This window comes from Ascidia mentula, chromosome 4 (assembly GCF_947561715.1).
Source record: "Ascidia mentula chromosome 4, kaAscMent1.1, whole genome shotgun sequence".
In the NCBI taxonomy this organism is placed as follows: domain Eukaryota; kingdom Metazoa; phylum Chordata; class Ascidiacea; order Phlebobranchia; family Ascidiidae; genus Ascidia; species Ascidia mentula.
The window spans coordinates 3372537-3479050 of record NC_138569.1 but is presented as its reverse complement, the minus strand read 5'-3'; the positions used below and the strand labels follow the sequence as shown (position 1 = coordinate 3479050).

General features: G+C 39.9%; 10 protein-coding genes and 2 long non-coding RNA genes across 17 annotated transcripts; 2 read left to right on the top strand and 10 right to left on the bottom strand.

Annotated features, from left to right (window-relative positions):
* Positions 1-214: 214 nt before the first annotated feature.
* Positions 215-12999, top strand: LOC145897170 (uncharacterized). The gene is made up of 31 exons (XM_082985357.1): positions 215-351; positions 524-1140; positions 1268-1326; positions 1459-1627; positions 1836-1987; positions 2138-2260; positions 2455-2600; positions 2913-3066; positions 3239-3363; positions 3498-3607; positions 3973-4118; positions 4399-4502; positions 4724-4848; positions 5172-5397; positions 5728-5829; positions 6302-6424; positions 6884-7006; positions 7216-7414; positions 7688-7805; positions 8130-8279; positions 8579-8717; positions 8894-9014; positions 9221-9330; positions 9677-9806; positions 9985-10105; positions 10169-10281; positions 10496-11618; positions 11811-11857; positions 11976-12092; positions 12426-12616; positions 12894-12999. Exons 1-31 carry the CDS (start codon positions 215-217, stop codon positions 12997-12999), a joined length of 5526 nt encoding a protein of 1841 aa, XP_082841483.1.
* A 1790-nt stretch (positions 13000-14789) lies between these two features.
* LOC145899653 (troponin T, fast skeletal muscle isoforms-like) lies at positions 14790-19230 on the top strand. Its single transcript, XM_082988542.1, has 8 exons — positions 14790-14831; positions 16699-16791; positions 17001-17029; positions 17235-17490; positions 17923-18036; positions 18247-18353; positions 18426-18522; positions 18850-19230. Exons 1-8 carry the CDS (start codon positions 14805-14807, stop codon positions 18970-18972), a joined length of 846 nt encoding a protein of 281 aa, XP_082844668.1. The 5' UTR covers positions 14790-14804; the 3' UTR covers positions 18973-19230.
* A 924-nt stretch (positions 19231-20154) lies between these two features.
* LOC145897571 (low-density lipoprotein receptor-related protein 4-like) lies at positions 20155-60026 on the bottom strand. Of its 2 annotated transcripts, none has more exons than XM_082985917.1 (34): positions 59786-60026; positions 53533-53691; positions 46982-47098; positions 45571-45687; positions 44302-44421; positions 43776-43973; positions 41939-42052; positions 40633-40752; positions 38897-39022; positions 38423-38542; positions 37983-38129; positions 37279-37515; positions 33129-33248; positions 30330-30486; positions 29805-30022; positions 29352-29528; positions 29034-29193; positions 28740-28908; positions 28274-28461; positions 27963-28100; positions 27452-27636; positions 26953-27196; positions 26598-26728; positions 26184-26333; positions 25895-26006; positions 25592-25760; positions 25107-25339; positions 24706-24970; positions 23873-24066; positions 23529-23664; positions 23178-23354; positions 22594-22716; positions 21768-22222; positions 20155-21657 (listed from the first exon to the last, which is right to left on the bottom strand). In XM_082985917.1, exons 1-34 carry the CDS (start codon positions 59838-59840, stop codon positions 21138-21140), a joined length of 6051 nt encoding a protein of 2016 aa, XP_082842043.1. In that variant the 5' UTR covers positions 59841-60026; the 3' UTR covers positions 20155-21137. The 2 variants fall into 2 exon arrangements, with proteins under 2 accessions (XP_082842043.1, XP_082842044.1); XM_082985918.1 differs by having other exon boundaries at positions 40633-40749.
* Positions 60027-62443: 2417 nt separating this feature from the next.
* On the bottom strand, positions 62444-64960 carry LOC145899051 (uncharacterized). 2 transcript variants are annotated; one of them, XM_082987765.1, is made up of 6 exons: positions 64754-64960; positions 64556-64683; positions 64046-64315; positions 63511-63707; positions 62973-63215; positions 62444-62905 (listed from the first exon to the last, which is right to left on the bottom strand). In XM_082987765.1, the coding sequence occupies exons 1-5, from the start codon at positions 64954-64956 to the stop codon at positions 63009-63011; spliced, it is 1005 nt and encodes a 334-aa protein (XP_082843891.1). In that variant the 5' UTR covers positions 64957-64960; the 3' UTR covers positions 62444-62905; positions 62973-63008. The 2 variants fall into 2 exon arrangements, with proteins under 2 accessions (XP_082843891.1, XP_082843890.1); XM_082987764.1 differs by having other exon boundaries at positions 62444-63215.
* Positions 64961-66702: 1742 nt separating this feature from the next.
* Positions 66703-70769, bottom strand: LOC145897812 (uncharacterized). 3 transcript variants are annotated; one of them, XM_082986260.1, is made up of 7 exons: positions 70562-70769; positions 70364-70491; positions 70042-70123; positions 69854-69981; positions 69319-69515; positions 68813-69026; positions 67917-68662 (listed from the first exon to the last, which is right to left on the bottom strand). In XM_082986260.1, exons 1-7 carry the CDS (start codon positions 70762-70764, stop codon positions 68559-68561), a joined length of 1056 nt encoding a protein of 351 aa, XP_082842386.1. In that variant the 5' UTR covers positions 70765-70769; the 3' UTR covers positions 67917-68558. The 3 variants fall into 3 exon arrangements, with proteins under 3 accessions (XP_082842387.1, XP_082842386.1, XP_082842385.1); XM_082986259.1 differs by having other exon boundaries at positions 69854-70123; XM_082986261.1 differs by lacking the exons at positions 67917-68662; positions 68813-69026; positions 69319-69515 and adding exons at positions 66703-66874; positions 67049-67245 and having other exon boundaries at positions 69854-70123.
* Positions 70770-72176: 1407 nt separating this feature from the next.
* LOC145897815 (uncharacterized) lies at positions 72177-74602 on the bottom strand. The gene is made up of 5 exons (XM_082986263.1): positions 74395-74602; positions 74197-74324; positions 73708-73977; positions 72724-72921; positions 72177-72493 (listed from the first exon to the last, which is right to left on the bottom strand). Exons 1-4 carry the CDS (start codon positions 74595-74597, stop codon positions 72806-72808), a joined length of 717 nt encoding a protein of 238 aa, XP_082842389.1. The 5' UTR covers positions 74598-74602; the 3' UTR covers positions 72177-72493; positions 72724-72805.
* Positions 74603-76038: 1436 nt separating this feature from the next.
* LOC145897814 (uncharacterized) lies at positions 76039-78698 on the bottom strand. Its single transcript, XM_082986262.1, has 6 exons — positions 78491-78698; positions 78293-78420; positions 77783-78052; positions 77250-77446; positions 76728-76947; positions 76039-76558 (listed from the first exon to the last, which is right to left on the bottom strand). Exons 1-6 carry the CDS (start codon positions 78691-78693, stop codon positions 76527-76529), a joined length of 1050 nt encoding a protein of 349 aa, XP_082842388.1. The 5' UTR covers positions 78694-78698; the 3' UTR covers positions 76039-76526.
* A 2636-nt stretch (positions 78699-81334) lies between these two features.
* Positions 81335-82347, bottom strand: LOC145897816 (uncharacterized). Its single transcript, XR_014402401.1, has 3 exons — positions 82204-82347; positions 82006-82133; positions 81335-81789 (listed from the first exon to the last, which is right to left on the bottom strand). It is a non-coding gene; the product is annotated as an uncharacterized LOC145897816 (long non-coding RNA).
* A 4501-nt stretch (positions 82348-86848) lies between these two features.
* On the bottom strand, positions 86849-88824 carry LOC145899210 (uncharacterized). 2 transcript variants are annotated; one of them, XR_014402471.1, is made up of 4 exons: positions 88701-88824; positions 88363-88632; positions 87368-87831; positions 86849-87183 (listed from the first exon to the last, which is right to left on the bottom strand). It is a non-coding gene; the product is annotated as an uncharacterized LOC145899210 (long non-coding RNA). The 2 variants fall into 2 exon arrangements; XR_014402470.1 differs by having other exon boundaries at positions 87368-87564.
* Positions 88825-91164: 2340 nt separating this feature from the next.
* Positions 91165-95146, bottom strand: LOC145899078 (uncharacterized). The gene is made up of 6 exons (XM_082987788.1): positions 95067-95146; positions 93597-93811; positions 93399-93526; positions 92914-93183; positions 91943-92139; positions 91165-91762 (listed from the first exon to the last, which is right to left on the bottom strand). Exons 2-6 carry the CDS (start codon positions 93800-93802, stop codon positions 91598-91600), a joined length of 966 nt encoding a protein of 321 aa, XP_082843914.1. The 5' UTR covers positions 93803-93811; positions 95067-95146; the 3' UTR covers positions 91165-91597.
* A 1686-nt stretch (positions 95147-96832) lies between these two features.
* On the bottom strand, positions 96833-97992 carry LOC145897161 (histone-lysine N-methyltransferase set-2-like). Its single transcript, XM_082985346.1, has 3 exons — positions 97897-97992; positions 97423-97680; positions 96833-97006 (listed from the first exon to the last, which is right to left on the bottom strand). The coding sequence occupies exons 1-3, from the start codon at positions 97990-97992 to the stop codon at positions 96833-96835; spliced, it is 528 nt and encodes a 175-aa protein (XP_082841472.1).
* Positions 97993-98861: 869 nt separating this feature from the next.
* Positions 98862-101837, bottom strand: LOC145899055 (uncharacterized). Its single transcript, XM_082987768.1, has 6 exons — positions 101614-101837; positions 101415-101542; positions 100852-101121; positions 100130-100326; positions 99620-99836; positions 98862-99450 (listed from the first exon to the last, which is right to left on the bottom strand). Exons 1-6 carry the CDS (start codon positions 101817-101819, stop codon positions 99419-99421), a joined length of 1050 nt encoding a protein of 349 aa, XP_082843894.1. The 5' UTR covers positions 101820-101837; the 3' UTR covers positions 98862-99418.
* Positions 101838-106514: the final 4677 nt, after the last annotated feature.

The following is a 106514-nucleotide window of genomic DNA, read 5'->3' as shown; positions in this document are numbered from 1 at the left end:
TAAATTTCGTTTATGATTTCTATGCCAGTCGCCTGCAACTATTTTGCCGCCCTTGGTTTGTTTGTAAACAATTACTCTAGTCAAGTGTATGACTATGCGGAAAACGTATTTTTTGTACAAGCTTGTATTCAGTCTTTGCATGAATTAGCTTTGTTACTTCTTGTCATTATTGTGTAAACGTGTTTTGTTCTTTACGATTCAAACATAGCAAAAAATGAGTAGCAGAAGTTCAATTTATCAAAGTCAAAGCTTCTTTCCCGACACACAGCAGCTAATTGCTGACTTGGGTCCAACTCCACCTCCATTATTTACGCAGGAAGATCAAAATTATAAAAAGATTAAAGCAAGTAGGTGTATATAAAAGCTGAATGTCTTTCCTTTTTTATCAACTTTACCATATTTTTAGAAGCTGTATGGAATGGTTTTCCTACTGGATCCAATGAACAAAGGTTTGTTTTTTAATTTGCACCTATGCACCATTAGATCAAATAAAACATCTACTGGTTTGCCTTTCTGAAAACAGCAGGGTAGCAAACTTAACATATGTATGTAAACCTTTTTACAGAAAAACAACATTTGTTGCTCCATTGTGCAGACCAACACAAAAAATTAATGGAACCTTTCAAACCACGAATAACCAGTCGGATGCCATTCCATCATCTCCTGTTTTAAAGTCCCAAAGAACACAAACGTTTCAACCACCATTGAGATCATCACAGTCATTATTTTCACAACAAGTTCCATCTCAATACAACTTAAATAAGGAAAATGTGCCATTCCATGATTCATCAGGTGTTCCACAAAAGCTGAGCAATGCTGATATAGACATGCTTGGGAGCTTTATTGGACAGTCCAGAGGTTTAAGCCATGAACATGGGTTCACACATAAACCCCCTTCAAAGGCCGGGAGAAAAATGTCAATTTCACCAAGAAGATCAAATGAGATGCTTATTCCTGAAACTCCTCGTCCAAATGGTCGTTTGATGCAAACTCAAGATTCTCATACGAAAGAAAAATACCCGATTGGTTTAAAACATGGCCCATCCCTAAAAACACCATCACGTTTCAACCTTCCAGCACACCAGACACCTGGTGGAACCACACACAGTGAAACACAACTTAGATCTGTTGAAGAAATCCGTATCCCTTTTCTAAGTTTGTAATATCATGAAACCTGAGTTGATGCCTACATCAATTTTATAAAAATGCATTGTAGTCTTATTATGTTGTGAATTATTGTTTCATAGTCCTTGACTTTTTTGCAAAGCATCAAAATTTCAACCTATCTTTGATGGAATTTCCTATTTCAACATTGTGCAGTCAAAGGTATGATGACACAGTCTTAAGTTTTGTCACTTCTGTGTGTTACTGTTCATATCAATCATATCATGATTGAAGATCGGTTCTTAATTATATTATACGCAACCTGTGGTAATGTACATTCTTGATAAATTCTAGGTATTTGAAGACGTTTTATACACGGACAAACCTCTTGTTGTTTGTGCTCCAACTGGATCAGGAAAGACGATGATATTTGAGCTTGCAATTACCCGTTTACTGATCAAACAAGATGAAGCAGTGACAACTGCTGCAACAGCTAAGAAAATTAAACCCAAAGTAGTTTACAGTGAGTTGCTTGAAAATCTGTTTTCCTTTTGCAGTGTCATGTTTTTGTCATGAAAGGCCTCATCGGAACATGCTATGATATTATTACGAAAGTCAAAGCACTTTCTTGTGATTTGGTTAATTTTATGTGATTCGCCAGCATGCACCAACATAAATAGTCAAATTTGGTTAAGTGAATCGTCTCCTGACGTTTTTTTTTATTTTGTTAGTGGCACCCATCAAAGCACTCTGCACTGAAAGGCATGAAGACTGGACCAATAAGTTTTCTACTGTGGGATTAGAATGTCAAGAACTCACTGGAGATTCTGATGTAGAAGATTTCTGGCAGCTTCAAAAGGCAGATGTCATTCTTACAACTCCGGTATGATACCTTTTTTACTAGATATTATTGTTGTGGAGTTGTGTCCAACTATACAGTTTGGCTCATCTTGTAGCTGGCATTTCCAGTCTAAGCATATATGTATAAAAATGGCTATTGCATTGTAACTAAATTTACTTCCAATGTCAACAGGAAAAATGGGACAGCATGACACGACGTTGGCGTGACAACACATCTTTGGTTAGAAGAGTCCAACTCTTCCTGATAGATGAAGTTCATCTTCTAAATGATGAGACAAGAGGAGCCACCATGGAGGTGTAACATTAATTTTTTTGTTTTTATATCTGGTCTATACAGCCACTAAAACTTAAAAGTTGCCAGGGATAATTGGTTACACAACATTACTTTTCTGTATCTCTTTGCTTTTTTAACATAAGATAAATAGACAGAAAGAAAGATGAAAAGGGGTAGCTGTGACATGAAGAGAGCAATGTTGATTTTGTAAACAGGCTGTGGTGAGTCGCATGAAGACAATTCAGACGTCAGTTTCTTCCTCTAGTAGCCTTCGCTTTATAGCTGTGTCTGCCACAATTCCAAATACTGGTGATATAGCTGAATGGTTGGGAACCTCTGACTGTCCAGCAGTAAAGTTTGAGTAAGTGTGTTTTAGGGTTGCAAGTTATAGCGAGTTGAGTCGCAGTGTAATAGCATAATGTAGATTGTAGTAGGGATGGGTTGATATACATGCTGTGCAGTTTTACCTAATTTGATGTGAAAATTACTAGTTTTAAAAATTACATGTACAAAGTTAAATATTACATCAGATACAGGCCAGTTTTCCAAAAGCTATTTTATTTGAAAATATAGTTATTGTGTTGTAGTTCTGCTGTTAGTGTGTGTTACCGGATTTTGATGGCCGTCATGGATAAATTTTTTTCTGCGCCTAATAATATTTTGTGACGTACAGTATGGATGAAAGTTACCGGCCTGTGTCTTTGCGGAAAGTTGTTCTTGGCTATCCCTGGTCATCCAATGGATCTGAGTTCAAGTTTGACATTAACCTCAACTACAAACTTGCAAATGTCATACAAACTTATTCTGAAAACAAGCCAACTCTTGTGGTAGGGATTGAATCATAGTTATAATAAATTTAAAATCTGCAATACAAGTTAAACTATTGGACATTTGTCTTGTAAACTAATTTGCTGTAAAAATTATACTTGGATAGAAAAGTTAGTGTTATATTGAACACTAGTTTGTGCTCTGTGAAGCAAACTTCAATATTTTTTATAGTTTTGTTCCACAAGGAAAAGTGTGGAACAAGCAGCTTCTACACTTTCCAGGGATGCCTCGTTTATAATGGATGCAACCCATAAACAAGAGTTAACGAAGATGGCAAACTTAGTAAGGAACCACAGGTTAGAAGATAAATGTATCTGTCCAAGTTTATGGTACAATGGTAACTGTAATCCTCTGTGAACCATATTATTCCGATCATTGACATCTAATGAATTTGTAAGGGCTGATGAACCATCATTTTTGGCATTATTAGACTCAGAGAACTCCTGATAGGGGGAGTTGGCTATCACCATGCAGGTCTCGACTCTCATGATCGCCACCTAGTGGAGGATATGTTCACTCGTGGAGATTTGCTTGTTTTATGTGAGTTTGTTTTGTGTTATAGCTGCCTTAGTGCATGGTCACAAGTTACGAATCATTAGGGTGTGTTGGTATGACGTTTATACAGAAGAGAGCACCACTATGTACTCATGTTTTCCTTAGTATTTTTACAAAACATTGTATTTTGACATAAAAAAGTTAGTCCTATTTCTGTGTGCTACAATTCAACCAAAATTCAAAGGAAAGCAAGTTGTTCCTACAGATAGATGTAAAGTACTACTGTGATATTTGCAACGAATACATTATTGTGAGCAAGTCGTTACACCACAGTGTATCTTATTCAAACCAACTTGCCTTATGTATAAAGTACCCAGTGCGTTGTATAACATGTACCAATTGTTTCCAAGTTAGTACAAGCACTTTAGCGATGGGAGTTAACCTCCCCGCTCACCTAGTGGTGGTGAAATCAACTTGTCATTACGTGAGGGGAATGTTTCAGGAATACACGCAAACTGAAATGTTGCAGATGATTGGGAGAGCCGGTAGACCCCAGGTGAGTGAATACCCGCCTCGAGCCTAGATATCGGTTAAAACGTGTTGAATAACGAGTATTGCTTTTTTTACGTTGTTTCTGCATAAAAATTATAGTCACTTGCAAATGCGTTTGTTTAATATGACAAACCAAAATTGGGAGACAATCTGTTAGGAAAGGGTAGAATAACTTAAATTACGGTAATAGTGGTTAATGGTTAGATATCCTATACCATACAATTTGCGAGGTAGCGTTAGGTCATTCATTGGTGAAGAATTATTTTCGCGAACTTTGTGAACAGTTTGATACGTCAGCAACGGCCGTCATCATGACTCGTGAGCAATCACGAAATTTGTATCGTGATATGGTGAACGGATGCCAGAATATCGAGAGTTCTCTGCACAGGTGAAATATTAAGCTTGTTGAAAACACAACGCTTATGGAACTCTAGTTTACGTTCCTTGTACATTAATTCGTACCATTTACAACCAAAAAACTTCTTTCGCTCCTGTTTCTTATGGAGTACAATTTCACATTTGTCTTAGAATATTCATTCCTAAAGGCCTTTCTTATTGACATTGAAAGTAAAACATTTGCTTGTATTTTCTTTTGTTTATTTCTCGAAGGCATTTGATCGAACATCTGAACGCCGAAGTGGTTCTCACAACGATTGGTGACGTTACCGTGGCCCTCGAGTGGATCCGCTCCACTTTTCTGTACATCAGAATCTTCAAAAACCCCTCGCATTACGGTGAGAAATGCATGAAAACTCATCTGTCAACTGGTATCTTTGGATTAAAAACATAAATAACCTGCGTTAATTTCAAATAACTGAGGCTTGTCACCGTTAATTTGGTTTCCACTGCATGGAGGCACCAGTCGAGTCATTTCTGTGACTTTCCTGGTGTTGATGTAGTCGTCTGCTGTAATTTTCTTGTTTATATCTTGTATCTAAACTTTCCTTTCTCTTCGTGTTTAAAGTTCTAATACCTTTGTCTATTCGGCGACCATCACAAAACCAGCGTATGGGATTGACGTCATTCACGTAACCGAAGTCCATTTTTTTGACTGAAGGTTATCCGAAGGAAGTTACGAGATCTGAAGTTGACCGGCGTTTGCGTGAACTCTGCATGCGCAACCTCGACCTTTTGACCTCACTTAAACTCGTATCCATTGACAACGACACGAGGTTAACCGCGCAGGAGCCGGGTCGTCTTATGGCCAGATATTGCATCGCTTTTGAGACGATGAAGAAGTTTTCGCAGCTTCTTGGCAGTGAGACGCTGGAGGAAATGGTGAGGTTTCAGCAATGCATGTGGAAGTTTGTCAGAATATATTTGAAGATTTTTTTCGGGTTCATTTGTGACGACCTTATTTCCAAATCTTTCTTGGAATTATTGTTAAAAACCTGCAAATTCAAAACTTCTCTTATGCTAAAATGATCAAAGGATAGTCATCTTTAATGTAAAGGGTGGAATTGTGCTACTGCAACTTATTGTCATGTGAAGTAGAATGTTTGCTACATCAAAATGGTGCATATAGTTAACAAAAACAAGACAACAACACTGATAATATATGGGTGATGCGTATATACAGTATGAACATTAATATATATCCACAACCAGATCAGCATGCTATCGGAATGCCGCGAGTTCCAGGAAGTGACTTTACGAATGAACGAACGTTCAATCCTCAACAAACTCAACAAGGACAAGAACAGGCTCACCATAAGGTCAACAATTTAAACATAAACTAACAACTAAACTAATGATTGTAATTAATGTAACAAGAAATCACGAAGATTCGTTAGATCAGCAAGCAAGTTAGCAAGGACTACTTGCAAGAAAAATGCTATTACACCGGGACACAGCCTGGTCGCAAAAACTGATTCACATATAAGTCTGTGTGACATAGAAATCTATGGGAATGTTAATGGTCAGATGTGAGCAAAGCAACCATCTGTTATTTTTGCTTCTAAATCAAAATTAAAATACAACAATTAATTATAAAGTTAATGTTCGCTTGAATTTCCAACTGGATCAGTTTTTGCGACCTGGCTCTGTCCCGGTGTAAAAGAATTTTTCTATTTTGAAAGCTGACCAATATCCCACCACCCAGTGAGCAAAACTTATAACATAAATACATGATTTTGAAAGGCCGACCGGTCGACTGCTTGGTTCCAACCACTTATGTCGTGTATTTAGATTTCCGATGAACGGAAAAATAAAGACATCCCCGATGAAAGTAAATTGTTTGCTACAAACCACATTAGGTTGCCTCAGTGTACAGGAGTTCGCCTTGCAACAAGATATCACCAAAATATTCAGGTAAGTTTACAATAACAGTTAAACGGCCGGAGGAACTTGAACTATCGGGAAACGATGTATGTCGTCCTAATTATTGGTGGAAACTAGGTTGATGATGGCAAAACCTGTATGTGCTAACTGCACAATGTGTGCTAACAATAAAATATAGCGGATAAATAGGAGGTCATGGTGATGTCGCTGCATTAATGTATTATAAATTACACAAAGTCGTAACAAAATTTTTAAAATATCTTGCCCCCGGTGAGATTTGAACTCACAACCCTCGGCATTCTCGGTCCTTTCTCCGACCGACCGAGCACTTGGTTTGGAGGGAGGATCAGGTTTGTGTTCAATACAAGCTCGCAACTAGTCAGGCAACATTTACATTGGCATGATGGGTATAAGCAAAATGTTTCCAGAAAGATTTTAAATTAAGTTGAGACAAAATTAAGTATCAGAATGATTTTTTTTTCGTTGAAGGAACGCTGCCAGGGTTTGTCGATGTCTCGTCGAACTTTTATTGTTGAAAGACGATTTCTTGTCTATTTATAACGGAGCTCTTCTTTCGAAGTGTGTTAAGGCGAAACTGTGGGAAAATTCAAGGTATTTCCAACTAGAATAAAGCAATACAGTGTCTCGTTGCGTGATCGGCATTAATATAATACATGGTAGCATAATGTTATGGATCTAAAGATTTTGCAAACACTTCGGGTTTTCCATCAAATGACTGGACTAAAGGTACAGCGACTAACAATAAAAAACTTTTGATACACTACCGCTGCAGCAGCTCTAGAGTTTTTAATTTTGGACAGGCACGTCACCAAGCAATTGCCAAACATTGGTCCGTCTCTTTCTACGATGCTCGCCAACGCTGGAGTATGTTCGTTCGATCGCGTGGAATCGATCGATCCACGAGAGATTGAGATGATTGTGAACAGGCATCCACCCTTCGGAAACCACCTGCGTGATGCTGTCAGGAAACTTCCAAAGTACCGCGTTAACATGGAACAGGTGGGTGAAGATATAATACGTGGTCGCCACTGGTTGTGATTTACGAGTTGAACGGTTTGCTATTTTATATTTCTACGAGCGCGTTTGTTCCAAGAGACCGTTGATATTAAAAATATATTACCCCGAAAAGTTTAATAATTCTCCAGATTCCGGAAGTTTTAATAAATTTTTTAAGTTATTCCCAGGTGGAAGTTTGACAGATGGCGTTGCATAATAATATTTGACGATATATTTCACTTGATTTGGTTCCACCGACATGACAATTTTGTTTAGGGTAAAAAGTACAGCACGGACAGCTGTGACGTCACAATACAGGTTGTGATGAACAATGCTGATGATCTGAGTGAGGTCTCAACTGCTGGTAGAAAGCACGTGTGTCTCTTGCTTATTGGTCAGTGAATTATTGCAAAATTATATATTTTCTGACAGTTGCAGCAAAACATGCACTTCTGTGATTCCACAAACACAATATGATGTACAAAATGTATTTGTAAACAACTTGCACTTTTTGTTCATACAGAAATGCCAAAACTAACCGGTTTTTAGTTGTTTGTTGTACGCCAGGGTTATAAATTTGTAATCCAGCTATGGATGCATAAAACTGTTTTTTGTAACCTTTTGAGTGCTTTGTTTATTAAATAATTTTGTATTTCTGGTCATCGTTATGACTAAAAATTTACAAATCAACCCAATTTGAAGTTTTCATTCACAACAGGCGATGCGGACAACCGGGTCGTTCTCAAACAGCGATTGGTCGATTCCACACTTCTGTCATGTGACGGTAGCTCGTGGCAACGGACGGTCACGGTTCGTCGGGCACGAGACGGTGATGAATTAAACGTCAAACTGCTGAGTCTTGAATGGGGTAAATTGTTACATTATTGGGCCAACTGTAATTGTTTTTTTATAGGACGACGTTCATGGTATCTTGCTTTCAAGAACCCTCTTTTTTAAAATCTTTGATGAGAAACGTGTTTTTGAAATCCGGACACCAAACCAAGGACTTAGTGATTGTGTTTTGATTGGTGTCATAGTATGTAGAGTTTATATTGAGTTGGAGCAGTTCAAATTTTGCGCAAGCAGTGTTGAAGCCTCTACATTTATACCTGCTTAAAATATCGATTTTGTTTTGACAAATGTAGACATTTTTGTTTTTTCTTTCAGTCGGTCTCGACATTGAAAGCACGTTCACGCCATACTATTTGGGCGCGCGACGCATGACTGCCACGTCAAATGGAACACACAGTGACGTCATAAAACCGATTTCCAAAAACTCAGAAGGAAAGTCGCAGGACAAGCAGTGGTAGATATTCTTTTTGTCTTAAATTAAAATTAGTCATTTTTTGAATTTCCAGTTATTTGTTGTGTTTTTGTGTACAGTGGAATTCAAATTGCAATGTTGGTAATGTATCACTTAAAAATGCATTTACCGTAAGAGGCAGGCAATAATTGATATATGTTTGTTGTCTTATTGTCAAGGAGACGGTGTCGTCACAATTGTCACAATAAACGATTATGCGCTCACGAATGTTGCAAGGTTGGAATCGCGAATACAGGTATGTATGAAACTACACCCACGGTTGTAATCTCTGCAGATGACGTTTCGCATTACTAGAAATTACCTAATTTTTTACTCTGTTCCATGTATGAAGGAGATACAAAGCAGACTCCATCTCGTAAACAAGGGAATCAGCCACAGAACAAGGTACACGTGTCCATGTTCAACATTTTCCACATCACTTGTAGTTGTAATTGGTGGCCGTTTCTGATTTTCCATTTTAAAAACTTTGTTTCGATGTAACACAGCATAATTTCACACCCAACGTGGAACACCTGCAACAGTACCGATATAACCCACAAGATAAAGCTGGAAGTGGGATGGCCGATGACGTCACACCATCTAAACAACTAAACACGTGAGTAGAATGCGCTTAAAAGTTGTCGACGGAAAAGTTTAAGCCCTGAGCCAGTTTTGAGATGTAAATTGGTTTAAAAGTGCATCTTATCTTTTATGGCTCCACAAAAAGGTGTCGCAAAACTATTATTTTAAGATCACAGACCACATTTTCACGTTCTCCATCTGTTTTACTCATTGTAATGTTTATTGTCGTGTTTGGGCAAAAGATAAACCAATGAATAAATGAATTCGCGGCGTTGGTTTGGTGAATTCTGTCTTTCTAATTCCTTTTTGCTGTGGTTTCTGTGATAGAATTCGTCATCTTATAAATTTAACCGTCATAAACGGAGAAATACTTTCAGAAGCGGGAAAGGTTGGGAAATGTTCGATTCTTTTTGTGAAGATCAGCAGAGGAGGATTGATGAGGATGATGCGGGGGAAAACTCCTGCCCACTCGCGGAAACCGAATTTCAACGTCAACAATCATATTATGACGTAAACAATAAAGCATAGTGCATTTGTGTCCCGCCGGGTTCTCGAAAGTCTAAACCAATCCAAAAGTCTACTGTAAACCTGTAACCAAAACTTGATTTCAGTATTTTTTGCCTTTGTATTCGTTGAGAAGAGTTGTTAGCTTTCGTGTTTAGCCTCAATGTCGTTACCATATATTAAGGACCAGATTGACATTGGTGGTCGCATTGCTTATTCAAACGAAACGACAGAGGTGGGGAATTGCGGGGTGAAGCGCCACCCAGCGGATGGTCGTCTTTGGACGGTCAAGGGTGACTCGCAAGGTAACTTCCATCCAACTTGTACACCAACTAGCTACAGAAGCACAATAACATGTTCTCAACAAGATTTTGGCGACGACGATTTGGAACTGATTAAACCACGACCTTCCAAGTACCCAAGGTCATTCAAGGACAATTCGTCCATTTCACAGAAGCTCAGTCACAAATTAAACGAGCAGGTATGGTATTTACTTGTAGGCAGATGGTCTGCAGTATTTAAAACACTTCGACGCAAAGCCTTGCACGAAAAACACCTTTTTCAGAAGGTAATGCATTGCCTACGTTTGTTTTTGTAAGAGTGATCACCTGAGTCACACCTTGTCGATATAGATTCCTGGTAATCGCTAGAGTCGTTTATAACAAAGTATCCAAACATTACGTAATATTTTGCAGCCAAACAATTCAAACGACCAAACACCAACTCAGCTCGGTCGTGTGTTTGCGTGGAAAAGTTCTGTGGGCCAACGGAGCCAAGTTTTAAAACCCATCGTCGAAACATCAAACGACCAAATTCGAAGTAATTGCTGGGGAGGTGTTTCCCAAAAGACCGGGGTATTCCAAGTACTGAACGACGGATGCATGGTTGGAGGTGACGAATTTGTTTCAGGAAACACTGGGGCCACTGTAAGGCCACATAAAAGATCTGTAAAAGAAGATTTTGGTGTTAGAGATGCGTTTGGGTCAAAGGGGTTTGTGCAATGCGACAGGGAAAAGGATGGTATCAGAACAGGAAGTAGAAACACAAGTGAAGGCGATTATATGAGAGGAAATACTTCGTGTAACAAGATAAGTTGTTTCAACAGCGACGTCCAGGCTGGACAAGGTAGAAAGTTTGTTTTCAAAAGAACCAACTTTGGTATGAATAACTCGCAGCAAATTTTGACCGAGGGAAATCCGAAAGGAAGCGCTGATACGACGTTCCAACAAGGGTTAAACACTCCGTTTAGCAGTAGTAACCGTCCAGTGCAGCATTCTCTACCAGCACGCCAGGCTACAGTTCCTCTAAACAGGGATGCAAAATCTGACGTGAGTCCGTATCTGAACCAGAGAAACTACACCGCAGCATTTGAAAAAAACCTCCGTGCACCAGAGGTTAATCGTCAAGCTAACGGCAGAAATCAGCCTGTAGTGCCGCTAAGATCCAGATCAGTTTGTGACAGTGGTTATGAAACAGTGAGTGATACGGCAAGCAATAATTCGTGGGTAATCACAGAAATGAAAGCTGGTTGCCTGTCACAATCAGGGCACAATGTGCAGGAAAACAGCAAAAGTCCTTCGGAGCACAATGAATATAAGGAGTTTAACGGCAGTAAACCAAAAGACCAGAATGCGAATTCGTTCGGCTTTCGTAACCAATCAGGGAAGTTACCTGACAAAATCGGAGAAAAAAATTTTGGAAACACTGCGAGATCGACGTGGACGAAATATTATGAACCACCATTACCCACCAAAGTGAAACGAAGACTGGGCCGGGAAAGTGACCAGTTTGTTTCAACTCCAACAAATATACTGGAAGGTATTTGGTACAGCTAAAAGCATGTTGCTTATTGGTTTATTTTTCCATTGTTAAGCAACAAAAACTGTGTAAGCATACAGATAACGTCTCTTATTATTGGCTCCACTTTGCTAAACAAAAAATGTATTTGTGACTTCATTGTTATCTTATACGGCAGCCTACACGTATTACATAATATCGTCTGTTTTGCAGACGAAAAGTTTTGTAGAAGTGTCAATTTCGCGGGTGTTGAAAACAAGGTAAGTTGAAATCGGAATTTATCCTAAATAATCTATCATGAAATATATTTCATCCCAAAAAAACAACAAATTTTGGCATGAATGGAAAAGATGAGCCTCATTTGTTTTATTGATACAGAATCCGTTTCAGGCACCTTTTGCGGATGAGGGCAATGTTTCGATCCATTGTGACTTCGACTTGTCGGATGAGATAGACGATAATTTACTGCTAGAGGCTTGTCAAGTAGCCGAGGGGGTATGTGTGTTAAATATATCACACTCTTGTTTAAAGACAACCGCTGAAATATTTCCTTTGTATTTAGTCAAACTAACATCACGCAAATCCAAAACCGGTGATTAATTCTCTAATTTTGACATAAGAAATTGTCACAAAGTTTAACATTTAACAAAAGGCTACCATATCGAAAAAAATATACTTTTCTTGAAAATTATTTTGTCACGCTGCCCGTATGAATACTTTATCTAACAAAGTTCGCCGTCGTATCGACCACATTCGTTCACGTGACTGGCCGTCCACCAATTGTATTTGTTCAATTACGCAGTTGTTTTGACACGCGATATTAATCAGAATATGGAAATGTCTCAAGAATTCGACCAGCTGGTAACTCCGAACGATACGAATCAATTCAAACAAAAAGACGCTCTCGGGCGCCCACCGGCGAGTTTTGTTGAGCCATGTATTGCGCCACTTAACGTCAGTTGTCCCACCAGTGAATTGGACTCTTTAACAAACATCACCCCTAATGTTCAATCGTTCAGGTAAGTTGTGTGCAACAAACTAACATCCCTTACATGGATTTACATCAGAGGACAACTATTTTTTAAGTTAAAAAGTATTTCATTTACCTCTTCCATAAACAGGGCAAATTATTTTTAATTGGACCAAATTATTCACATTGACCCTGGCGATTAAAAAGGGCCCCCGCAGTTTGGCCTCGTACTTTACAATCGGCTTCAAGCTGTTCCACGAACATTTATAATAGAGGGATTTTTATGTTAAGAAATAAACATATTTTGGTTTGTGGTTGCACAACAGCAGATCCAGTGACTCCATTTGTGAAAAGAACATGAGAGCAAGGGAAGCGGATGAGCTCGCGGAAGCACAACGAATGTTCGACAACATTTTTGGAACTCTCTTCTAATTTATGAATTCCAATGTGTTGATACAAAGACTTCTTCTATTTAAGTGTTTTTTCCTGTTTTTTACGCTTGTTGGTTTATTTGGTTTGTCTTTTCTAATGAAATTGTATTTCGTGCTTTAAGAATTTATTTTTTATTTCTTCAATGAAATTTGTTGTGAAATAAATACAAACAAAATGCTGAAATTGTGTTGGTTAAATTCACTGACAATATAATGATTATGCCGTTGTTTATACAATGAGTTAACACATTTTACTTTTATTTCCAACTAAAACTTTATGTCAACCAACGGATATTCGCGTTTTACGTCACTCATTCGTAAGGAATGTTTTTGTAGTGACGAAATTTTAACCGACGAATATCCTTTACAATATTTCACCATTGATATAAAACGCTCTACGTTCGTCCCTTGGAAAAATCATTGGATTGGAGGTAAGTGAGAACTCTCTCAAGTTTGTTTTTCAGGCTGCTAATGCATGCAGGCCTACTTGACAAATCCAGACGCAAGGCGAAAAACATCTGCGTTGTGTCATGAGTCTCGGCGCGACGCGGTCTTGACAGATAGCGACAACTGCACTTCTGCAACGCCGTCATTCACCAAGTTGGGCGACCAATCGCGAGTCCCTGTGCACATCACGTGACTCTATTTTTAGCCGACGTATCGGTGACGTGGGAGCGAATGTGCCGGTGTTAAAGAGGAAAGCCGCTATGTGTGGAAAGGTTGCCAAGAAAGTTAAGTAAGAAATAGTAATTTTGCATGCAATTATGACAACTGATGGACAACATTTGTAAGTTATTAGGGAGTCTTGGTCTTTGCAATAAGCATTTCACGCACATTTCGCCGAAATGTTGATTTCTGTAAAAAGAAAAAAACAATGACAAAAAATGGCAAGAACTTGCCGCCTGATAATTGCCGAAAAACTTTTACTGTGTGGATATAATGCCCTAATACGCATCTGTTCATTCTTTTTTGTGTAATTTATGTAGAAATCCCTTTGTTCACGTCAAGTTGCTGTGATTTGTCACCATGTAAGCCAAACTAAAAGGTCGGTTTCTTGTTGCCGAGGCTTCAAAACAATTCCACATTATTTGTTAGGACACCTTTGATGACGTCATTGGCACTCGGGAGGGTCGAAGGGCGTTGACAAGTTAAGAAAAAAGGGCATTAAACTGGAGCATCCAGCTTTTATTAACGGCATGCAAGCTGAGGAAAGCAAGCAGTTATCCAGAGTTGCATTCAATAAGCGTTTCTGTTTGATAACGTTTCATTCCAGGCGGTTACTCGGGTTGTAAAGTTGTAGGTGATTCACAGTGAACTTGCGAAGCTTGGTGGAAGCGCAGTTGAAATGCACCCAAATACAAAATTTTGTAGTTTTAGTCAGACAGAAATCTAAACGATGAGACCCTGAAGTTGTAACGTGTTTTAGAAGGCATTGTTTAAATAAATTTGAAGATAGATCAATTGGTTTATCTTCTATTCCGCAAACGTATTACGTAAACGTCATTCCCAGAGTCCGAATAAGCCTCAGTTCGTTAACACCGCCGCGGTTCTCTTCAGCTGTCGCATTATGACGTCATAGTTACAAGAGGCGTCGGCATCTCGGCGAGGAACGCGAAGCGACAGGTTTGGCTGATTTGGTGACAACATCGAGCGTTTTGTAGAAAGGCAACAAACACATTGTCATCAACATGACGAAAGGTTATACAGGTTGTACATCGGTTTGAAAACAATATTTGTTTTGCTTTTTAGCAGATAGAAATCAATTTATTTTCTTGTTACTCTCGATCCTGAGCAGAAGAAACAACAATGTCGGATTCCGAAGATTATTCCGAGGTAAATTCTACATAGAGAGCTTCCGTGTTTCCCTAATATACTTGTGTTTTAACGATAAGACATAGGCCTATGAGCTTATTAGCGTTTGTTTTATCGGCAAAACACCTACAAACCAATGTGTGCTGCAGTACACAACCTGGTGAGACAAATACTCAATTCAAGGTTATTTGGTTTTATCAGGGTCCTTTCAAATTCAAATTATGACGTAATTCGAAGGGCCACATGCATCTATATTAGTTCGGTTTAGATAACGTTGCGGGGTTCAGCCAAACAAACTATGACATCACAATGGCAGCTACCCAAGATACCCAAGGCATTAACGGTCGAAACATCTGTGACATCACATCTAAATAGGAGAAACTTTATGATTAGCCGTTGGAACATAATTTTGTCATTGTTAAAGACATGCATAATCAATTATCAAGGCAAGCCAGGCTAAACTTCATTTTCAAATATGCAAACTAACTTATTGATTGAACATTGACGCCAAACAGATCGCACAAGAAGAAACGGAAAATGCGGAGGTATAAAAGCACACTGTATCGCGTTTCATAGTTTAAATCAGTAGATTTAAACAAATGCCCCACCCAAGTTAAGAAAGGTCAATTGCAACAATAACTTTTATTGTTTCAACGGCAAATTTGAACACCACAAATTTGTATCTCAATATATAGGCCAATACATTAGTAGGATAAGATTAACACATGCTCGGTCGGAACATAGTGTAAATCGATCTTAAAAAGTATTTAAGATCTCTTTCGAAATAAGCGGTGCGCGGCTTATTGCTTCTGCTACTCATCTTCAGTCATTCATCAATTCATAGCATTATAATTCATTATACCCATCGGAAATAGCAATTTTACTAACATTTACTTAAAACTATGTGGCGCGGTAGTTTCGCTAAATTATTGTAGAGTTTCGGTAAATTTTTGACCAGTAATGTAAAAAAAGCGTTGTCTCGTTTGTGTTAATTTTTTTTAAATTCTCATCAATTCCGTTTCATCAAATCCTTTCATTCATATTCTTTTGTTTCCCTTTTCCCCTCACCATATGCTCTTGGCACTTACGTATTAACTAAAAAATCACACGATTCACTTTGCACCGTTTGTGACCGCTCACTTGCGCACGTTTTAATCACCCCCGCTACACTCACTCGGGTTATGGGAGAAAGGAAGAAACCAGCAGCGAGGAGGAAGAGGAGAGTGGGAGCGAGATAGAGGAGGATACGGAGGGTGAGGAAGAAACGGGGGAAGCAAAACGAGAAGTAATCGAAGTGTTTGAGAAATTAACGATAGACTTTGTGAAGACAGCAGACAGTCATCAGAAAAGCAGATTTAGTTCATGGTCTGTTTTAAGATTAGATTCGCTACATTTAGATTGTAGTTGTGGGAAGTTTTACCGGCGAGACGAAAGCGGCATTGATAGGATTTGAAAATGGAACTATGTTAAGTCACTGAAATTTAGTCCAGAGAGTGTATGCAAACGAACTAAAATGAGGCAAACTTGTTTATTAAAGTAATAAAGCTCATCCTGTAGTCAAAGAATACTTTAGTTTGTTTAATCGTAATAAGGAACAGTGGTTTATAAAGGAAGAAACATAAAACCAGTAAAAAACTCTAATTAAAATATTCCATTCCCATCCTCATCATTTCGAACTTATTTTAAAGTTTATTTTGTTGCAATGGTTAATTATTGGTATATCTGCCTGTTGTCTAATGTGTCCACTGATTTGTAAAACTTTCTTCTATTAATTACCTCACCAATGCATGACGTCACTAACAACACGCTCGCTTTTTTCACCTGCCTTCTTCGCCGCTGTCAACGACGTCATCTGCTGCGCCGCTTACGTAATCATCGGTGACGTCAGGAGGAGGTTGAAGAAACCCAAGAAGTGGAAGAAGTTGAAGAGGTGGAGGAACAAGCTGAAGAAGAACCAGAACCTGAACAACAACAGGAGGAGGTAGTGATGGATGTTGATCTTTCGCATCCTCTCTTTCGTGGATCGGACAAGGATCATTTTACACTTATTACCTTAACCTGGAAACAAACTCCAGGGAAACATCTAAACCTATTGAATCTTTTGGTTTTTACATTTCTTGACAAACCGTATTACTATCGGTGTATTGTTTTGGCGATTTCAGAAAATAATTCTCTCTTTTATACTTACAGCTCAAGCCGGAGACACCACAAACTCCCAAGTAAGTATTTCTTTGCCTATCTTTCAATCTTTGGGAGATTTCGGGACAATAAATACATAAAAAAACTAACATGCTTTTTTGACATATCGCTTTGTACTAAATACCGACCATCAGTCACTTAAAACTACCTTGTTTGAGCATCTTTGTGTCCGAAACCCGCGATATTCGTATCTTGTGCCGGAGTAACCTCAAGATTGTCTTCCAGACTCTCGGTTCCTCGCATCACGCCTCCCAAGATTCCGGATGGCGAGATCGTTGACTTAGAGGACATCCACAGGAAGAGGATGGAGAAGGACTTACTCGAGCTCCAGGGCCTCATAAACGCCCACTTCGAGCAGAGGAAGAAAGATGAGGAGGAACTTGAATCTCTCCGCGTCCGGATCGACAAGCGCAAGGCGGAGAGAGCGGAACAAACCCGTAAACGTCAGGAACGCGAGAAGGAGAGAATGGCTCAGGAGAGGGTAAGAAATAAAATGCCAGAAAATTTGACAGAATGTAAAAAAAAAATTTTTTCAATGCCCAAAAGTAAAAAAAAAATTGTGGATATTAATTCTTACGAAATCCAATCTAACAAAAGCACTTGATTCAGTCATGTTTTAATACAAACAAACTCTCAAATATGTCTGTCAATCTGTGAAAAGATTTTTGTCAAACTTTAAAATACAAGAATGCTGTGGAACTGATCATTAAATATCTCTGTTGCCATGACATTATGTCAAAACTTAACTTCCACCGTGAACGCCGTTGGAAGGTCTTTCTGTACCTGAACAAATATTGTCGTCCTGTAACATAACGAACACCAAATGTATCGACAGCAAAAGTATTTTTAAAACAACGACGTGGTTATTCTTCGATCATTAAACTTATACCCTGCTCTTCTTCCGTGTCCACAGGAGGAGCGCAAACGCAAGGAAGAAGAGGAAGAAACCAAGAGAGTAGAGGAAGAGGCAAGGAAGAAGGCTGCCATCGCCAATATGTCTCTTCACTACGGAGGTTACCTCGCTCGGGTAGGATGACGTTTTAAATCGATCGTTTTTTATAAAACGTTGCTATAAGACATTATCAGATGCATCTTAAACTTCCATAGCATTTTGTCTGCTACCATATAAATCTTTTCTATTGTGACTTGTATTGGTTTAATTAATAATAGAAAAATACTGTCACAAATGTTCATAGTAGTAAAAAATAATAACAAAATCGCATTCGTCGAATCTCAGGCTGAGAAGAACAAGCCAAACAAGCGTCAAACCGAACGCGAAAAGAAGAGAAAGTATCTTGCCGACCGTCGCAAGCCACTCAATATCGACCATCTTAACGTTGATAAGTGAGTTTTACTGACATATAATGCCGTAAAACGCCTACCAATCCCAACCTTAACCATCCATTTTGTTTTAAGACTCCGTGACAAGGCCAAGGAGCTGTGGGACTGGCTTTACACCCTGGAGGAAGAGAAATACGACCACGAACAGAGAATCTCCCGTCAGAAATATGACGTAAGTTTTACTCCAACTGGCTCTTCTGTATTGGGAGGTTTACGTTTTCCTGTACGTCACACACATCGCTATTATCATTATTAAAACAATAGGCCAGTGTTTTAATTATGAAGTGACGATAAGTTGTATATCACATTGGCCTTTGCAGACAAATACGCTTCATTGGTGCAAACATAAAGCACTATTATTGTTGTATATGTTCAGTACATTTCGTCACTTTTGACTCTTATGTTGAAAGAAACTTCCGAATATGCGAGGCAGGACATTGACATTACAGCAATAACTTTCTATTCGCTTGTCAAATCACACCCGTTGTTGCTTTTGCAGATCAACCAGCTTCGTCAGCGTGTGAATGAGTACATGGGCAAGTTCAGCAAAGCGAAACGTGGCGGCGGAGTCAAGATCGTCGGGCACGGAGGTGTCGGAGCCGTGGCCTCCACATTCAAATGAGTGCTCTAACCGCATCCCCATCCCCGAACAAGCTTTTTAACCGTGTATATTATTACTGTTTTTGCATCACCCAAACTTGAGTCCCAGCCGAATCCACTTTGTTGGCTGGCGTCGTGTTTTTGACACTACCGTCGCTTAGTTGTTTGAGAACGTTTTCGCGTGCATCGTGTTGCGCATGCAGTTTGGGAGTTCGACATTCTCGTTGAGCGAATTTACGATAATTGGACGCAACAATAAAACTGGAACGAATATTGGCAATCTGTGTGTCAACTTTGTAAACAAAAGTGACAGACAATGTCACAAAGTTTAAAACAGTGAGATAAAATTTGAAAATTCCGCCTTAAATTACCTTAATTCTCAAAAAAAGCAAAAACTTTAAATTAGGACATGAAGCTTTCTCTGTATCGGGAAAAAATATCGATTCGAATCTTTTTCAAACCGTATAGAGTTCTAAAATTGGTTCGTTTTGCATGAAAATCACTCAAATGTACCAAATTTTATGCCATTTATGCAATAATGAATCCTTTTATTGCAGTGAGTAAAATACTTTCTTTGTCACAATGCATCACAGAACGATATAAGCAATCAGTGACGCTTCCAATTTTACGTTCAAATGAGCACAGATGCAAGTGCGACTATAAGCATTTGATTTTGAAAAAAATAGTTTCTCTTAGCGCTGAATGTTAATGAAAATGTAATGACAAGACAGCAAAAACTTAAAAACAATTCGATTTATGTTGTGATTTATGCCCACTTTTTTATTATTTTTGTCAGGTCCATATCTCGCCAAATTTGGATCCTAAATATTTACTGGGCTAATGCTTCAGTCACCCTTGGCTGTTCTGGCCTAACTTTGGGACACAGGCTCTGTAGGATCTTTTTCTGCACTGAACAATGCAGCTCCAATCAATTTTAGATTAAAAGATAACTTTAAAATTGGAGTTTGTGTTTTGAGACTCTCCTGATAGCTTTGTGGGTAACAAAGACTTCATAACAGATTTTTTGAACAAACCCTGCTTAGAATCCTAAATCGTTTCTTGTGACAAGGTTTATTGAAAATAAGATGGCTGATTTAAATCCGCAACTTTCGGACAAATTGCGTCTACCCGTTTATAGAAACGGGTAGACGCAATCTTCATGACTGGTTGCTTCTTAGAGGAAGAATGCTTGAAAGACAAATAGTTCAAACCAACAAACGTGTATTGTGGCACTTTAAACTTCACGGGGCGTCGACAGTGAACAACAAGAATAGAATAAAATGTACAAAAACTTACAAAACTTCATAAATAGAATCGCATTCAAATTACAAAGAAGTGTCGCGAATCCAAAACGAAAGACACAGAAAATCTGCCGTAGTAACACTGTTACCTCTTAAAACCACAACGATCGGTGCGCATCACAATTACCCGAATCGTGGTAAAAGCAACGTGATTCTATATTGGTTGTGAAACGTGGAAAAAATGAACAGTTGTAAGAGAAAAAAAAGACCCATATATTTGATTGGATTCAATCGGACGAGATCGGTGTGTTTAAGAAGGCAACGTTAACTTTAGACCATGATAAAAACGTCAGTAATTATATAACGAGATTGTTGTTGAAACAATTAAGTATACAGCACGTTTATTATCATAATATGTGCTGACCTTAACGTCTTGTAACGTAACAAAATATCCCAGAGATACAGGAAAAGACCCTTGGCAGCGCTTGGCTCAAGAGGTAGGGGCATAGAGATCATAAAGAACTAAATCGTAGGCACCTTTACTGAAATTTACTCTAGGCACTGAGTAACCGGCAGTCCTGATTTCAATGATTTGCCAACAGGAGGAAAGGCATTTGCATTAAACGGGTGCAGCTTGAGGCTGCTTTTAAATATGTAGCGTGAAGATTGGTAAAAAAACACGGTAAGAAAGCTCGAATTTTGAGGTTGACCCGCGTTTCGCGTCGGTCTGGATTGCGGCTAGGCGTTTTCGTGCCCATCGAAACGAGGTTTATGTCGCAAAAATGAACAAATGCAACAGAAGGAAGGCGCGAGACAATAAAAGTTCAATGAAGGGAACAACGAAGTCAAACTAAAGAGACACAAACACACGGGCGTGCCTCGCGTCACAACAAGTTCGCAGAAACGTTTTGAAGAACGGCGGGAAGCAGACGAAACGTATGAAATGTCAACAACTGTTTTCGACCGAATCCGACAGCGAGTCGCCGTCGCCGAGATTCGAACTCTCGACCTCGTGACCATCCTCGGATAGCAACGTGCACATCGTTGCGACGCTGGCCTTCGGCTGTTTTTCTTGAAGATTGCGCAAAAGTCGATTCTTCACTTGCATCTTTTTCTCTGGATGCACCCCATTAATGACGTCATTGATTATGACGTCACTCTCGTGACCGGGTACCTTCCCCAGAAGCGGAAGGTCGCTGTGAGTCAGCGGGTCCACATGCAGACCAGTTGGGGGATCAGTAGTGCCGCGCCTACGTGGCGGAAGCTGATTGGTCGCTTTTCTCGGGGCTTCGAGAGTCGACACCCGACTGTATTGCGATGCGTCGTCATGTTCGCTGACGTCAGAAGCTGTTCGTGATATTTCCGATCGCGGTGTGCAGGAGCCGTTTGGGAGGAGGGTGCTCCGGCTGTTGTCGAGAAGCGAAGTGAAGCGAACTGTTTCAGAGGCGGGACGCTTTCGCATTCGTCTGGAAAACGAAAACGAGAAACTTAACAAAAGGAAGTGTTGTGTAATTACTGATAGGAAATTAATCATTCTCCTATGAAAGTTGTGCCAAACTTTTAAAAGACGACTCACCTCCACAGTAAGACTCCGCATCCTACAAAGAGCAGGAAGACCACAACAAAGGCACCAAGCGACGCGAGAAGCAATCTGAGCAGATCGTGTTTGGCTGCAGGCGCCTCAGAGCCAACTGCGTCCACTGATGACGTCATTTTGGTCGACGACGTCACTTCCTTGGGTGTGACGTGGGTGGGTGTGACATGGGTGGGTGTGACGTGGATAGGTGTGACGTGGATGGGATGCACAGGGTGGACGCTGCAGTTTCGCAGCAACGCCTCGGGGTGATCGGTGGGTGTTTCCCCTTTTTCGACACCGTCCAGGATAGATCCATCCTCTTCGGGACCAGGGGTGTTGGGGCAGGCGCAGGTGTATTTTTGTGGTCCCTGCATCAAGCACAGATGCGTGCACCCTCCGTACCCGGTGCGGACGTCGCATGGACTTGTGCCCTTTTGCCTTGAAGCCGAAACAGCCTGAAAGTAAATAGGTGTTTGTGAATTTTGTTCAGAAAATATGGTTCGATCCGTCCAAACCAACGCACTCAATTCTCGAGGAAGGGGAACTCCCCCAATCAGTCCAATACATGTAACTAGGGGAAAGTAAGGAAGTGAGGGAGCACATTTTACGGAAAACATATCTCAATACTCTTTCCGTTTTAGACTAGGTTTTCTAACAGCGCCAAATGATACGAAAATTGTCTTGAACAGCTTTTTTAGCAAACAGGTACAGCTTTAAGGTCTATTTGGGATTTGCGATACTTGCGAATGTGAAATGTATCGGTATGCAGCAAGCATTTCTCGGCATATATGTCCTTGTTCGATACAACACCTCCTTAAACACTCACCTTTATATCCATAAGTCCTTCCAGTCCACGGAGGATCGTGCTTTTCTTGTTAGTGTTGAAGGGATAACTTACTGAATGCAAACTCTTTGTCTCCCAGTCGGTCCAAAACAAGGTGTTGTCGAGCTGCAGGAATACATTACCAATTACTTCATTGTGATTGTATCGAGAAAGGAAACAAAACGATTATATAGCTCTCATATGTAGTAATACTGCCAATGGTTGTGACAGTTTTGGGCTTAAAAATGAAAGTCATGTCAAGTAATTTTCAAAAAGATTGAGGGTTAAAGTTGTGACATTGCGAGATGGAGATTATTGGGATGAACATGTGTAATTACTTGCACTTCCTCAGCTACGATACAGTATAAATATTTACATTATCCAGACGTATGTGTGGAACATATATTAGACTTTGTAATTGTCGTTAATATCAGTTTTAAAAAATCACTCCACTGATTATAGTTTCAACATTTTGTGTGAGCCTTACGTCTTTCAACCTTTGCCAAAGGTTCAAATGGCAGATTTTTAACTAATTGACTTTGTCTTGGTCATAAAACAGTCGCCTTTTAAATTCATCTGTAACTTACGAAGGTGATGGAGAATCCGTGGGGAACAGAGGGAACGACAACTTTTCTCTTTCTTCCGTTGAAATCACAAGTCTCGATTCGTCTTAGGTCATCATGTGCGTCTACCCAGTATATTTGAGAATGTTTGTAGTCGATGGTCAGACCGTTCGGCCACTTCAGGTTCTTTCGCACAAGTGTCTGTAATAAACGCCACGTTGAATATGAGATATAATGTTGAACTTTTGTGTGGATGAATTAGGCAACATCAGTTTTTAGGTTACAGTTTTTAAACTAATTTATCGACTATTTTTCGTGTTATTTTGTTAACTGTAAGTTTCGTCTCAAAACAATCCACTACAGCAGGGCTTGTACCTTTCTTCCCGTGCCATCCATGTTAGCCTTTTCGATTCTCGCTTTTCCTCCCCAGTCGGTCCAGAACAAGAGGCCGCGCGACGGGTGAACACACAAAGCCCGAGGTTCGTCCAAGTTGTTGCTGATAATCACGAGTCTGTTCGAATGATAACGAACACAGTTACACACATTGCTTATGGGGAGACAAATGACGTTTTTACAATACGTTATACCTAGGTTTATTGCTCTGCAATGTCGGATTTAAAAAAGGATAAAAAGCATCTTTCAACCGATTCACAACCAACGCAATATTATCAATATGTAAGCAAAACGTATCCGTCTTCCAAAAAGGTGGTTTCCCTTACTTGCTACTGCCGTCAAGTCGCGACACAGAAATCGTATTTAACACGGCGTCAGTCCAGAATAGATTGTCGGCAACCCAGTCAACCGCTATGCCATCCATCGTCTTCAAACCACTGGACACTATTGTACGCACGTCAGAACCGTTCAAGTTCGATCGTTTGATGACGTCAAGATAAACGTCAGTGAAGAATAGAAGCTAAAATGTAACGAAATCTGATATTATAAGGATAGACATAAACTCCTATCCCGCCCCACTAGCGCATCACAAGTAAAAAATATTTAAAAAATAACAAGAAACGTGTTTTGAGGGCACCCTTTCAGCAATAAAAGGGCCCGCGACAGAAAAATCAATAAACTGCATAACAGGTTTGTCAACTATGGGTCAACTGATCCCTTTGGGTCCACAGGACTTTACCAAACAATAATACTTTCAACGATGAAGTTCATTTTGTATGGATACATCACCAAAGTCAAATATTATTTTACATACAAGACGATGCGGTCCACGGACCGAAACAAGTGGAGAAACCCGTTTATCTTTGTGATCCTTAACCGGTGGGAAATTAGTCGGGCACCGAAATGTACAAAAGTAGTTGCAAGAGAAATGTTATATTTTGTATTCACTCTGTGTCGTACACGTATTTGGTTACGCAGTGTACTTGAAATGTTATAAAAGTATATCAGACATAGCGCAAATGCAATAAGTAAATTCTAAAAAATTTAAAAACTGGTGGGAAATAAGGATTCCGCTTAAACTTAAAGTGGGAAATGAAAGAAAAAAAAGTTAAGAACCACTGGTCCATCTATTAGAAGCATATTACCAACATGCACAAACCTGACGATCATAATGATAATCAATAGCGATCGTGTTCTCTAGCTCCCCAAGCGGCAGCTCCACGTACATGTCATTGTCGGCCTCTAGCGACACCCTGCGGACGGATAGGCGTTTGGCGAAAAGCAAGTAGTTTTCGGGGAGGTCGCTGCAAGTCTTGCCGTCATCCTGGAGGCGAACTCCCGTCGGGCAAGCGCACTTGTACCCGATGTCTGAAGTGGGGCTGCGCAAGCAAAAGTGACTGCAGCCTCCATTGTCTTTGCCGCATCTGCGTAAAAGTCATCCATGTTAAATGCGTTTTCCGGCGCAAAACAGTTGGGAAATGTATGCTTATGTAACCTGAACATTGGCATTAGAATTAAATCACTTTTTTAAATTGCAGATGTAAACAATTTCGCACGCACCGGTTATTTCCCGAGACATTCATCCTGGCTGCCGTCATTCCCATCATATGAGGCATGTTCGCACGAACTATGCTCACACTGCTGGTGTTGTATAGCGCCATCTGGTAAATGTTGCGCGAACTCCAATCGTTCCAGTAGATGACGCCATCGAGTATGGCGAGGGAGTACGGATGGGAAGCCTGGGCGTAGAGGACTGTGCGGTTGCCGCCATCCAAGTTGACGCATTCGATTTTCTGTTAAATGGTCAAAAATAAGTTGGTCTCCATATCGCGGAACATTGTTTAATTGAGCGGAATAAATAAAATATAACAATTAATACTTTTTTGGTTGCAGTATACGGTATTAACATTATTAAATTCTTAATTTCTGTCTATCAACACTACTAACTTTACCACGATTGTATTAAACACTTGTCTATCAAAATACTTAATTTTTTTTTATTTTGAAAGCATTTTCATGCGCATGCTTTTTATAGTGTTTCTTACTTCCGTTTGAGCGTCGCCCCATATGACAATCCCGCGTTCCTCGTCAATGGCGATCGCGTTTGGCCAAATGAGATCTTTCGCTACAACGACTGAACGATTCGATCCGTCCAAACCAGCACGCTCGATTCTCGAGGAAGGGGAACTCCCCCAATCAGTCCAATACATGTAACTGGGGAAAAGGAAGGATTATAGTTAGGAGAAGAGGGAGCACGTTTATGGAAAATATATCTCAATACTCATTCCGTTTTAGCGCCAAATAATGTAAAGATTGTCGTCAACAGAAGATAGACTAATATCACTTACCCTAATTCGTAATGCAAAGCAATTGCCCTGGGGGAAGCAAGATCCTCACTGACCAAAATCCGACGAGTTCGTCCATCTAATGTCGACACGGATATGGCATCACGACCGTCGTCTGCAAAATGTGGACAAAGAAACAAATCAGCAAAATATACAAAATATGGAGATAATCTTTTTTTATCTTTGTATTAAGCATCGCAAATAAAGGAAGTTTAACCTTTAGTAACGGAATGAATTGAAGAAAATTAACAAAAAGTCGCTCAATTAATGTTTCAAGGTAAAGGAGTCAAACCTGTCCAATAGAGAAGGCGCCCCACATGATCAATCGCCATCCCGTCAACCATATCGAGTCCGGAACCAATCACCACCTCGCTCTTTGAATAATCGTCCAATGGGCATCGCGAAATTTCCCGAGCCCCGTTGTCTGACCAGTACATGTAACCTGTTAATACAGAATAAGGAAATGTTAATCTAAAGTCAAACCAGACAGATATAATTAAAACCGTAGGTATTAAGTAAACGCATACTCGATCTCTAGTACCATTAGTATTCAATAATATTAAATATAGTTACAACTAGAAATACACCGAAAATTCAGTTTCGAAATCCTATTATAAAAGCTTTGTTCCGTGCATGACTAGTTACGCAACCAAATAATATGGGAATCCAGGTTAAAATTAAGACACAAAACGAAGTTGAAACACACCGTCGTTGGGGTCCACAGCCACGTCCGCAACGTTGGCCATGTAAGCGTCGATGGGCAACTTCATGTCGGCTGAGTATGCGACATCTAGTGATATGACGCGAATGTCCAACCTCCGTGCGATTGCCAGGAACCTACAAGGGGAGACACCGGTTACCTCAATGGTAAATAGTTTGGAAAAATTTCTTATGTCTTATTTAACGTTTGATTTTACGATGCATTTTACACAAGTCCACTGTCGTCAATTATCGACACAAATAAACTGCAAAACATTGAGCCATTTATACATTTGAAATTAATAATATCTAAGTTTTTTCATACTGGAAATCACGACAAACCAAACATAACACTGTCGTACTTGTTCATCTTCGTGTTGCATTCGCGCAGATCCGGCCCCAAAGAAAGTCCCGTTGGGCATGCGCACGAATAAGGTGTGCTTTCGATGGTCAAGGGTAGCTCCCCTCTTGGAGCCAGCAAACAGAGGTGAGAGCAACCTCCGTTTCGAATTGAGCAAGGATTTGGGGATTGAGGTCGTGTTTGGTGGAAGTATCGGATATCCATCAGATGTTCAAGATTCTCGAGGAGAACTTGGCGGTTTTCGCCTACGAGAAGTTTCGTATTACAAGTTTTATCGCTTCATCAATTTGTGTCTCTTAGAGTACCAAACTTTTAAAACATTCAAATCACATTTAATTTGAACAAATTTAAAAAAAACAACCCATGTATCCACAAGAGAAAGAAGTGACCATGGGAGTGTTTACTTAATAAAGTACATAATAAAACTGTTATCAAGTTTGCTTAAAAATCGCCAAATTTATCAGTAAATCATCCAAAACAACAGAATCCATGACACTTACCGGTCTCTTTGTCAGCGCTGTTAATCGACTTCGAATCCCAGTCTGTCCAGTAGATCTTCGTCTCATCCAGAGTAATCCCGAACGGATGAGGGAGGTTGTGTTCGATAATCTTCCTCCGGTTGTCTCCATTCAAGTCACATGACTCGATAGCTTGGAACGACATCCCGGCTTCGGTCCAATAAATCCTGTGAAAAGTCCGTTGTTGTTAGGAAAATAAATTTGACCTGCTGTCCTATAGTTTTTCGTACTGCGAGTTTGTGTGTGATGCCGTGTGACGCTAAATCCTATCATTTGCGCATAATTTCATGTTGGTGAAAACGTTTAAAGAGCTGCCAATTTATCGAAATAATATTTCATGAAAACTTCGACGTATTTGCTCCACTGTAATTCTTATAAGAGGTGGGAAAGTAGTCAATACAAGTGCCAGCAAACAATACTACTATACTGTGGGTCTTTTTGGGCCTGACACGTTTTATTCGACCAATTCAGTTTAAATTAAATTTTAAATTACTTTTCCGTGGTGTAGTCAATGGCAACGCCATTCGGCCACTTGAGGCCAGTAGAGACAATGGTTCTTCTATCGCTTCCGTCCATACCAGCACGCTCTATCTTTTGGACCTCCTCTCCCCAATCCGACCAAATCAGTAGCCTGGAAAATCACATGATGATTAAATTGAACCAACATGAGACACATTCAAATATCTGCAATTTTTGCCAATATTTGATTGTTGTTTTTTTAAAACTTTTTTTTTTAATTTTAATCAAGGAAGTTTTTCTTGTTGATTTTAGCAAAGAACAGCAGAAGTATAGACTAAAACCTACCCAGCTTTCGGGTACACAACAATGCCTCGAGGTCGGTCTAAACCGGTCCAAACCAGTACGCAGCGCATCGAGCCGTCCAACAAGGCCACCTCGATCCGGTTCAGACCAGAATCGGTCCAATACATTTTATCGGTGATCCAGTCGATGGCAAGGCCAACAGGAGAAGAGATGCTGCTACTGACCAGGACCTGAAAGATGGCATACATTATTGGTGACCCCGATTTGCCTATCAGTGTCCGATTTCAATGAGTAGATTACATTTGATTACGTATAACAGCATGACCAACAATTTTTCGGGGATAACAACTGCTCTTTGCACCTAACCAAGAGCTAATGACAATAAAAGTACAGCCTAAAACTTACAAAACTGTTTTGTCATAAATAAACAAAAAAAATGGAATGTAAGTTTGGTGACGACGTTTCATATACCCTGTAATAACAATTCTTTTCTTCAATTTCAACCCACCCTTGCGTTACTGCCGTCCCACTCAGCCCTACTGATTGTGTCCGAATCAACCTCGGACCAGTAGATGTAACCGGGATGCGAGCTGTGCCAATCCAACGCAATCGCTCCGTGTAACTCCTCCAGAGGAATGACGCTGTCTGCTCGCGCCGCCGAGTCGAAAGAAATTCGTCTGACAGAAAACGAATAATTACTAAAATTCATACTAAACAGTGTGGTGGATCACAAAGCTTTGATGGGGATTTTCACCTATTGGCAGAAATCATTAGGTTCTCCCAATCGTTACAAAACCTATACCTGATGTCTTCCCTCCTGGTGAAAACAAGGAACCGCTCGATATTTTCAGCACACTGGGTTACGTTAACCGTCCTGAAGCCGGTAGGGCAAGCACACGTGTATCCACCTGGTTTCGGTAAACACAGATGACTGCAATCGGATTGCTCACAACGATTCAGACCTAAATGAAAACACGCAGATTTTGACTAAATCACAGAAGTGACCCAAAAACATTTTGTGCTATCACCATTAGTAAAAAATTCATCGGTGTTTTTTTAAAACAAAAAATGTTTTTAAAACAACCCTATCATCATGAAAAGTCCAATAACGGTTGTATACCTTTGGGTTGACGGAGGGGGTGGTAGGTTTGAATATCCATTGGGAAATGCAAACTGCTACTAATTGTCTGAAGTCCAACACCGGTGAACTTATTCACACTGTTCACACTCCTCGTGTGCCAGTCTGTCCAATACAGTCGATCTTCGAAAATGGTGACCCCGAACGGATGCGGGAGCCCTATCACAAGGCAAAGACGATTGTGTTAGCAATAAGTAGTGATTGCAACGCTTGATCAGGTACGTTAGAGATGTAGCAGTAATATATTAATTACTTAAAAATAGCATTGGAATATAACACATGGCTTTGTAAATCTTTAGGACAAACAACATGCGCTGATATTCTCTTTCTTGTTACCTATCTTTTCCTTGAGCCGCAGCATGTCAAATTCAAATAATACAGAAACCAAATGAAATGTGAAACACAAACAAAACGTCAACACTCAGGTAATCTTACCGGAGCTAATAACCGTCCTTCTGTCACCCCCGTCCAAGTTTATTTTCTCGATAATGTGATATTTTGCGTCGGCCCAGTACACGTGGTTTCTGGTGTAGTCGATTGTGAGACCATTTGGCCAATGAAGATTCCGAGAGGCCAAAGATTTCCTGTTGCTTCCATCCATGGAAGCACTCTCAAGACAGGCGATCTCGCCCCAGTCCGTCCAGAACATTAAACTGCAAATAAAATTCACGTAATAAAATACGATACCCACAAAAATTGAAGATTCATAAACAACTGTGAGCCCAAATACAAGTTTATAAAATCTAAATATGTGTGATTGGGCTGAGACAATATTTACTTGGGGATTTGTATATTTGATTAAGGCAATATTGCATTTGAACTTACTCTATGCGAAGTTTTTAACGAGGTACGTCGGTTTATTTGTAAGAGAGGCCACAATTGTAATTTAAATGCAAAATTTCTGCACAAAGATTTTTTGTAAAATACAACAAGAAAATGTTAACAACAAAAGATTATTACCTCTCCTGCGGGTGGAGCGCAAGAGCGCGCGGTTTCTGCAAGTTGTCCCAGATCAAAACTTTCCTCAAGGTTCCGTCCAAACGCGAAACTTCTATTCTTGAGGTTCCAGAATCAGTCCAAAACAAAAGATTGTGGATCCAATCAACAGCGACTCCAGCTGAAAGAAGAAACTGACTTACTTAAATTGGTTTAACTTCCGACATTTCCTGTTGCCGTAGTAATTACAATGTACACAACTTCAAGGTTGTATCTTTAATTTTTTTTTATGTGCAGGAGCGTTTTAATGCCTTATTTCACATAATATTGCCACCACGTATACCGTAGTTCTGCCTTCGGCTTTTAATAAAAGCTTGTCAAATTTTATTATTCGTGAATAAGTTGATGCAAAAAAGCAGCATGCAAAGTTTAGCCTTGTTCAAAATTCAAGTAAAAACAATATTTTAGTGCCTTTTCTTTATGACGACATCACATTGCAGTTTTCTTTACACTACGTCATCTTATTGCACCCATGCATTTAGATCGCGTTGCAATCTCAATTGCTTCTAGCGGGCAAGGATTGTTTTGAGAAAACTTAACCGACGAAGGAAAACAATTTAGAAAGGCGGCTACATTATGAGAGAATAATTGGCATTGTGGCTGTGCAAACGACACAGACAAGTTGTTGCCAAACAATCGATCCTTTGTTGCATTGCGTTACGTCACAGAGACGCGCGTAACGACGTTTTCCGTCGAGGAGTAGGAATTGGAATGGTGTGACAGACTGTGCGAAAGGTTTATGTTGTGTTGACCTTGAAGTTGCTAAAACGACCTTGAACAATTTAAAAGCTGGTACAACGTAGTTATAAGATACACATCCTGAGATAAGTAACGTCTGAACTAAAGTGCCATCTTGGGTTGCCTTTAAACACATCTACTGCATATCGGCATATTGGTTATGGGTATGAGTAAATGCAGACACTACGGCAAAGAGGTTTAGCGTACGTTTTTGTAGTTTTATTCACAGTAGCTTTTAAAGCAACCTTGTCTTAATTCGAACGAGCATCAGGCACATTTGGATATCGTAGCGGGGAAATGAGGACCAATTTGCGCCCGCTAGTTCGGTTATCTTCCAGTCTGAAGAAAGGACATGCCGCCATAATTGTTTTTTCATATTTACCACCGCAAAGGCTGCGACAGCCAAGGCCAAAACGTTTATTGGTAAAAACATACTGGATTAAATAATTTGAAACAGAAATGGCAAAGACACAATGCCGCTGACAACAAACGTAACCAATAATTACTCATTTAAAACAACCAAACGCTATGAAAATGATAACAGGAGTTTTCGTGACGTTTTGTCTCTGGTATATTTGATAGTTTTTCTGTTAAGTTTTCAGGCGTGAATGTAAAAAAATACAACAGCGTTTATTTATTTAAAGATTTTAAACAACCTTTGCTAAAACAACAACCAACCAAGCTGATGCAAATACTTTCCCATACCCTCCTAATAAGGGCTGAGCGACGTGGCACAAGCTTCCGTAACCACAACATGCCACAAACGACCACAACGCCGTTTTTCATAGGACCGCATGTTTGGAAAGCAATCATCGTTGGCGGCAAATCGGAGGAGCGGAAGGAGTCTAATAAAGATTAAGCGCGGAAGAGCGAATGAAGGAACGCGATTATGATTTAGCGATTTCGGAAGCCGCTGTTTGAAAAGGGGAAACTTTTGTACGTTCATAAGTGTTTGTGGTTTATCCTAAACCGGTAGGCCAACGTCCGTCCGTTTTTTTATGAAAAAAGAGATTGAGGTTTTCGAATATACACATGGCATTTTAACATAAATTGAACACCAACCTTCTTTTTGCGTTTTTTTGTGCTTGGATTGTTCTCGAATTTCGCAATTTATAGGTTTAAAGATAATACTAGATTAAATTTTGAATTGGCATTGCATTTCAAATGAGCAAAGGACACATGCATGTATTTCCTATTTTTTTGTAAAATGTATCGTCAATTTGCAGCTCAGATTGGATATTGAGTTTAAAAAGCTAAAGATGAAAGCATCACTAACGTAAAGCTCCTGTTAGTTTGAAAACTCAAACCACCTTCAGTCGAGTTATTTTTACTTTTCAACAGCAGGTTGGTTGCACACAAGGAGATGATTTGGTATTGATTAAAACGTGCTGACATGGGAATGTTAAACCACGTAATGTAAAGTGTTCAGACAGTCCCTTGCGGCTGTCGAGCCGGGGGTCTGGCGTCATCACTTTGATGCTGATAGGCTACCCACCATGCATTAACCTACTGTACATGTATAGCAGGACAAACTGGATTATGTCCAATAAATCCGGAACAATTGGAAATGACCACACTAATTTCTTAAACATGGTAACATGTTTCAAGCGCCCAAAGATAACTGGAAGTTAGTTAGTTTTTAGGCCAATGTTTCTGGCTATACCGCTTAATGCGATATAGAAGTTTCAGAAAAGAATAAACCCAAAAGTTACAAAAGGCCATTTACCAATACCTTATTTTACCACTGGCGTTTCTTAAAATTTCCAAAACACCTTCAAGAAGTTGATTTTATGCCCAAAAAATCTACTTCAGAGCACTGCAGCAATTTGTTTGTGTTGTCACAGGGTGTTGTGTTGCGTCACAATACCTCCGTGTTATTTTACAAACCACTAAATGACTGCAGCGATTTCTGTTCCGCCACGGGGTCATTCCGTCCAAGATAAAGTTACTTTTTTGGCGCACAACTCAGAGGCGTATGGTTTGGCGGGCGAGTTTGACTTGTAAGCTAATATTACACCGCCATACCTGGACTTTCCAATCCCGAAGAAACGACTTGTTCTTTACCACTTCCGTTCATGTATGACCTCATAACACGATCCAACGATACATCAGTCCAAAACATCAGACCCAATTCGCTGTGAAAATCTGTAGGAAAATTTTCGCGGTTAAAAATGAAAATCACTACCGAAAGGCTCAATGTAAACATGTCCCTTTGCATTACATTTTTTTATGAAGCAACGAAAGTGTTTTAAAGGGTTTTTTTACACCTTCAGATTATTTTTTTCGATTTTAGCTTCTTTATAAAATTAAACGAAAATTCCCCAAGCAAAATATATGTAGGCCTGAATGAAATCAGTATTTGATTTGCCATGGGACTTAAGTGGTGCCCAGGAAATGGGAAAAAAGTGTTAGATTCCGAGGGCAACTTCAATGAAAAGGTGGGCGTTGCAGAAGCAGTTCTCGAATTCCTCTGTATGGCCTAAACAAACTTTGAACGGACAAACATTCGGTCTTTTTGTGCACAAAATGCCGACGAACAAAAAGCCATTCCGCTTATGTGTATTGTTGACACCTTACGAAGTGGCGAAGAAGAGTCAATTACACGAACGTCTTTGGATCATCCCTGACCACCTAGGGAGAGGCCCTTTTGTTGACGTTCCGGTTCTTGTTGCGAACGCGCGGCGTTTGAGTGGGGCATGGACAGAGGAGGGAGAATTCTACCGGCCCCTGTTTGTTTTCGGACCATTAGGGACTCGACGAAACGCCTTGCTGTTCTCGGACGCCAATTACGGACTCGGCGAAACGTGTCGCGCGCTTTTACGGCGCTTTAATTACGAACAAAGGCCCCTTCGCGAAATCCCGCTGTTTAAAATTTTCCCTGATAAACGATCTTAAGAGTGGGGAGGGTACAAAGCGAGACGAAAAAGGTTTAAATGCTAATTGTGAGCTATCGCTTCTGCTAGGGGGTGAACATAATCCTCTTTAAATGTTGCCGGTTTACTTTGTTTGTACAGTGGTTCTCAACCTATGCCAGTTCGCAAGGTAATGGCTTTTCAGCTTTGACACACAAAATTATAACGAAGGTTGTTTTTTTTTCGACATATTACAGTTAAGCAGATAAAGGCAAAAATAATGAACGCTTTTAATTCATTTAAATGTTGTATTACCAGTTTGCACACAAGAACGATCAGTTTCGCAGTGCATTTGTCGAATCCTTCCGTAACCCGCAGAATGTAGTGTTACAGTACCGATGAGATTAACTATACCAGGGAAAGAAGCCTCAATGTTACAACGCACTGCCTGTAACTTCGTTTTGATAACTTTTAATATTTGACAGGTTCAAGGCACCGTAACATCCGAAAATTGGCACTTTTAACACCATGGGTTCGATGAACTCTGCAGCAAACTGCATAACCTTTCATTTCAGAAGGCATGCAATGGTGTGACAAGTCCAAAACTACCGCCTTTGTTGATCCAAAAAGTGGGACGCACCCACTCCATGATAGACCCCCGTCTTTCAGCACTGGGCAAAGTCTATGCACTTTACCCAGTCAACTTTCACACTGTAATCTCCACAAGTATGTACGACTTAGTTGTTTTTCAGGCCATTGTCACATTCTTTTCAATCTTGAAAGATTGTTAGCTTGACAAACGGTTTTGTGACGTAATACTGGCAGTTGCTTCAAATCGAACGAAAAAAGCTTTTGTCGTTTTGGGGGATGGAATGTGTTGGGTTGCATTCAGTTTTGGCCGAGCAATTTTGCACAAGACCAGTATAGGACTTTTGGAGACCGCTTTAGTTGGCCATCGATAGATTTACGCTTGCAACAAGTTTAGATAAAATTTATTCGAGCTTTAGTACATTAAAAGAATGTTTGTCACAGTATGAAGCTAAATTAAAACGAATTTGAAATTCGTGGTGAACAGGCTGTACAATGACTTAAAAATGCAACGACTTTTCGAAAGAAGTGCTGTTGCATTGTTTGGCCGGGCTGAACTTCTAACATTTTTGGAAGTTCGGCTTCACAGTGTGAAGGCCATTAGCCAAGTGTTAGAAGGGTCAGAAGTCGTGAGATTCCCAAGCCGGCTTTGCCACCCAAGAATGCCAAATATTTATTCCAAAACACCGCAGCACGATCATACAACCTCGCCGCTTACCAAACACTCAAGGAAGGTTGATATGCAAACACGTTTGCGGCAAAACGACCGGGGATAATTTTTAAATGTTGAGTGTGAGACATTTCCAGGGCAATAAGGTTTTTGAACATGACAGTCCACAATTGGCCGGATGCAGAGCTATTGGACAATTGAATGCAAAAAAATACCGAAGTTGTTTATAATTTTCAAAGACATTTTACCGAAAAAAAAATTTATGCAGCAAGTTTGGAAAGCTTGACCATAACGGATTGCTCTTGAAAACGTATTCACAAATTACAATTACAATCAAACAGGCCAAAAGTGATTTGCTATAAAAACACGCCAGACTAAAATACATAAGCCTATAAGCTAGCATTACCCGCTACAAACACTGACCAATGAAATTTGGCCTACAACCAAACTCAGCCTGGGTCACGGTGGAAATTACACTCATTGACCGGGTCGCTGATCCTTTGTGACCCCGACGGCCAGCCGAAGGGCATTAAAGTTTAGGGTTACTGTGGGTGAAAAGCCAAAGCACAACAGTTTTGAAGCATATGAAGGGCTGACAGCCGCCCCGGGAAAAACAAATACCATTGCAAGCTTGCGAACCCAGGGCCATTCGTGACCTCTACGGCCCATATGACCTTGCAACCACGTGTCGATCAAACTGACCTCTACGACGGCAGCTGCTAGGTTGGTGGCCCCGCGCAACATTGTCAACCTGGGAAAATGTTAGTCGTGGGAGACGGGGTGTTTATGAGAGGTGGGATTATGAAAGGTTTACTAGCCTATAACACAATGATGGTACCGACAATCATCATTCAACATGCCACAAAATAAGACACGCCTGGTATTTGTACAACTTTTTAAACATCGCGTACAAGGAAGGTTTACGCAATAGGTAACAGACAAAATGGTATATGCGTAATAATGTGCATGCGAGTTCCTGATGCTGTTTATCCCAAAACCACAAGCGACAGGTTCGATGCCATCACTCAGGCCAATTACCATTGCGAACTGACAAGTGACGCAAAATTTTGACCAAAGAAAACCAAACAAAGATCTTAAGTTACCAACAGGAACAGTATTCGGCCGACCCTGCTGGTGTGTGCGTTTCCTGATAATTGCGCCTCCACAACGAGGCAGCACACTCCCATGCAGCTGAGAGGCTCAAGTTTAGGCCTGACTTAGGATAATTTGACGCAGTTTATGTTTGCCAAACAGCTGGAAAAAATGTTTTTAGAAAAGTAATTACGTTTGAGCCACCAATTACGCTTGACCTTAAAGGTCTAGCTTAAGACGTCATAAAATTAGGATTCTGTACTGTGAAATGAAATTAGGACTTCTACTTCAACAATTGCGCTTTCTTTTCTAAGCATGAGTACATGCCATAAAAAATTGCTGGATTTTCCCGCAAACGTAACCACTTTTTCGGGACGTTTAGCAAGTGACAAAACGTGCCACTATACAGTTGAATGCAAATTAAATAAAAATAGCCTTAAGCCTGATATTGCGGTACTTGTTCTGGTTTGGGTTTCCCAGCTCAGATGTGTACAGTGAAGACACGGGCGCAGCATTTAGTTGCTCGCAATGCAGCAAATGGTTTCTCGTGCAACCGAAGAAAGTACAGGAGAGTTTAAGCGCATTTCGAGCGCCCGGTCATGCATGAAATGGGAACATGTTGAAGCTACAGTCACTGACAAAACTTCAGGATAAGGCGCAATTTTTTTGAATTTAATTAAAAAAATCCCCCCAAAAACGCAGATGTTTTATTGTTAGGGTCGCGAGACGTTAGGAATATTTTTGTGGGTCGCATCGAAGTGTTTTTGCACATTCCTGATGTAAATAACTCTCACAGCACTATATGAGATCGATTCGTCTGGAATACAAAGTATAATATCCCATTTTGTGCCCCGCATCATGTTAGCGTATCCACTGTAATATTTTCCAGATCGTCTGAATCGCGTAAAGACTGGAGAACCGCAACAGCACGAAATGACACTGATTTATCTGGATTACAAAATGTAGAACTTACCGAGACCGATCGCATTCTCCAAGTCGCGTAGAATAGGTTTGTATTCGGATCGATCCGGCGTCATCTTGCGGATATCGATTCGGTTTGTGAGGAGGAGGGCGGGCTCCGGGCCGCTCGCTTTGCACGTCCTCCCGTTTGGTCGGAGGGTGTAGCCTTCCAGACAGGAACAGTTGAAACTTCCCATTGTGTTGTTGCATATTTGGCTGCAAGATCCCTCAACTCTGCATTCGTCGATGTCTGCGAAAAGTTTTTTTTTTTATAAAGATCATTGCACGGGAGATGGTTCCACAAATACAGCAGAACGTAGCCCTCGATTAGGCGTTGTCTTGATACCAACGACACCAATGTATTAACATATGAATATAATTGTTCGAAAGAAAATGCTTAACGTTGAATCAATTAGTTTATCATATGTACAATTAAAAATCGAGACAAAGTACTTTGGAACAAATGAAATGATAAAATCGCAAAACAAATTAAAAATAATTACAAAAGTAGAGTTGAGGGTCGAAGTACAAAACAGTTGGACAAATTTTCCATCGCGTTTTTTAACTTTCTAAGTAGAATCGTTCCTCAACAAAATATTTGGAAAAAGCACAAAAGCGCGTTTCAAACAAATTTCCGCGCGTCCTTGAGGGACAATGATGGGAGGGTACAGTACCACTGACCCCACTGACTGTCTTCTAAACCCTTTTTGTACTCACCGATACACGTGCTCAAGTCGGGGGCGAGCTGGTATCCCCTTCGGCACGTGCACAGGAATCCTTGTGGCGTTTCCTTGCATACGTGTTCGCAACCACCGTTGTTGTCATCGCAGGATGAATAATTTGAGCCCGGTATGATCGAACCGCCTGCAAGAAAGTCCTATGTTTTGAACTTACGGTGTTAACATTATGGGAAAGATACATTCGAGACTACTATGGGGGTTTGCATCGTATAAAAAACAACGCAGCATATTGAAAAACAAAACTCTTTTGGATTTTTAAATTTGACGACAACAAAAGAGGTCACTAACTGGACCTAAAAATAAAAAGCAAAATTTAATTTGGACGTAACAACTTCATTACAGCAGGCGACCGGTTTGTTTTTCAGGTAAAACTAATGGTTTATTGAGCTTCGTTTGACAATAGAAATCATCACTTACTGCAAGGGTGAATAGGCCTCTCATCCGACGCATCGAGACAGTCTGGTTTTTTGTTGCACACTTTACCGATGGCGATGCATTCCCCACTCATACATTTGAACTGCCCGCTTCCGCATACATCTACAAACCGCAAGATAATGTGAATTGTGGAATAACAGATACAAGCCAAGGGACCCAATCTCAAAATAACTGGCTAGTATATACAGGAGGAAAGTATACTATGCTATGTGTAACAGAAATTTTCAGTAACGCATCACCCGACAGAATTGCCACCATTAGTTTTGGAGGCAATTTTACGTGATTGTGTAAAGGCGGGAGAAGTCGCCGTGGTTGGTGGTAACAAAAAAAACATTTGTCAAAAGTTAAGGCGTAAGTGTTTGTAGAGTCGAGAAACCAACTAAAATACAATAAATTGAATAACTTTATTAGTGAGTGTGAGCATGGGATTCGAACCCTCATCTTCCGGACTCTCACCGCAATTCGTTTCGTCGCTTCCACTATCACAGTCAGGTGAACCGTCACATCTCCAACTCGATCTGATGCAACGGTTGCTCGGCAAGCACTGGAACTGGTCGTCGTCGCATGTTGTCATTAGACGTTCTGGGCGAGAAAAAAAACTTAGTGAGTCACCTAATTAGACTTATTAGGGCCTGTCTGTAGTTACAGACAAGAAGAGGCTTAAAAAACATATAATAGTGTAGAAATTGGCGTATGCGGTTACAATAATGTAAACATGAATCGAAAGAGTGGCCATCTTGCAGCTCACAAAGAGGAAAAATATATAAAAAATAGAAAATACTGTATATGTATTATGAGCAGAGATAAAGACAATGCCCAACCGAGCGTCAAATTCCTGTGCAGATAATAAGCAAGAAAATACTGTGTACATAACGATGTATACAAATTAACGTACGCCACGTGAACATGAACTACATGGCGCCTTTCTATTGTGTGTTGGTTGTACAAGATTGAAGTTCATGAACAAACAAAAAGAGAAAGGAACAAAACCTCGTATTATGTTTGGCGCAAGCGACAACCGCAAAGCTCCATTAACTGCCACTAAACGCTAAAAACTGACCACAAGAAGAAAAACAAGACGTAACGGGCAGAGACATCACGCATTCCTGTTTGAAACGTTTGAAACCGTGGGTTAAACTAACACGGAGGCTTTTCCGGTTCTATGTAAGGAAAGAATGAGCGCTGTTTTGAAAACGGATACTTCAGGCGAAAGTTTGTTAAAAAGCAAGGGCCGGACGACCGCGAAGTGGTTACAAGCCATTTCCATTCCCGTACAACGGAAGTTTGTACTAGAGTTTTGAAATGGAAAACGCTAGTCGTGTTTTGAAAGCTGTGCGTGTTTAAAGTGCCGGGTTCTGAACGTCACAAATGTGCCGTAACCACCACCATCCTTATTGGGTGACAAAAACCGATACATGTGTACATAGTTAAACCGATGAGTATAGGTTGGTAATTTAGTTAAACAAACTATCGGTCTATGAGGTCTCATCAGTGCAGCTAGTGACAACAGCACTAGATCAGCTTTTACACCAGCATGAACAGTACATTCCATTCTGCCATAGTACCTTGCTGCAAATCTCAATGATTATTTAGGTTCTTTTGCTTGTAAACTTTATTTGTAATTTCTACACCGGGATTCGAACCCTAGTTATCCCGGTCACGGATGTCAATCAGTTTTTCTTGTTGTGTTGTAATGGTCGGACGCCTTTCAAATACGTCTGTCAACATAAGGATTGCGATATCGACCTATTTATCATCAGGTTTATTCGTTCGAGTTTGTTTTCATTTCATTTGCAAAATCAAACCAGGCGTGAACTCCTTACTGTTTTTCTTTCCATCTACTTATACTTAACACTTCTCAAGGTTTGTTCACATTCGATTTCTATTTCCAAAGAAAATGATTGGGGAGTTACATTCCGGCTAATGATGATATTTTCTCCAACTGCTTTAACATTTCAACCACAGTTGTGGAAGCGACCACCTTTTCTATACTTTGAAACGACGTATACCCTGTCTAGAGCCGACTTCGCATAACCAAGTATGGTTTTAACCGTTCCCTCGTCGCCGTCTACATTTAATTCTATTTCGCAATGTGTGGTGAAAACTAAAACGAATTGAATTGAATATAACGGAGCAGCCAAGTTTATGAAAAGACACATCGCAAAACGCGTGACAAAGTTCAACAAACTTACCACAATCCTCTTCGTCAGAGGCGTCGTTGCAATCAGTATCTCCGTCGCACCTCCACAGTTGACTGATGCATATTCCGCTGTTACATCTGTACTCCCCATCTACACATGGTTCTTGCTCTGCTAACATGGAGAAACAGTTGTAATATACACCATAGTAAAATGTGTTTAAATTGAGACATTTGGGCCATATTTGAAATGGAAATCCCATTGAAATGAATTCAAAATGGATTCTATTTGGATGAATCCTTCATTTAAGATATTTACTCATGCTGTTCCCTTGACCTAACATACTGCTCGACTGAATGTAAATGTCATGCAACGGTATATGTGTCGCACCCGGTGGCCAGAACTACACCGATGTCGCGGGATTTGTCGCATTCCCGTTAGGTTTCACAGGCGATTAGTATTCGATTCGTCGATACCGGATATTAATAAGTGGATTAGATTCGGGTTTCGCTTCGGAAAGATGGGGTCAGTGTGACCGCTGAGGAATCCTGGTTTGAAACTAAACTCGCGCTTGGCATTTTGAAGATACTCGATACTCATTTGAACTTTATAAATATATAGGTGCAGTTCACAAAGCAAAAAAAAACAATTGCAAAACATTAGACAGTGTTTTCAATTTTTTCTGATGTTGATGTTCAAAAAATATCCAATAGGCCCAGAACAAAAAACCTTTTAGTTTGAAAGTGAGTTTGGCTTAATCTTTAGTCTCTATGTGTTAGCGACCAGGGAGAACCAATAGGAGGTTTCTACAGTTTATTCTCTCGATACCGTATCACAGAAATGGAAACGTGTAGACTGACCGCCAGTAATAATTTAATCAGTGTTTCATTATTCTTAGTTTGATTATTTTTTTAAGTAATTTTGTTTTATTGACGCTCAAGGCTGAGTAAGTTAAAGGAAACCAACCGTGCTTGCATATTCACATTATAGCTGCTTCACTGGTTTCCAAATGGATAAAGGGGATTGCCAACACCTGGTTCATGGGTTAACGTTACACAACCGTTTTCACGTGTTTGATGTTGTGCATATGCGTGTGATTGCCTAATGCAGCGCAAAACCTCACCACAAACAGTAATTTTCATTTTTTGGTCTGCTAGTCAAGGGCAAAGAGCGAGAAAACGAAAATTACCCGAGGTTCATTGAACAAGAAATGATGTTTATTCACTGTAAATTGGCAATCCAACAATGGCAAAATGTAAATACCGGCCAAGCTCCGTCGCGTGGTTAAAACAACGAAAACTTTTTAACTTGATGGGTGGATAAAAAATGTTTTAAATTTAGTAAAATATTTGAAACTTACCACAGTGTAATTCATCGCTACCGTCTCCACAGTCATCATTCAGATCACAGTGTTTGTGGAGGGCGATGCACTGTCCATTAGCGCAGCGATGCTGATCCGACGTACACGGATGAGCTGCGAGATAAATATACGGAAGTCATGCTTCTGCACTTAAGTTTACGACAACTAGTGACCTGAAAAACACTGTGAAGTTCAAAAGCACTGGAGAAAACGGAGTATGGAAAATCGAATGTGCAAAAGCATGATTGTTGTTTATCCACAACTGGTTTAGTTACGTATTCCGAATATTTCGTAGAACGCTTAAAGGCTCGGATAACCACGACTTCTTACAAAAGGATATTCGCATTAAATTAGCGCAAAAAAAGAAACGCTTGCAAAACGACTTCTTATTCTTGTTGCTTTCGGCGTTGATCAAGATGCAGTTTGTCTCAATCCGACGGGAACTTCGCCCGATTCACGTTTATTGTGGCTCAAGAAAAGGTGAGCGGAAGATTCAAGTGCCTTAACTTTATACGTGCTGGAAAACTTGAGTGGAAACAGTTTGAGAACAAAAGGCGACGACGTTCGAGTTACGTTAAACGTGAAAGCAGGCAGATGATCTTGCCTTATCGGGAGATCGAAATCCCCCGCGAACAGACAATAGAAAAGAATGTTTCGTCACAATGTGAAGACTCGATGTTAAATGTAATCCTCTGCAAGCCACTCGAACTTGGGATCAGATCAAAAAAACAGTTCTAGAACTCGATCCAGCAGTGCCAAGGCGCAAAAATCGAATCTGCCTCAGTGCGTCACAATCGAGAAGCGCAATCCCGCAGTGACGTCATAGAAGATAGCCGGAAAGGCGGTCGTGCACGCGAGGTAGCGATTAGGGGTGAGTGAGGGGATTAACTTTTGGGTTGCGGGGGGTAAACCGTCTTTGTTTTGATTTAAACAACGACTGTTGATGTTCAAGAACAAGAAATGTATTTACGCACGACCGCTGAGATCACAATCAACATTGTTACGTTTAATGGATGGAACTGAATGAAACAAAGGTACAGGAACGAATAACACTTTTCTGGTATTAACCACAACTAGCAATTATAATCACTATCAGTTTACTGACCCAAGTCTTGCATCGTGCTGTTGATTTTTGCTCAGGTTGAACAAAGGTTTTAATCTTCGTCGTAATAATGGAAAAAATTTCCAACAACAAAATAAATGCCCAAAAACGTTTTTTACATTGTGAATTGTTTTAAATGTGGGAAACGACAGAATCGCACATTTTTTTCTTTTAACGCGTTGTGATTAAACATAGGTAGGTCACGTATCCCGGAGGGGGTCTTGGGGGTGACACCTGACCCCCGCCCCCATCAAAACCTCATTGACCTCGCCCTATGTTCAAACAAAAACGAGACGAACGTGAAGCTTCAAGTGCGCACGGTGTCATTTACAGGGGAGGAGTTTAAGGGATTGATGATGGAATGTAAGGAATGTCGGAGGGAGGTTTGCGGGTAAACAAAGGAACGCCCTCAACAAAAACGAGGTAAATGTTGTTTGCGTGACTGACGTCTTGTTCTTACAACGCAGGAGAATATTTAAAATAGTGCTGATCAAAGGTATGTGTACGATGCGTTTAAGCATTAGACTTGTTGCTCCGTTTAGACTTGTTGCTCTGTATAATTTTTACCAGTGCAAATAAACTCAAAATCCTAATATAACAATCCAAATAAACTCAAAAAACTGGGAAATTTTAACGAAAATGCTAACGTGTTTTGCCAAATTCAAGACTCTTTTGACATCGGAGGCCAAATGTACAAACGGAACCTATTACAGCAGTTTTGCGACACCAACTTACCGCAATCACTTTCGTCGAGTCCGTTGGTGCAGTCGTTCTCTCCATCACACACGTAATCCTGGGGGATGCAGACCGCAATCCCATCCCCTATTACTTTTTTGTTGTCTCCGCAGGAGAACTCTTCGCTCTTGCAAGTGTGGTTGCCAATGGGAATGTGATCTGTGTCTGGGACATTCTCGTCTGTTTCCGAGTAGGCATCTGCAAAGTTAAACAAAAAAATCTTGCGTCGGCTCTGCGCACGTCTGACTTGCCGGCTGATAATTTGGCAAAGGGAATTAGTTTCTATTTTGCGTGGATATGTTTCGTTTTTTTTTCTATTTTAATATCGATTTAAAACCGGGAATTTAAAAAACCTTTGATTTTTTTAAATCTTTCAGACCTACTGTTGCAAATTAGAAAAAGAAGAGTACATTATAGGGCTGTAACCATACTTTGCAAAACGTTCGGGATTTGTATTGCAGACGCGACAAAAACTTGCATCTCGGGGGCTACCGACGCACATAACAAACTTTTGACGGGAATTTACCGCAGTTTTCTTCGTCGGATGCGTCTCTGCAATCGAAGTCACCGTCGCAGATCCACATCTTGTCCACGCAGTCACCGTTCTTGCACGTAAACTCGGTGTCCGTCTTGCAATCTACCTTTTCTGCAGAAGGGAAAACACAATGAAGGCTGGCAATCGACAGGCTGTATACAGGAGCACGTATGTTGTGTATACATTTTTGCACACTGCCAATTGCGCCCGGTAAACGCGGTCGAACAATAACAGATTCAAATTGAGTTTCCAATGTACAAATTATCCCAATAATGTAATGTATAATCAACCTTGAACCAATCGACCAACGTGAAATTATGAAAAAAAAGGTGAAAAGTACATTTTGTTTTTCAAAACCATTCATTTTGAGATGTGTTTTGTCATTGTCCCTCCATAAAAGCGTTATGTAACACAAAAGTCTAATTTGCACGAAATTCCCACAACTGTCACACCAGAGATAGACAAGGCAAGACAAGACAATCGCCATAGCAACGTCACAGAGGCTCGTGTGTGATCTCACAATCTCCACTTAAAAGTTGCGAGTGTTGTTAGCCAGATCACAGAGATTCCCTCCGACGAGCTTCTAAGATGAAAATAATTCCGACGCCGAAAACACTTCAAGATTGTGACGTCAACAGCCGCTCTTCGCTCTTACAGGTGATAAGGTGGACCAATATAAGACGCGTTTCACGTTCCACGTGCATTGTTAGGCGTCGGTGGCCACTTTTTGTGCTTGTTGCAGTGGCAAAAAGTTTGGTTCTGGTGTTAAATTTTACTTTATATTCATCCACCACTTGTCAAGGATTTTGGGATTGAATTTTTACAAGCCAAAATTTCTTCCTTTACTATACGCACTACTCGGAAAAACAGGACTTATTTTCCAAAATACATCACCAGGTGCCGCCCCAGATTTGCTGATCAAGCCTTCGTCAGAACATGACGCAGCACATCTGTGCAAACATGTCGTGCATTGTTTCGGTCGGGTTGATCGGGTTTGCGATTGATAAGACGCCCCAGTTTTCAAGATGTCGCCGAACCCCAGATGCAAACGCAGCCAACAAAAGCGGGAGTCGCGGAATGAAAGTTTTAGGAATGTGACATACGAAGGGGCTACCCCTAAGTAGTCCGTCGCTGTGGGTTTAACGATATTAGTATTTTGGGCTCTTTATACAACAGACTCCTCCTTGTAGTGCGAGACTGCGTCGGTTTGGACTTGCATTGTGACGCCACAAACCTTTTAAGGCGAACACTGTCACTTACTGCAGTTCTTTTCGTCGCTGTTGTCGTCACAATCGGGATCACCGTCACACCACCAACTATCTAGAACACAATTCCCGTCGTCGCATCGTTTCTCCGTGGGTTCGCACGTGCGTTGTTCTGAAAATAAACAAAGAGGACTTTCGTCAAAACACCACTAAGCACTCGAGACGACAGGATTATGCAGCGTCCGGGTTAATTTTTAAAGAAAACAAAACTAGTTTTAATGGCGCCACATATATTATCATTAAAAGTCGGCTGAATACAGTCATATTTGTAAACACTTTGAGTGAAAAGAGACCCTCAAAATTCCATAAAACTTGAATGGTAAAACCTGTAACGGAATTCACTGATTTCGGAACCAGCGTTTGTTACAATCACCACAGGTATAATGGCATTCACCGAACATGGCAGCGGTCGTGGTTGTTCCCACCCCATTTAACACCGTGTGCGCGCGGACGTTGCCATCCCCAAAGGTCTTGTTTATATCCAGGGTGCAACCCCTGCCCGGGGCTTTATGACGTAACAGTTACGTTGTATTTTTGGCAAGAAGCCGCACGCGACAAGATCTATTATTACGCGATAAAGCTCGTTATCGCGTTTGGTAAATCTCAATTACGAGGATCGAGGTTTGAGGCCGGTAGGTTGTTGACGGAGGGAGTTTCAATACAGATAGAAATTGGCCGTTTTTTTCAACACCATTTCCACTTTACCCTTGCTACTATAGTGGACATTATTTTTCTTCGTTGCATTTTTAAGCGGTTATCAGTTGATGTAAAAGAAATGGTTGTTTTACAAACATCTCAGTTATAAGGACATACCGTGTACTGTAGCATGTTTCTGTTTGGCTTCTAAGCGGCTGCTAAATGTGTTACATTCTTTTAAACTCTATTGAAGCATTGCACTCACTTTCAAATTAATATTATTCAAAATCAATATATTATTATTTAAACAAAATAAAACCCAGGTAAAATACGTTCACGTTCCTGAGGGTAAAAAAGAAAAAAAGTTTTGAGGTTTGGCTTCTGTAAAAGCCACCAACAGCCGGAAACAGATTATCACGGTTTTCAATCGGCGCGGCTTTATCATAAACAAGAACGGCCTGTTTAATAAAAGGTGACGACGGGACAACGTCAACACTCGAAAGTTCAACGTTCCAGAGTCGCAGACTTGTTTGTGACGTAACAAGCATGGCAATTGTCATGCGATAAAATGCGTCGGCGATAACTGATAGCGTTGTCAATTAAATCGAATTTCCAGCTCTGTTTTATCAATGTCATGACACAGCAATGACGTCACATTCATTTGGTCTTGAAGTTTACTTTCAATTTCACAAAAACGTTTGTGCACTGGATTGTTTGAGACTAAGAATTTCGCATAATTACAATGAAAATAGTAGGAAACGGACCATTACCGCAAGATTGTTCGTCGCTGTCGTCACCGCAGTCATTGTCTCCGTCACAAAGCCATTCGTCCTTGATGCATTTTCCGATCGTACATTGAAACCAACCGGTGGCACAAGTTGGTCGAACTACAAATAAAACATGGAAATTTGAAAAATAGCGGAAAATCCTCGCAGCCTTTAAGGCCAACAAAGCTTTTTACTAATAAAAAAAAATGCGGGCAAAAAAACACAGTAAAGTTTTGCAAAATTTAACAATCTCGGAATTTCAAAAAACACAAACGAGCAGCTTCGTTCATAACGCAATCCTGATAAACTGACGGGAAATTATTAAAATCCACAAATTTCGTCAGAGCTGGGAAGCCAGTCGGACAATTATCTATTTATAGCGAACGGTTTGCGAAAGATCGACGTCCGATAAAAATGCGCCTGTATCTTTTCTGAAATCATTTGATGACGATTAGGTTTTTTCGCGGAAGAATTTGAAACCGTGAGAAAGTGTTCGGACTTTTGTGTGAGAAAATGTTCCGCAGTTTATTTGATAAATAACTCGGACACTGTGTTGCCCTATTACTGCAATCAGTACAACCAAAACGTGTACAACGTTGATCGCGGAAATCCATAAAGAGAAAAACATTTTGAATAAAATATGGTTTGGAAAAACCAGGGTGTCATATATACGTCCTTATTTCTAATATTTGTTCTTTTTATTGACTGGATTCCTTATTTTTGTGTTCTCTGACGTTATTTTATGCCAAGCTTATGTTATCACCAAAATAGGAAATCCCTGAAAAAACGCTGTTAAATCTGTACCATCGCTATATGCTGTTTACGATCGCAAACAGACATTGTAGAAAAATCATATCCTTTTTCAGTACTTGTAGATTTCGTATCGACGGCACCCTTTACACATTACACAATTCTTCAAAGAAGCCTGTTCATTTTGCTATTTTGTAACATTAAGGTGAGACACGAACTCGCACCTCAGCAAGCAAAAAATTGCAAGATCGAACAAAGCCGCCAAGGTAGAGAAGAAAATCCACTTCTGTGATGTCACGAAGGCCATTGTTAGATTTGAGAAGTGGACGATTGTCTTTTATCCTCAAGCACGCAACTTAATAGTTCTGATGTGGCGAATACAACGCCCAGCTGATCCTTGAAGTCTTGAGAGCGGGAAGAAGGGATTTAAATCCAGTCGAGGTCACCTTTAAACAGTGTTTCCCAAACGTTTTCGGTGTAACACTGCAATGTTACTTAAAATTAGGATATCTTGTATCACATTCTACTAAACAGGGCTGTAACAAGAAGTCAAAACCTATGTGTTGTGCTTTATGGACCTCAAGCACAAAGAATACAAAAACAAAGAGAAGACACATTTTTTGCCTGGATCCAACTTGGTCAAGGCATTTGAAATTCAAAAAGTGTTCTTTCAATGCAGCCTGAGCGCTTAGTTAAATGCCATCCTTTTTTTCAAACTAACCATTGAGTATATAATGCTGAACATTTAACAGCACCGTCAACCAAAATACATAAGGTGCAAATTCACACTCGAAGCATATTTTTTTTAAAAAACATTTGCTTATTAAGCTAGCCGAATACAAGGGCTTCCATGAAGGCATCACAGTGGTGATTTAAAACGCATCCAGGAACAAACCATATGCACGAAAATGTGGCAAGATTTGACATAAGCTGGACGCTGACGTATCCTGGAAACACGCAAGAGGGTTTTGAAAGCGGTCGGAATCCGATATGTTAATCGTCCCAGTGCGCGGCATCAAATCGGTTTCTTGCTCCCGCAAAACACGACAAGATCACGTGTCAAATCCCTGTTTACCGCCTTGGGCGAATTCCCGCAGGTTCGCGAGAGTTGAAAGTCTAAACCAGTGTTCCCAATCCCCAGGTCGCCAGTAAGTTTTTAGGTCGTATGTTGCAAGTAAAGAGAAAAATGACGAATTACATTTTCTGGTAACGCTGTCGCAGTTGTTTTTGGGCAAACGTTGTGTAACAAGGAACTTTGTAGCAACAATTACAAAGCACCACTTCATAAAATGACTTTTTTGCCTAGGCCGCGAAAATTTGCAAAGTTAATTCAAACAATTAGGGTTGCATTAAGAAAAGGTTGGTTAAACCTTTGCGTCAAAGGGTTTCCAAATCATCGGTAACTTTAACCTTAGCTTTCGATGTGGATTTACTGCACGTGCCTTTCGGCCACAGAATTCCGAGTTCCAACAACGTGACAGCATTATAAGGGAACAAAAAGCGTCGTAGGCTGCGAATAGGTCTTTCTGGTGCTGCGAGCTCAAAGCCCCAAACTGACAAACCCCTAAACCTTCTTAAAAGGTGCTAAAACTTTCTCTGGCTTTCGACAAAGAGCCGCGATAAGGATTGTGGACAAAGCCACACGCAAACCTCCCCCCCACCCAAAGCCGGCTCCCACAGAAACGTACGACACACCCAACAATTTGTTTATGACATCATAAGAGCAAAACATGGCGGCTAGTGGCAAGCAAGAACAAACAGCTCGTTCGCACGCGAGATGGGGCCGGGGCAATAGCGGGAACCCTGCACGGGTCATTATCCCCCCGATAAACAAGACCTCGAGGTCTGGGGCCCTTTTTTTCTCTGGAAAACCCTCTCCGAGGCCAAGAAAAGCATTTTTGGGGAGAGGTGAGTTTATGCGCGCTTCGCTTTTTGTGGTTTACGCGGTTTGGGAGCGTCAAATCGGTTTTGTCGTTGTTTGGAAAGCTTAAGTAGGTATAAAAACAGTTTGGAAACATTGCGTAATGCCATGTAAGTCCATCCGACCATAAACTGAAGACAGAATTCGCAGTTTATTCACAATGTCTGTTAGTTTTTCTGCTCGTGCATGAATTAAGGAATCTTGATCTGACATTATGATGTTATTGTCCGAATTATTTCTTTGTCAGTATTGTGTTGCAACTGCACCCCGCCACATACGAAATTGCTTTCACTTTAAAAAAATATTTTATTCCAATTTTCTAGACTCTTAAACACCTTTTACAAGTCAGTTTAATTATGTCACTTCCGGAAAAGCGGCAGGTTCCACTTCTACGTAATTTGACGTTGACTTGCAGGAGATTTTAACGCGGTCCAGTGCAACGTTCACGGTAGGGAGGCTGTTTAATCTTACAGTTTTGCGTTCGGTTTCCTGTGTTGTTTTAGGGCAAGTACTTTGGATTTTGTAACCAGCCAGGGCGCATGAACCACCTGGAGAACTTGTCAAACTATTTCGTTCATTAACAAAAAGACATAAAAGCGTTGAAGGAATTGTTTAGAAAAATAAACCGACGCGATTAAAGCTTCTTGCTCTGGTATGGCAACGAAATTGCACCATTGGAAACCCGTATATCCTCATAGATTGAACAACAAACAAATTGAAATTAGGTCGAAAGGGTTTAATTAAGGTTTCGTCAACAAATTATCTGCGTTTTCCTTCATTCGAGGCCAGAAAGCGTGAAGCAGCTTTCCAAACAAAATCCTCTCCCAGGTCAAAACGAAAATCACAGCAGAACCGAAATTGTCCCGAATTTGCCGAACGCGACAAGCAAATCCATGTCGCGTGCAGCGTCGCATCAGCGTTCCGGACGCTGCTGTCGCGACAGGACACCAATGTTGTTTCTCCATTTCCGTAAAATAAATTGAAAACTGTTTTTAACACGGCCTAAAAGTCTCCATTTCGTTAAGGGTGAATCACATCGCAGATTTTGCAAATGCTTTTTACCACTCGAATTGCTGTGGAGCGTTGTTGCAGATGCGTTCCTTAATGCAAACAAGCTTCATTTTTTTACAAATTATCTTCCAAAGGAATTTATTAAGACTGGAAGTGCAAAAGCATCGGCAATGATTTTCTACAACGTTTGAATAACGCACAGCTTGCGGCATTGCAACCTAATTTTGCGCACGAAAGGTAGCAGTCCTGATTTCAACATATTACACCGACAAAACGAGCTTCTTAACGCCCAATTTACCACTTATTGTATACGGACTCCCGAGGCGGCGAGTTTACGCTCTGCGGTTTGCGGCCGATCATAAATAGATGGTTGTCATGAGTTTGGCCATATAAGGTTGAGCACGCACCGGCTCTATAGTTTTCCGGGCGTAAAATTGCACGCGGAATGCGCCGGTACCAACAGAGCGAGCAAACTTTTGCATTCCGAAATAAAAGTGAGGATTTTATAGAATGTTACAAGAATGCAACTCTCCAAAGGGAATCTTAATAAAGAAAATTGTGGTCCATAACGGGACGTGACAATCGTTTCTCGATTTGTTCGAATGGTTTTTATTTATTTTTAATTGGAATTGCGTCAAGAAAAGGTAATTGCATATTATCCTGGAAGAAGAGCAGAGGAGAATTTCCAACTGTTGGTGTTGCTGGAAGATGTCGAACATAAGAAAACCTGCAAGGGACGCGGATCAGAGGAGAACGTTTCAAGTGGTTGACTGCGACGCAGCTTGAATAATCTTGCATACCGCAACAAAACATTTGTTGAAACAACGAACTGGCATTGACTTGTCACCGGCTAATATACTTAGGGGCGAAAAACTTGCTATGCTCGTCATCACCATTGTACACCTACTATCAAAACGCGCTCAGTCTCTTGACAAAAAATCACCAAAACGTGGAAAGCGAAATATTTGCCCAAATCAAAACCGAAACGAGGTGCAGTTGTGCGCGAAGAGGGTGCGGCAAAAAAAATAAGAAAATGAAACGCACGCGATCGCATGGCCAACGTAAACCAAGCAAAGTTCCACTATTTCAAAGAAAAGTCGTAACCGAGAAATTTGACCATTATTTAGCGTTTCGGGGGCACGATTAGGTATAGATCGATTTATCCCCATAAAAATGAGTGTTTTTATCATTTTGCCGTAAAGTTGCATCTGCTACTTTTGGTTGAACAAAATAAACCATAACAGTGAAAATTACAATCTAGGTGGCATCGATATTTATCGCAAATTGACAAGATATTCTAAAGTAACGTAACGAAAATAACTTATCATAAACAGGGCCCCTGTTTCGACCTAATAAGTGTCATCAGTGCAGTTTTGGTGAATTACAGCTATCTTGCCAGCTATATCGTCAAGCAAGACATTCATTTTGTGGTGACCATACAGTCGCCGTGAAACGTTGGGCAACAAACCAGGTGCAACCTGTCGGATACAAACTAATGAGACATGATAAGTCAAAACAGTAACCGCTCGTCTGTTGTTCAACGTAAAAACGTTCTGGGCTTGATTGCTTATGAACTGTAAGCACAATCCGCCAACGGCGAAATTTTTGCCGCGAATACGCGTCAATAAAGCTCAGCCAATCACAAAACGCAACGTCGAAGAGGGCAGCAATTACTGTTAAGCTCAATTCAAACTACAAGCGTAGGAAAGGCGGCCGTTTGATGTGGTGTTGGCCGCATGTAAGTTGTTCTTCGTTCCTTTTGGTCGACTTCAGTGGCACTTTACAACCTCGGGCGCGCTTCGAGGTTACGTAGTTCGGGCTAATCTGTAAGCTTTAAATGTCTGGTGATCGCGCAGCGGTTAACGAAACAATAGCTTTGATCAGCTTATGCCAGTCAAAAGGGCGGTTTCGTTGCAACGGGTTGTACAGGGAGGATGGTATACTAAAACGGGATGTAGGTGACCACGAAAAAATCGTTTCCTAGCATTCTATTTTGAGCGAAACTAAAAAAAAAAACACAATAAAGATTTTATTGCAAATTATCCGGAAGCGAGTTGATGTCTAACGATATGATTCCAATTTAAACGTTAATTAGGTTAGCAAAGATTTTTTAGTCGTCTGTTATATCTGATCGAATTACAGGTTCGATATGACCATATATTATAAATCATCGGGTCTTGGGCCAGAACATCAAATCAAACAAAGTAAAGTAGCGCATCCCTCATGACGATTTTTACCGACGTTCCCATTTAATCTGTCTGCTCAACGGCTCCAAAACGTCGCCGGCGCATGAAGCATGCGGGACACGCAAGTCGGGGAGAAACAACATTCAGTCATCGCCCAATTTTAGCCACACACACGTTTATGAGTTTGCAGATATCAATCATCACAAGCTTGAGCACGGAAAGCAAAATACAACCCATCCTACAAGCTGCGAACACCGTCGACACGCCCGACGACATGCGCAGATAAAAACTTCAACAATGCCTTGGCTTGTTGTTGGTCACGTGGGATTTAGCACGCCCCAGTGAGCACGCTGGTTAGGCGTGACAAAAGTTTTGAAGCTTGGACGTATACCAAGCTACCGGCAAGTGTGGAGAGTAATACTTTTCCGAAAAAGTATCTGTTTAGGTTTCAAGGTGAATCACAAATATCACATGTAATTATGATGATCCGGGTAACATCTGTTCCAACCAGCTTTCAGTACATTTCAGATAGCAAAAGTAACGTAAACAATTGTAACATCCTCCGACAATGTGAGGTCCTCACACTCTTGGGGCAATTGCGCAATGGGCCCCGCGTAATGCCGGCCCATGATGTCTTGGTAAAGACAAATAACACTAATCTAACGCCACGCCCACACCACACCCACCACAATCGCGTTCGTCTCTGTAGTCTCCACAGTCGTTGTCTCCGTCGCATTTCCACTTGTCCGGAATGCACTGCTGGCATTTTCCTTCCTTCCCCATGCAAGCGAACTGCTTGGTGTCGCAATTGCATTCAGTCGTCTTGCGGCCCTCGCCTCCGATTGCTGCAAATAAACAGATCGAGCATTAAAAGTTTAAAATTGCGCCATGAATTCCTTCAATGTTTCGCACTTTGTGTGCGAATTTTGCTATAAATAAACATATCGAGATTTAATGGCGATCAACTTAAAAAATCTTATGCAGCGTTAGCTTTAGCTCAAACACAAACATCCGCCAAACATCCAATGGATAAAAATACAGATCGTCGGTTAATTCTTTAAATGTATAACGATACGCATGCTAAAATACACTAAGAGAGTACGTAAAAAACTATTTGCAAAGCCGGTTTATATGTTAGAAAATTGCAACGAAAGAAGCCTTCATAAAATTGGGCCGCAAATCCTAAGGACACGGAAGTACAGGTTTTAAATATAGCCGCGAGGCCACACGCGTGTATATTAAGTGTGTAGACAGATCAAATACACGTTTCTTCAAACACCGCAAACTAACACTCTGCGTTCGCAAATATTTGCGTGCCGGAGTACGGCCTCCCCCCTCACCCTCGAGTTTCGTCGTTAAACCATAAATAGTGGAGAGATCCCACTCCCGAGAAGGTCGATTAACAATCTTTTTATCGGATCGAGCTACTCGAAAAAGCCTAAATAAACTTCCGCAAGCGCAAACGAGGGGAAGGCTCGTAAAATATTTCGAGACTCGGAAACGCGCGCGTGCAAATATGGGCGGGTTGCCTTGGGAGACGTAAATGTTTTTAATTTTGCGGAATTTATTGCGTGGTAAGGACAAGTTTTATGAATCCAGGCTATGTGTGTTTTCCTGTGCAGAAAATTTACACTGGCTCTCGCTTCAGCCCTGCATGGATTCATCAAAAGCGATCACAAGTTTCAAAAGTCGTTGGTGATACTAAAAAATAACGACACCCATGGAAAAATAAAAATGAATAAAGGCCAAAGTCTGACACTGTTTTGCCAGAAAAATTAACAGGGAACTGATATCCAATATCACTGTAAGCAAATATTTACCTCAAACACATTAGACAAGTACACGGTTTGGCGCACTTCACCTGTAGCCCCCCATTTAATGAACACTCATCCAGTATTCAAAGAGCACCCAAGTGGCCCCACTTTAAATTGGATCCTCCAGCAACAATTATGCGGCCATATCCCACACGTGGAAATGACATGACGGGCGTTTCCAAATCACAACAACAACTCCACTTCCAACGCCACCCAATCAATTGCACAGAATGACCTTTGCCCCCTTACGTCACACTCTTATCTCGTCACGCGTGACAGGTTTTGGCTGCTGGAAACAGCAGATAAGGGGTAGATAGGGCCAGATTGCTTGTGCTAATTTTGCGCTCGAAAGCCTAGCGCTTGTTTTCTCGGAAGCCAAGACCACCTTTCAAAAATGCATTATGACAGAATAATCGGTTCGACAATGAACTTTGTCGCGGTTGAAAGGAGATGAATACAAATATCGAACACGCGATTGTCATGTTTGCGTGACGCGGCAGACTTGGGCAACACAACATTTAATAAAATGAAAAGCACAGACTAAAGTAAAAAAAAGTTCTTTTTGCCCTAACACAAAATTCTCTGATTAATTTTGGTGCCACTGGCACAATACCCCTCTTTCTGGAAAAATCATTTGACATAACAAATGCAATTAAACTTTAAAAGTTAAAAATTACTGTATCCTAAGATTGAGAAACCGGATAGATTGTCAATACAAAATGCATTCATATAGGACAAGTTGAACGATGACAACTCCTACACGTAATTTCGTGTAAACAGTTTACATGCAATCACCAATGATCAAAGCCCTAACTGTTTACGTGTGGGCGACTAATAGGGGCGGCAATTTATATGGAGGCGATTTTGGACTAGGTAGAAAAGATGGAATGGCAACACCTTCAATCCATCAGTAAATACTTCACAAACAGACGCTTGGGCGACTTCAATAATATTTACAACCTTACGTCAATCGAATTTTGCGCTTCGGTGATTTTTACGCATCGTCGAGTCGACGCAAATAGAGGGGTTCATGTTTTGCAAGAAAATCCTCTTACGTGGAAGAGCTTTCATCACAAAAGTGCTACTGTGGCTACTGGGCATAAGGTAAAGTCCAATTGTTGCTCTCCAGGCGGTAAGTGCCACAAAGTACGTCAACCTCTTACGCGTTGTAGAACCCACGATCTTTTCAATCGAGCTCGATTAAACCACAATTGATTCTAAGAAATATAAGATTACAAAACAAACGAACGGTCGAAAACAATCTGTTAACTTATTTACGCACCGCTATTGTGACATCACATTCACGACCTATGACGCAACAAACAATTAAGTAGCGCACGCCCGTCTTTTCTTACTTATTAGCCCACATTTGTGGGATAGAGAGTAACGCAAGAATTCTAGAGCCCTACATGTCAATGAGTCACATGCCACTGGATTTGCTCAGTTAATTGACAACTTGACTTAAATGTATTGCCACGAAATATTAACACGGCAAAAACTGAGGATCACTGAAAACCCTCAATTAACGTAACCTGCGAAGTCATATTAGGCGCAAACGGCAATTAGGGCCAAATTCGTGTCGCGTACGATCTGTTTATTGTTACGAGACAATCCCACGTCGGTTACATACTCTGTGCACGAAAAACCACGACACTCGCAGGCGCCAGTTGCTCTGGGATTTAGCTGCTACATATCCAGGCTGCTGAAGGAGAAAAGCAGAAATCAGTGAGAATATCTTATCTGGTGTTGCAGTTTTAAACGGCCGATGTTTGAAAATAATTTATGGTCTTTATGATCCGAACCTGTTGCTTTTAAGACTTTGTGCACCTGTATCAATTTTTGTTTTGCTTTGTCGACGGGAAACAAACTAAAAAAAAACATCAGAAAAACAAGTGCTGTGACAATTTAATTTTGCAAATCGTATTTCCGTCGTTATCTTAAAGCCTCTACAATTATTTCCAAGGGCCTTTGTTAGCACGGTGGTTAAATTCGAGTGTTGACAACATGGCATTTTGTAATGCAATGATTCAGTATCCGCCAACAACAAAAACAAGTAACCGTAAACGCTACCTTCCACCCAACGCCGTGCAAGAATCTCTCGGGTGAGATTAACCTCCCGCTCATTAGCCGTAAGTGGGCCATATATCCCATGCGCGAAAGGCAGGATAGCGGCGAGACAACAGCACAGCAAAGCTCGCATTTGGACGATGAAATTACCGCCTGACGACAGTAATTGGCGGTGGGCACGAAATATCTACAAGCTCAACGTTGAAAATATGCGTTGGACTTAATTGCTTGTTTGGTGCAAAGTGCGGTTTTCGACAAGCAAGTCTCGCGGGTTTAAGCATGCTTGTAATGGAAAATAGTAATACACCGGGACACAGAGTTTTCGCTACACTAGATCATCAAGTGTTTACACCTAACCGTTAACATTCGCACACATCTTTATATTACACAGACATGTGTAGATCAAGTTTAGCGAAAACAGTGTCTCGGTTAGTATTTTTCACTTGTAATCTCCATGTCAAACCACAGGAGTAACTCGCCGCATTTTACGAGCGTTGTTTGCATTGGGGAATGGTTTTTACGACGGGAAACGCCCGAGTATTATAACTGCGACTTCTGAGGACGCCAAAAACATAAAAAGACAACAATCACTGCGCTATGTCGCGTTCTAACAAGATCAAACGCTTTTTAATTTTTGCTAGCGTGGAACATTTTATTTGCTGACACAGGGCAGAAACTAGAAGTCGCACGACGAATTTTTGGTGTCGCAAAGAGGTCGTTAATTGCACACAAAACGCATCGTTTAACCCTAGTATTTCACAAACTACGTCACGCGTATTTCAACCATTCGTTAAAAAAAATTTCCGTTCAATAAATATCCAAAAAGTAGATGACTGAAAACCATTTTATTTTGTAGAAAGAGGTCACGAACGATAAGATGGAAGCCCCAATGCTAACATGACCCACAAAAACACAAGATTGCGTAATTTTTACTTTAAGCAATTGTACGGAAATTCCTCTCACGTGATTTCGGTATCAAAACAACAGTTTCGGCAAAACTTGTCACACAAACGACTGTTACGTCATAGTGACAAGGAGGTCAAAGAGCGGCGGAACAAGAACTATGTGACGTCACAAAGTAAGCGGAGGGTGGGATGTTGAATCAATAAAATTGTGGAACTGACACGCACGTGCCACGCGACCGTTCCGCTACACAACAATCGCCGCTGTCACGTCACAAACGTGAGACAAACAAAACGTTCTGCTTCTTGTTTTCGCTGGTTTTTGTTAGTCAATGTAATTTTCTTGTTGGGCAAAAGTGCGCTTGAGCATCAATACTGTACCAAGAAGCTGCGACCAAACTTACTTCGACAGAAAAACTACCATGAAGCCATGTCGTGTTTCGAAAATTAGAAATTTCAGGCCCAAGAACCGAATTTAATTTGTCGGCGAATGCGGATGCGTGTTGCGGTCGCGAAGCAATTATCCGGGTCTACATGGGAGGAAGCGTGATGGGAGAGAGAGAGAGAAAGGTTGCAATGGAGGAAAGGGGGGGATGGGGCTATCGGGTTTGAGATAATCACCTGTAATTCAGTAACTCTTATCATGAGTCATGACCAGATCCCAGCCGCACTCGAGCGGACGAGATTTTTCAGCCAGAAAACTCGATGGAAACAATTGTGGCAACGAAAATGTTGAAAAGTGCCTCTTGTAAACCTCGCACTAAGTAATCTGTTGTGTTCGCAGCACAATTTGAAACAGCAGGAAGGCTTACTGTTTTTGTGACAAGCAAGCAGTAAGTATTACAAACTTGTGGCCCAGGACAATTAATTTTTTTCTTTTCCTTTCGTATTATCTCGTACTTATTCAATCCTGTCAATACGTTTAATAATCTTTCACTGTTTCGATTTAGTACCTAATCGCATTACGATTTTCTACACAAAACTCGAAAGCAATTTCGATCCTCTCATTTTTAACGAATATTCAAGTTAGCGAAAATCGACCGGACCCCCAAAAAGTCGACCCGAAGAGTCTCGGTTCACTGAACGCTTGCGCACTCAACCGTGAAGCACGATTTGGGCAGAAAAACACGAGGATTGCTGAAGTGATGGAGCTGAGGGGGGCGGGCGCCTTAAAAGCTCCCTACGTAGCGGGAGGTCAACGAAGCGGAACCGGAATGCGACCGAAGCCTTTCTATTCTAAAACGCTCGAAATCGCGGTTGTCGGACTTCTTAGAAGCAAGCAGCGGGAGATCGAACCCGAGAAAAACATTCCGTATGGTTACAGGCTTGCAACAACAATCTTGGTCTTTGACAAAATCGAATCACTTGTGTGAAAAGTGAAAGTTTGTATACTTTGAATTCCCCTGTTTTCTTTATGGCCAACAAAGACTCAGTAACAGATAACAACTCCTGCAAGTAATCCCCATTCGTTTGTTTTACGTCGTTCAAGATATATATATTTCGCATGTGTTTACATCATCGGTATGTCGCTTATTCAAATAGAATCTTATTGTAACGAAGAAGTCTGCGTAAATTTGTCCCCGGTTTGGACCAATGTTGAAAACTTGCCACAAAATTCACGTCGTTTAAACGTTAATGGAACTGAAATAATCAGATACAAGTCCAATCAATTCAGCATGGCGATACGTTTTCCACGTGCTGGATCTTGTTGAAATTGTTCCCTTTCAGGTATAGGAAAAACTTATAGCCGGCGGTTTACTGAACGCGGACCGATCGCAAAACCGATTGAGAATCTGTTTACCCAAAGTGGAAAATTAACTTTCGAGTTGGCAAACAGAAACTTTTGTTGCTTACCGACAAGTTTCGGGTTATGTGGAATTTCGAATCGTGGTATTCGAATTTAGATTTGAGTTTCCTGGCAACTGGAATGTGGAATACTTGAACACTTAATTGCGCAATGACTACGTGCTAATTTTCACACATCCAGTGGTTTTCGAATCCATTAATAGCAAGCGCACAGTTGTATCTCAAAACAATATTTTAACGTCCATTTAAAAATACTATTTTAAAGATGTTTTAAGATTGAAAGTTATTTGTTTTCCTTAATCCTACAAGAAAATAGTTATTACAGGTACAAAAAAATGCATTACACTTACCGAACAAAATCAAGAAAAGTAAAACGGAATTCCATCGCCATGCAGCAGTCTTCATGTTTGGGTGTTTTTCGGTCGAAAATTACGACGCCTGGTGCTTACGGTTAAAAACAAGGACTCAACAAAACCTCTTCGAAATGCTTTTATCCTTTTTCTTTGCTCAAGAAAGTAACATCCCAAAATGTTCGTTTAAATGCTAGTATCCATGTAGTTTAGTTAGCTATATCGGTTGTGTAGCGTTTCTATCACTGTAAAAAAAGGCAACAAAGGTAGATAAAAGACAACAGTTTCGCGATATCGGAAACTGTGGTGAGACAGAATAACAAACAATAATCAGCTTAAAGGCCAAAGAAAAAACCGCACGCATCCCGCGGCAAATGTGGCGCCCAAAGTCGGCAAAATGTCAAGAAAATCCCGTGTGAGTCGGTTTACGCAAATAGTAATTCCCTCGACTGTTGCTTCTAGATTGACAGAACTATTACGCACATGAGATTCTGCGTTGCCAACAATTGCAAGATTGTGGTAATTTTTGGCGCAACATTTTAACTAAGGGAAAGGTATATTTTGTTGTTAAAATAATACGTTTTTCAATTTAAAATAGTTAACATGTAATATATTTCAGGAGGTATTTTTTAGGTCGCAATTTATAAACTGAATTGCCCGCGTAAAACTCCAACCAACAAAGCTTTTCGTGAGCCCCCAAAAAACAAAATAATATTGAACTTAGTCATTGTGCAAGATAATTGCATTGTTCTTCAACTAAAGGTGCAACTGTTGTGTAATAAAGGGCACACACAAAAAGCTGCCACAACAATCACCTCTAAAATCCAATGCAAAATCATACCTAGAAGTTGAACACTTAAATCTGCGCCAAAAGTAAGAAGCCCCAACTGAAAACAATTCTTTCGCCCAACAATCTATGCTTGGCGCAAAGCTGCCGCTGAACACACAAACACCTAGGGTCCAGCACAGTTGAATGGCCTTGTTTTCCGACCCCTTCTCGGCACAAAGTCTCTAAAACTCACGTTCACAATGTCGTGCGTGCTGACAGCTCAGGCCTTGGAAAGCAACTGATCGGCAAAGTAAAACGGGTCGCCGGCGTTCTTCGTTTGCTCTCGGACGCAATCCTCAAGAGATAGGGTGCGCTTTCGTGACAAAATGCGCCGTGAAATTGCGCGACGCTTTGAATTGCAGTTGCCCGAAGCGCGGAGAATGGTGAAGATTATCTTATAGGCGTGGAAGGTATATGCGTTCACACCGCGAAATTCGACAATTGCAACACTTGCTTAGACCAAACACCAGCAATAAATGCCACGTAAAAGTTGCTGAAAAAACTTGATCGGTAACTCCGAGGCCAAACATCAAAGATTTGACTCAATTTTTACTTGCGGCGCCAAAGCAACTTCTTGTGTCAACAAACATTGTTTGCTGCTAGAGAGCAGAGCGTGTGTGTGTGGCGCCCCTCAAATTCGAGTTACAAGATTGCAAGGCGACTCATGTCGGCCAATGGCTTTGTTGTAGGCGCCACCGGTAGCCGTTCCTTTGTTTTTCTTCCTCGTTCCAATGTTGTTGTTTTCTTGTTTCTTGAAAGTTTAAGGCAAGTCGTACGTGATGAAATCCGAGATTAGACGATTTTTCCGTGTAGTTTTATTGTTGTTACACCCGTGTGGTTACTGTTCAATGACAACATTTTTAGGAATTAACTGAAACCATAACCGTGAAACCACAAGGTCAACGACCCCACGCACCGGTTAACACAAGGTGTTCTTGATTTATCCGATTCGTAAATTCCGATGTTTTTACTTACCTTACATGAAAAAAATCACTAACCATTAAACGTCCATTTTCAGCTAATTAAACAAGGTAGCAACAGAGTTTTGCACCAGTTACAGTTAAGTTAACATCTAATCAGTACTATACGTGTTATTATGACAGCTGAACATGAATAAAGTAATACAATTCACGAACGTAAACGAAACTTTTGTTTCTCAACTCATTGCGTGTCAAAAGAGTTGCCTTAAAACGTGCTCTGGCGCCCACGAGCGGTACGCACAAAAACCAACTTAACGCCACATACTGTAACGTTTTTCAGCCAATGTGGATACTTTTTCTGTTACAATATCATAACCACACGTGCAACTACATTGCTTGTTAATTAAATAAAACTCCTCTTTCTTAAATATTAAACCACTGGATATCCATGTCACTTCCAACAGTTTGTTAATGCGTGAACAAAAAATCCCGCTGCTTTCATATCTTTTTCATCAATATCCAGCTTCGAGAAGAACAATGCACGACAACATCGTCCAATCTTAAGGGAAGTATTAACGACGTATACCGCTCTCTCTCCCCCCCCCCCCTCTCTCTCTCTCTCTCTCTCTCTCTCTCTGCACAGTTTATTCAATTAAGATTTCCCTACCCGTCCACTCTTTGTTTATTCACAAAAGTGGGGCGCGCGCCCGCTGGTCTCCAGGTCAACGCGCTTTGTGGTTGCGACGTCATAAGGACGCCGCAGTTTTCTGAATAAAACTACATTCAAGGCATAAGGACTGTCGTTTGTTTTGCATGACCATGCTTCAAATTTAATTATGCATCTTCCATAGGAGTTACATGTTTACTACCGACAAAAAACGAAACTTCCATCAAACAACACAAAAGGAACAAACAAAACCATTTTTTTAATGATTAAATGCAAAAAATATAGTTCCAAGCCAGTAGAACTTTCGACTTTCGATCGATGTTTGTCAAAAAAGTGACATATGTACTATTACAACAATTATGCCGGGCAAGAACAACGCAAGTAATGCATTTAATCCAAAAGTTTAACCATGTACCAAAGTAAAAGTTAATTTGCTGATTGAAAAAGCATGATATGTGAAATTAGGCGATTAAAATAGGCAGCAATGAGCATCGCACGAGTTATCCAGATGACCATCTGCTTGTAGTTGTCATCAACATAACTATTAATGCAAATCTGTACCACAGACTCAATGCGATCGTAGCTACGTCGCTCAAGACATGCGGTTTAGATAAGATCTGGTAAAAGCAGTGTCCTTTTAGAAAAAAAATAACTTAGGAAAGTCACACGGAATTTTGTATCCAATTTTCTATCTTTTCCAGAAACTGGAAGTTAAAAAAGGATTTTAACTAGAATATAAGCAAGCAAGGGACATAAACAGCTGTCAATTACTTTGGATTATATTGGTTCGATCTGGCGTGCAGCACGTTATGGCCCAACACGCATCCTCCGCACCGATGAATAGCAGCGTTGAAGCAACCCAGCCTTGTACATTGCATACGCAAGTACAGCCAGGTATAACACAACCACAATTATGGCCGCTGTAGTATCGCTGTATATTTTCACTCGGCGGTGTAGTTTATGATCAGAGGACGAAAACATGGAAACTTCAAAAACTCCATCTGCTTCTGTGAACTAAAATATGAGGTATGGTGTACATTCACTGTCGAAAACAAAAACCGCAACGATTGATTTTACAGGAAATAACTAAGCCACTATGTTTTCGTATACTTGGATGAGATTTCCTAGATAGGTTAACAAATTAACCAAATTTATATTCGTCATAAATAATGGGACACAGTTGAATTCTAACGAAACAGCACTGCATGCTTAAGGTCTTCACGATTTAAAGAGAAAAAAGGATAGGAGAAAAATGATAGATTTAGCGTTATTCCTTAACATACCAAATACAAAGCAAACAAAATCTTACATTTCTGCCAAAATCAAACTTTTGTAAATTGCGACCCACACTTGAGATTTTGCAATCCGCACAATTCAACACATGTCCATCTTTACTGACGACGAAATGCTTGGCGGGTGGATTTGCGGCGAACGTGATCGAACAAGTTCCATTCCGCACTTCATGCCATGAACATTCCTTGCTCCCATTCACAAACTCAGGGAAAACTAAAAACAGTTTATGCAGTTACAAGTCTTTCAGTATGTCTAAAGAAAGCAGCAAGTGGAAACAGAACTCCAAACAAACGATATTTTATTGGGCGGTGGTGGGATTCAAATATTTTAACATCTGGTTCTTTCACTACCAGCATGCCATAGTGACACGGTGCCAATAAATATCGCTTACATAATATCAGAGGGTTTACGAATATTGAGCCTTTCCAACTAGACACGTGACCGTGACACATGGACAACGCATTTTCCGCGAGCCAGGAGTGAAGCCGTTGTCGCGACGCCGAAAACAAACATGAAGGGTTTAAAACTCAAAACAGCATAGCAATACTCACACAAAATATTCGCTAAGTAAGAGGAACGTTCTTGGCCCAACTCGTTACAAGTTGTGCAAATATATATTCCCCAGTCGTCTCTCGTAAGATCATTTAAAACCAGTATATCCCGAGATGTATCAAGGTTTCTAAATTTCGATGGAATTTCCCATTGGAATTTTGTGTTGTCAAGCAGTTTTCCTACGTACGGAACTCGACACAACAATTCCAGTCCATCCCCCGCAGAAACAGTGCCTACAGGTCGGGGTATAATTTCCGTCGCATTTTCTCCTGTAATTATTTAAGAACAGGATGTTTTGAAACTTTGCTGGTCTGTTCATTAAAAATATCAATTCATTAAAAAAGTTACCCCAAGTTCAAGAAGTCTATATGGCAAACAAAGATGACACACAATGTATAAGTAGTTTAAACAAAAAATATTTTGTTGGCATGATTGTAGCAAAAGACAAATAGTTCTTAAATATAGTACTGAAAACGTAAACCTGCTTTATTATGTACACCGCGCGTTACCTCGAAAACATATTTCACTTGAGTTGTCGTTTCCTCCTTCCACATAATTAACAAGAATGTTTCCAGTTTTCCAGTTTGCTTTTCCACAAATAACAAGATCTATCTTAACTTTCTCAGTCGAAAATTCACTGCCGGATGCATCAATAAGGAATATAACGTTAGCGTGACAAATATTACACACGACACGTTTATAATTACCATGTCAGTTCAATTCCAGATAGTGGCTCCAATTGTTTTACTTCGTTATAATTCCACTTATGCGATTCTTTATACGCTTCCACAATTATGGAAGTTGAGTGGAAACTTCTAGTTGTGCATTCCCCGGCAGTTACAGGTATAACAGAATCACACCCTTCAGCAACTGCCCACAGCATCAAAACCAGCACTAAAGATTTTGACATATTGAAAATCTGCGAACGAAAAACTGAAGCAAAACAAGCCGTTTCTAGATTGTTATCACCTAAAAAAGCTCTGGTTCTTAAACCCAATAGAGAAGCTGAACCCCAACTTTATAGATATATCATCAAAACCTTCGTTCAACCTGTTGTCAAACGGAAAGAGCAACCAACCATGCAAGAACATTTTAAACTAAGGTTAGACATTTAGAAGTACGTCAAAAAGTTCAATAGAGACCCGTAACCCTAACTTTGTAGATAACTAAAGCCTTCGTTAAACCTGTTGTTTGTTGGAAGTAATGAAATATTCGAAAACCCGTCACTTTCGTGTTGGACCATGTTGGTCACTAAACCGTGTCTCACAATTAATTCAAAACTAAAAAATGCGTTGTTTTAAGCTTGTGCTGACTTGTGCTGTTTCATACAAACCTGCACTTGGCTCTTACACTGACGCAGGTTGCGAAGTTGAACTGTTTGCACTTAATGACATTTACCGGTAAAAAGAAATCGCACGCTACCCTAACTCTCCACTATACTATTACAAATATCCAAGTTAACATGCCGAACATATCAGAAACCTACATAAACTAATCACCACTAACATTGGTCACATAACATCAGAGAGTCATCAGATGGTTAAAATACACGCGCCACCCTGTAACTATGTTACCTGTGTCAGACTTTTGAACTTCGATACATTTCGGGGCCGGCCTCGAAAAAACCTCAACACAATATTCGCCGGGATAAACAAACTCTATTGTTTGTTGTTTAGAAGATTTGTTGATTCGACCGGCACCAACCTAGCCTAAATTAAGCTTACCAGCATTAACCTAGTCTGTATCAACACTTAGGACGTATCCTTGGCACCTAAGCATAGTGCATTTATCTTGTGGACCTTCATGACTCACCAACAATAAAATACGTGTTTAGCTAATATCAAGTTATTGCGCAACAAACTCGACGCTATTAACTTTCCGGCTTGATCACGCGGGGTGCATATTTTCTTGTCAACACAATGACAAAAGCAATTTTCTTTGGTTGCACCTGGGCTCGTTGTTATTCACCAATTTCACCTTGCTGCGTAATAGACTCGACGGCCTCAACTTCCAAGCTCGGCAACAACGGCCGAGTTTGTTACGCCGCCTTTTGTGTTCAAAACAAAATCACTAGGTGACGGGCAAAAGAGTTTGTCCTGGCGCTTGCGGACCTGTTCCACTGCTTTGGTGATAAACTTGATGCCATCAACTTTCTTAAACGCCGCGTATCTCACGCCGCCTTTTGTGTTCAGCACAAAATAATTTGATCACGGGCGAAAGAGTAACCGGGTCCTTGCGGACCTGTTCCACTGCATCACTGAGTAAAACTATTTAGATACGGTTGTACTATCTGTTAATGAGATAAACGTAGCGTTTAGATAGCCTGATAGTCATTTGCAAAACAGCTGGTGACTTGCTTAAGAAATTGCTTATTGATAAAATAACGTTATGATGCCTGGTTGTAAAATATGCCTAATGACGTATTTTTTAGCTAAATATTACCACTGAAATTCAGCTGTCAACTAGAAAAAAACGAGGCAACCATTGTTTGATCGTTTTCGTTGTTGGCCTTTGTAAAGTCGCGATTAATGTATCCGTCTTGAAACACACTTATCATAACAACACAAAACAGTGCCACTGTTTAAGGGAGGACTAGCAACTCCAACAGTTTACTGATCTTTAATGATTGTCGTTGAGTCCGGATATAGGTGTGAAAAATGATGTTAATTCTTGTACAAATATGAAATGAGCGTCGCTAAAGTAAGTAAATATGTGATAAGAGAAGGTTTGGAGTTTGTTGAACTGTTGGTGATTTTAAAGCGAAGATGAAGTTCACGGAATCCTTGCTCAATTATGTACACGTCGTAGACCTCATCTCCCTTTGTTGACTAAAAGCAAAATTGTCATGTAGGCAAATTTTAAGTAGCCATTTTATCTTAAAACATAATTTTTCTTTCGAAATGCGCATATGCTTTTTTATAATTATTTTAATTATATTTGCTATTGGTCGTAAGGAGCAAAAAAATTATCTCATCTATAAAGATATTAACACTATCATATACCTCCATATTAAAGACAAATTTTTGAAGTTTGTTGTCCGATTTTGAGATTTCGCAATCCTGGCAAGCTAAAAACTGTTCATCTTTATAGACGACTAATTGGTTGGCCGGTGGATTTGCAGCAAAGGTGACTGCACAAGATTCACTTCTCACAGCATTCCAAGTACATTCCGTGCATCCGCTTACAAACTCAGGGGGAACTAAAGTGGATACACTTATAAAAAATGATACAGAATTCTGCATTTTGTTTATGTACTCGATGTTATAAGACCGAAAACGAAATTTTGTGTATTTATTAAAAAAAACAAATACCATCCTTGTCTTACAGCTATAAGAAAAAATAATTTGGTACCAAATACTTTGAATAAGAAAACCAAAGCTAAGATGCTGGACATATTATGCTAATCTTTTACGTCTATCTGCCTGTTGGTGGTAGATTCGGTGCCGTCTGTCCCAGTCATTCAGCAAAAGCATTGATGATAATAAACACGATCGCTTTTGAAATGTCTGCTTATGTCCAACATCTTAGCTTTGGCTTTCTTATTCATAACAGTATAGGAATATCATAAGATTTGCAGGATTGCAGGCTTGGCAGTCCAGGCATTGCAGCCTAGCTGGATCAGCCACTTTCTCCTGACACGCCGGAGCACAAAAGTGGGGCGCGCGCCCGCTGGTCTCCGGGTCAACGCGCTTTGTGGTTGTGACGTCATAAGGACGCCGCAGTTTTCTGAATAAAACTATATTCAAGGCATGAGGACTGTCGTTTGTTTTGCATGACCATGATTCAAATTTAATTATGCATCTTCCATAGGAGTTACATGTTTACTACCGACAAAAAACGAAACTTCCATCAAACAACACAAAAGGGACAAACAAAAACATTTTTTTAATGATTGAATGCAAAAAATATAGTTCCAAGCCAGTAAAACTTTCGACTTTCGATCGATGTTTGTCAAAAAAGTGACATGTGTACGATTACAACAAATATGCCGGGCAAGAACAATGCAAGTAATGCATTTAATCCAAACGTTTAACCATGTATCAAAGTAAAAGTTAATTTGCTGATTGAAAAAGCATGATATGTGAAATTAGGCGATTAAAATAGGTAGCACTGAGCATCGCACGAGTTATCCAGATGACCATCTGCTTGTAGTTGTCATCAACATAACTATTCATTCCAAAGCCTGCAGCACAGACTCTATGCGATCATAGTTACGTCGCTCAAAGCATGAGATTTAAATGAGATCTCTGGACGACATACGAACACGAAATGAAAAATAACAGCTATCACAGGAAATAATACAAAGGTTAAAGCAGTGTTTTTTAGAAAAAAAAACTTGGGGAAGTGAAACTGGAAGTTAAAAGGTTTTTAACCAGAATACAAGCGAGAATATAAATACTGCTGTTGATCTATTTTAAAAAAAGAACTGATGATGCTTAATAAAGCGAAACATGTTTTCTAAAAATAGAAGCGTAAACACGCGAAAGATTGACAGCAGTATTTATATCCTCACTAAGTTGTCATAGTAATATTTGAAGTTGACATTGAAGTTTCACTTGTGTCACGTGAAAGAAGTGTTGCTGGTCCGGTTTTGATGTCGTGCATTTCAGTTGTTGCTGTAATATAAAGGTAAAAACAGTATTTTGTTGTAACTTAAGGCAGTAACACGGCATTTTCTATCCAAACGCTTTTCCAGAAACTGAAAGTTAAAAAAAGATTTAAACCAGAATAAACACAGCTATCAATAATTTCGGATATCATCGTACCAGTTTGCTGGTAGCTGTCATGCTGTCGCCCAAAACACATCTTCCGAGTCTTGTACATTACACACGAAACAGCAATTAACACAAGTACAGCCAGAGATACCACAACCACAATTATGGCCGCTGTATTATCGCTGCATATTTTCACTTCGCGGTGTAGTTTATGATCGGAAGACGAAAATATGGAAACTTCAAAAACTCCATCTGCTTCTGTGAACTAAAATATGAGGTATGTTGTACATTCACTGTCAAAAACAAAATCCGCAACGATTAATTTTACAGGAAATAAGTAAACCACTGTGTTTTTGTATACTGGGAGAGATTTCCTAGATAGGTTAACAAATTAACCAAATTTATATTCGTCATAAATACTGCGATACACCAGGAATTGAATTCTACTGGAACAGCACTGCATGCTTAGGTCTTCGCGATTTGAAATAAATGTCAAAAAAAGGTTCGATTTAGCGTTATTCCTTAACATACCAAATACAAAGCAAACAAAATCTTACATTTCTGCCAAAATCAAACTTTTGTAAATTGCGACCCACACTTGAGATTTTGCAATCCGCACAATTCAATGCATGCCCATCTTTACTGACAACGAAATGCTTGGCGGGTGGATTTGCGGCGAACGTGATCGAACAAGTTCCATTCCGCACTTCATGCCATAAACATTCCTTGCTCCCATTCACAAACTCAGGGAAAACTAAAAACAGCTTATGCAGTTACAAGTTTTTCAGGATGTCTAAAGAAAGCAGCAAGTGGAAACAGAACTCCAAACAAAGGATATTTTATTGGGCGGTGGTGGGATTCAAATATTTTAACATCTGGTTCTTTCACTATCAGCATGTCATAGTGACACGGTGCCAATAAATATCGCTTACACAATATCAGAGGGTTTACGAATATTGAGCCTTTCCAACTAGACACGTGACCGTGACACATGGACAACGTATTTTCCGCGAGCCAGGAGCGAAGCCGTTGTCGCGACGCCGAAAACAAACATGAAGGGTTTAAAACTCAAAACAGCATAGCAATACTTACACAAAATATTCGCTAAGTAAGAGGAACGTTCTTGGCCCAATTCGTTACAAGTTGTGCAAATATATTTTCCCCAATCGTCTCTGGTAAGATCATTGAAAACCAGGGTATCCCGAGATGTATCAAGGTTTCTAAATTTCGATGGAATTTCCCATTGGAATTTTGTGTTGTCAAGCAGTTTTCCTACGTACGGAACTCGACACAACAATTCCAGTCCATCCCCCGCAGAAACAGTGCCTACAGGTCGGGGTATAATTTCCGTCGCATTTTCTCCTGTAATTATTTAAGAACAGGATGTTTTGAAACTTTGCTGGTCTGTTCATTAAAAATATCAATTCATTAAAAAAGTTACCCCAAGTTCAAGAAGTCTATATGGCAAACAAAGATGACACACAATGTATAAGTAGTTTAAACAAAAAATATTTTGTTGGCATGATTGTAGCAAAAGACAAATAGTTCTTAAATATAGTACTGAAAACGTAAACCTGCTTTATTATGTACACCGCGCGTTACCTCGAAAACATATTTCACTTGAGTTGTCGTTTCCATCTTCTATATAATTAACAAGAATGTTTCCAGTTTTCCAGTTTGCTTTTCCACAAATAACAAGATCTATCTTAACTTTCTCAGTCGAAAATTCACTACCGGATGCATCAATAGGGAATATAACGTTAGTGTGTCAAATATTACACACGGCACGTTCATACTTACCAAGTTAGTTCAATTCCAGATAGTGGCTCTAATGTTTTTTCTTCGTTATATTTCCACTTTAACGATTCTTGATTCGTTTCCACAATTATGGAAGTTGAGTGGAAACTTTTAGTTGTGCATTCCCCGGCAGTTATAGGTATAACAGAATCACACCCTTCAGCAACTCCCCACAGCATCAAAACCAGCACTAAAGATTTTGACATATTGAAAATCTGCGAACGAAAAACTGAAGCAAAACAAGCCGTTTCTAGATTGTTATCACCTAAAAAAGCTCTGGTTCTTAAACCCAATAGAGAAGCTGAACCCCAACTTTATAGATATATCATCAAAACCTTCGTTGAACCTGTTGTCAAACGGAAAGAGCAACCAACCATGCAAGAACATTTTAAACTAAGGTTAGACATTTAGAAGTACGTCAAAAAGTTCAATAGAGACCCGTAACCCCAACTTTGTAGATAACTAAAGCCTTCGTTAAACCTGTTGTTTGTTGGAAGTAATGAAATATTCGAAAACCCGTCACTTTCGTGTTGGACCATGTTGGTCACTAAACCGTGTCTCACAATTAATTCAAAACTAAAAAATGCGTTGTTTTAAGCTTGTGCTGACTTGTGCTGTTTCATACAAACCTGCACTTGGCCCTTACACTGACGCAGGTTGCGAAGTTGAACTGTTTGCACTTAATGACATTTACCGGTAAAAAGAAATCGCACGCTACCCTAACTCTCCACAATACTATTACAAATATCCAAGTTAACATGCCGAACATATCAAAAACCTACATAAACTAATCACCACTGACATTGGTCACAGAACATCAGAGGGTCATCAGATGGTCAAAAAATACACGCGCCACCCTGTAACTATGTAACCAAGCTAATATCAAGTTATTGCCTAACAGACTCGACGCCATTTACTTTCCAGCTTGATCACGCGGGGTGCATATTTTCTTGTCAACACAATGACAAAAGCAATTTTCTTTGGTTGCACCTGGGCTCGTTGTTATTCACCAATTCCACCTTGTTGCGTAATAGACTCGACGGCCTCAACTTCCCAGCTCGGCAACAACGGCCGAGTTTGTTACGCCGCCTTTTGTGTTCAAAACAAAATGACTAGGTGACAGGCGAAAGAGTTTGTCCTGGCGCTTGCGGACCTGTTCCACTGCTTTGGTGACAAACCCTTTTTCGTTTGTTGGAGCGTGGCTCGTTGCTAATCGCCAATTTCACCTTGCTGCATGATAAACTTGATGCCATCAACTTTCCTAAACGCCGCGTATCTCACGCCGCCTTTTGTGTTCAGCACAAAATAATTTGATCACGGGCGAAAGAGTAACCGGGTCCTTGCGGACCTGTTCCACTGCATCACTGAGTAAAACCATTTAGATACGGTTGTACTATCTGTTAATGAGATAAACATAGCGTTTAGATAGTCTGATAGTCATTTGCAAAACAGCTGGTGACTTGCTTAAGAAATTGCTTATTGACAAAATAACGTTATGATGCCTGGTTGTAAAATATGCCTAATGGCGTATTTTTAGCTAAATATTACCACTGAAATTCAGCTGTCAACTAGAAAAAAAACGAGGCAACCATTGTTTGATCGTTTTCGTTGTTGGCCTTTGTAAAGTCGCGATTAATGTATCCGTCTTGAAACACACTTATCATAACAACACAAAACAGTGCCATTGTTTAAGGGAGGATTAGCAACTCCAACAGTTTACTGATCTTTAATGATTGTCATTGAGTCCGGATATAGGTGTGAAAAATGATGTTAATTCTTGTACAAATATGAAATGAGCATCGCCAAAGTAAGTAAATATGTGATAACAGAAGGTTTGGAGTTTGTTGAACTGTTGGTGATTTGAAAGCGAAGATGAAGTTCACGGAATCCTTGGTTAAATATGTACACGTCGTAGATCTCATCTCCTTTTGTTGACTAAAAGCAAAATTGTCATATAGGCAAATTTTAAAATAACAAAAGTAGCCATTTTATCTTAAAATATAATTTTCTTTCGAAATGCGCATATGCTTAGCTGCAGCTTTGCAATATTATGGCTTTTTTTGCACGCATATGCTTTTTCTTATAATTATTGTAATTATATTTGCTATTGGTCTTAAGGAGAAAACAATTATCTTATCTATAAAGATATTAACACTATCATATACCTCCATATTAAAGACAAATTTTTGAAGTTTGTTGTCCGATTTTGAGATTTCGCAATCCTGTCTATCTAAAAACTGTTCATCTTTATAGACGACTAATATTTTGGGCCAGTGGATTTGCAGCAAAGGTGACTGCACAAGATTCACTTCTCACAGCATTCCAAGTACATTCCGTGCATCCGCTTACAAACTCAGGGGGAACTAAAGTGGATACACTTGTAAAAAAAATTGATACAGAATTCTGCATTTTATTTATGTACTCGATGTTATAAGACCGAAAACGAAATTTTGTGTATTTATTAAAAAAAACAAATATCATCCTTGTCTTACAGCTATAAGAAAAAATAATTTGGTACCAAATACTTTGAATAAGAAAACCAAAGCTAAGATGCTGGACATATTATGCTAATCTTTTACGTCCATCTGCCTGTTGGTGGTAGATTCGATGCAGTCAGTCCCAGTCATTCTGCAAAAGCATTGATGATAATAAACACGATCGCTTTTGAAATGTCTGCTAATGTCCAACATCTTAGCTTTGGCTTTCTTATTCATAACAGTAGGAATATCATAAGGTTTGCAGGATTGCAGGCTTGGCAGTCCAGGCATTGCAGCCAGGCTGGATCAGCCACTTTTTCCTGACACGCCGGAGCAAGACTTCAAGCTCCCGGTGAGGTTTGAACTCACGACCCTGGGCTAACCAGGCCCAACGCTCCACCAACTGAGCTGCAGGAGCTCCGTGGTTTCACGGGGTATATTGTGGCCAAGGTACACTGGTGCGCAAACGCACAACTTGCCAGGCAACATTGGTTCGGCTTGTCAGGAAAAAGTGGCTGATCCAGCTATAGGCTGCAATGCCTGGGCTGCCAAGCATGCAAACCTCATGATCGGGATACGTTACTGTGATCGCCAAGCGATGACCTGCGCAGTGGGGCGATCCTGCAAATCATGCCATTGCATGAAATATTACTGCAGTATAGGAATACTTACACAAAATATTCGCAAAGTAAGAGGAACTCTCTTGACCCAACTCGTTTCTAGTTGTGCAAATATATTTTCCCCATTCGTCTCTGGTAAGATCATTTAAAACCAGTATATTCCGAGATGTAGAAAAGTTTTTGTATTTGTGTGGGACTTCCCATTGGAATTTTGTGTTTTCCAGCAGTTTTCCTACGTACGGAACTCGACACAACAATTCCAGTCCATCTCGTGCAGAGACAGAGCCTCCAGTTCGGGGTATAATTTCGGTCGCATTTTCTCCTGTAATTGTATAAGAACAGGATGTTTTGAAACTTTGCTGGTCTATATCAATTCATTAAAAAAGTTACCCCAAAGTTCAAAAAGCTTATGGCAAACAAAGATGACACACAATGTAGTAGTTTAAACAAAAAATATTCTGTTTACAGAGGCATGATTGTAGCGAAAGACAAGTAGTTCTTAAATATAGTAAACCTGCTGTTTATATGTACACCGCATTACCTCGAAAACATATTTCGCTTGTGCGGTCGTTTCCTTCTTCCACATAATGGACAAGAATGTTTCCAGTTTTCCAGTTTGCTTTTCCACAAATAACAAGATCTATCTTAACTTTCTCAGTCGAAAATTCACTACCGGATGCATCAATAAGGAATAGAACGTTAGTGTGTCAAATATTACACACGGCACGTTCATACTTACCAAGTCAGGTTAATTCCAGATAGTGGCTCCAATTGTTTTACTTCGTTATAATTCCATTTGATCGATTCTTGATTCGCTTCCACAATTATGGAAGTTGAGTGGAAACTTCTAGTTGTGCATTCCCCGGCAGTCATAGGTATAACAGAATCACACCCTTCAGCAACTCCCCACAGCATCAAAACCAGAACTAAAGATGTTGACATACTGAAAATCTGCGAACGAAAAACTGAAGTAAACTAAGCTGTTTTTAGATTGTTATCACCTTAAAAAGCTCTGGTTCTTAAACCCAATAGAGATGCCGAACCCCAACTTTATAGATATATCATCAAAACCTTCGTTGAACCTGTTGTTGAACTGAAAGAGCAACAAACAATGCAGAAACTTTTAAACTTCTATTAAACATGTTCGCAGTAGAAGTGCGTAAAAAAGTACATATAAATGTCCCTGTCCAATGCAACAGGAACAATGAAACCCACCTAACAGACGGAAGAAAACGTAAATCGCTCTGACAAAATCATGGTAACGCTGTTTCCTGTTCAACCTATCCGCACGTACGCACGTAAATGTTGTTTCGTTATGAGATTGCGCTGACTTGTGCTGTTTCTTACAAGCCTGCACTTGGCCCTTACACTGACGCAGGTTGCGAAGTTGAACTCCAGCATTTCGAACTTATCGGCACCCGGTAAAAAGGAATCGTACGCTACCCTAACTCTCCACAATAACATTACAAACAGCCAAGTTAACATGTCGATCATATCAGAATAAAAGAAACTAATCACCACTGGCAAATTGTTCACATAATATAAAAGGGTTTACGAATATTGAGCCTTTCCAACTAGAGCCGTGACCCTGATAAAATGCACTTTCCGCGTCATGCTGTGGCGACGCTGAAAAGAATTTAAACTGTTTAGTCACCACGAGTTATTTAGCGTGAAATAATCAAAATATACGCGGCATCCTGTAAAAAGGTAACCTGTGTCAACAAACAACGCAATAATCACAGGGATAAACAAGCTCTATTGTTTGGTGTTTAGAAGATTTGTTGATTCGACCTTTTTCGATCAGCATTGAAATAAATTGAAAAAAAATGATTTACCAGCGGGATGTCCCAAAGAAAAGGCTGAGAACCGCCTGGCTGTTCTGGAAAACCAGGAACTTGACTTTCCAAAGGGGCTGCTATCACAAGAACTCTACTGTGAACTACTGGAATTGTATTTACTCTCAAACGATCTTACAAATGCAAAGTTTCTATGGAAACGAATACCCGTAGATGTAAAATGTGTATGTGATCAGCTAAAAGCTGTTTGGGGAGTTGGAAAGATAGCATGGAAACATGATTATTGTGCAATTCATTTTGCAATAAGTTGTTATGAATGGTCTTAAGAATGCAAAATAATTATAACGCAATACAAAGAAAACTTAAGGAAAGATTGCTAAACTTCGATTGCCGAAGGTTAATCATCAGCAAATGCGGGATACCTCGTGCAGATTTTAGGTTTAACTTGTCAATCAAAAAGGCAGGAAGGGCAATAAAGATAACAATATTGTGAAATCGATCAAAGGAAAACAAAATGTTGATTTTAACAAAGAGAACAATGAGGAGCACTTGGTAAGATTGACACGATACATTTTGTTTTGGAAAATAGAATAAACTTTCAAAAACTAAATAGGCAGCAAGATTAAAATAGGCAGTAATGACCCTTGCACGTGTTACCCAGGAGACCATCTGCTTGTAGTTGTCATCAACATAACTATTCATTCCAAAGTCTGCAGCACAGACCCATAGCGATCATAGTTACATCGCTTAAAGCATGCGATTTAAATAAGATCTCTGGACGACATACGAACACGAAATGAAAAATAACAGCTATCACAGGAAATAATACAAAGGTTAAAGCAGTGTTTTTTAGAAAAAAACTTGGGGAAGTGAAACTGAAAGTTAAAAGGTTTTTAACCAGAATACACGCGAGAATATAAATACTGCTGTCAATCTATTTCATATAAAAACTGATGATGCTTAATAAAGCGAAACAAGTTTTCTAAAAATAGAAGCGTTAACACGAAGTTGTCTTAGTAATATTTGAAGTTGACATTGATGTTTCACTTGTGTCACGTCAAAAAAGTGTTGCTGATCAGGTTTCGATGTCGTGCATTTCGATTGCTGCTGTAATATAAAGGTAAAAACTGTATTTTGTTGTAACTTAAGGCAGTAACACGTCATTTTCTATCCAAACGCTTTTCCAGAAACTGGAAGTTAAAAAAGAATTTAAACCAGAATACAAACAAGCAACGGATATAAACACAGCTATCAATAATTTCGGCTTTCATCGTACCAGGTTGCTGATCGTAGCTGTCATGTTGTCGCCCAAAACACATCTCCCACAACCCAGCATTGTACATTGCATACGAAGCAATTAACACAAGTACAGCCAGGTATAACACAACCACAATTATGGACGCTGTAGTATCGCTGTATATTTTCACTTGACGGCGTAGTTTATGATCAGAAGACAAAAATACGGAAACTTCAAAAACTCCATCTGTTTCTGTGAACTAAAATATGAGGTATGTTGTACATTCACTGTCGAAAACAAAAACCGCAACGATTGATTTTACAGGAAATAAGTAAACCACTGTGTTTTTGTATACTGGGAGAGATTTCCTAGATAGGTGAATAATTTAACCAAATTTATGTTCGTCATAACTAATAGGACACACCAGCAGTTGAATTCTAACGAAACAGCACTGCATGCTTAAGGTCTTAACGATTTAAGGAGAAAAAAAAGGATAGGAGAAAAATGATAGATTTAGCGTTATTCCTTAACAAACCAAATGCAAAGCATACAAAATCTTACGTTTCTGCCAAAATTAAACTTTTGTAAATTTCGACCCACGCTTGAGATCTTGCAATCCGAACAATTTAACACATTTCCATCTTTACTGACAACGAAATGCTTGGCAGGTGGATTTGCGGCGAACGTGATCGAACAAGTTCCATTCCGCACTTCATGCCATGAACATTCCTTGCTCTCGTTCACAAACTGGGGGAAAACTAAAAAGAGGTTACAGTTACAAGTTTTTCAGGATGTCTAAAGAAAGCAGCAAGTGGAAACAGAACTCCAAACAAACGATATTTTATTGGGCGGTGGTGGGATTCAAATATTTTAACATCTGGTTCTGTCACTACCAGCATGCCATAGTGACACGGTGCCAATAAATATCGCTTACACAATATCAGAGGGTTTACGAATATTGAGCCTTTCCAACTAGACACGTGACCGTGACACATGGACAACGCATTTTCCGCGAGCCAGGAGCGAAGCCGTTGTCGCGACGCCGAAAACAAACATGAAGGGTTTAAAACTCAAAACAGTATAGGAATACTTACACAAAATATTCGCGAAGTAAGAGGAACGTTCTTGACCCAATTCGTTACAAGTTGTGCAAATATATATTCCCCAGTCGTCTCTCGTAAGATCATTTAAAACCAGGGTATCCCGAGATGTATCAAGGTTTCTAAATTTCGATGGAATTTCCCATTGGAATTTTGTGTTTTCAAGCAGTTTTCCTACGTACGGAACTCGACACAACAATTCCAGTCCATCCCCCGCAGAAACAGTGCCTACAGGTCGGGGTATAATTTCCGTCGCATTTTCTCCTGTAATTATTTAAGAACAGGATGTTTTGAAACTTTGCTGGTCTGTTCATTAAAAATATCAATTCATTAAAAAAGTTACCCCAAGTTCAAGAAGTCTATATGGCAAACAAAGATGACACACAATGTATAAGTAGTTTAAACAAAAAATATTTTGTTGGCATGATTGTAGCAAAAGACAAATAGTTCTTAAATATAGTACTGAAAACGTAAACCTGCTTTATTATGTACACCGCGCGTTACCTCGAAAACATATTTCACTTGAGTTGTCGTTTCCATCTTCTATATAATTAACAAGAATGTTTCCAGTTTTCCAGTTTGCTTTTCCACAAATAACAAGATCTATCTTAACTTTCTCAGTCGAAAATTCACTACCGGATGCATCAATAGGGAATATAACGTTAGTGTGTCAAATATTACACACGGCACGTTCATACTTACCAAGTTAGTTCAATTCCAGATAGTAGCTCTAATGTTTTTTCTTCGTTATATTTCCACTTTAACGATTCTTGATTCGTTTCCACAATTATGGAAGTTGAGTGGAAACTTTTAGTTGTGCATTCCCCGGCAGTTATAGGTATAACAGAATCACACCCTTCAGCAACTCCCCACAGCATCAAAACCAGCACTAAAGATTTTGACATATTGAAAATCTGCGAACGAAAAACTGAAGCAAAACAAGCCGTTTCTAGATTGTTATCACCTAAAAAAGCTCTGGTTCTTAAACCCAATAGAGAAGCTGAACCCCAACTTTATAGATATATCATCAAAACCTTCGTTGAACCTGTTGTCAAACGGAAAGAGCAACCAACCATGCAAGAACATTTTAAACTAAGGTTAGACATTTAGAAGTACGTCAAAAAGTTCAATAGAGACCCGTAACCCCAACTTTGTAGATAACTAAAGCCTTCGTTAAACCTGTTGTTTGTTAAAAGTAATGAAATATTCGAAAACCCGTCACTTTCGTGTTGGACCATGTTGGTCACTAAACCGTGTCTCACAATTAATTCAAAACTAAAAAATGCGTTGTTTTAAGCTTGTGCTGACTTGTGCTGTTTCATACAAACCTGCACTTGGCCCTTACACTGACGCAGGTTGCGAAGTTGAACTGTTTGCACTTAATGACATTTACCGGTAAAAAGAAATCGCACGCTACCCTAACTCTCCACAATACTATTACAAATATCCAAGTCAACATGCCGAACATATCAGAAACCTACAGCAACTAATCACCACTGACATTGGTCACAGAACATCAGAGAGTCATCAGATGGTTAAAATACACGCGCCACCCTGTAACTATGTAACCAAGCTAATATCAAGTTATTGCCTAACAGACTCGACGCCATTTACTTTCCGGCTTGATCACGCGGGGTGCATATTTTCTTGTCAACACAATGACAAAAGCAATTTTCTTTGGTTGCACCTGGGCTCGTTGTTATTCACCAATTCCACCTTGTTGCGTTATAGACTCGACGGCCTCAACTTCCCAGCTCGGCAACAACGGCCGAGTTTGTTACGCCGCCTTTTGTGTTCAAAACAAAATGACTAGGTGACGGGCGAAAGAGTTTGTCTTGGCGCTTGCGGACCTGTTCCACTGCTTTGGTGACAAACCCTTTTTCTTTTGTTGGAGCGTGGCTCGTTGCTAATCGCCAATTTCACCTTGCTGCGTGATAAACTTGATGCCATCAACTTTCCTAAACGCCGCGTATCTCACGCCGCCTTTTGTGTTCAGCACAAAATAATTTAATCACGGACGAAAGAGTAACCGGGTCCTTGCGGACCTGTTCCACTGCATCACTGAGTAAAACTATTTAGATACGGTTGTACTATCTGTTAATGAGATAAACGTAGCGTTTTTTTTCATTTGCAAAACAGCTGATGACTTGCTTAAGAAATTGCTTGTTGATAAAATAACGTTATGATGCCTGGTTGTAAAATATGCCTAATGGCGTATTTTTAGCTAAATATTACCACTGAAATTCAGCTGTCAACTAGAAAAAAGACGAGGCAACCATTGTTTGATCGTTTTCGTTGTTGGACCTTCCGTCTTGAAACACACTTATCATAACCACACAAAACAGTACCATTGTTTAAGGGAGGACTAGCAACTCCAACAGTTTACTGATCTTTAATGATTGTCATTGAGTCCGGATATAGGTGTGAAAAATGATGTTATTTCTGGTACAAATATGAAATGAGCGTCGCTAAAGTAAGTAAATATGTGATAAGAGAAGTTTTGGCGTTTGTTGAACTGTTGGTGATTTCAAAGCGAAGATGAAGTTCACGGATTCCTTGCTCCATTATGTATACGTCGTAGACCTCATCTCCTTTTGTTGACTAAAAGCAAAATTGTCATATAGGCAAATTTAAAATAAAAAAAGTAGCTACTTTCGAAATGCGCATATGCTTTTTCTTATAATTATATTAATTATTTTTTGCTATTGGTCTTAAGGAGCAAAAAAATTATCTTATCTATAAAGATATTAACACTCTTATACCTCCATATTAAAGACAAATTTTTGAAGTTTATTGTCCGATTTTGAGATTTCGCAATCCTGGCAGGCTAAAAACTGTTCATCTTTAAAAACGGCAAAACGGTTGGCCGGTGGATTTGCAGCAAAGGTGACTGCACAAGATTCACTTCTCACAGTATTCCAAGTACATTCCGTGCGTCCGCTTACAAACTCAGGGGGAACTAAAGTGGATACAATTGTAAAAAAAAGTTGATACAGAATTCTGCATTTTGTTTATGTACTCGATGTTATAAGATCGAAAACGAAATTTTGTGTATTTATTAAAAAAAAACAAATATCATCCTTGTCTTACAGCTGTAAGAAAAAATAATTTGGTACCAAATACTTTGAATAAGAAAACCAAAGCTAAGATGCTGGACATATTATGCTAATCTTTTACGTCCATCTGCCTGTTGGTGGTAGATTCGATGCAGTCTGTCCCAGTCATTCTGCAAAAGCATTGATGATAATAAACACGATCGCTTTTGAAATGTCTGCTTATGTCCACCATCTTAGCTTTGGCTTTCTTATTCATAACAGTAGGAATATCATAAGATTTGCAGGATTGCAGGCTTGGCAGTCCAGGCATTGCAGCCAGGCTGGATCAGCCATTTTTTCCTGACACGGCGGAGCAAGACTTGAAAAATCAAGCCCCCGGTGAGGTTTGAACTCACGACCCTGGGCTAACCAGGCCCAACGCTCCACCAACTGAGCTGCAGGAGCTCCGTGATTTCACGGGGTATATTGTGGCCAAGGTACACTGGTGCGCAAACGCACAACTTGCCAGGCAACTTTGGTTCGGCTTGTCAGGAAAAAGTGGCTGATCCAGCTATAGGCTGCAAACCTCATGATCGGGATACGTTACTGTGATCGCCAAGCAATGACCTGCGCAGTGGGGCGATCCTGCAAATCATGCCATTGCATGAAATATTACTGCAGTATAGGAATACTTACACAAAATATTCGCAAAGTAAGAGGAACGTTCTTGACCCAATTCGTTACTAGTTGTGCAAATATATTTTCCCCAATCGTCTCTGGTAAGATCATTTAAAACCAGTATATTCCGAGATGTAGTAACGTTTTTGTATTTGGATGGAATTACCCATTGGAATTTTGTGTTTTCAAGCAGTTTTCCTACGTACGGAACTCGACACAACAATTCCAGTCCATCTCGTGCAGAGACAGAGCCTCCAGTTTGGGGAATAATTTCGGTCGCATTTTCTCCTGTAATTGTATAAGAACATGATGTTTTGAAACTTTGCTGGTCTATATCAATTCATTAAAAAAGTTACCCAAAGTTCAAATAGCTTATGCCAAACAAAGATGACACACAATGTAGTAGTTTAAACAAAACATATTCTGTTGACAGAGGCATGATTGTAGCGAAAGACAAGTAGTTCTGAAAACGTAAACCTGCTGTTTATATGTGCACCGCGTTACCTCGGAAACATATTTCACTTGTGCGGTCGTTTCCTCCTTCCACATAATTAACAAGAATGTTTCCAGTTTTCCAGTTTGCTTTTCCACAAATAACAAGATCTATCTTAACTTTCTCAGTCGAAAATTCACTACCGGATGCATCAAAAAGGAATATAACGTTAGCGTGACAAATATTACACACGGCACGTTTATATTTACCAAGTCAGTTCAATTCCAGATAGTGGCTCCAATTGTTTTACTTCGTTATAATTCCACTTGATCGATTCTTGATTCGTTTCCACAATTATGGAAGTTGAGTGGAAACTTTTAGTTGTGCATTCCCCGGCAGTTATAGGTATAACAGAATCACACCCTTCAGCAACTGCCCACAGCATCAAAACCAGCACTAAAGATATTGACATATTGAAAATCTGCGAACGAAAACTGAAGCTAACCAAGCTTTTTAAGATTGTTATAGCCTTAAAAAGCCCTAGTTTCTTAAAACCAACCTAGACTACATTAAGCTTACCGGCATTAACCTAGCCTGTATCAAAACTTAGTGTTCCTATACACGTGTAAACACTATTGTCATTCTGGCGAAATAAAAAAAAATAAGGCCATCTGTCTGCAGCTTATACACAAAAAAAAAAAAATTTAAAAAAGCGTTCCGCACCACTAACCACAACGTTCACACAATATTTTCAATTTTACTTCAGGTTGAGCATAATCCTGTCATTCCGAAAAAACAAATTATATGTCAATTGTCAAAACAATTATCAGGACAAACATTTAATTGTTATGTCACACCAAATATTCCTTCATATAACATAAATCACAGCGTATTAGACAGCTCCCCAAAAAACGTAATTCAGGGACGCTTTAAACACTTTCCGGGACTAATATTTTTCTGAAAATAGCCCTGTAGTTAGAGTACAGCATCAGCTAAACGCTCATATCGAAATAAAATGGGACATAAGCGCCGTTGGGCATCAAAATGACTTTTTCCGTCAACAATTAAAAACGAACTATGATATACAATAATATTCCATTGACGCTTTAAACACTTTCCGGGACTAATATTTTTCTAAAAATCGCCCTATAGGTAGAGTACAGCATCAGCTAAACGCTCATATCAAAATGAAATGGTAGAAAAGCGTCGTTTTCCTACGAAATGGCTTTTCTCTAACAAAGCAAAGCAAACTTTGGCATAAAGCTGACACAGAGACTGTTACATCATAAGCACAAGCTTTGCAAACGCACATTTCAAATTAAAATGGTAGATCAGACGATAGAAATTTTTTGGTGAAGCGGTGGAAAGCAATTATAAGCTTACAGAAACCTTTAATCAAAATAAAGTCCAGCAGAGCTGCTTTGTTGACTGTTACGTCATAATAATGTCAAGCAATTGCCTTCACTGGCACGCATGGGAATGGGAACAAGCTATAGTACCGAATCAGTAGCCTGCAATATATCCCAATGTCTGTTTTTAGTCCATTAACTGTTGGCTGCTACAGTCTGTGTTTGAAATGAGTTTTTTCTGATTATACCTTGGTGGGATGGCGTGTTTTAGTCTATTACCTCACATCAACCTTTTTTTAGTAAAAATCTGTTTTGCAAGTGGTGATACTAGAAGTGCATAATTAGTTTGTTTTGAGATGGTCAATAGAACAATGTGTTTTGCTGTTGACCTATGCAAAGTTGTCTGTAGAACAGTTTACAGCATTTAAATGATATTTCCTTTAATTGTGAAACCGGAGTGTTTATTTAATACATGTAGCTTGCATATTGATCGCTCAGTGAATCCCTGATATATAGTTGCTTCCGTTAATTCAAATTTTTTTCGATCAAAAAAATTTTTTTTTTCAGAATTTGGACAAGAAAACTGTGTTTTTCCCAGTTTTTATTGTTGCAACTTTTCAAAATCTATATTTGCAAAGTAGTATTATACAATTTGTATACATCTTTCGTGCCCATTGAACTATCGATCAAGGATGGGAAAAAAGGACTTGAGCGGTTCGATACGACAAGGGGATATATTGCAGGCTACTGATATATATTCGGTACTGGCTTGTTCCCACATGCGTGCCAGTGAAGGCAATTGCTTGACATTATTATGACGTAACAGTCAACAAAGCAGCTCTGCTGGACTTTATTTTGATTAAAGGTTTCTGTAAGCTTATAATTGCTTTCCACCGCTTCACCAAAAATTTCTATCGTCTGATGTACCATTTTAATTTGAAATGTGCGTTTGCAAAGCTTGTGCTTATGATGTAACAGTCTCTGTGTCAGCTTTATGCCAAAGTTTGCTTTGCTTTGTTAGAGAAAAACCATTTCGTAGGAAAACGACGCTTTTCTACCATTTCACTTTGATATGAGGGTTTAGCTGATGCTGTACTCTACCTAATGGGCGATTTTTAGAAAAATATTAGTCCCGGAAAGTGTTTAAAGCGTCAATAGAATTTCATCGAATATCATAGTTCGGTTTTGATTGTTGACGGAAAAAGTCATTTCGATGGAAACGGCGCTTATGTCCCATTTTATTTTGCTATGTGCTATTAGCTGATGCTGTACTCTACCTATAGGGCGATTTTTAGAAAAATATTAGTCCCGGAAAGTGTTGAAAGTATAATTTTATTATTATCAGCTCTAATTCATTTTAACCTGTCAGTGTAAGCTGGAGTTTGATGCATTTATGACGTAATAGTCACTCGTTCCGAGGTGCTTCAAAGTTCTTTTGATGACAGAAAGAGTCATTTCGTTGGGAAACGGCGCTTGTGTACCATTTTATTTTGCTATGAGCTATTAGCTGATGCTGTACTCTACCTATAGGGCGATTTTTAGAAAAATATTCGTCCCGGAAAGTGTTTAAAGCGTCAATAGAATATCATCGTATATCATAGTTCGTTTTTAATTGTTGACGGAAAAAGTCATTTCGATGGAAAACGGCGCTTATGTCCCATTTTATTTTGATATGAGCTATTAGCTGATGCTGTACTCTACCTGTTGGGCGATTTTTAAAAAAATATTAGTCCCGGAAAGTGTTGAAAGTATAATTTTATTATTATCAGCTCTAATTCATTTTAACCTGTCAGTGTAAGGTGGAGTTTGATGCATTTATGACGTAATAGTCACTCGTTCCGAGGTGCTTCAAAGTTCTTTTGATGACAGAAAGAGTCATTTCGTTGGGAAACGGCGCTTATGTCCCATTTTATTTTGCTATGTGCTATTAGCTGATGCTGTACTCTACCTATTGGGCGATTTTTAGAAAAATATTAGTTCCGGAAAGTGTTTAAAGCGTCAATAGAATATCATCGTATATCATAGTTCGTTTTTAAGTGTTCACGGAAAAAGTCATTTCAATGGAAAACGGCGCTTGTGTCCCATTTTATTTTGCTATGAGCTATTAACTGATGATTTACTCTACCTATTGGGCGATTTTTAGAAAAATATTAGTCCCGAAAAGTGTTTAAAGCGTCAATAGAATATTATTGTATATCATAGTTCGTTTTTAATTGTTGACGGAAAAAGTCATTTTGATGCCAAACGGCGCTTATGTCCCATTTTATTTCGATATGAGCGTTTAGCTGATGCTGTACTCTAACTACAGGGCTATTTTCAGAAAAATATTAGTCCCGGAAAGTGTTTAAAGCGTCCCTGAATTACGTTTTTGGGGGAGCTGTCTAATACGCTGTGATTTATGTTATATGAAGGAATATTTGGTGTGACATAGCAATTAAATGTTTGCCCTGATAATTGTTTTGACAATTGACATATAATTTGTTTTTCCGGAATGACAGGATTGTGCTCAAAATAGTAAAATTGAAAATATTATGTGAACGTTGTGGTTAGTGATGCGGAACGCTTTTTTAAATTTCTTTTTTTTTATTTCGCCAGAATGACAATGGTATGTGTAAACTGCCGGGTCGCACACCGTGGGTCTTGATCAATGACTCAGCATCGCTGACAATAAAATGCGTGTTAGTCCAAGGATACAGTATATTACCTGTTCCACCGCCGACAAGCAACAAAATCCCAACCCAAGTTACGGTCCTTAAAATTGAGCTCATGTGTTCAAAGTATTTACATTTATCTTCAAATAAACTCCTTGGCACGTTTAAATCGTTTGAAACCTTAAAAATCTGTCATCTGACCACCCTTAAAGCTTCCCTATTCAAAATACTACACCTTTGACAAAACCTAATCAGACAACGACCACCCTTTGGTGTCAAACCATTTTTTTTTTGGTTGCACCTGGGCTCGTTGTTATTCAACAATTCCAACTTGTTGCGCAATAGACTCGACGTCATCAACGTTCTGGCTTGATCACACCGGGTGAATATTTTCATGTCAACGCAAATACATTTACTTGTAAGGCAGAGGAGTTTGAACTGGCCCTTGCGGTCCTATTTTACTGCTTTGTTTACCAGCTATTTTCTTTGGCTAGAGCTGTGCTCGCCATTATTCAACAATTTCAACTTGTTGCGTAATACACTCGACGTCACCAACTTTCCCAGCTCGACAACACTGCGTATCTCACGCAGCCTTTTGTGTTCAGCACAAAATTATTTGGTCACGGGCGAAAGAGTAACCGGGTACTTGCTGACCTGTTCCACTGCACCACATGTTACTGTTTTAGAAAAAACTATTTAGATACGATTGTACTGTCTATTAATGAGATAAACATAGCATTTGGATAGCCTGATAGACATTTGCAAAACAGCTGATGACTTGCTTAAGAAATTGCTTGTTGATAAAATAACGTTATGATGCCTGGTTGTAAAATATGTCTAATGACGTACTTTTTTAGAAGTACCACTGAAATTCAGCTGTCAACCAGAAAAAAACGAGGCAACCATTGTTTGATCGTTTTCGTTGTTGGCCTTTGTAAAGTCGCGATTAATGTATCCGTCTTGAAACACACTTATCATAACCACACAAAACAGTGCCATTGTTTAAGGGAGGACTAGCAACTACAACAGTTTACTGATCTTTAATGATTGTCATTGAGTCCGGATATAGGTGTGAAAAATGATGTTAATTCTTGTACAAATATGAAATGAGCATCGCTAAAGTAAGTAAATATGTGATAAGAGAAGGTTTGGAGTTTGTTGAACTGTTGGTGATTTGAAAGCGAAGATGAAGTTCACGGAATCCTTGGTTAATTATGTACACGTCGTAGACCTCATCTCCGTTTGTTGACTAAAAGCAAAATTGTCATATAGGCAAATTTTAAAATAACAAAAGTAGCCATTTTATCTTAAAATATAATTTTCTTTCGAAATGGGCATATGCTTTTTCTTATAATTATTGTAATTATATTTGCTATTGGTCTTAAGGAGAAAACAATTATCTTATCTATAAAGATATTAACACTATCATATACCTCCATATTAAAGACAAATTTTTGAAGTTTGTTGTCCGATTTTGAGATTTCGCAATCCTGCCTATCTAAATACTGTTCATCTTTATAGACGACTAAATTGTTGGCCGGTGGATTTGCAGCAAAGGTGACTGCACAAGATTCACTTCCCACAGCATTCCAAGTACATTCCGTGCATCCGCTTACAAACTCAGGGGGAACTAAAGTGGATACAATTGTAAAAAAAAGTTGATACAGAATTCTGCATTTTGTTTATGTACTCGATGTTATAAGACCGAAAACGAAATTTTGTGTATTTATTAAAAAAAAACAAATATCATCCTTGTCTTACAGCTATAAGAAAAAATAATTTGGTGCCAAATACTTTGAATAAGAAAACCAAAGCTAAGATGCTGGACATATTATGCTAATCTTTTACGTCCATCTGCCTGTTGGTGGTAGATTCGATGCAGTCAGTCCCAGTCATTCTGCAAAAGCATTGATGATAATAAACACGATCGCTTTTGAAATGTCTGCTTATGTCCAACATCTTAGCTTTGGCTTTCTTATTCATAACAGTATAGGAATATCATAAGGTTTGCAGGATTGCAGGCTTGGCAGTCCAGGCATTGCAGCCTAGCTGGATCAGCCACTTTCTCCTGACACGCCGGAGCAAGATTTGAAACATCAAACTCCCGGTGAGGTTTGAACTCACGACCCTGGGCTAACCAGGCCCAACGCTCCACCAACTGAGCTGCAGGAGCTCCGTGGTTTCACGGGGTAATTTGTGGCCAAGGTACACTGGTGCGCAAACGCACAACTTGCCAGGCAACCTTGGTTCGGCTTGTCAGGAAAAAGTGGCTGATCCCGCTATAAGGCTGCAATGTCTGGGCTGCGAAGCCTGCAAACCTCATGATCGGGATACGTTACTGTGATCGCCAAGCAAGGACCTGCGCAGTGGGGCGATCCTGCAAATCATGCCATTGCATGAAATATTACTGCAGTATAGGAATACTTACACAAAATATTCGCAAAGTAAGAGGAACGCTCTTGACCCAACTCGTTTCTAGTTGTGCAAATATATATTCCCCTGTCGTCTCTCGTAAGATCATTTAAAACCAGTATATTCCGAGATGTATTAACGTTTTTGTATTTGGATGGAATTTCCCATTGGAATTTTGTGTTTTCCAGCAGTTTTCCTACGTACGGAACTCGACACAACAATTCCAGTCCATCTCGTGCAGAGACAGAGCCTCCAGTTCGGGGTATAATTTCGGTCGCATTTTCTCCTGTAATTATTTAAGAACAGGATGTTTTGAAACTTTGCTGGTCTATATCAATTTATTAAAAAAGTTACCCCAAGTTCAAAAAGACTATATGGCAAACAAAGATGACACACAATGTTTTTCGCTTCCACAATTATGGAAGTTGAGTGGAAACTTCTAGTTGTGCATTTCCGAGCAGTTATAGGTATAACAGAATCACACCCTTCAGCAACTGCCCACAGCATCAAAACCAGCACTAAAGATTTTGACATATTGAAAATCTGCGAACGAAAAACTGAAGTAAACTAAGCTGTTTTTAGATTGTTATCACCTTAAAAGGCTCTTGTTCTTGAACCCAATAGGGAAGCCGAACCCCAACTTTACCTTTACATCAACAAAACCTTCGATAAACCTGTTGTTAAACGGAAAGAGCAACCTACCATGCGAGAACTTCTTAAGCTTAGATTAAACATGTTCGCAGGAGAAGTACGTCATAAAATTCAATAGAGACGCCTAATTAAACCCTTCGTTGAATATGTTGTTTGTTGCAAGTAATAAAATATTCGAAAACCCGTCACTTTCGTGTTGGGCCATGTTGGTAAACTGTGTCTCACACTTTCAAAACAAAACTAATGCTTTGTTTTATGCTTGCGCTGACTTGTGCTGTTTCTTACAAACCTGCACTTGGCCCTTACACTGACGCAGGTTGCGAAGTTGAACTCCAGCATTTTGCACTTTTTGACACTTACTGGTAAAAAGGCATCGCACGCTACAAGCCAAGTTAACATGCCGAACATTTCAAAAACCTACAGGGACAAATCACCACTGACAACTCGTTGACATAATATAAAAGGGTTTACGAATATTGAACCTTTCAACAAAAGAACCGTGACCATCAGACACGAATAACGCACTCTCGACATGCCCGGGCGAAATTGTCTCGGTGGCGACGCTGAAAAGCATTTAAACTGTTTCGTCATTACGAGTTATTTAGCGTGAAATAAATCAAATACACGTGCTGCCACCTTGTAACTATGTAACCTTAACACAAGGTTTTTTTGTCAGCAAACAAACGACTTTCGAACTTTGCTACATTTCGGAGCCGGCCTTGAAGAAAACTTATATTCACTGGGATAAACAAAATCTATATTGTTTGTTGTTTAAAAGATTTGTTGATTCGACCGTCAACAACCTAGACTACATTAAGCTTACCGGCATTAACCTAGCCTGTATCAAAACTTATTGTTCCTATACACGTATAACCTGCCGGGCCGTACATCGTGGGTCTTGATCAATGAGTCAGCACCGCTGAACAATAAAATGCGTGTTAATCCAGGGATACAGTATATTACCTGTTCCACATGACCAGACACAACTCATCCAGGCAATTGTTTTCCTTTAGTCGCAGGGTGTATCTCTAGACCCTGCATTCACTTCTATATTCAGCCAAGCTGTGATGCTTTACCGCCGACAAGCAACAAAATCCCAACCCAAGTTACGGTCCTTAAAATTGAGCTCATGTGTTCAAAGTATTTACATTTATCTTCAAATAAACTCCTTGGCACGTTTAAATCGTTTGAAACCTCAGAAATCTGTCATCTGACCACCCTTAAGCTTCCCTATTCAAAATACTACAAGCCAAAATTCCTACACCTTTGACAAAACCTAACCAGATAACGACCAGCCTTTGGTGTCAAACCATTTTTTTTGGTTGCACCTGGGCTCGTTCTTATTCAACAATTTCAACTTGTCGCGCAATAGACTCGACGTCATTAACTTTCTGGCTTGATCACAGCACCGGGTGAATATTTTCATGCCAACACAACTACATTTACTTGTAAGGCAGAGGAGTTTCAACAGGCCCTTGCGGTCCTATTTTACTGCTTTGTTTACCAGCTATTTTCTTTGGCTAGAGCTGTGCTCGCCATTATTCAACAATTTCAACTTGTTGCGTAATACACTCGACGTCACCAACTTTCCCAGCTCGACAACACTGCGTATCTCACGCAGCCTTTTGTGTTCAGCACAAAATTATTTGGTCACGGGCGAAAGAGTAACCGGGTACTTGCTGACCTGTTCCACTGCACCAAGTTACTGTTTTAGTAAAAAAACTATTTAGATACGATTGTACTGTCTATTAATGAGATAAACATAGCATTTGGATTGCATGGTGGTCATTTGCGAAACAGCTGATGACTTGTTTAAGAAATTGCTTATTGATAAAATAACGTTATGATGCCTGGTTGTAAAATATGTCTAATGACGTAGTTTTTAGCTAAAAAAGTACCACTGAAATTCAGCTGTCAATTAGAAAAAACCGAGGCAACCATTGTTTGATTGTTTTCGTTGTTGGCCTTTGTAAAGTCGCGATTAATGTATCCGTCTTGAAACACACTTGTCATAACAACACAAAACAGTGCCATTGTTTAAGGGAGGACTAGCAACTCCAACAGTTTACTGATCTTGCAGCGTACAAGTAGGATTCCCAGTCGCTGCTTTGTTGAAGCTAAATTCTGTTTGCGTGTTCTTGCTGATATAGACTACTGAATTAATAGCTCCGTGAACAGACTTCTTTATTAATGGAAACACACGATTGCAATTACCAGGTGGCTTAAGTTTAACTTGTTTCAAGCGCGTTTAACACGTGACTGAATTGCAGCGAATTTAACTATTAAAAGAACGTGCGAACGTTTACAGCGCGATGGCAAGAATAACGACAGGGCCGAGAGAATACGAGCGACTGAGAGAGTAGATTAGACTGGCTGTCGAAGGATTACAAAATGGGCGTTTTATAACAAAGTGTCAGAAAAAATGTGTTGTCCAGCAGGATGCCAGAAAGCCTGTGGGAGCTCCGACAGGAAAGCTTAAAACCGTCTGCAGTCTTCGGTCCGTATGTGTTCCAAATGTGTCAAGAATTAAGTAGGGAAACATGCGTGTTGCTACCATCTTTAATGATTGTCATTGAGTCTGGATATAGGTGTGAATGATGTTATTTCTTGTACAAATATGAAATGAGCGTTGCTAAAGTAAGTAAATATGTGATAGCAGAAGGTTTGGAGTTTGTTGAACTGTTGGTGATTTGAAAGCGAAGATGAAGTTCACGGATTCCTTGCTCCATTATGTACACGTCGTAGATCTCATCTCCTTTTGTTGACTAAAAGCAAAATTGTCACACAGGCAAATTTAAAAAAAAGTAGCCATTTTATCTTAAAACATAATTTTTCTTTCGAAATGCGCATATGCTTTTTCTTATAATTATTTAATTATATTTGCTATTGGTCGTAAGGAGCAAAAAAATTATCTCATCTATAAAGATATTAACACTATCACATACCTCCATATTAAAGACAAATTTTTGAAGTTTGTTTTCCGATTTTGAGATTTCGCAATCCTGGCAAGCTAAAAACTGTTCATCTTTATAGACGACTAATTGGTTGGCCGGTGGATTTGCAGCAAAGGTGACTGCACAAGATTCACTTCTCACAGCATTCCAAGTACATTCCGTGCATCCGCTTACAAACTCAGGGGGAACTAAAGTGGATACAATTGTAAAAAAAAATTGATACAGAATTCTGCATTTTGTTTATGTACTCGATGTTATAAGACCGAAAACGAAATTTTGTGTATTTATTAAAAAAAAACAAATATCATCCTTGTCTTACAGCTATAAGAAAAAATAATTTGGTGCCAAATAGTTTAAATAAGAAAACCAAAGCTAAGATGCTGGACATATCATGCTAATGTTTTACGTCTATTTGCCTGTTGGTGGTAGATTCGGTGCCGTCAGTCCCAGTCATTCTGCAAAAGCATTGGTGATAATAAATACGATCGCTTTTGAAACGTCTGCTTATGTCCAACATCTTAGCTTCGGCTTTCTTATTCATAACAGTATAGGAATATCATAAGGTTTGCAGGATTGCAGGCTCGGCAGCCCAGGCATTGCAGCCTAGCTGGATCAGCCACTTTTTTCTGACACGCCGGAGCAAGATCTGAAACATCAAGCTCCCGGTGAGGTTTTAAATCACGACCCTGGGCTAACCAGGCCCAACGCTCTACCAACTGAGCTACAGGAGCTCCGTGGTTTCACGGGGTATATTGTGGCCAAGGTACACTGGTGCGCAAACGCACAACTTGCCAGGCAACCTTGGCTGATCCAGCTATAGGCTGCAATGCCTGGGCTGCGAAGCCTGCAAACATCATGATCGGGATACGTTACTGTGATCGCCAAGCAATGACCTGCGCAGTGGGGCGATCCTGCAAATCATGCCATTGCATGAAATATTACTGCAGTATAGGAATACTTACACAAAATATTCGCGAGGTAAGAGGAACGCTCTTGGCCCAACTCGTTACTAGTTGTACAAATATATTTTCCCCAATCGTCTCTGGTAAGATCATTTAAAACCAGTATATTCCGAGATGTATTAACGTTTTTGTATTTGGATGGAATTTCCCATTGGAATTTTGTGTTTTCCAGCAGTTTTCCTACGTACGGAACTCGACACAACAATTCCAGTCCATCTCGTGCAGAGACAGAGCCTCCAGTTTGGGGAATAATTTCGGTCGCATTTTCTCCTGTAATTGTATAAGAACATGATGTTTTGAAACTTTGCTGGTCTATACCAATTCATTAAAAAATTAACCCAAAGTTCAATTAGCTTGTGGCATACAAAGATGACACACAATGTAGTAGTTTTAACAAAAAACATCTGCTGACAGAGGCATGATTGTAGCGAAAGACAAGTAGTTCTGAAAACGTAAACCTGCTGTTTATATGTACACCGCGTTACCTCGAAAACATATTTCACTTGTGCGGTCGTTTCCTCCTTCCACATAATTGACAAGAATGTTTCCAGTTTTCCAGTTTGCTTTTCCACAAATAACAAGATCTATCTTAACTTTCTCAGTCGAAAATTCACTACCGGATGCATCAATAAGGAATATAACGTTAGCGTGTCAAATATTACACACGGCACGTTTATAATTACCATGTCAGTTCAATTCCATATAGTAGCTCTAATGTTTTTTCTTTGTTTTTAGAATTCCACTTGATCGATTCTTGATTCGCTTCCACAATTATGGAAGTTGAGTGGAAACTTCTAGTTGTGCATTCCCCGGCAGTTATAGGTATAACAGAATCACACCCTTCAGCAACTCCCCACAGCATCAAAACCAGCACTAAAGATGTTGACATACTGAAAATCTGCGAACGAAAAACTGAAGTAAACTAAGCCGTTTCTAGATTGTTGTCACTTTAAAAAGCTCTGGTTCTTAAACCCAATAGAGAAGCCGAACCTCAACTTTATAGATATATCATCAAAACCTTCGTTGAACCTGTTGTCAAACGGAAAGAGCAACCAACCATGCAAGAACATTTTAAACTAAGATTAGACATTTAGAAGTACGTCATAAAGTTCAATAGAGACCCGTAACCCCAACTTTGTAGATAACTAAAGCCTTCGTTAAACCTGTTGTTTGTTGGAAGTAATGAAATATTCGAAAACCCGTCACTTTCGTGTTGGGCCTTGTTAGTCACTAAAACGTGTCTCACAATTAATTCAAAACTAAAAAATGCTTTGTTTTATGCTTGTGCTGACTTGTGCTGTTTCATACAAACCTGCACTTGGCCCTTGCACTGACGCAGGTTGCGAAGTTGAACTGTTTGCACAATGACACTTACGGTAAAAAGAAATCGCACGCTACCCTAACTCTCCACTAAACTATTACAAATATCCAAGTTAACATGCCGAACATATCAAAAACCTACAGGAACTAATCACCACTGAAATTGTTCACATAACATCAGAGGGTCTGCGAATATTGAGCCTTTCAAACGAGACACATTACCGTGATACATCGCCCCACGCACTTTCCGCGTGCTAGGACAAAGCCGTCACGCTTCCGAGACTCAGGGTTTTTAACTGTTTCGTCACCACTCAGGCAATAGTAACGTGAAATAATTAAAATACACGCGCCAACCTGTAACTATGTAACCTGTGTCAGAAAAAAAAGACTTTTGAACTTCGCTACATTTCGGGGCCGGCCTCGAAAAAACCTCAACACAATATTCGCCGGGATAAACAAACTCTATTGTTTGTTGTTGAGAAGATTTGTTGGTTCGACCGGCACCAACCTAGCCTAAATTAAGCTAACAGGCAATTACCTAGCCTGTATCAAGACTTGGGACGTGTTGTTATACACACTGTTTAAATTTGTCTCAAGTTAAGCATAGCACATTTATCTCAGCTAAAAACCCACAAGGTTTTTCGTGAACCTGGATCGACGACTCAGCGTCGCTGACAATAAAATGCATGTTAATCCAGGGACACAGTATATTACCTGTTCCAGTTTATAGATTGTTATAGCCTTAAAAACCCGTGGGTCTTAAACCCAATAGAGACGCCTAACCCCAACTTTATAGATACATCATCAAAACCTTCGATAAACCTGCTACCCACCTTACAAACAGAAACTTGATTAACAGCATTTAATCTGAAGAAAAGACTAAGAATGTGTAAATCGCTTTGAAAAAGATCATCGTAACTCACGAATGCTGGAATGAATGGGGTCGCCGTGACAAACTCGTTACAATCAATGAAGCAAATCGTAACAGTGAAAGAGAAAAAAATTCACAACCGCCGGCGCAAGTAAACAAAGACTTGAACACGCGTCACCCGATAGTGATCAATGACGAAATACTGTTTGCTAAGCGTGGATCAAAACCTTCGTTGAACCTGTTGTTGAACCGAAAGAGCAACAAACAATGCAGAAACTTTTAAACTTCTATTAAACATGTTCGCAGTAGAAGTGCGTCAAAAAGTACATATAAATGTCCCTGTCCAATACAACAGGAACAATGAAACCCACCTAACAGACGGAAGAAAACGTAAATCGCTCTGACAAAATCATGGTAACGCTGTTTCCTGTTCAACCTATCCGCACGTATGCTGGAATCGGGCGCCGTGACAAAGACGTTATAGACAATAAAGCAAATCGTAACTGTGAATGAGAAAAGAATTCACAACCGCCGGCGCAAGTAAACAAAGACTTGAATACGCGTCACCCCACAGTGATCAATGACAAAATACTTTTTGCTAAGCGTGGTTGTTCTCCAGACCTGTTTGGGTTTGTTAAGGTTCGCGTGACCATTAATTTTGTTGCTCTTATTAACTGTGAAGATTTATTTTAAACTTGTGCTGCTTCACACAAACTTGAGGTTTCGCATTTGACTCTTGCACTAAAATCGGTTAAGAAACTTTGATTTTTGCTTCGTTTAGTGTCCTAATGGCACTCGCATTGAATGTTTTGAGGAAAAGTCCATTCAACTTTGTAGATTCTGTATACCGCATGCAATACGTTACTTACTTGTTTTCCTGTTGATTCACTAACCATGGTGAGAGAGCCAAGTGCCCGGATCAGATACTTTGCAATAAAACGAAATATGGCAATGCTAACCCAACCCTAACTCCTCAGATGACTTTTCTAGAGTCGATGAATTTATAAATTGTTGCAGTAAATGGTCTTGCAATATCAACGCGTTCGCTCCCAGTTATTTTCCAAGCTCAAGGGGACTAGCCGATGGTGTGCCAGAAACAGCAGTTCTGAAAAATATTTCGCACTGGGGGCAATATCATGGGTGTGAAACTGTCGGTTTGCGAGTCGTTTCCGTTCTGCAGTGGAACACAAACTGAACACAAAACCCTTTTTATGGTGGCGTTTTATTCGAAACATTAACTTGAGAAAAAAAAGGAAAACAGAAAAAGATCGCGCACAGACCGTGGGAACAATCGTAAAAAATAATCATAGAAACAATACGAGCGTGCACTGGGTGGCGCCACACACTAGCGCACTAAAGGAAAACATAACGCCGAGCATGGGTGACTTTCCTTCGTCAAATGTCAGAGATGTGCACGGAGACAGAACAACAACATCCGTTAAATTCTGAATTTGTAACTAAAAAACTCCTGACAAATAATTATGCAATGAAGGCGGTTTCCCAAAACCGTGACCACTGGAGCGTAAAATTTGCGATGTTTGTTCTGCTAACTTTACATCGAGGTAGGTTTGACCCCCGACGTTTTGGGCTGTGTGACGTCAAAAACCACATTATGACATCGCACATTAGTATCAGCAAACAAGCCAGCGCAGAATTTTGTTCTACCAAACTCCACCAACTACTGGATGCAATCTTGGATGACGTTACTACAAAATCGCGGCTTCGTCGTCAGTTGAGTGTGCCCCGACACGTGGGGGCGCCACAGAAGCACGGGATCTTGATGTCTTCCAATGGGAACTTATAATCGTACGTTATTTCGTCCGAAGGCTTGATGATGTCCTTCGAGTAGATGACGATTTTTTTAGCTCCGTCCACTGTGATAACTTTCGCGTAACAACTCGGCTGCGAAAAAAGGGAAAACTGTTTAGAGTTATTGCACTTCATGCACAGATCTAACAACCTTAAAGTCGCCATAGTAATAGCTTCGAAAGATTTAAATCATATTATCGACACAAAACACAGTTTATTTACCAGGACACTCAACTGTGTGCACTAGACTAGGACACTAAACACAGACCGTCAAAAAACACACCAAAGCCTCTATATCAATGCTAGCGAAATATCAGTCTCAAAAACAGGGATTTTTAAGGAGAAATAAGCGAATTTGAAGTATTATCGTAAGGTTACATTTTGTCAAAAAGACTCGCATACACGTGATTGCGCCGTAACAAAATTCCACAAAAGATTAAAATGTTGCCATTAACATACAGGCAAAAAATAAAGCAAAAAAATTAAAAGTGGAAAATAATAGAACCCACGTTGCAAGAATGGTTGATGAATCGTGCGTAGTTTCCACACTTGGTGGCGTCGATAATGTGATCCGAATCGATCCGAAACAGATAGGAACTTCCGATTCCCCTCTTTGTGTAGACAACCTCCCTACGGTCAGCCACACTCGAACGGACGAGTTTACCGACATACTCTATCACCATTTCGTCCGCTCCTATCGTTTCCTGTGCAAAAAGTCCCCATCCGTGGATGCTGCTCCTCGCGAATTTCACGCTCTTCTTGCGGAACTGGAAGGGAAGGAGGGATTTTAGAAAGTAATAGTTCCATTATTATTGTTTCTTGACGAAAAACATACATTTTTTTTCCCGAAAACCCGTCACTTTCGTGTTGGGCCTTGTTGGTCAGTAAACCGTGCTTCACAACTCATTCAAAACTAAATGTTGTTTCGTTATGAGATTGCGCTGACTTGCGCTGTTTCTTACAAACCTGCACTTGGCCCTTACACTGACGCAGGTTGCGAAGTTGAACTCCAGCATTTCGCACTTATCGGCACCCGGTAAAAAGGAATCGCACGCTACCCTAACTCTCCACAATAACATTACAAACAGCCAAGTTAACATGTCGATCATATCAGAAAAAAAGAAAGTAATCAGCACTGGCATTGGTCACATAATATAAAAGGGTTTACGAATATTGAGCCTTTCCAACTAGAGCCGTGACCCTGATAAAATGCACTTTCCGCGTCATGCTGTGGCGACGCTGAAAAGAATTTAAACTGTTTAGTCATCACGAGTTATTTAGCGTGAAATAATCAAAATATACGCGCCATCCTGTAAAAAGGTAACCTGTGTCAACAAACAACGCAATAATCACAGGGATAAACAAGCTCTATTGTTTGGTGTTTAGAAGATTTGTTGATTCGACCTTTTTCGATCAGCATTGAAATAAATTGAAAAAAAAATGATTTACCAGCGGGATGTCCCAAAGAAAAGGCTGAGAACCGCCTGGCTGTTCTGGAAAACCAGGAACTTGACTTTCCAAAGGGGCTGCTATCACAAGAACTCTACTGTGAACTACTGGAATTGTATTTACTCTCAAACGATCTTACAAATGCAAAGTTTCTATGGAAACGAATACCCGTAGATGTAAAATGTGTATGTGATGAGCTAAAAGCTCTTTGGGGAGTTGGAAAGATAGCATGGAAACATGATTATGGTGCAATTCATTTTGCAATAAGCTATTATGAATGGTGTGAAGAATGCAAAATAATTATAACGCAATACAAAGAAAACTTAAGGAAAGATTGCTTAACTTTGATTGCCAAAGGTTATTCATCAGTAAAGACGGAATACCTCGTGCAGATTTTAGGTGTAAGCCAATGCAGTGTAATCGAACTTGTCAATCAAAAAGGCAGGAAGGGCAATGAAGACAAAAATATTGTGAAATCGATCGAAGGAAAACAAAATGTTTGACTACAAAGAGAACAATGAGGAGCACTTGGTAAGATTGACACGATACATTCTGTTTTTAGAAACCAGAATAAACTTTTAAAAACTAAATAGGCAGCAAGATTAAAATAGGCAGTAATGAGCCTTGCACGAGTTACCCAGGAGACCATCTGCTTGTAGTTGTCATCAACATAACTATTCATTCCAAAGTCTGCAGCACAGACTCTATGCGATCATAGTTACATCGCTTAAAGCATGCGATTTAAATAGGATCTCTGGACGACACACGAAAACCAAATGAAAAATAACAGCTATTACAGGAAATAATACAAAGGTTAAAGCAGTGTTTTTTAGAAAAAAAAACTTGGGGAAGTGAAACTGGAAGTTAAAAGGTTTTTAACCAGAATACAAGCGAGAATATAAATACTGCTGTCGATCTATTTGAAATAAAACTGATGATGCTTAATAAAGCGAAACATGTTTTCTAAAAATAGTAGCGTAAACACGAAGTTGTCATAGTAATATTTGAAGTTGACATTGAAGTTTCACTTGTGTCACGTGAATAAAGTGTTGCTGGTCAGGTTTTGATGTCGTGCATTTCGATTGCTGCTGTAATATAAAGGTAAAAACTGTATTTTGTTGTAACTTAAGGCAGTAACACGTCATTTTCTATCCAAACGCTTTTCCAAAAACTGAAAGTTAAAAAAGGATTTAAACCAGAATACCAACAAGCAACGGATATAAACACAGCTATCAATAATTTCGGATATCATCGTACCAGGTTGCTGATGGTAGCTGTCATGTTGTTGCCCAAAACACATCTTCCACAACCCAGTCTTGTACACTGCATACGAAGCAAATGCAAGTACAGCCAGACATACCACAACCACAATTATGGCCGCTGTAGTATCGCTGTAAATTTTCACTCGGCGGTGTAGTTTATGATCAGAAGACGAAAATATGAAAACTTCAAAAACTCCATCTGCTTCTGTGAACTAAAATATGAGGTATGTTGGACATTCACTGTCAGAAAACAAAAACCGCAACGATTGATTTTACAGGAAATAAGTAAACCACTGTGTTTTTGTATACTGGGAGAGATTTCCTAGATAGGTTAACAAATTAACCAAATTTATATTCGTCATAAATACTGCGATACACCAGGAATTGAATTCTACTGGAACAGCACTGCATGCTTAGGTCTTCGCGATTTGAAATAAATGTCAAAAAAAGGTTCGATTTAGCGTTATTCCTTAACATACCAAATACAAAGCAAACAAAATCTTACATTTCTGCCAAAATCAAACTTTTGTAAATTGCGACCCACACTTGACATTTTGCAATCCGAACAATTCAACGCATGCCCATCTTTACTGACGACGAAATGCTTGGCGGGTGGATTTGCGGCGAACGTGATCGAACAAATTCCATCCCGCACTTCATGCCATGAACATTCCTTGCTCCCGTTCACAAACTCGGGGGAAACTAAAAAGAGCTTACAGTTACAAGTTTTTCAGGATGTCAAAAGCAGACAACAAGTAGAAACAGCACTAAAAACTAAAAACATTTTTTGCCTGGATTTAAGCAGTAGTGGGATTTAAATATTTTAACCTCCAGTTCGTTCACTACCAGCATGCAATATAGTAACCAATAAATATGGATCCATTTACTCGAGATTTTATGTAAGTTCTCGTGTATTGCCACCGCACAATGATGTTATTAAGGTTAATAGCATATTGTTAGCTGTTCTAATATATTGCTAGAAGTTAAACATTGGCCTTGTTACCAACCGGAATAACAGATCATAAAATTTCATAAAATTCTACAACCAGGTGCGCAGGATCCGGTGCGATCTGGTCAAAAAGATTAAGACAACAACAAATACTGAGCTGTGCCAATTGTGACAGAACAATGGGTTTTGTTAAAACTGAGAGAAACATTTGAAATAATGCTGACAAGTGGAATTTGCAGGAAAAACACAAATAAGCAAAGCTTAGCAAGATCTCTTACATAAAACATCCACGAAGTAGGAAGTGCGTTCTTGACCCAACTTGTCGCTGGTCTTGCAATGGTAATTCCCCCAATCTTCCTTAGTGAGATCCTTTAAAACTAGTGTGTGTTGTGATGTCTTAACGTGTTGCCTTCGACTTTTGGCTGGGACTTTCCACTGAAACTGGGTGTTGAGTTGACGTTGGTAGGGAATTCTGCAATTCAACTCGAGTCTATCTCCAACAGAAACAGGGCCTTCCCTGACGGGAGTGATCTTAGCCTCATTTTGTCCTGCAATATAATTTTTGTAGACTTTTGTCTGTGAAGTTTCATAATCGAAATCGCACGTTCTACATCATGTTTGATAATAAAGCGATTGGAATAACTAGTCGTGGACACATACTTTAGTTGCCTGTGGTTTGTTACCGAAATATTATTTAAAGCGTTAATATCTGAAAAGATAATCACAAAAAAAAGGTTTCCCAAATGAGATTTTTGTGATTCTGACATTGACTTTCTTCGGCAGTTCATTTTGACTGTGTCGGTGTCAGAAGTACAAAACACCCAAAATATATCGTTCATACCTCGGAAATGCACTTTCTTTGTAACATTTTCTTTTTCCATCAGGTAAATAAACTGAATGTTCCCAGTTTTCCATTTTGCTTTGCCGCAAATATCCATATATACCTTGTCTTTCTCATCCGAGAACTTACTGCATACATAATGCGTTGATTAAATAAACTTAACGTTAGATTGCTGAATATTGCACACACTGTGACTTACCATGCACACACAATGCCAGGTATTATTTCTGACGTTTCCTCGGAGTCACGTCCACAAGTTAATGATTCTTGTTTCGCTTCAGCGGTTACACTGAATGAGTCAAACTCCAACGTTTTGCACTTGCCGGCGGTTAGCGGTCGAAAGGAATCACACGCAACTCCAACTCCAACTCCCCACAATGATAATACAAATTTCCAAGTCAGCATGTCTACTAAATCGTGACAAAAACCTACACAAACAACAATACTGGAAATATTATTGAGGGGTATTGAACACAGAAACTTTTTAAACTGTTCAAGACGTGATACAAGATACTTTCGGCATGACTGGGCGAAGCTGTTGCGCCATGGTATTCGACTATAAAAACAACCTCAAGTTTCAAAACCGTTGCGTCATCACGCAGGCAACAGTTAGCTTGAAAAAAAAATACACGAGCCGCTCGGTATAAAAACCACTTCAATAGGGTCCACACTCACGCTTTGCGCCGGCGGATTGTTTGTTTGTTTCAACGTCCCGAGCGTACGCCCGTACAAACATATTTGCGTATTCGCAGTCTTTAGACTGGATAATAAGGTCGCCCTGTCGTTGTAGTCAATCAAGCAAATTGTAACTGTGAGTAACTGAATTCTCAACCGGCGGAATTCACAAGTAACAAAATATTGTATACACGTCACCGCAGGCCTCAATTACACGAAATAGGCTACTTTTTGTTGGGCCTTGTTGATCAGTCTCACAACTAATTCAAAACTAAAAATTGGTTTGATTTGAGCTTGTGTTGATTTGTGCTGTTTCTTACAAACCTGCACTTGCATCTTACACTGACACAGGTTGCGAAGTTAAACTTCAGCATTTCGCACTTGTTGGCACTTACCGGTGAAAATGCATCGCACGATAACCTAACCCTCCACTATACTATTACAGCCAAGTTAACTTGCCGAATATATCCAAAACCTACAGACACTAATCACTACAGACAAATTGTTCACATAATATCAGAGGGTTCACGAATATTGAGCCTTTTCAACTAGCTACTTGACCGTTACACACGAGCAACGCACTCTTGGCGTGCCTGGTCGAAGCTGCTGTCGTCGCGGTGCCGAAAACAATTATGAAGTTGGCGGGTTGTACGAAGCTGTCACGCTCTCGCGACTCTGAAAAGGATTTAAACTGTTTCGTCATCACGGGTTATTTGACGCGAAATTATTAAACTACTCGTGCCACCATGTAGTTACGTAACCTGTGTCAGCAAACAAAAGACGAACTTCACTACATTTCGGGGTCGGCCTCGAAAAAACCTCAACACAATATTCGCTGGGATAAAAAAAACTCTATTGTTTGTTGTTGAGAAGGTTTGTTGATTTGGCCGGCAACAACCTAGCCTAAATTGAGCTTACCGGCAATAACCTGGCCTGTATAAAGACTTGGGACGTGTTATTGTACACCTATACTGTTTAAATCGGTCTTGCGTTAAGCATAGCACATTTACCTCAGCCAAAAACGTACAGGGTCGTATTTCGTGACTCTGGAACGATGACAATAAAATGCGTGTTAATTCAGGGACACAGTATATTGTTCCACATGACCAAACACAACTAACTCAGGTAATTGTTTTCCTTTGTTTAGTCTTCCAGAGTCGCAGGGCATTTTCTCCAGACCCTGCATTCACTTATATGTTCAGCCAAGCTGTGATCCTTCACCGCCTTTACTAGACTCCTAACGCTTTACAGCCGAGAAGCAACAAAATCCCAACCCGCGTTGCACGTTACGGTCCATGTGTTTAAAATATATTCATTTTCTTTAAATAAACTCTTTGGCACGCGTTAAATCGTTTGAAAATTAAGAAATCTGTCAGCTTTCCTATCTTTTGACAAAACGTAAATCAGATAACGACCATCACAGTGGTGATCACCCTCAAGCTAACCCTTTTGGTGGCAAACCTTTTCTTTTGTTGGACCGTGGATCGTTGCTAACGGAAAATACTACTACAAACTTGATCTACATATAAGTCTGGGTAAAACAAATGACGTTCATAGGGTCGATGAATTTATGTTGCAGTAAATGGTCTTGGAATATGAACGTGTTCGCTGCCAGTTCACATATTTTTCCAAGCTCAAGGTTACTAGTTGATAGTGAGCCAGAAACAGCAGTTCCATAAAATATTTCGCACTGGAGGTGTAGACTCTGAACGCCCGGCCTGTGAGGGCCAAGTCTCATAAAGGGTAGACTACTTCGTTGAAACACGCCGTTTCCTTTTCCCGGTGTATTAACATCATTGTAACGACGGTTTTCTATAAAAGATTCACGATTAATAACACAGCCAACAATAAACGCTAGCAAGCACTTACCAACTGTTTTTGAACAGGCCACGTTTCCTTATGACAGCCTAATTTGCAGCAAACTAATAGACGTTAACATTTAAGCCAAAATTATCTCCTGAAAGCAGTAAATAAACAATTCAACTAACACAAACTATTTTATCCTACCAGCACGCTGCAATTAAGTGAACCAATCACTACCAAGTAACAATGGCATTCGAACAGAAGTGTTACGCATAGTGATCATTGTTTCGTAACTATGAATGACCTGCAATAAAAGTGGAGATGTTAACAGGTGGTAACATGATCATGGGTGTCAAACTGTCGGATCGCGAGTCATTTCCGTTCTACAATGGAACACAAAACGCTTTTTAAGGTGGCATTTTATTCGAAACATTAACTTGAGAAAAAAAAAGAAAACAGAAAAAGATCGCGCACAGACCGTGGGAACAATCGTAAAAAATAATCATAGAATTAATACGAGCGTGCACTGGGTGGCGCCACACACTAGCGCACTAAAGGAAAGCATAACGCCGAGCATGGGTGACTTCCCTTCGTCAAATGTCAGAGATATGCACGGAGACAGAACAACAACATCCGTTAAATTCTGAATTTGTAACTAAAAAAGTTCTGACAAATAATTATGCAATGGAAGGTGGTTTCCCCAAACTGAGACCACTGGACCGTGAAATTTGCGATGTTTGTTCTGCTAACTTTACATCGAGGTAGGTTTCCCCGGCGTTTCGTTTTGTGCTGTGTGACGTCAAAAACACATTATGACATCACACAAGTATCAGCAAACTAGCCAGCGCAGAATTTTGTTCTACCATACTCCACCAACTACTGGATGCAATCTTGGATGACGTCACTACTGTGTGACGTGATACGTGATACAAGATACTTTCGGCATGACTGGGCGAAGCTGTTGCGCCATGGTATTCGACTATAAAAACATCCTCAAAAACAACCTCAAGTTTCGAAACCGTTTTGTCATCACGCCACAATAGTTAGCTTGAAATAATAAATATACACAAGCCGCTGGGTAAATATGTAGCATGTTTCAGTAAACATAAGTCTTCGTTCAAACTACTATACATCTCAACACAACATTCACACATTCACTGGGATTAAAAACTCGATCGTTTGTTATCCAACAGATTTGTTAATTAATCGTCCAAAAAAAGAATGAAAGTTCTTAAGTTCCTAAATTAAGCCTCAGGACGTATTTTTTACTGCATCTCAAGTCAAGCAAAGTGCACTTAAATAGGGTCCACACTCACGCTTTGCGCCGGATAATAGACTGGATAATAAGATCGCCCTGTCGTTGTAGTCAATCAAGCAAATTGTAACTGTGAGTAACTGAATTCTCAACCGGCGGAATTCACAAGTAACAAAATATTGTATACACGTCACCGCAGGCCTCATTTACACGAAATACTTTTTGTTGGGCCTTGTTGATCAGTCTCACAACTAATTCAAAACTAAAAATTGGTTTGATTTGAGCTTGTGTTGATTTGTGCTGTTTCTTACAAACGTGCACTTGGCCCTTACACTGACGCAGGTTGCGAAGTTGAACTCCAGAGTTTCGCACTTGTTGGCACTTACCGGTGAAAAGGCATCGCACGCTACCCTAACTCTCCACTATACTACGAATATATCAGAAACATACAGGAATAAATCACCACTGACAAATTGTTCACATAATATCAGAGGGTTCACGAATATTGAGCCTTTTTAACTAGATACGTGAGTGACCGTGATACACAAACAAACGCACTCTCGGCGTGCCCAGGAGAAGCTGTGGTCGCGACGCCGAAAAAAAATATGAGGACGAAGCTGTCACGCTCTCGCGACTCTGAAAAGGATTTAAACTGTTTCGTCATCACGGGTTATTTGACGCGAAATTATTAAACTACTCGTGCCACCCTGTAGTTACGTAACCTGTGTCAGCAAACAAAAGACGAACTTCACTACATTTCGGGGTCGGCCTCGAAAAAACCTCAACACAATATTCGCTGGGATAAAAAAAAAACTCTATTGTTTGTTGTTGAGAAGATTTGTTGATTTGGCCGGCAACAACCTAGCCTAAATTAAGCTTACCGGCAACAACCTAGCCTGTATAAAGACTTGGGACGTGTTATTGTACACCTATACTGTTTAAATCGGTCTTGCGTTAAGCATAGCACATTTACCTCAGCCAAAAACGTACAGGGTCGTATTTCGTGATTCTGGAACGATGACTCAGCGTCGCTGACAATAAAATGCGTGTTAATTCAGGGACACAGTATATTGTTCCACATGACCAAACACAACTAACTCGGGTGATTGTTTCCTTAGTTATATGTTCAGGCAAGCTGTAGTCCTTAACCGCCTTTACTGGACTCCTAACGCTTTACAGCCGGGAAGCAACAAAATCCCAACCCACGTTACGGTCCTTCACATTGAGCTCATGTGTTTAAATTATATACATTATTTTTAAATAAACTCTTTGGCACGCGTTAAATCGTTTGAAAATTAAGAAATCTGTCAGCTTTCCTATCTTTTGACAAAACGTAAATCAGATAACGACCATCACAGTGATCACCC

Coding starts and splice junctions, on each gene's coding strand:
- LOC145899653 (XM_082988542.1), top strand. CDS start 14,805: ATGTCGGATTCCGAAGATTATTCCGAG. Junction 16,792..17,000: donor CTGAACAACAACAGGAGGAG/GTAGTGATGGAT, acceptor TTATACTTACAG/CTCAAGCCGGAGACACCACA. Junction 18,037..18,246: donor ACGGAGGTTACCTCGCTCGG/GTAGGATGACGT, acceptor GTCGAATCTCAG/GCTGAGAAGAACAAGCCAAA.
- LOC145899055 (XM_082987768.1), bottom strand. CDS start 101,819: ATGCTGACTTGGAAATTTGTATTATCATTGTGGGGAGTTGGAGTTGGA. Junction 101,122..101,414: donor AAAGAAAGTGCATTTCCGAG/GTATGAACGATA, acceptor ATTATATTGCAG/GACAAAATGAGGCTAAGATC. Junction 99,837..100,129: donor AGTTTGATTTTGGCAGAAAT/GTAAGATTTTGT, acceptor CTCATATTTTAG/TTCACAGAAGCAGATGGAGT.
- LOC145897161 (XM_082985346.1), bottom strand. CDS start 97,992: ATGTTATTGTGGAGAGTTAGGGTAGCGTGCGATTCCTTTTTACCGGGT. Junction 97,681..97,896: donor ACTTCGCAACCTGCGTCAGT/GTAAGGGCCAAG, acceptor CTTCCCTTCCAG/TTCCGCAAGAAGAGCGTGAA. Junction 97,007..97,422: donor TCATCAACCATTCTTGCAAC/GTGGGTTCTATT, acceptor CTTTTTTCGCAG/CCGAGTTGTTACGCGAAAGT.
- LOC145897170 (XM_082985357.1), top strand. CDS start 215: ATGAGTAGCAGAAGTTCAATTTATCAAAGTCAAAGCTTCTTTCCCGAC. Junction 2,261..2,454: donor CAAGAGGAGCCACCATGGAG/GTGTAACATTAA, acceptor TTTTGTAAACAG/GCTGTGGTGAGTCGCATGAA. Junction 3,364..3,497: donor AACTTAGTAAGGAACCACAG/GTTAGAAGATAA, acceptor TGGCATTATTAG/ACTCAGAGAACTCCTGATAG.
- LOC145897814 (XM_082986262.1), bottom strand. CDS start 78,693: ATGTCAAAATCTTTAGTGCTGGTTTTGATGCTGTGGGGAGTTGCTGAA. Junction 78,421..78,490: donor TCTGGAATTGAACTAACTTG/GTAAGTATGAAC, acceptor TGCATCCGGTAG/TGAATTTTCGACTGAGAAAG. Junction 76,559..76,727: donor CAGCTACGATCAGCAACCTG/GTACGATGAAAG, acceptor TTTATATTACAG/CAGCAATCGAAATGCACGAC.
- LOC145897571 (XM_082985917.1), bottom strand. CDS start 59,840: ATGAAGACTGCTGCATGGCGATGGAATTCCGTTTTACTTTTCTTGATT. Junction 42,053..43,775: donor ACTCGACGAAAGTGATTGCG/GTAAGTTGGTGT, acceptor TTTATCTCGCAG/CTCATCCGTGTACGTCGGAT. Junction 26,007..26,183: donor GCGCCTTCTCTATTGGACAG/GTTTGACTCCTT, acceptor CACATTTTGCAG/ACGACGGTCGTGATGCCATA.
- LOC145897815 (XM_082986263.1), bottom strand. CDS start 74,597: ATGTCAACATCTTTAGTTCTGGTTTTGATGCTGTGGGGAGTTGCTGAA. Junction 73,978..74,196: donor AAGCGAAATATGTTTTCGAG/GTAATGCGGTGT, acceptor ATACAATTACAG/GAGAAAATGCGACCGAAATT. Junction 72,922..73,707: donor TTACTTTGCGAATATTTTGT/GTAAGTATTCCT, acceptor TATCCACTTTAG/TTCCCCCTGAGTTTGTAAGC.
- LOC145899051 (XM_082987764.1), bottom strand. CDS start 64,956: ATGTCAAAATCTTTAGTGCTGGTTTTGATGCTGTGGGCAGTTGCTGAA. Junction 64,316..64,555: donor AAGTGAAATATGTTTTCGAG/GTAACGCGCGGT, acceptor AAATAATTACAG/GAGAAAATGCGACGGAAATT. Junction 63,708..64,045: donor TTACTTAGCGAATATTTTGT/GTGAGTATTGCT, acceptor AACTGTTTTTAG/TTTTCCCTGAGTTTGTGAAT.
- LOC145899078 (XM_082987788.1), bottom strand. CDS start 93,802: ATGTCAACATCTTTAGTGCTGGTTTTGATGCTGTGGGGAGTTGCTGAA. Junction 93,184..93,398: donor AAGTGAAATATGTTTTCGAG/GTAACGCGGTGT, acceptor ATACAATTACAG/GAGAAAATGCGACCGAAATT. Junction 91,763..91,942: donor AATTTGTCTTTAATATGGAG/GTATGTGATAGT, acceptor TTTTGCTTTTAG/TCAACAAAAGGAGATGAGAT.
- LOC145897812 (XM_082986259.1), bottom strand. CDS start 70,764: ATGTCAAAATCTTTAGTGCTGGTTTTGATGCTGTGGGGAGTTGCTGAA. Junction 69,516..69,853: donor TTACTTAGCGAATATTTTGT/GTAAGTATTGCT, acceptor AGCTGTTTTTAG/TTTTCCCTGAGTTTGTGAAT. Junction 68,663..68,812: donor TGACAGCTACCAGCAAACTG/GTACGATGATAT, acceptor TTTATATTACAG/CAACAACTGAAATGCACGAC.